The sequence below is a fragment of the Semicossyphus pulcher genome, unplaced genomic scaffold (genome assembly GCF_022749685.1).
Source record: "Semicossyphus pulcher isolate SPU_LCO1_2020_fin unplaced genomic scaffold, fSemPul1.0.p SCAF_7, whole genome shotgun sequence".
NCBI classification, from domain to species: Eukaryota; Metazoa; Chordata; class Actinopteri; order Labriformes; family Labridae; genus Semicossyphus; species Semicossyphus pulcher.
In genome coordinates, this window is record NW_027211748.1 from 16607942 (window position 1) to 16722578 (window position 114637).

General features: G+C 40.2%; 3 protein-coding genes across 3 annotated transcripts; 1 reads left to right on the forward strand and 2 right to left on the reverse strand.

Moving 5' to 3' along the window:
• The first annotated feature begins 28085 nt into the window (after positions 1-28085).
• Positions 28086-40974, forward strand: LOC138611361 (voltage-dependent L-type calcium channel subunit beta-2-like). The gene is made up of 10 exons (XM_069684426.1): positions 28086-28106; positions 29647-29708; positions 29841-29866; positions 31434-31514; positions 31670-31728; positions 31836-31945; positions 34291-34442; positions 34550-34645; positions 35175-35348; positions 37723-40974. The coding sequence occupies exons 2-10, from the start codon at positions 29675-29677 to the stop codon at positions 38485-38487; spliced, it is 1497 nt and encodes a 498-aa protein (XP_069540527.1). The 5' UTR covers positions 28086-28106; positions 29647-29674; the 3' UTR covers positions 38488-40974.
• A 2950-nt stretch (positions 40975-43924) lies between these two features.
• LOC138611839 (macrophage mannose receptor 1-like) lies at positions 43925-66001 on the reverse strand. The gene is made up of 31 exons (XM_069685090.1): positions 65932-66001; positions 64898-65254; positions 64381-64551; positions 63663-63818; positions 63458-63568; positions 61907-62044; positions 61619-61798; positions 60813-60967; positions 60563-60676; positions 60297-60412; positions 60006-60154; positions 59715-59917; positions 58133-58248; positions 57966-58038; positions 57682-57835; positions 57489-57527; positions 54963-55126; positions 54789-54850; positions 53656-53756; positions 53377-53519; positions 53103-53208; positions 52838-52965; positions 52687-52713; positions 51053-51158; positions 49700-49929; positions 49067-49232; positions 48805-48975; positions 48586-48702; positions 45496-45654; positions 44699-44725; positions 43925-44600 (listed from the first exon to the last, which is right to left on the reverse strand). The coding sequence occupies exons 1-31, from the start codon at positions 65993-65995 to the stop codon at positions 44353-44355; spliced, it is 4251 nt and encodes a 1416-aa protein (XP_069541191.1). The 5' UTR covers positions 65996-66001; the 3' UTR covers positions 43925-44352.
• Positions 66002-70974: 4973 nt separating this feature from the next.
• Positions 70975-89764, reverse strand: LOC138611335 (macrophage mannose receptor 1-like). The gene is made up of 31 exons (XM_069684383.1): positions 89662-89764; positions 88784-89140; positions 88218-88388; positions 87930-88085; positions 86457-86567; positions 85684-85821; positions 85379-85555; positions 84612-84766; positions 84278-84391; positions 83880-83995; positions 83644-83792; positions 83352-83551; positions 82259-82374; positions 81899-81971; positions 81632-81785; positions 81035-81073; positions 80668-80831; positions 80512-80573; positions 79983-80083; positions 79701-79843; positions 77634-77736; positions 77188-77315; positions 76901-76945; positions 76647-76749; positions 76128-76360; positions 75433-75598; positions 74020-74181; positions 73775-73891; positions 73403-73558; positions 72022-72051; positions 70975-71791 (listed from the first exon to the last, which is right to left on the reverse strand). Exons 1-31 carry the CDS (start codon positions 89762-89764, stop codon positions 71544-71546), a joined length of 4290 nt encoding a protein of 1429 aa, XP_069540484.1. The 3' UTR covers positions 70975-71543.
• Between the last annotated feature and the right edge of the window lie 24873 nt (positions 89765-114637).

The following is a 114637-nucleotide window of genomic DNA, read 5'->3' on the forward strand; positions in this document are numbered from 1 at the left end:
ATTGACTGTGTTTTAAAAGAAGAGATTTTTAGATCTGCTGTTATTTAGACTACAGCGTTGCAGTATTATGTTGCTGTTCTTGTGTTGGGTTTGGAGCAAGTCCAGAATCGAATAGGTTCCTCCTTTGTGCATGCGACATCTTACCATCAAATCTCCTGGAAGTTGGGTCTAGTTTTCTGTAATTCTTCTGACAAACAGACAAACAACTTACATCTTAAAACCTCCTTGGCAAAAGCAATGAAACACTCTAATCGACAATCTACCATTTGTAGTTTTAAATGTTTTTTTTAATCTCCCTCCAGGTGTGGCCTTTGCTGGCAGAGAACACAGCTGGATTACTTTAAGTGCTTGCCTGGCTCTTAGAAGGAGCTTACGACGTCTCTCTGTGCTCTGCTCGCTGCTGTTTTCATAACGCTGAGTGTCGGGACGGCTCGGCTGATGGGTGAAGGACGAGGCTCAGCTGTCGTTGTCCCCTCCCCATTATATAAATCTGCTTAAACCTAAAGCAAAGACGTTTAAGAGCAAAAGACTCTATGGGCTCAGAATCCTCTACACTTGTCTCTATGCATGTGTGCACTCTTTATATCTTATAGAATCTTTATTTAAGTATGACATTTGGATATCATTGTTTCTGTCTAGTGTAACAGCTATACCAGCAAGCAAACACAGAAACGCACACATTCTAGAAGCACAATGTCTCGCTGCATTGTGGGAAATTCACCTTTTATTTGTTGGCCTTTAGCCACACGTTTTATAACATTACACCAGTCTTAGTGTGCCTCATGTATTTTTATTTACGTCCGTATATTACACCCGAGGATTTCACCTGAGTCTTGTGGCTCAAGGCCCTTATAACATAAATAAGATAAGATGAGATAAGATAGTACTTTACTGATCTCCAGAGGGGAAATTCAGTTGTTGCAACGGCACAAAGACAAGCAAGAAGCAAGTAGCAAGAAGGCAAGTACAAATAGAAATAAGAATAGATAAAAAACAAAATACTGGTATTCAAAAGTGACATAATTGACAATCTTAAGTGACACGGTATGGGATAAATAATACAGTTTAAAACAACTGATCGTTAGAAAAGATTTGCTTTACATGGCTCAGACAGAGTCGCAGCTGCTTCGCTGTACACCTGAACATCAGTATGAGCAGGGTTGTTGAATTTGTAGATAAGCGTACATCACTTAACTTGATCGAAAACAAACAGATAACTTTGTGGTTGGAAGTATTGTAGGTGTCTGATTTTTTTTGTTGTGACAGTGAGTTTTTCCTTGACAGAGACGAGTTTTAAAAACGGATTATTGCACTGCATACTCAGCTGTTATCAGATGTATGGAGTCTTAAATCTGCACAGGAGAGGATACATCTGCAGACGTTGCGGGACTGCTTCGAGTAGCATGACCAGAATAGACACATTTTAGTTTTTTATTTCATGTGCAGGATGCAGCATTTCAAATGTTCTTTCTCTTGAATTTGTAGACCGTAGTGGTACATCAGATTTCACCTCCTGTTCCCGTCTTCAGACGAGGTGAATCCATAAGGCCCACAGATCCATACAGTGCTAAGGTGGACATTGATTCTAACGCTGAATCAAATCCTGTGCATTTTGGTAAACAGGCTGCGAGCTGTAGTCTGTATTGACTTGTTTCCACACTCAACACTCGCACCGCTATTTCCTGCTGCACCAGAGGCGACGGGATTGTAGATCACAGACGGGTATCTGTGTTGGACCAAAAAAGCTCTTCAAGGCTGCTCAGCCTCAGCTAGTTATTTATTTATTATTTATTTATTCTTGAGAATGCAGTTTAAAGGAGAAAAAGGGGGTTACATTAATTGCTTATAACTGGAAGCTGTTGAAACTCCTGAATTAAACATACAGTGTCTGATCAGAGGAGGCCTTTAAGTTGTGATATATTACTAGACTATGGAAGCCCTGAGTGGACATGCATCTATGCATTTTATTTGCTCCTTTTTGCTCGTGATAACGAGTAATTTCTGGTTGTTTTCTCGAGATCTCGACTTATTTATCTCATCATTATTATTATGTAACATCAGGCTTTGTCATCTCATAATGAGAAAAATAAGTCGAGATCTGAAGAAAACAATCATCACGGGAAAACTGACTTAAAATGTATGGATGCATGTCCGCTTAGGGCTTCCATACTTCCTATAGTAATATATCACAGCTTAAAGACCTCCTCTGGTCAGACACTGTATGTTTAATTAAAGTGTAAAGTTCTCTTTCTTTTTTAAATTGAGACCACTCTCACTTCTTTGTGCATCTAGAGCCTGGCAGCAGTTAGCCTAGCATAGCACAAAGACTGGAAGTAGGGGGCGACAGCTAGCATGGCTGTCTCTTAAGTTTAGAAATATGTCTACAGCCCCCTCAAAATTGACTGACTGATAATTAACACTTTGCTTTTTTAATCGTTAGACTGACACAGCAACTGCCCATTGACAAAACCATAGCTTAGCAACCAGAGCTCGGCACAGCAAACCTATAACACTGTTTCTTAGCATTTTAAAGCAGTATGGAGTGTAGTTGGAGGGATGCTGTACATTTAAAGGGTTATGAAGGTCGTGTCTATTTTACCTTAAAAAACAAAACCAACAGTGCAACGAATGGACTAAATTGTGTGTATATCTGATCTGAAGCGAGCAGCTAATGCTAGCATGTACAGCTAACTAGTTACCGACAGTAGTAGCCTTGGTTTGTCATCCAAAGCCAAACGTTAGCATGTCGTTTGCTAACTACATTTTGTGGAGTTAGAAAACCCTGTCCAAGTCAGGTGTAACACTGTCACTAATGTCAGAGAGATAAGGAGACAGATATTTATTATGTAGCAGGGTAATGTTCTGTCCTGCTCTTTGGGAATGTTTACAAAGTAGGACTTTGCTAATGTTAACTATTCAAATCTTTCTCTCATGTCAAGTGAAACATACATGAGCCAGTGTGGTTTGTGTTTGCGGGTTTGTACTTTTTGAACTTTAAAGAGATTAGCTAGCTTGCTTATAATCATGCTAACTAAGCTAATTCTCTCTTGGCTGCTCTTGACACACATGGCAGCTGTACAGTTTAGACCTTCTTATCTCTCTCTTGTAAAAGAAGCTACAGTGATTAGAGAGTTCACAAATGGTACAACAACCCCTTTAAAACACAAAGTTTTCTGTCTTTTACAGTTCATTACATTTTATAACCAACCTTTCTAAAACCCTAGTCGGCCGATATGCAGGATGTTATTGTGAATCATGTTAAAATCGAGTTTGGGATTGGCACAGAGTGACATCCAATCACAGCATAATACCACCAATCTCTTATTCTGTGAATTCATCTCTCTGTCTCTGACCATCCAATAACTGTGTTTGAGCTCAGCAGCGTGATTACAGTTAAACACACAAAAATAAAAAACAATCCCAAAGAGTAAACACACAGATGTGTGTCTCACTCCTTGTCTTTTCTGGTGTGGGAAATTAAGGGGCCACGTACCAACCAGTGAAATGTAACATAATTTTGTATTTAATCTCACGTTAGGGATCAGTAACCTCCAATCTGTGTCGGCCCGCTGTGCCCTCTAATGACCGGCCCTCCCCAGTTGCCTGTCCTCCTTCGCCAGCCTCTTCTATCTCCCGCATTGTCCATCCGCTTCTCCCCCTCCATCCATTACCTCTCAATCTCCCCCTTTCCCAGATGTTAGGAGGGCTGGATTGGTCGTTTGCCGGCCCCAGCCTCCGGCGTCCCGGAGGAGGGGCATCGGCCAGATGTTTGGTTGCATATTCATACGGGGTTTGTGATTGTGAAGAGCGCAGACAGCCACCGACAAGGAGAAGGAAGAGGAGGACTGAGGTGAACAGACTGAAGGAACTTCTATTTCTGCCTCAGAAGGAAGGCTTTTTTGGAGTTTCTCTCTCCTCCTCCTCCTCCTCCTCCTTGAGTCAGTTTCGGATCATGTTTAGCCGGGTGTGATTGGAAAGGCGACGCTCCAGGCGGTTGTAAATCTGGTGAGGGTTGTTGTTGGCACAGGGGTGTAAAACAGTGGAGGACAGCAAATGAAAAGCCTGTCTCTGTCTCCATGCGGGCTGCTGCTGCTGCTGCTGCTGCTGAAGGTGGACTGGGATCTGTGCACGCGTGTGTGTGAGGACGCTGAGTGTTTTGGGAGTTGGGGCCTTGGCCTCTCTGTCCTGAAGCCATGTCAAAGGTGCCCAAAAACAAAAATGTCTCCTGGGTGAGTACTGCTTCGCTAAAGGGTCAGTTTGAGTACTTTTGTTGGCCTTGTCTGCTTTGGAATTTTATATCTATGGCTGTAATTTCTTGAAATGATTGATGTTTATGGATATTAAAACACAGTGGTTTGGCTTCATGCTTATCCAAAGTCTAGTTGCCATGTTTTGGACCAAAGACGGAGCGTGTTTTACGGGCTTTATTCTGAAGTCCACAGGGCAAACAGGCCAGATAAAAGCCTCGTCTTTGATGGCCCTTTTGCACATCTGCCTTCATGTGTCCAACAGCTGTGAGGTCAAAACTGTCCTAAAGCCCTCTGCGCTCGTCTCCAGGCTGCTCTGCGCCATCCTGCCCAGCCAGCCGAAAAAACAAAAGAGCATTAAAAAGACAAAAGGTGACTCTTTTTTTTTAAGGCTCAAATCAGTGCAGGTGAACAAAGAGGGGCAACATGCTGCTTCCATTGCATGAGTTTAAAGTTGGGCTAAAATACTTTCCGATTTCCTCCATTTGTAAGCAAATAACGAGCTCGGGAGTCTCTTTGTAGGTCAGGGCAGATGTGAGGTTTCTGGCTGTGTGGACACAGGGGAGGGCAGAGGGGAAGGCCGAGGTCTGGAGCTTTGCCTGAAATCGTGCGTGCCATCCATCTCTGCCCCGGCAGCCCTGCCCCGCGCTGCTGGCCCCAGCTTGACAACACACACAAATACACACTCATAAAAACACACATTCTGGTTGTAAGAAGCTTAGGGACAGATGTTTGTTTATGTATGTGGGAGAGCACATGTGCACATGAACACGTGTGCTGTGTTTGCATGGGGGGGAGTGCGATGACTGACGGGGTTATTCTCCGGGAAAGAGGCAGTGTTACCAAAACTGAACTGTCTCTGTGTCACGTGTTTTTTTCTGCGTTTCTTTCTAAGCAAAGGTGTGTGTGTGTCCTATAATATAAAGGAAGATTCCATGAGGAGCACCTGATGTGGACACTTTGTAGGTCTGCTTTTACAGCTGTGAGTGTTTGACCAGTGTGGTAACATGTATCCAGATGTCCTCGTCTATTTTGGCTCATTGATTCTTTTTATTTCTTTTTAATTATTATTCAAAATCCAGTCTGCATATATTATCTTTTAACAATTGAGGGCAGTACGTTTAAAATACATGACACCATGTTCAGTCTGTGGCTGTATTACAGTAGAAAGATAAAGCCCTCCAGTGCTTGTGCTGCTTTGTTCCTGGTAGGGATATTGGTTTCTAACTATAAGTGAGATTTATAATCTCTCATAAGCTGTTACGTAACGACCGGGCAAAAATACTTGGAGTTTGGAAAAACTGTGTGAACATTGTTAAAATCATTTGAATCACTTTACAGACATGAACTTGACCCTGTCGTTGAGTTGTCAGGCTGACGTTAGAAATACATCTTATTCATTTGCCTCCATCTTTAATCTTTTATCAGGTGGCTGTGGCTCAGTGGTAGAGCCGGTCGTCTCATAATTGGAAGGTTCGATCCCTGACTGCTACAGTCCACATGTCGAAGTGTCCTTGGGCAAGACACTGAACCCCAATTTGCTCCTGAAGGCATCAGTGTGTGAATGTGCGTAGATCCTGGTTGGAGATTGGCATAGCAGCCTTTCCCATCAGTGTGTGATCGGGTGAAGGTGACATGTAGTGTAAAAGCACTTTGCCTGGTTGGAAGACTAGAAAAGCACGATATACAGTTTATTTTTAATTTAATTGAAGCACACTTTGTAGCCGTCAGGCACAGGTCAAAGTTTAATACATTTAAACTTTATAATCTTGAAGATCTCAGTTTCGTTCTCTTCGCATCTATGGCGATAAACGGTAATTGCAGGCGCACACTTCCCAGATATCCAAACAGTGTTGTGACGTCCACGGTTGGCTCCGGTTGTTACTCTTGATTTTCCTCGCTGACGGTCGCTTTCCTTTTTAGACTGTTTCCTTCATCTGAGCGTTGAATTTGTTTCTTTTTCTTTGGATTTTCACTTATTTTTGAAGTTGTATCTGTAGTCATCGATCTTTTCTTTGTTTGTTCAGCCATAGTAGATTACTGCTTACTCGCAACACTTGCAGAGACCGGAAAAGCAGCCACCTAGCTCCGCCTACCCTCTCTGACAGACCAACCACTGCTGGCTGATGGAAAACGCGTCACTAACTGGGCGCCGCTTGTGATCTGCTTGTGTTTTCTGCGAATGTCGTCACAGACACACAGTCTGTAATACTGCAAATGCAAAGGCTTTCATCAGTAGGCTCAATCAGCATTGTGTTAGCTCATTCGGCGATAGTTTGTGACTTAACAGACATTTATTTAGATGAAAATCTTCAGGATTATCACTACAAGTGAAGCCATCCTCCTTAAACTTAACATTAAACTTATTTTCAGTTCAGTGTTTTCAATGGAAGAACAATATTAAGGATGTTTTGTCAGTGTACAAAGTGTTTAAAGAGTTCACACTTGCAGTTTTAGAAATAAATACTCACATACTTGAAGGGTGCATTGATATATAAATGTTTCAGTGGGTGTTTGAGAATATTTTTGCCTCTTCATATATTCCATGTAAAGCTTGCTGTAGCATCACAGCAATGATACGACCGCCTTATGTAACACCTCCACAGATGTCCTCAGACAGCGTCAGCGTAAGCAGGGACTCTGATGGAGCGATCTGTTGGCTCTTGAGGAGAGTTGGCTCCTGCTGCAGGAGATTTGAGGTGTCATGGAGCAGATTTAGTAAAGCCACAACCCTGGTTCAATCCCAGGTCAGAGGCTGAGTGTCAGGACCTTCAGTTTACAGCTGGAGTGACCTCTGACGGTGATGTCCACTCTAGCAGTAGGGATATTGATAAGGACGTGTGTGTGTGTGAGTGTAGCTGTGATTACTGTAGGTCCAGATGTTTGTTGATCAAGGGGTCAGTGTCACAGTCGGGCACAGCTGACGCCAGCCCTGCAAGTTTCATTCCTATTATGTAACTCGCTCATCTGCGTCCCTCGCCTCCTAAAGCTCTCTCTGGAGATTTCGGTACCTCACAGGAACACGCGTCTGTTCTCCGAGGGTTACAGGCCACAGTGGTGGAAAGACTCTTTATTAAAAATGAGCTTTAGCACAGTTCAGAAATACATGGAAGTTAAAGCCGGTCATTCAGAGACTCAATAAAGTAAAAGTGTGCATGTAGGCAAGTTTTGAGACTTTCCTTGCAGTGACCCACTAAAGAACCTGCTTCTGCTGGAAGCTGCTTCTAAAAAGAGTAATTGCTGCTGGATTTTTAATTTCCCCACTAACATAAAACTTAATTCATAGCAGGTGGAGGCAGCTGTCCTTAGTGTCCTCCAGGCCTGGAACCTTCTGCAAGTCCAGACCCCACTGAAGGATTTGTTGTAATTTGAACTGATCCTTTAAATTTGTAGCAGGTCCGGGTGGTGTTCAGTCAAACTGTGAATAAAAACTGCTTCAACGGGCCTGATTAAATCACTTTTAAACTGTTTCTTTCTTCTTTTAAAGTATTGGTCCCAGTTTTGGCAAGTACTCATTTTTTTTTCAGTTAAAGTAGGGTCTTAATAATGTAGCCTAGCGTCCTGGGTTCACTTAACTGTCGATGTTAAGGTCAGCAAAGAGCGCTGCCCTTTTTAATAAACTCCCCCACTTCGAAAACAACAGTAGAAGAAGAACAATTGTATCATGTCTTACGGCAGTGCAGAGGGGCACAGTGCCTTAAAGCTGCTTTAAGCTTTCGGTTTGTGTTGATTTTGGCGCCCCCTGTGGACAAAACCGTACCACTTATCTCTTTGCAGATTTTGCCCTGTACATACCACTCACTTTAAATATTTGCCCTGGAAAATGTAAACAAAGGCAGCGTGTTGCAGTTTATCGCTTTGTCTGTCACCTACCCCCCCAAGCAGTTTCAGGCATTACAAATAATTATATAGAAATAATCACTCTTGTCGCTGATGGTCTGGTTTTGTAATCAGAATTAACTTCAGTCTGTTTCACAACCAGCGAAAAACTCCTCACAGGAGCTTTAAGTACAGGAGCACATCTTCTATCTTATAAAATAGCCTGATACTGAAATGTGTTAAAGAACATGAAGATTGAGTTCTCTGGAGGTTGAGTCGTACGTCTGTCTGTAGTTGTGAGCTGTAGATTGAGTACACAAAGTCATTACATCGTACAGATTTTTAATTTCATCATTCTATTTTGAAGGCAGGCCATTCTAATGCTCCCATTTTTGGAAGTTGTTTGGATGCACACTCACATACGCACTCACGCGCGCACACACTAATCAGGCATCACGCGCACAGTGGACGCAGCCAAACTCTGGCCAACAACATAAATGAGACACTCCTCACTTCGCGTGGACAGTGGGCAGTTGAAGTGCGGTCGGGTTGGACGCCTTCTTCTTTGGTTTGCTCGGAGCTTGAGGTCAGACTGAGCGGTGTGCGGCTCAACAGATGCAGCACCGAGAAATAAGCCGTTAATACCCCGAGGACTCGGGAGAGGGCAACTCCACTGAACTCCCAATGCAGACTTAAGTGAAACCCACTCACGACACTCATCCGGCGGTGTCCTGCGCGTCGAGGAGTCTTGGGAATAAGTTTTTTGTTTTACTTTCACGCACAAAACGGGGCGTCAAGAGGGGTGTTTCTGCCGCATTCAACAGCATCATCGGACGTAGCCACCTGATTCAGAGGTAAACTGAGGCTCATGGCACACTTGTCCATGCCTCATTCACTGGAGCCAGGTGATCGATAATCTGATCTGGTCGTTACAACCGTGATTTAAGACCAGTGGAGCGCTGTTACCACCATGCCACCCAAGAAGAAGGTAAAATATGCATAATTATTGTGTTTATCGTGTGTGTGTGTGTGCGTGTGTGTGTGTGTGTTGGACAGGAAGGGTAGGAGAATGCACCATCTGTTGCACCGGGCGTTAATCCTTGTGTGAGGCCTTCCACATCACTGCACTCAGTGAAACAGCCACAATGCGGCGCAGGGCAGATAGAGATACATATCCACATGCATGTATCATGCCGTGTGTTCAGTAAGAAACTACAGGCTTCAGTGAGAGTTGCATAACTGATGGCCTGTGACATCAGAGGGATTAAATATTATTACTTCCCTTTTTGTCCCTTCACTTCTGACTCCTTTACTTTCTGTGACCTTTGTGTGATATTGTGTTCACGCCACAGGGTCTGAAACTGTGTATTTGAATTTGGCACTATTTTCATCCCACACGCGATGTAAGTTTTATTTTGTACTACAGCAGGAGATGCAGTCAAGTTCCCCACCCTCATGCTGGTGGAGCCATCATAAACTGTATGACGTCCTCAAATATGTCTGTCTGGCCTACAGCACAGCATTTCAACCTCCATCATTTTCTTTAAACATGTTTGACTTACTATCTGAACAATAATAAACCCACATGTAGAGATTAAGTGAAACCAAGAGTACTGACTTCTACATCAGTTACAGGTCACAAAGCTGAGTATCTACCTGTCAGTCTTTGAAAAATGATTGTTGTTTAACAACACTTACGACTGTTCAAAAGGTCAAGACTCTTTTAGCCATCGCACTGATAAAATTGTCTGGTGCGATGATTACCACAAAAAGATTTTAAACTTCTCCAACTTGCGTTTCTTATTTATTTATACAAAAAGATGATAGCCGGACAATGTGAACCAAAATTAAAAAGCTTTGTCATCACTTTTATCTATATATATGGACAGGAAATAGAATCACAACCCGAGAAACATTTGTAATGTACAGCACTGTACTTTTCATCCAGATGAGCTTTAATTTTAAATTTTATTTAGCCTTTATTTAGACAGGTAATCTCAGTGAGACATGTGGTCTCATTCTCAAGAGAGACCTGCTTAGACAGCAGCAACAACAGAGTTACAGACAGACAGGACGTTCAATGCAGAGATACAAAACAATCATAAAATCAGTGATAAAAGCAGAAGTCTCAGTAAAACTTCCATGGTACATGAGCAAGTTCCCCCAGACACTCTCTCCATTTATCTTAAAGGGAATTAAGCTGGACAGCTTTAAATTCTGCAGTAGAGTGTTCCAGGTTGATGGGGCAGAGTAGGAAAAGGCCTGTTTCAGTACGGACTGATGGGGTGGACAAAGTGATGAAACCCTGCGAGCGTTCGTTGTAGCAGCACTGTTTATGTGAGCTGTAGCTGGATAAGTGGAGCAAGCATCTTTCTTTACATGTCGGTGTCTTTCAGCTCATCGTTTTGGTTATTTTTTTCAGCCCTGCAACTTTACTATTTTGGCTCAATGTCAAAAATCTTATTTTTAACTGAAGCAAACAGCACTCTCAGCAACATGGCTCTACTAAGCCACCTGCCAGACACCAAACGGAAAGGAGACAGAGTTAGCAGCTAGCTAGTTAACATAGTGTAGCATTTAGCCATTAAAGAACCACCTGTTGTTTTCTTCAGCAGTTGGTGGTGACCAAAGCAGAGCTAAATGAATACTTATGTTACTGTAACTCCTGGATTCGCATGTGATAATATGTCTAATTTGGGGGTCTAGCGTGCTGAATCTTAAAATTAAAGCAAAAATAAAATCGAATGTTACACAATGTTCTGGATTCTTTCAAAGATCTCTGTGTATTTATGTGACAGAAAAACAGATCCGGCTTGGGTTCTAATATAAGCACACAACAGTGAGACACTTGGGCCTGAGGAAATCCCACAGTCTCCGGATGGCCTACTGTCTTGCATTAAAGTGTGCTGTTTAGAGCTGGCCCACTGCTTGTTACCTAGAATAGGAAAAGCCTCTTAGTAGCTGTTACTGGGGCAGATACCTGCTCTCCTTCCAGGCAGGAAGTGGAGCAATAAGGCAGATGATCTGTCTGGAGAATCAGAGTGCTGCGTAGGTTTGTTTCCTTTGGGATTAGAACGTTGTAGAAGTTTACAGTTGTATTTTTTTAAACATTTTCCCCCTATGTTTATGTTTCTTTTTGTGTGTTTAACTTGACAAATATGTTCTCAATAGTTTATTTATTCTGCAGAAGAGCGACAGAGATGACAGTTCGGGCGATAGGGGTGGTTGAGTAATGGCCTCAGAGCAATATGTAAGAAATTGTAACATAACAGGAACGGTTGGCAAATGTTTTCTTTTATAATCCCCACACACGCACTGACAGTAATCATGTTGCATCATAATGCTGTGCAATGCAGCAGAGCAGAGAGAGACTTGCTATCTATGAACCATAGGTTCAATGTATCTATTACAGAGGCCACGCAAGCCAGGAATTAAGTTGTATAGATAATTTTAATGCTGCTATTGTGTCTCTATCTGATGTCAGGGAGCCTGAGCACATGCAGCCCAGCAGCAGTGTTGGCTGTCTGTGAGGAGTTTGCATTTGTCTCCCTCTCTCTAAATCCTGGATTGACGCATGCTATCTTAATCTCCTTACTCAGAGACAATCATGACCCAGAGAGGGAAATAGGAGCTCAAACACACTCAGTTTCTTTTGCCTGGAATTATTTTTTTCTAATTTAGTCTTTGGTGCTGAGATTTTCTCTGAGGCAAATCTTTTTTTCATATGTTCCTTAAAAATGGAAATTCTCTCTATAGTAGTTCAATCCTTTAAACAGACGTTCAGGGTAAAGCCTAATCCCACAGTAAAATAAATAAAATTAAAAATAAATATATATAAATGCCCTAAAGTGTGCTTAAAGTGTCCCCTAAACAACCAACTCTGTCTGTATTAAAATTAAATGAAAAACACAAATTAACAAATGACTATGTTTAGCAAACGTGGCTAGCTAACCACCAGTAAACTTGCTGCTACATTGTTATGTAGGTCTACAGGTTACATGTTAAAAAAACGACAAGAACTGTGTTCACAACCAGCTCGTCCACCCTGCAGTATTTCCTCTGTGTGTGTTTCTGGATGCTATTTCAGAGTTTAAGCTAACTTTGCTGCCTCAGTCTTCTGTTTGATTTGGGTAGATTAACACGGCGACTGCCCCAGGCAGCGTTAGCCGAGATTATGCTAGCTTCATCCATCAGTCCTCAAAATCAAAGCCATTTTTCTTGTAACATTAAAAAATGAAACACACAGTTTGAAAGTATGAACAATCGAGTGCAGTCATAACCTCTGTGTTTTTGTTAAAGTAAAAGCGAGGGCTAACTAGCACTACACAAAAACTCTTTACATAAGTCATCTGAAGAATTTTCCAATTTAGCCTCTTTCTTTGAGCAAGATATCATAAAGACAACTAATTATTTATGAGCTTCTCATTTTAAAACACGTCAGCTTGACAGCATGAGAATGTCAGCCGGATTGGCCTTTTCCACCAACTCATGAAACGTGTGTTAGCTTAATTAGCTAATTAGCCAAAGCTGAATAAATCAGGCAGCAGCAGATCTTTCAACAAACAAAGTCTATGTTTTTGGCTTGTCGACCTCTGTCTACAATCAAGGAACCATTGTTTCAGCAATTTTTCTGAGTAATAAATCGGTCACATTGTAAACTCGATATGTTTGTTTAGTCTGTGCAGCAACGGAAAGCTAACCGGCTTAGCAACGGTAACTTAGGGAGCTGGGTTTAATCTATAAATTGTAGTTGTTTTTGTTTTAAAACTCTAACCACGATGTGTAACCACAAACTGGCGACATCATTAATAATGATCAATGCCATATTAACATACTTTTGTAGATATTTATTACATTTAGGGCAGATAGATTCACTGCCATTCTTGATCTATAATTGGAGATCTAAAGGGCCGCGGTGCAGCCTTTAACTCCAGAGACGGAGACTCGTGCCAAAGTAAAGGTGGCGGTGCCAGCTCAGCCGTATCTGCTCTCTGGTAGCATCAGGCAGAGGGCATGGAGCCAGTCTCCTTCAGACAGATGATGCTGAGCAGCTGATTAGACAGGGCTTGGAGAAAGCTGGATTGGAACTCACACTGCATGCAAATGACCGGCCTGTAATGAGGAAGAGGCAGAGTGGCAAAATCATCGAAGTATCCACAAAACCACATCAAGTAAATTAAGGGCGGCAAAATTGCAACAGGAACAGTGTTATTAGATGAGTTTTCACTGTTCCCCCGCTGCAGAAAGAGCCAATACAGGGAAATATTCATAGGCGAGGAATTTGTGAACACCTGGGCTCAGAGCCAGCCGCTCATTGGAGGGCTGACAGGAAATTAGTCACAATTAGGATGGTGACCTGCTCCACGGACAACAATAAACTGTGGTAAATGTTTAGGAAGCAGGCAGTGTTTTTGTCCTTTTTGATGCATGACTCTGTCCACTAAAGTTCACCTGCAAGGTTTTAGTATGGTTCATGTCTTAAAGTTGTTTCTGCAGATCAACTGGAATATCCAGATACTGTCTATAAGTTAACATATACATCTGGAAGTTTGGATCAATTCTTATAAAAAACATTTTACTTGCTTAAACTAGATAAACATTCTGCAACTAAAAACAGGGTCTACTTAAATACTTTGTCATTCAAAATCTGCTTTGAACTTTTATGGTAACACAAAAGTACCAGGAACTTCTCTTCAAGGAACTAAATGGTTTCTGTGGCCCAATGTTGTCTGTGTTTCCACAGCGGCCTAAAATCCCGGGAAGATTATGCCAATCAGGCCATTGACGTATGGAGAAGCAATAAAGTACCCGTCACTACACCGCCTGTCCACTAGGTGGCGGTAAGAAGAAGATGAAGGCCATACAACAAAGATGACGCCATAAAACGCTAACGCTCATTAGTATGGAGGAGGTTCAACTTGTGCTGTTTTTGATCGTGCTTTCTTGCATTGCATTCTTCTCTGACTCTCAAAGCACGGTGATAAACTATCTCGAAGCATGATGATAACAATGAGCTTGCAGCTGCAGTCTTTTAAACATGGCGGGTGATACAAAACGCTGCGAGTACTTGACCAATCAGAAACGATCAACACTGCAGGCCCCGCCCCGGAAAGTTCCTGGAACTTTGAAAACTACTACTCCCCGTGCAGGGACTTTTCAGGGGGTAAATCAGTTACCCCGGAACTAAATTTAGACACTGGTTCCTGCTATCGAAACGCACAGAGTTCCTTAAAAGGTTCCTAGTTCCTGGGGAAAGTTCCTGCGGTGGAAAAGCACCTAATGTCACTCTGATTCAGTACTGAGTTGACAGGTCAAGCACCACTGCTCGTGACTGTTCTCTGATTTGGGAGAAAATATTACATAACACAGGGCTGCTTCTTCTTCTTCTTCTCTTCTTGTATATGTTCATGTAAGCTGGGCAGCCCACATATCTTAAGTTAACCATATACTCCTGCAGGATTGACATAGTTGGCAGGGCAGTTGAAGGTGCTGGAGTCATCAGTTTTCCACTCTGGATCTGACTTGTTGTCACTTTACTTTTGGCTACAAGATACTTAAGACATTGCTGAATGCATCAAAGATCGGCTCATACTGGAGCTGCTGTGTGTAGTGGTGCAGAAACTCTTGGTTGTCTTTTTGTAGCTACAACTAAAACAGAGATAACAGCTGCACATGGAGCAGCCAGCAAGAAGCTGCAGAGCGAATGGAAAGAGTACACGCACTTCTTCTCCCAATGCAAACACTTAATAACACAGCCCACCCAAGAAAGCAGAGTCACATGCATGCACCGCCCTGTAGTCTCCCACCCACCCCATGTAGAGTGCTGTGAACCCCACTCGCTCCTCACATACTTCACGACACCTTTGCTGCTTCCATGTGGACTCTTAATGCTTAAATGTTGTACTGATTCTGGATCAGTCTGCGCTGTGTGAGAAAGATGCACATATCATGCAGGGTAAGCAAGAATTGGCTGCTACTCTTACTATATCATCATTCTTAAACTCCGTATATGCTATTCATGCATGTGTGTCTGCTTGTGAATCTGTAAGCACATGACTTTGTGTGTGTTCTTTACTTTCTGTGATTGCATGTAATCGACTTGAGTGACACTTTACCGTTAGATGTTTGACATCTTGGACAAAGAGATGTACAGTAACGGTGATGTTGAACGCTGCCAAGCTGACTCAATTATACAGACGTTCTCTCTTACTGCCGATTCAACGACTCCTCGATGGATCTTCAATTGATTTTAATGTACTGCTCACTTACTGTTAGCGCCTTTAAATAGTGTGTGAGGGTGTAGTAACATCGAACACTCTGAGTTGAAGACACAGAGTTGGAGGTATGGAGGATGGTTTCTGTTCTATCTTTGTGAAGATTACAGCGTGCAAGCTACAACCGGAGAAGTATTTCCATCAGTGGGAGTCATTTATGCTTACATGGCATTTTTTTCCCCCCTCATTGGTTGCCATGGAAACGTCTTTCCATTTGTGGAGCGAGTGTGCAGAAGGATCTGGTATCTTCAGGGACCCAAGTGTGTACTATCTGCTGTAATGGATGATTGCTACTTGTGCTGAGGTCAGGATATTGTCATGTCAAGACGAGGGGAGGGGGTGGAGTCTTACATGAGGAAACAGCTCAGTTCTTCAGTCGGTTGGTTGGTTGATTGGATGGATGGATGGATGTTTTTTTAACATTATATTAAAGATCTGTGTTTAACTCTACACTGTGTACCACTTCTACCCTGGTGAGAAAGCATTTCCATGATTGCCACAGCTTTCCAGTTTGTATTAAATGACACAAAGGGCCTGTGTCCACTAACAGCATTTTTTGCACTGCTTGCACCTATTTTCTGTACAAAACCAGTGCATTTCACTGTTTTCAGAGTTTTCAGAACTCAGCGTCCTCAGCGCAAAAAATGATCTCTGAGCTGTTTTTTGTTGGTGTGCTCACAGAGCTCTCAGTTGAAAATAGTTCAACTTTTAGAACACCGCCACGCTTGCTTCTCCCTCACTGACTAATCTATCAAGAAGGGGCAGGACTTCCGATACCAACTTTGTCAACAACAATGGTGGAGGAGAAGCTAATTATTCCTTGAAAAATAGCAAATATTAAGCATACAGAGCAAGTTAAAACAGAATTAATGGTCACAACCAAGGGAAGCAGAAGTGCCGCCAGACAACTTTTGTAACCTAGCAACAGTAAGCACCAATGAGATGCGGCCTGAAATTCAGGTCGTGGGTGCTGCCAGAGCAAAAAAAAATGCTGTTAGTGGACACAGGCCCTAAAAGAGGCACAATGAAGCCCAATTTCAGATCTAGACACATATAGCCTTACAATAGAGACCGTGTTGTAAGTTTACCAGTTAGCTACAGTTTAACCCCACTTTTACCATATCAGTGAAAACAACTGTGAAAACTTTTTGGTCCATTTTAAGCCTCATTTTCCTCCTGGTTTTGCAGTGTTATACATCAGCAGCTTTTTGATGGATATTTTAAGTGTATTTTTCCTATTGTACCAGTTTAATTACATGTCTCGAATAAATTAGCTGAAATATGCATTTGTTTGCGAATCGTGTTGCTTGCCTTTTACTCAAAAGCAGTGTCTCAATTAGCCCCGTCATGCATTTTACCAAACATAGTAGTCCTCATCCTTACACCCTGTGTCTGTAAAGCAGAACCATAAGGTTAAAACATATTCCCAATTCACTGTATTCACATGGCGGCCATTTTCCTCTGATGTCATGCTCAGGGTGGGAAGCTCTAATGCTGTTATAATGTCCTGCTGCTGTCTTCCACTTTGTCACTCCTATAAATGTAGCATATCTGGCAAATTGTTGTTGTTTCAATGACCAGTGACCGTAAGGCAACAGCTAACGCTAGCATTCAAACACTTCCTAGCATACATGACGTGATGAAGGAAGTAATTTCCTAGCTAACATTATGTGGGCTCAGGATTTACACCTTTCTTACTGTAACATTACAAACATATATTATTAGCCACACCCTAGCTAAAGGTAATATAAGCTAGCTAGTGGCTGAATTCAAACGTAAGCTGTGTACTGACCATAGCGACCGGGTCATTAAGTAGTATGTTAAGTATGTTATAGCCAGATTTTCCGCTGATGAATGAGGAAGCAGTGAAATTAATGGCTTACAACCTGGAACACAGCAGTAGGACAACAGCTTTTATACTTCCCACCTTGAGCATGAGGTCAGAGGAAAATGGCCGCTGTGTTAATATGGTTGGTAGAGTATAAACTATTCTAGAAGGAAACCAAACTTCTACAACACACTGAGATATATGCTTCGTGTTTTCAAACTGTGTGTTATAATTTTAGAAGAGAAAAGACTTCCAGTGCACAGCTGTTACTTTTAACTTTTCACCGGGAAACGTCCTTGGGGGCTTTGTCAAAGCAAGACTGTGTGTGAGTTTGAAAGAAAACTGTAGCATGTTCAGCTAACGCGAATGATCCTAAGTATTTAATATGAAAGCTTTTGAACAGGGGCCTCTGCTTTGTCCTCTGTGTCAGTATTTTCTGCCACAGATTGTATTTATAGTCTGGTATTTTCTACTTTCTTCGGTCTGAAGCTCATGTGGGAAAATTTGCTCTGTTGCACTTTTACACACTTCAGTGTTTTCTTTGTTGAGGCACATTTTGTGTGATACGAGTGAAGCAAAGTTCAGTGTTGGCATTTGGAGACAAGCTGCGTGTCGCTTCTTTTATTAGACCACGTAACCTGTCATCTTGCTGAGTGAGAGATTTTGATAAGGACTTAAAGCAGCAACCTCAGCAAGACCAGTTTTCTCAGCTGCTCAAATACTTAGATATGAAAATGTGGCTAAATGTCCGATGTAAATATCTCCTATGTGAACATAATTCCAATCTCAGCGTTTCTTTAAGACCCAGTCCAGAGTTGAGGTTGTCCTCTGGGGAGTCGCAGAGCTCGGGGCAGCCAGCTGGCTCCTGGTGCCTCGATGGCTCTGATTATTTCTGTTCAGGGATGGACTCCGTCTCCCTAATCAGACTCTCCTCTCCTAATGCACTCCCCTGGCGCGTGCCGGAAAAGCTGCGTAAACTCTTTTGAGCGGGTGAGGAGTCACCTTCAGGGAGCACGCGACAGAACGTGGCTTTACTTGTTCACCCACCCTCCCGTCATCCTTGTCCTCCACCTTCCTTCGCCCACCCTCTGAGCCGCGTAATCACAGTAATGGGCCAGGATGGCTCTGCAACAGGGAGGGACGGGGGGAGAGGGAAGGGGGGTGAAAGAAGAAGTGGGATAGAGAGTTTGAATTAAACATGTGTTTGATATAAGAAGAACAGATAGAGGATTTACTGCAGCTATAGCTCAGGAGTTCTGGGTATTGTTGATGAATAAAAATGGGGGGTTTCTTGTAACTAATATCACAGAAGGAGCTCTGGGAAATGTAACAATAGAGTTGCAACACGACAATAAAACAACTAATGTTCAATGTTAAGGCTTTGATAACTCCTCTTTTTAATGTCAGAAACTTAGATAGATAAGATTAGATAGACTTTATTGATCGTTGGGGAAATTGACTTTTTACAAGAGCTTTAAGTAAAGGACAAGGTGAAACAAGTGATGGACTAAAAAAGGCGAGACAAAAAGACAATAAAATGCAATGATAATATTATAATAATAAATATATACACTATGTACATCTTTCACTTATTGTGGATAGTTAAGCTTTTGTACAATAAAAATGCACCAAGTCAAAAACACATGGTGTGTATCATGGTGATATGGTTGTGGATGAGTAAAGTGGCATATTGTGGAATAAATAACAATTGCACAGACATAATTGCATGGTATGGATGAGGTAATATAAATGCAGAAGTATATGTACCAGTATGATATTATACTATAATGATATATTACAGTAGACATGCATAGATAGAAAAACACATTAATGACAGAGAAGTGCTTTGATCAGACTGTGATGCTGATGCTTCTCAGAACACAGTGTGATGTGTTCAAGTGCTTGTTTTTTCAGACTCTGTTTGGTCTATTTTTATCAACCAAAAATATAGTTGCAATGCAAAGTCGATTTTTCAGTTATTCCATTAAAAACTGATACCAAACTATTTCAAAAGGTAATTGTTTTCATCAAATTATTTCATTTCATTTGTCAAGCAAAAATGTAAAAAATACATTTGTTGGTTTCAGCTGTTAAATTTGACATTTTTAAAAAGAATGTTTTGGACTGTTTATTGTAAAAAGCAATAAGCAATTTAAAGACATAATTATATGCGCCCAATATGCACAATGTACAGCGCAGCGGGCGCAGGTACAACTCCCATCCTTGGCCCTTTGCTGCATTTCAGCCCCCACTCTCTTCCCCCCAAATGTCCTATCTCTCTTCAGCTGTCAATAAAGGCAAAACATGCCCAAAAAAATAACCAAAAAAAAAATATATATATATACGTGTATATATACACACAGACATCATTTTAGTACTAAAAATCATCAGTTGCAGGCCTAAAGTCCAAACCTCAGAAATTGCATTTAAAGCTCCTGTGAGGAACTGTCGGTTTCTGTCGACTGTGGCGCCCCCTGTGGACAAAGCCGTACATAGGATTTTTTTTCTGTAGTAGTGATGGAAAACAAATCTCACAGATGTATTATTTGTTGATTGAATAGTCAATAAGTGGATTAACAAAACATTGAAAAGTTAATATAAAATTGATATAAAGATTTAATCACATTTATCCTGTACCTGGAGTGTCTCAGACAGATATTAAAGTGGTCGTCATGTAAAGGATGTTGATGCACTATAGTCGACGAGGTTTCATCATTCAAAAAGAAAAAATTCAGTAGTTAATTTACTTCAGACGGTAGACGTCTCTAATTCACCTGCAGTAGTGAGCTGAACATTGTTTAATAATTCAGCGTGGGCGTTTTGTTCTGTTGGCTGGGTGACATTGGCTCGCAGGAGAGGCGGGTGCTGAGCGAACAGATGTCTACACCAGCCATGGGTAAACAAAAACTCATGCATGGGCATAATTCTGCCCGGGGGACATTTATTTCCTCCTCCTCCTCTCTTATTCCCTCTCCTCATGTTAAAGTCTCTGTGCTGACATTTTCTCTCCTGCTTCCTCCCGCCTCTGTGTAGTTTATTCTCCGTGTTAATGACCAACAGCGACCCGCCTACGTACATCATGTCCGCATACTTCTTTACTCACATAATGCAACACCATTATTTCATCGCCTTCAAGGTTATTGTAGCTTTTAACACCATTTATATTTTTGCATTTCTTCCTGACACATTTTATCTCATTTTTTTTAAAATTATTTTATCTAAAACTTTTGAATTTTATATCATTCCCCTGCACTGCATCTCTCTTTGTTCTGGAGGGGTTCCTCCTTGAAGTTCAAGCAGCACACGCATGGCTGCCAGATGACAAATAGTGTTAGCCCTTAAACTTTTTGAGACACCATCTTTAAGAGTGCCTCAGTAGTGTAACAATGCAGTGTGCTCTCATATGGACTAATGCCGAGAGTGGGAGATAAGGTAGATCATCAGTAGAAGATCCGCTTTAGGCCACTAAAAGGAAAAGTTCAACAGTATGGAAAAACACTGCATTGCTGTCTTTCCAACAGTTGAAATGGTTAGCCTAGCTTAGCATAAGTACCAACCCAAAACAGCACACGTCACTCTGCTGCTCATATCCCTCCACTGGCTCTCAGTTGCCGCTCACATCAAATTCAAAACCCCCTTTTTTATAACGGCAGCAAAAACAGCTCCTGCCTAACTGAACGCCCTCGTCCAGGTCTACACTCCCTCCCGCCCACTACGCTCTGCCAATGAATGAGTTACCAAACGCCATTCGATCCGCAGAGTCCCTTTCCACCTTTAAAGACCAGCTCCAGTTTTCAGACAAATAAAATGCTCTGGTTTTTTTTTCTGCTTTGTAAAAATCCTCCCAAGGCATCTCCTCCTTTTTCTCATAAAAAATTCCTGAATCTGCATAGGCCCCGCCCACTATGCACATTTCCAACCCCCCCCTCCGTCGCGAAAACAAGCACGTCTCTGCCATCGTTTAGTGGCGACTTGTTGAAACTTAGCGAGCTTGAAATGTAGTAATTAGTAGTAGTAACGTTAACATTAGTCAGTAGTGAGTTTACAAAAATTACGATGACGGTTACAGCTGGCTCGCACATCGCCAAAGTGGTTGCCATAGGTTACACATAATGATATGCATAGCGTCACCCAAACCTGCCAATCTGAAAACGTGTTGTTCAGCCTGTCCTTGGTACACTGCAGTTTAAAAGCATGACTGCTTATGTTGTCCCTGATGTGTCTTGTAGCTCATGAAAAACACCACATGGAGATGTTTACAAGTTTAAACACTAGATTTTCACTGGAGGGGGTCTTTAAGAAGAAGCTAAAGACCCAGCTCATTAATGAACACCTCCGCACTTAATGATATTGATGCTATTAATGATGATGTTATCGAGGATGTTGTGGATGTTGATTAGGATATTCATGATTATGATGATAAAATCGTTCCCCCTATGTATTGCCTCTGTGCACTGCCCGTCGGCTCCTCTGTCTGATCGCACTTGAAGCTGTTTGTTGGCACTTACTCACATTGTTCCCTCCTGTCTTGATCCTTGCTTGTGTTGTATTAACTCTCAGATGTATGAAATTGTTACAGTGTAAGTAGAGTAGAAGCAGGCCTGGCAGCTCTCAGTTGTTTTCTCCAATTTTTACAGTCAGTTCATCAGTGAATCAAAGACTTCTGCATCTCCAGCCACAAAACTTGTCAGCACCAATTCAGTTTTAGTGGAGGCCTGGTGACCCTAAACCAGGCAACCTCACGGAGACAAGACTCCACGAAATTGCAGACGGACTCTGCAACTTAATTTATACCAACTGTTTGACTTTTCTGTTTGTGTATGTGCTGCTAGTAAACCCTGTAATGCTACACTACCATTACCGGTTAGACTGTTGGTCACTCTGTTGTCATTTATGATGGTAAATGAAGAGTCTTTGGGTTTTGGACTGTGACTTGGACTCTTGGAAGTCGTGATGTGCCTTTTAGTGTATTATTATTAACATACACAGACTTCTGCACGCTCTAACTCACCAAGGACTCAGGATCACCGCATTGTTAAAATGCATCAGACTGAGCCGCCTGTCGACAATGAGAGAGATGATTTGTGACTTCAGGATGCAAATGTGTATCTTTGAGAGCCAGACTGACGCAGAGGGCTGTGCCTCCTCCCGGCTGTGACACAGAGGGCATTAATTAGCATGTCTTTGAGGGGACGGTCTAATCTCTGGGACACATGGCACATAAACCTGAGCAGACCCGGGGGTGGGGGCGCTGCGTTGCTTCCTGACAATTAAAGGCAGGAGGATTCTTGGAAAAAAACATTACATTACAAAGGCATGTTATGGTTGTTGTTAGGTCAAAAGCTCGACAGTGGAGTCAACTGTCTTAGATGAGGGCTTTGGTTATAAAGAATTTTGTAGAACAGTTTAATTTAAACAAAGATAGAAGTAATTATTGATGTTTCTTGTAATATGAATTAAACACTGTTCAGAAATGTTTTCAGTATTTGAGTTTGGCTGTGTTTTCATCCTGCAGTTAATTTCATATGAGCAATAGAGGCTGTCACATGACCAGAATGTGGAAAACCTACACGAACCCTACATGCATAAATTAAGTTTAGAAAAACCCAATCTGTGATGATATAATAACTAAACTTCATACAGAATGTGGTCAAACAACAAACAAAAGGTAATAATGTACACCCAAACCAGCAGCATGATCCATCGTTATCAAGTCGCTGTGTTTAAAGATCTCAGTTTTGTTCCCTTTGGCAGCACCTATGGCGATAAACGGTCATTTATCTCCACCTTGACCGCTCGCTTTCCCTTTTAGACTGTTTGCTTCATCTGAGCGTCAAATTTGTTTCTTTTTTCTTTGGATTTTCACTTATTTTTGAAGTTGTATTTGTAGTCATCGATCTTTTCTGTGTTTGTTCAGCCATAGTAGATTACTGTTTACTCGCAACACTTGCAGAGACCGGAAAGGCAGCCGCTTAGCTTCGCCTACCCTCTCTGGCAGACCAACCACTGCTGGGTGATGGAAAACGCGTCACTAACTGGGCGCCGCTTGTGATTATTACACCCAGTCTGTAATAATACTATATACTGCTAATGCAAAGGCTTTCATCAGTAGGCCATACGCTCAATCAGCATTGTGTTACCTCATTCGGCGATAGATTTAACAGACATTTATTTAAATGGAAATTTTCAAGATTATTACTTTAATAAGAGCAGCAATGCAATTATATGAATGTCTTAAGAAAGTCATTAAATCTGATTCCAAAAATCATTTGTTTACACGCTTCATAGGCTCATTTATAGATTTTTTTTTCTCGTAGAAAAATGGCCGACATACTAACATCATGTGTGAGTCATTTTATAGCACAAATCACTGAAGACACTCAATAAAAGGGAGAGTAACAAAGCTCTAGAAGAAAGCCTCCACTTGCTATCATAGGAAACGAGAGTACTCATGTGGCTCAATCAGAATCACTCCCCCAATTCTATGTTTCTTTTCTTATAGTCACAGGTTTGTAATGTATAACGTGTAAAGTTGAATAATATAGTCTGCGGTGTGGGCTTGCCATACGGCATTTAATCCTAAATTACAATCTGAATTTGAAACTAGTGTTTTTGAAGCCTGACCCAATTTAATGACTTAAAGTTCAGATATAAGTCTCTGCTGCATCAATGAATATAATTTCTGTCTATTGCAAGTGTTACACCCCCACCTTTAAAGAGATGCTGGAGGTCATTCTGCAGTGTGTCTCTGCTGCCTTGTCTGGCCTCTGATGAATCTCAGTGTGTTTATGTCGGTGTAGAGTTTATGTAGTCTTCGTGTTGTTTTTTGTGGAATTGAGAAATTATTTTACATTAATTTTATTTTACTTTTGAATCACAATGACAACAAATCAAAACATTCTTAATATACTGAGAAGTGATTTCAACGCCGGCCTCCATCAGTTCATCACGTTTGTCACCATACTACAGTCTATACTACACTGCATCAAATCACTGCAGAGAATACATGAAACCAACTGTCATCACTCTCTCTGTTTCTCCCCCTGCAGGGAGAGCGTCAGGACTCGGACGCCGTTGAGGAAAGAAACGCCCAGGTGCAGCTGGAGAAGGCCAAGGTACAGTCTCACTGACGCATCACGGTAACATCAGGAACCGAACCCTGCAGCACGGCCGTAACAGAGTCATCTGCTCTCAAGGGCATTATCACGTCACAGGCAGGAAGCACAGACATCAGGACGGCGGATAAGCGGAGCAATGTTGTGCTGTTAAAATGAGTCACTTCATGTGCTCAGTGTCTGGAGACGCGTCATAATGAAGGATATTGATTATTGTTTTTTTAGGAGCCCGCACACACGTACAACAAAACAATAAAGTGATTCATTCCAAATCTTTATTGGCAAAAAATAACACCAATCAGCCGATAGTTCTACTAGCCTACAAAGTAGCTACTATACTTGAATAGTAGGAGGACCAAAAAAATTTAACATAGGTTTGATGATCAAGTAAGTGCTTATTTAAATGATTTTACTTAACGAGCAAATCAAATCTTGACAATCTCAGTGCAGACAAAGCCTCACGCACCCCCAGCGTTCGCTCCTAAGGGGGGCCCGGACCCCAGGTTGGGAACCACTGCTCTAGATTACACTATTAATCTATGTGGTCAGTACAGCAGGAGCCATTTGGGACTGGTGAAGTCCCGCCTACCTGTGATCCCTCCTCACAGGTTTAAAATGTGCATCAATAATGTTATGTTGTGTTCTGTGAAGGTTTTTCATGATAGCAGAAGATACTCAGATACTTTGCAACCCCTTTGGGAGGAACCAGTACAGTATAAAATGACAGAAACAAAAGAAGAGAGTTAAACTGTATGTCGACATTAATTCAGCCTCTTATCTACTATACCTCTGCTTCATACAGTCGTAGTACACGCCTTGTTAAGCTGTTTTAGTCGGTGCAAAGTCACCCCCATGAACATAACGAGGATGAAAATCAAAGAATGATGCTGGTTCCTAAAATGTGCTGCAGCTGCTCTAGCACAACAGTGAGTTCACATAAATGGACAAACTGTAGTGGAATTAAAAACGCTTGGACTGTGACCTTTATTAAAATCATCAACCTGAGGCCCCGTGTCCACATAGCACCATTTACTAGCAGAAAAGCACTGGCAGGGCGCTGGGGAGCGCTGGGATGAAACGCTTGTGCGGTGAGAGAACAAACACTGCTGTTTTGTTTCTATGACAACAGGAAGTTTAAGTTAGTACACAGCTAACAACAAGCTTAAATGCGTAGGGCGATAAAAGCACAACACTTATCGGCAACATTTAGTGTCCGGCCGATCTTTTCAGTCTCTATTGTGATACTGTTTGTTTGTCATATCGTACAGCTCCGTAGACAGATGCGGCCAAAACAAGTTGCTCCTCCATGTTTGGTGGTAACCAGGGTGACGAGTGGCGCCCCATCTGATTGGTTGCCTGAAAAAAGCGACTGACGAAACGAGCGCCTTTCTGAAAAGCTTGGAGCCGCCGCACAAAAAAGGCGGAGCGCACTGAAAACAGACGCTGGGTGCAGCACTTTTTCTTTAGGCGGCTGCATTCGCTCTGTCCTCATTGGGAACAGTTGAGAAAGTGAGTTTTTTTATTGAGTTGAAAAGGCAGAAAAAAGACAAACAGAGCTGGGAAAAGAAGCTGAACGAGAAAGAAAGTTACACTGATGACTGCCTGTGTCTTTAAGTCTCAGCTTATCTGTTGTGTTTTCTACAGCCATGTGAAATAAGAAACACAAACTGTATCAGAGAAACTTTCTGTAGAGTGAAAAACATTTAGACCAAGTTAAACTATTACAACCTCTTAAATAAATGAGTTGCCAGAATGACCCCTGCGTACACACAGAAGTTGGGATATCAACCATTATAGAGGTCATTACATAAATATATGAAAACATCAACGCCCCCCTCTCTCCTCCCTTTAAGCTCCGTCTGCTGATACACGTCCAGTTGAACATTGAATTAAATCCTCCCCCGCAGATATAATGTGCCCCCGCTGCTGCTTTGTAATTAAGGCGGCGAACACACTCGTCCCGTCCCCTGCTGACCCCCACCGTCTCTCCCACAGCCTCGTCTTTTCCAAACTGGAGTAATTAGCAGCTTGATCTGCATGTCGCTGACATTTGACTCTGATAGGATTACAACTCCAGCAGGAAGGAAACAGGAGCGGCTGTGCAGCGAGGAGGAGGCTGCCAGAAGTCTTTTTCACAGCAGATAGTTTGACTTGTCAAAAGTAGGAAAAGCACAAGTTTACTAAGAATATTACAGTAGATCTGCTCTGTTCAAGTGTCCCTATCAGTCTGTGTGACAATGACAGACAGGGAGACCGAAGCAGCTAAATGGAATCATTAAGTACATTATCTTCTGCATGTCTGCATGTTTCTACCTGTGTCCTGAAAGATACACGAGTCGCAGCATTAAGTATAAGGGATTTAAAGTTATAATTATAATACAATTAAATGGAATGACGCCTGCGAGCTAGCTGAGGCAGGCAACTCGAGCTTTCACACTCGACATGCGTCACTCTCCACATGCGTCACCTGACAAACACTTCCTGCCAATTTGGCGCACTATTTAAGCTGCAGGATTTCCTGTCTGTCCCTCTGCTCTGTCACTGCCATTGCTGCCCTGCACCAGTGCTGCGCTCATACTTTCAGCCCTGACACCACCCCAGCATCCACCTGCAGGCTCCGGCTAGGGAGGTTTAAGATATTACCTTATCTCTCCTCAAATTTCTGCAGGAGTGGAGTGATGAGGTCAGAGCCTAGACGCTAAACACAGAACATTTTAAACTATTACAAACATGAGTTGTCTGACTGAACTGACTAACTTCAGAAAATTATACGTAACACACAGTATGTTTATGTGGTGTCAAAAAGAACTATATTGTCTAATGTAAAAAGTACTTTCACGCATCTCTGGCTCATTAACATTAGATTTTTTAGGGCCTGAAACCCTTTGCATTTTGCACTACATAGTTGTATGTGTGCGCATGATAGCAGCCAAAGCTGTCTGGTGTTGCTGACGTGATTTAGCTCCAAAAGTGTGTGCGATATATTTGTATTAATTCGACACAAAATAAACTTTCCTAATAAAATTAATAATCTTTTAGTTCACTTAACTTTTAATTACAATTTAGTTGCCAATTTTATTGTCTTTTCAAAAAACTCTTACAAGTCATTTGTGGCCAAACCGGGATGAGAACCAGGGACCACCACAGCACTTAACCGCTACACTCTTCATGTAACGTCAACTTCATTATATATTTGTATTTGGGTCAGCTTTATTATAATGTATATCATATTGACATTCTTCAGTTCAACTGAATCATTTATGTAAGTAGGAAAACTTCACGTTACTTGAGATGAGACAAACACAAAATATTGAGTTATCACAACATTTACATTTAAACTGACGTGATTTTTTTTACAGTGTAGAAAACAATGTAGTCAGTTAAATATCCCTCATGTGCTTCAACAGTTTTGACCATGACTTCTGTAAGTGATAACATTTTGTCATGAACACCTCTCCTGTCTCCACAGTACAAGCCCGTGGCATTCGCAGTACGTTGCAACTTCTCTTACACGCCAGCAGACGACGACAACGTTCCCGTGCCGGGCCAGGCTGTCACATTTGAGGCCAGAGACTTCCTGCATGTCAAAGAGGTTCGAAGCAAAGACCAAAAAAAATATACAGTTATTACAAGCACTCAATATGTACATTTACACTGCTGTTTGTTTGTTTGTTGATAAATAGAAGTTTAACAATGAGTGGTGGATCGGACGGCCGGTGAAGGAGGATGGAGTGGTGGGCTTTGTTCCCAGTCCAGTCAACCTGGAAACCATTCTCATCAGAAGAGAAGTCCAGGCCAGGAAAGCTGCCAAGGCCTTAGCCAAGTAAGTGCAGCATGTTTCTGTTTTCCTCTAGCGTTGATAAAACAGGGTTAGAACACATGACGCCCGTGGTGTAGTGTGCCCACATTTCTTTTAGTCCCTATAATAATATTTAAATTACACCTATAGGTTCTAGTTCAGAATCATATACCCAGGCCCGGCCACAGACATGGCTAGACTCCTCCTTCCCAATTTATGCTCAGATACTGTCATGGCATGGATTCAAAAGACATTTTTAGGAGAGGGAATCAAGGCAAGTTTATTTATAGAGCACTATTCATACATAAAGCAATGCAACGTGCTTTACACAGTTAAAAACAGAGCGTTAAGAAGTGCTAATATTTGTTTTTGGCCTCATGATGAGAATAATAATAATAATTTCTGTTCAAATTCAAAATTGGCCATTAATGCGTATAGTAAGGATGAGCAAGGTTATTGGTTGCCTCCAGGGGGCCTCCCTGGCATCTGGGCCCCAGACAGCTTTCCCCTTCTTCCCCCCTTGTGTGCTTCTACCTCCAGTATTTGGAGCTGTTGATGAGAAGTCAAAAGGTGTCACAACCGAGACTCCTGGGGCGTTTGAGGTGCTACTGGAGCCCAGCTGGTAATCACGTCTTAAAAGATAAAATCGTGGAAAGGAAAATATAAGAGCTGAATTTACAGATGGAGGTTAGGCGCAGTCAACAAAAAAATCAGAAGATTTGAAACATATTTACTTCCAGATCTTCTTTTCAGAGCTTTTATTTCTCATATTTTTTAACACATTACAAACACAAAACTTAAAGGCAGCATTTGGATTCTATTCAAGTAAAGTGTGGAATCAAACCAATTTTATTTTTTACCAATTTTTATTGATTTTCAATTATACTCAAAGTACACTTGTAAGCAGCACACATTGAGAAAGAGAACGTGTCCAAACACGATACAGCTGCAGTATTCAGACGGGTACAATGTGAAAAAAACCTCCCTATCCCAACCACCAGACCCACCCTCTCCCTTCCTCACAACCACCCCCCATTTGACCCCTTTAGGTCCAGATCTATACAGAGATATTGTAGTACAATGTAGCACCATGTACAATGTTCAAGGATGATTGTAAAGGAATCAGTTCAAAGAAAAAGACAGGAGAGAAAAAGCAATCGAATTGTTAATTAAAGTTAAAAGTAAATACAAACGAAAATAATGAAATGAGGTTGAAACTATTTTAGAGATTCAGAAACAGGAACTTCCCCCTTTGTTCAGTCAGTAGGTTTTGCATACTTTAGTGAGGATTCCCTTCACACTGAAGATTCTCACTTGACCCAGTTAATCTGAAGGAAACGAATCCAGAGGATCTTGGAAATTTGGCTTCGATGGGAACTGTTTGCTGAATCACTTCAAGGGATTTACCCTCTAAGCGCTCTAAAGCTGTGTCTTATATAAGTAGATATGCAGTCTGTACGCACAGATTGTTTTTATATCATAGACACGTAGTGCTCTATTTTTAACTGAAACTATGACATGTCTTTAGTGGGAAAGATCTGAGCTCGTGTTTTTTTCACTGCAGCAAAGCAGCATCTCAAGCAGCTCAAGATATGAACTCAAAGAAATACACACCTCCATCACAAGGTCAGTGTGTGTGTGTGTGTGTGTGTGTGTGTGTGTGTGTGTCCTACATGATGTAAAACACATTGTCGTTGTCTATTTTAATGATATGTGAGATAACATTAGATTCCTCTCTCGTCGTGTGTGTGTGAGCAGCCAATCAGCAGGTGAAAAAGAAACCGGTAAGTGACGGATCGTGTGTTGTCCCATTTTTTTTGTCATTATAGACACGTCCATATGTAATGTTTGTCTGTGAACAACTTTTAAAGTACCTTTTTTGTTTTTTTATTTAAAGAGCTTAATAAACTAGAAGAGCAAGAAATACAAATCATAATTCATCCATGATCACTTGTTATCTGCACTGCACACAACGTCAACTTAAAGCTCCTGTGAGGAACTTTCAGTTTGTGTTGATTTTGGCGCCCCTGTGGACAAATCCGTACCTCTTATCTCTTTGCTGATTTTGTCCTGTACATGCTTAAGTGGTGGTGTTTAACAATAAATCTCATCCTGCTTTCTTTTACAGTCATATGTATCAGTCACTTTAAATTTCTGCCCTGGAAAATGTAAACAAAGGCAGCGTGCAGTTAATCGCTGCGTCTGACAACTTCTCATATAACTGTATAGAAATAATCAATCTTGTCGCTAATGGTCTGGTTTGATTTTGTAGGTCATATAGAGACATCAGAATTAATTTCAGTCTGTTTCATAACCAGTGAAAAACTCCTCACAGGAGCTTTAAAAACCTTTTGTCAAATTAACTAAGTTTCTTTTGTATAAAAAAAATAAAACTATCAGTTCCAGACAGATTGAGAGGATAAATAAACCCTCTTCCACTGGTCTGCTTTGTGATCAGATGTTAGCTACTCTGGTCAGCCGACGTCTGCAAGGGCAAACATTTGTCTCTGTAATTATGAGGGTTTCTCTAAATGGTAAATGGACTGCACTTGTATCGTGCTTTCCTAGTCTTCCGATCACTTAAAGTGCTTTTGCACTACATGTCACATTCACCCTTTCACACTCACTCTGGCTACAATGCCACTCTCCAATCAGGATTAATGCACATTCATACACTGATGCCTTCGGGAGAAATATGGGGTTCAGTCTGTTGCCCAAGGACACTTCAACATGTGGACTTTAGTGATTGAGAGACCACTAAGACAAACATCCTCGTCGGCAGATTTTCTTTATCACTTTGATATTGAACAATAAAACTTTCCAATATTTGGTGCAAATTTGCCATTTTATTTTTTAAGTCAATGTGAAGATGTTCTTTCTCAGCTTCTGTCAGTATAATGCGACATGAAGAAAGTTACTACTCTTTATCTGCACCCTCATGTTTTGTTTTCTGGATGAGTCATTTTATCAACAACATTACAATGTAATTGTAGAAGGTGTGTTCATTGTCCTGCATCGAACACAAAGCTTGTTTGAGGGAGATAAGATGTAATCCACTCATCTGATGATGGATGCAGCTGCTCTGCTACAGACTCTATGTGCTAGTATTAACTCCTGATTATTCAACAAAACCACAGAATATAGGAAACAAATTAATATTTAAAGACGGAAATAAGCCTTTCTTGTATTTGCAAGGAATAAACTGAGACTTTTAGATACAAAATTAGATCCGCTTTAGTGAAATTGATTCACAGTTTAGAGTGTAATCATGCATCCACAGACATTTAAAACTTCCCCAGACAGAAACGTAGCTCCTGCACTGAATTAAACTTGTGTTTCTTTGTGCGACAGGGCGAGCAGGTGGCTATGTATGATGTAGTGCCTACAATGCGCCCTGTGGTTCTGATGGGACCATCGCTGAAGGGCTTAGAGGTGATTCTGCCTCACACACTCTTTTACCGGACTCCTCTGACTTGTAAAATTAAGAGACCTCATCTTTTATTTCAAATGTATATTAATAATGTTCTGTTCTGGTCTTGAATAGAGGGGAATGTTATTTAAAACCCTAATTTCCTTTGCAATTCTAGGTTACAGATATGATGCAAAAAGCACTGTTTGACTATTTAAAACATCGATTTGAAGGCAGGTAAGTTCTGATTCAGCTCTTCAGCGTCTCAACTTTTATGTTGAATAAGGACAAAAATGAGAATCTGAACTGAGTAACAATCCCTGTTTTCTCTGTCTCCTCTCCAGAATCACTATAACACGGGTCACAGCAGACATCTCTCTGGCCAAACGCTCTATCCTCAACAACCCGGGCAAGAAGGGCTTAATAGACCGGTCCAACACCCGCTCCAATTTAGGTACACAGCTTTATCATCCCAACCAGAAGGCCGTAGTCTTTGCCAATGATCAGGAACCAAAACGTTACCTGTTGCAAGATGGTTGGGTTTCACCTCTTTAGGACAATTTAGAATCGGACACAGAGTTGAGTTCTAAAATAACTTCTCGTAATTGTCTTAGTTTTCTGGCTCTTTTTGTGTTTTCCCTCGTCGCAAACCTCACCCACTTAAAACCCTAATTAGGTTAAAACAAGTAACAGATACCATCTGACCCATGTCGGAAATTAATGTGTCAGACTTTAGCTTTTTCTTGTACTCACTGAAACAGTACAGTTTCATATAAGCTGCATCGGTGATCCCTTGTTAGACAGGATTATAATGTTAGAAATCATAGTACGCCTGACAATGGAGACAAATAAAGATAATAAATAAATAGTTTTTGGAGATAAGCTCATTAGATTTGTTCCTGAGAGTTATACGAGCTGATTGATACCAATCTTCAAAAATGCACAAGCAAAATAGGAAGCTACAGGCAGCAAGCAGCCGGTTAGCTTAGCATAAAGTTTACAACTATTCTTCTTTTGTCAAGGGGTTAACAAAAATGACAAAGCCTACCAGCTCCTCTGAAGCTGACTAATTAAAGGAGAAATTCTCCCCTGGAAAAAGCCACTGTCAGTCAAAGCTGGTGTTCTCTGTAATCGATAGAAGCTATTATATTTGAAATTGGCACCATAGCTGTGGAGAAAGTTGTACAAACAGCTTGTGGTTTCGTCCATTCTACATTTCTACAACACCCAGTGTGCATTGCGTGCCTCCCTCTGAAAGGAACGGCCCAGCGAGAGACGCTGGACATGATGATTTTGAACGAGACATGACATCAAAGGCGGACGTCCTAGATTGAGGAAGTGTAGTTTGGCAAGCTCCCTGGCCTCCACCAGATGACGCGATTTACGTAGTCTGGCTGAGGTTTCCCAGGGCCCATTGGAGAAGCGGATAGCGTCCTCCAAAGGCACAGAGCAAAATTGCATGTTTTTTCTACTATAATGGAATTAGCTTCCCATGATAGCATGATAGGACTGAGGTTGAAAATCAGCAAACTGGCCCTTTAACTAATGTATATCTTGTTTGTTTTGTATCTAGGCTAGCTTTTTCCCTCTGTTTCTTTATGCTAAGCTAAGCTAATTAGCTCTAGCCCCATATTTAGTTTACAGTTATGAGGCTAGGATTGATCTAAGTCTCACAAGAAAGCAGCTGGATATCTGACACAGAAGTAGGTCTTTAAATTGTGTCTGTAAAAATTGAATGGTAAGAAGTTTTCTGTCTTCGCCCCCGTGACATTGTGCAGTAGGCTAGGCTAACTCCCGCTGTTGTAACAAAAAGGAGGGATTGCTTTCAAAGAGCAGGGGGATGAGATTTACTTGGTTTTCTCTACTCTTGTCTCTCTCATTGCTCTCTCATCCCAGATGCTGCCGGTATGTATGACTGAAAGCACTGGTAGTCCATGTCTGTCTGAACACTCCACCATCCTTCCTTCCTTCCTTTCATTACCTCAAATACATGCCAACAGCTGCTGTTCAATGTGCGGACATACACAGGCGCTGACACTATCTGATATTTGCTTTAGCGTGCCATCTGATGTGTGATTTACTATTACAGTAGAATCTCTCCCTCTAGTGGCCAATCTTTAGATGTCTCCTCCCCTGAGTGCGATACATCCTGGTTGTCTTAATGGATAAGCTACCAAGCAATAAAAATACAGCATTTATATCAATTTATGTCGTCTCATTAAGTGGAAAGTGTTAGAGGTCACATGTAGTAGTTTTTATGTGTTGTGTGAGCTATTCTCCATTTGTCTTGTGAGTTGCTCTCAAGTCTGCACTGTTTACTTGTCCTGTTCTCTACTTTAGAAATAAGAACAAGACAAACTATCGTATTTCGTGTTGTTGTTTTGCTTTTTGTGGTTGTTGTTGTGTTGAACTGAGATGTGAGGAAATGTTTGTTTTCGCTACAAGGTCCTTTTAATTTAGCTTCAGGATCATTTTTGGGATTATTTCTGGCTTTACGTCTGTTTTTTCGAAATAAAAGTGTTCAGATTGATTCATCATTTCGGCATCTTTAATACATCAATTAAAGAAAAACACAAAATCCTCGCATACAACATTTGGCAATGCAAATATGTAATAATTTAAATTTACATGCAAATGCATAATGTAGGTCACAGGAAAGAAAAAACATCTACTGTAAGCTGTGTAACCTGTAAGATGTGGTACCTTGTCTTAAACGTTAACTAGGAAAATAATTATGCACAACAGAACAATTTCCTGCATCTCAGGTGTGAAACTCATGCTTTAACTCTGCTCTCACAGCTCAGATCCAGGGGGAGGTGGAGCGAATCTTTGAGCTGGCCCGCAGCCTGCAGCTGGTGATTCTAGATGCAGACACAATAAACCACCCACTCCAGGTTACCAAGACCTCCCTGGCACCAATCCTGGTCTACGTCAAGATCTCCTCCCCAAAGGTAAGCTCCCGCAGAGATTTCACCACAACAAGATGAACTACAATTTCCTGACTGACTTATCCTATAACTTTTTTTTATCGTCCTTTCTCTTTGCTTGTGTCGTGCAGGTGTTGACGAGACTGATAAAGACCAGAGGGAAGTCACAGACCAAACATCTCAATGTTCAGCTGGTGGCTGCAGACAAGCTCGCCCAATGCCCGCCGGTGAGTGCCATCTAGTGGCCACTGCGTGAAATGAACGCAGTGGTAGTTAAAGTTTCATTACACTTCATCTAACTTGAATAAATAGAGGTAAGCATTTGGTGCAAACTTGAAATAGACTGATTTTCTATGCAGATTTTTTAGGCTGACTCAGAAATAAAGATAAAGTGAGGGTGTGCACCTTTTAAAAAAGTGTTTAGATTTCAGCTAACCGAATGAAAGCAATATAGAAACCCCAAATGAGATTTGGTTTGTGGTAACTGCACATGACCACAGCATTTTGAACAGCCCAGCCCTGCTTGTATGCTTACTCTAGATGTAGACTATGTTGTCCTTAAAGTCTTTGTGTACTTCTCATGCCACTGCTCACATGTCCTTTTAGATCTCCATATTTGCTGACATCTCTTCTTTCAAATCCCCTCGCACGACTCAGTCACAGACTTCCTTAAATCAGACCCGTGCTATTTTAAAAACTCACTAACATAAAACTGGTCTTTCACTCATTCTTGCCCCTGATCTTATTTTCCTTTAGGAAATGTTTGATGTCATCTTAGATGAGAACCAGCTAACCGACGCCTGTGAGCACATTGCTGATTACCTGGAGTCTTACTGGAGAGCCACTCATCCACCAGAGATGGAGCCTGCCAACGCTCTGGTGGCCCAGCTGGCTGAGAACACGCTGCCCACTAACCCTACAGCAATGCCGGTACATTAAATACAGACAAATATACATTACATAAAAGATAATCAATTATGTAATATCATTTTCAAAGAGGCTGTAGTGTCATCTCATCTCATCCCACTCATCTCAGCCGCACAGAGAGCTGAGCGTGGTTTGCATCGTGAATTGTGAGCTCAGCAGGAATGTTTTACAGAGCGTGCTGTTTATTTGTTTCCACCTAACATTTGCATTTCATTTCTCCTCATCCTACTCCACTGGAAAGTTGAAGAAATGAGATAGGTCTACCTCTGGTGAGTGAGATACCTTTAAAGTCTGATGTAGCAGAGTCTTCCCTCATTTCACCGCAGGGATAGAGACGAGTTTTAGTAGTGCCTTCCTTAGAAGTTAGCTAGAAATCATGATTATGTGTATATCGTTTGAAACACAGATAAAGACAAGTTTCCTGTTGGGCTACTTTATAGGTGAATCAAAATGCTGCCTTTGTGCTTATTATGCTAATTTCAAACTTCATATTTCACTCTGTGATACCTGCGGAGTAGCTTAGCATAATTTACAGTAAAAAAATCATCATCCTATCACTCACTTTAAGTTTTAGTCCTGGAAAATGTAAACAAAGGCAGCGTGCAGTCTGACACCTACTTATTTTATATGTATGTTCCCTCACCTTCGTATTTTTCTCTAGGTTTATTATATGCACCATCAGACCAAAGCCAAAAGGTGGTGGTGGGCATAAATCTCACCACTGATTCTATCAAAATGATGACGAACAAAAGAATTGGACCCAAAACAAAGGAGAAGTGGGAGTCACTGGACAGGGGGAAATAAAATGAATGGGAACAGAAACTGGCCAAAAGAGGAATACCTCCACTCCAATCCAAATGTATTTATAAAGCACATTTAAAAACTACAAACATTGACCAAAGTGCTGCACAATCAAACATAAAAGCCATGAAAACAACACAATAAACACTAAGACCAATTTAAAGACAACAGGACAATTAAGTGGTAAAAAGCGTTAAGACCAGAGGTTTGATTTTTAAACAGGCATAGTGGGGGACAGCCGCACATGTGGAGGCAGAGCGTTCCAGAGCTTTGGAGCTGCAACTGAAAAGGCTTGGTCACCCCTGAGCTTCAACCTTGACCTTGGGACAGCGAGAAGCAACTGGTCTGTAGATCTGAGTGTCCTTGATGAAAGATGAGGTTTTAAAAGGCCCATTTAATGATTTATAAGTTAGTAATAAGTTAAAATCTTAAAATCAGTCCTAAAACGCACAGGGAGCCAGTGAAGGAAGCCTCTTCCAACACACACTCAAACAGTCTTCAAACAGATTTTCACTCAAACAGAAAACACAGAAAGCCAACTGATGGTATTCCCTGAAAACAAGACAAGGTCAAAACCTAGCATGTGGCTGATCGCATCAGGTCAATGTGCCTTTTTGTGCGCAATGTGTTACAAGGACTGTCCTTATAAGGCCGATGACGACGTGTTTGAAAGCAGGTGCACGCTGCAGACGTAGGTGAGGACAGCCGACGAGCAGCGGAGGAGCAGCCCCGCCTACTCCCTGAACAAAGTATCCAGAACCATATAGACAGAGAGTCGCGTCAGTGGAGGTCCAATATGCTCCATGATCCGCCATTGCAATGTCGCAACTCTCTCTCTCTATGGCTCTGAAAGTACCGTCACTCACTCAGTCAGTCAGTCAGTCAGTCACTTACAGACCCGTGTGTAGGGCTGACCACGGTGGTCAGCCAAAAAGAACTGTACAGGGAGACACACACCTCCTAATAGGCCGACAGCCTCCCAGCCAGGCTGAATGCCATCAGCTGAGGGAGAACCTTTCCTTTGCCCTCATGCACACACATCTTACAGTGACATTGCTTTGAAACCGTGGAAAAAGAATACATCATAGTTGATCACTACTTTTAGTCACAGTATAAACGCTTTGAAATTAGCTTGTCTTGTTTCTTTATGTTTCTCAGAAGTAACTCTCATTCATCATTATTTTTTACATATAAACGCAGTCATCATCCGGATAATGACAAAAAGGGTCGGTCGCAGTTAAAACTGCAGCAGTTAATTTCTAGAGAAAACAAACAGCAGAACAGAAGCAGCTGCAGAACAGATGCAGAGATCCTGAGGCAGCAAGTGTGTCTGTTTCCATGTGAGTAATTGCACAAAGCTTCAGTGTGTCTAAAGGTCCCGTGATAATACAAACATATTCAACTTGCCTCTGGTGTGGTGTGGTGGTGATTGCCAGTTTGGGCACTTGAGGGCCAGCTGCCTCCCCAACAGCAGCTGTGTTTGTTTGTGATTTGAATGTGAGTAGACTTATAGGCTTTGGCATTGGAGTAAACTATCTCCCTTTATGTGACATTACGCTGTGTTTTCTTGCTCCAGGATGGGCAGAAAAACAAGAAGTCGGCTGCAGCCAAGAGGAAGGGTTCCCGTGAGAACCATCTAGAGGAGCCCCCATCAGCCCCGGCACAGGAGCAAAGGGCTGACGAGGGCCAGGGAGAAGAGGAGGAGCGGCTTCTGAGGACTGAACCAAAGAGACCCCAGCACACTCACCACCATCACCACCACCACCACCATCACAACCGCCGCATGGAGCACCACAGCCACGCCCAGAACAACCAAACTACCGGTGGAGCGGAGGTACAGACGAGCAGGGAGTACAGCCAGAGGATTCACCGCAGGCACCTGCCCGAGGAGAGGGAGGAGGAGGAGGAGGATGTGGTGGCAGAGGAGGACGAGGAGGAGACTCGCTACAACCAACGGGGCCATAACCACCAGCATCATAACAGCAACCACCACCATCACCACCACCATCACCAACATCACCGAGGCGGGAACAGCCAGCCACACGTCGGGGAGGACTATGAGCAGGAGCACAACGAACGCAACCGGCAGCACAGACACCACCAGCATGTTCCAACACGGACACAACACACGGATCACTATCCTGCACACAATCATCACAACTACCACCACTATCACGGGAGAGACAGAGACAGAGATAGAGACAGGGACAGGGACAGGGACAGGGACAGAGACAGAGACAGGGACAGAGAAAGACACAAGGACAGAGATAGGGACAGAGACAGGGATCGAGGTAGAGACAGAGATGCACGACAATGGCACAGGGTTTCCTACATACACTAGTGACTGTTGTTATTTCTGTGTGTTGGTGCATGATTTTATGCTGCTCAAGTTATAATGCACTAAAGGACGGGGCAGAGTGTGTCTTCTTCATGGCAATATTTCTCCTTGATATTTTTTTTTTGACCCTATTTTGCCACCCACCATTTTTTCATCTCTTTTTTTCACCTCTATCTGCGTTGGGTTTTTGCACAAACCTTAGTTACGATAAATAAATGCGAAGATCTGTTTTGGCGATTTTATTGTTGCACTCTCACATACATGTATGGAAGCCGAGAACTGTCATTGTTGCAATAGTTTTATCTATTGTTCTGTGTTTTTTGTAATATCAGGATAACTACACCCCGTCATCAATCTTTTCTTTGTTTGTTCAGCCATAGTAGATTACCGTTTCCTCGCAATGCTTACAGAAACCGGAAGTGCAACCGCTTAGCTCTGCCCACCCTCTCTGGCAGACCGACCACTGCTGGGTGATGGAAAACGCGTCACTAACTGGGCGACGCTTGTGATTTTTTTCCACGAAAGTCGCCACAGACACCTAGTCCATAAAAATACGATACAGTGCAAATGCAAAGGCTTTCATCGGTGGGCCATAGGCTCAACCACCATTGTGTTAAGTCATTCGGTGATAGATAGTGACTAAACAGACATTTATTCACATGAAAAAGTTTGAGATTATTACTTTAAATTGCGTTATGCTGGCAGCCTTTCTTTTCACATACCCTCATTCATATAAATGAAGCAGACAAAATTAGACTACAGACTACAGCCTCCAAAATGATCATACAGATTAATCAACACCTCTCTGAATCTTTCTAAAAGAAACTTAGCATTAAAACCCTCATGAAGGTAGGATTCATAGCAGGACTGCTGGATAAGACTGCATTAATTGAACCAGGCGTACCTTATACTGGCAACTGAGAGTAAGATAGGAAGACTAGAAACAATTAACTGACTGAAAACCTATAATTGATTAATCCTTATCATAAATTGGTACTTCCAAAATGCCAAACATGATCTGGTTTCAGCTTCTCAAACCTAAGCCATTTTTGTTTTTAATTTATATCATTGTAAACTGGAAATATTTGGGGGGTTGGACTCTAAAGCCCTATTTGTGGGGGACTAGTATTACCTGGGGACCTCCTGTTATTTAGAAATGGCCCCCACATGTCTGTGTTTCTTGCGGCGCATTCGCACGGGATTAGGAAAGTATGTATTTTACTACAATTTACAGTAATTATCTCCCTGGATATGATTGAAAGGTCAAGGCTTCACGTAACATCTGCTTAAAGTCTTAAGCCTGTTGAAAGAGAAAAACGTTCCTTGCCACATGTTGCCCTATCATCCATCTCACGCTGTGTAGCGAGATGAGCCTCCTGAATTTGCACCCAAAACACTGGCAAAACTTTCGTTTATAATTTCCACCACAGCCTCCATAATCCTCGACGGGGAAAGAGGCAGGAATAAAGCCCGAGATAACAAAAACATTGCAAGAAAAAAATATTCAACCCCAAATTACTGAGATGCAGATTCGCACACAGGACTTTATTATCAGATGACTTCTGTGTTTGCCAAAATATGGTAGTGGAATTTTTTTTACAAATTACGGACATGGCCGATTCACATGGGATTAAGATCACAGTCGGCCTCCGCAATTTTTACAAATTACTAGAGGTCCCCAGGTAATACTAGTCCTATGCGAACAGAGCGAACAGGCCTCTGAGATTTTAAAATTCATACTATAAATGCTTAATTGATACGTAAAATGAAAAGTAATTTGCAATTTACTTGACCATGAAAATAGCCTATTTAACGTTATCTCTGTTATCCTGACATAATAATGTACAATAACAACATACAATGATGTTATTGCAAACAATGCTCTTCTCAGCTTCCATACGATTAATGCATTTTATGATTTTTGTTTCTGCAGTTACACAAAGAGATAAGTCTAATTAAATTGTCAGATAACTGTGACTTTTGTGTGTCAGTGTCACATCTGACTCTGCCCCGATGTGTGTATCTTGAAAAGGCAACAATTTATTTTAAACATTGGTATGGAAAGTCAAACTATTTTTCTACATGATTCTAAAAGGAGGCAATACTATGCCTCCTACTTTTTTAAATGGTGTTCAAGCATATTTATTGACCTGCATTTGCCCCGTGTGGAAGCATGAAAAATCTTGGTGACACTGACCTGTGCTATATGCTGGATACTCTATGCATCTTCTTGTGATAAAATATATTGCTTGAATACAAACTCTATGCATTTGTACATACTTCATAACTGCCTTGTTAGGGAAAGGATGGGAGAAGCAGAGAGCCCGTTGCACTGTTTGGTAGAACTTGCCCTTCTGTGTATGATTGTTTTGAGTTGACTAAATTGACTCTGTTCCTCTCAAAATAATGTTTTGTTTTGTACAGCATTCAGGAGTTAATTTGGACAAATATGCATTCTTTTGTTGAAAATCATTAAAATATTAAAGAATGTGTGTTTAGTGACATTTATATTTGAAGGTGCCGGCACCTCCCTCACTACTTCCTGTCCAGACCACTGAATTTGTCCTGGATATTAAAGTTTAATCAAATGGAAATCATTTTACAGCTGCACAGTTCTACAAGAGAGGGACGTAAGTTGAGGGTGTTCTAAGTTGAGGGGTGGTTTGCAACCAATAGGAGACAAATTCTGCAAATTAAAAATCAAAAAATATAGGCTGATACAGAGTTTTAAGTGTGGAGAGAATTGAAACAGACCTTCTAGATCATGATTTTTTTTTTTCATCTCTTTTAACTCTCCACTAAATCAATAGAAAAATACCTGCAACTTAAACTGCTAAATACTCCACTCCAATCTCAACAGCTAGCTGCTAACTGTTTCTGCTGTTTAGGGGTGAGTACCTAAAGTAAATAGGAAAATGCTTTTCTGCTGAAAAAAAAGCTACCTTTTACTACTGAAAACAATGCAATAAGAGCAGAGAGTGTGAACCAAAGCAGGCGGTGTATGGACTGGACAGCAGTTTAAAGATGCCCAAAGCCATTGGAGTTGCAGATGTGCAGGTTAATCACAGAGCATTACCTTTCACATTGTCACATTCTAATTATATATTGTAAAATATGGGCCTTTGATGCTTTAAATACATAATGCTTAAATATGCATTCCTTCACACAACGTATATATATATGTAATTAAAGTTTCTGAAAGCATTTCCAACCTATTAAAAGTTACATTCCACACACAAGTGCCCATTTGGCAACTTTCTCAGGAAACAAGGCAAGCTAGGGCTGTCACTATCAAAAACATCCTTGTTAATAAAAACATTGAACAATTTTCTTTTTCCCAACAAACGCTTTTTATGTCTTTTTCAAAGACTTGATTTCTTCACTTTGTTACTTGGTTTCATTGAAGGCGTGAAACAGCGCCCCCTGGATTTAACGGCTGGTTAGTGTCGTCCAGCCCGTGTGGAGATAGACGGTGATGCAGGGAGCGTCAGCCTACTAAAGCGATTACTGGTGAGGTTTGGGATCCTTTGATGAAAATGATTGGTAACAAACAGAATTGGTTTTATCATTGTCAAAATGTATCTTGAAAAGAAACTGATTTTGTGAAGAAAACCATATTCTTGCCTCAAAATAACTGTAATTAAGTGAAACACTCATTTAACGCCTAACAGAATAACCGGGAAAGTGAACGTTAAAGTTGGCTAGCTTGTTTACTAATGTAGCTAACGTTGTGTCAGCTAACAGCTACGTGTTTTGGCTAGCTAGCAGCGACGCAGACTGGAGCTTCTGGGATTTCTGTCAATTAAAATGACCAACACGGAGACTGGGACAATTCATGGCGTGGATACTTCACTTCACTTCACTACTTCTGAGAGAAAGGAGAATGAACTTCAACTTCCAATGTGAGTCATATACAACTTTGTTTGTCAGTTTATCTGTTGGACTCTGAATGTCTCCCCTTGGCTGCCTCAGTGTCACAGTACGAGTTTGTCAGCTCCTAGCTTTTTCTCTTGTTGAGCTCTGGTTGTTAGATTTTGTTCACTGAAGCTTGTTGCTGTTATAAATTCTGATTATAGAGACAGTTGCGGGTCTGTGAGCCTGTATTTGGGAAATTCTCAAGTTGCTTGTGAGAATAGCTTTGCTCATATTTTATGTCTTAACGCTTTGCATCTTTAAAGAGTGACTAGAATATTGTAGGGCTGCAGGGCTTTTATGCATTATATGACAAGCATGTGTAAACCATGATGCAAGTATTGATACTTTTTGATGTGACCATACACTTCTGAGACTGTTTTTGGTCCTTATAGCATTTAATAGTATCCTATCATCTGTATCAAAGTACCTGTTTGTAGTTGTTAGCTATAAATACTTTTACTTTATTACTAGAACTTAGGGAGCATATCTTTTGAATGGATATTCTCCTATTTTGAGTTTCACATTTTTGGGTGTTTATTGTTCACAATGAAAAAGTGAAAATTGCATATTTCCGTGTTTTTCCAGAATGACATTTTTAAAAAGGTAGCCTCTGAAATGGGCCATTCAGAACAGCTGCAGGTTTCTACTTAGAACTTTGCTTTAGCTGAAATCGACCAATCGTCATTCACCAACATTAATTTCAGGCTGCCTTCTTGCACTAGCTTGTAGCTTCTGATACCTCCTAACGATTCTGGCTAGTACAGGCCGAATAACCAATCCCAGAGCAGCCGTGTTTTCTACAACTTTGGAGTGACAGTGCGGCAGCTCCCTCACATGGTATCGCACATGCAGGGGGAAGCTACGCGGTCATTCCAAATACAGTCAGCCAATTGTGGCTACGGTCTAACCATTGAATGGCAAAACGTCAGGAAGAAGGAGAGGCTCCGAAAAATAATGAAACTAAAATACGTACAGTATACAATTTTTAAAACGAAACCAACTTTACCAACGTGATTCAAAAACACACTAGAAAATAGAAAATTGATTGCAAACAAATAGGCTTATGTGAAGTTGGGTCTCGTGTTTATTCCCTCCCTTGCTGTTTGAAAAGCATGTTGTTAGATATTCATTAACTTTTCCACGGATTTGGCATGAAATAAACTAAACTATTGTGAGATGTCTGTCAGATTTTTAATGTGGCTGCACAGGAATTCAGGTGACTTTCTGCCACGACATGTATTTTGCAATACTGTCAATACCGGAATAAACACAAATGAATGGTTTTTGTACCCACAGGTAGACGAAAAAACTCCCCAGTTTCTCGTTTTCCGTAACTTATCTACAGGAAAAGTACATCTGATATCACATTAGTGCATCTCATCATCAGAGCAAACAGAGACCTGTTGCTTTTAGCGACTTCACCTGCAGTGCACACAAGGGTCATAAGGTTAGGTCATATCGCCCATCCTAAACACTAAACAAATTGTTAAAACAGTATAACATTCTTTTCAACAAAGTAAAGAACAGCACTTCACCTTTTGAGCCTTCTCTTTATAGTTTAGGGAAAAGTCAAACACAACGTTCAATGGGGATTTCAGTTTTTTTATGTCTTTTAATAGGATTGATTTAATTTCCAACAGCAAGAAATAATATAGGATTCTTTTGGTTAATAGAAAGAGAAAATAAAGAGAGGGAACGTGTTATGTTATCCAGTAGATAGTTCACAATCCAAGCAGGTAAAGCAGTTTAAAGGAAAATAAGGTACTGATCACGATTCTGCCTGGAGATTCAATTATTGAGTAAAGTCTTTATAAAGCATACAATTAAACTTAATTTATGCCAAATTAGACTCTACAGCTCAGAAAATTTAATTGATATAGAAAATTAAATTCTGGGGCATGCAAATGAGAATACCAGCAACCCCCTGTGCAAGTTACATAAGCTTGTATTCAGTCACAAACTTATAACGGGCTCACGGTCCTCTTCCACTTTATTGGAATAGGCCATATCCGGCTGTGACAGCACACTGTTGGAGAACAGTGGGTTGTGAAAGGTCGATGACTTTTTAGGGATAGGAAAGCGGCGACCAGACTTCTTATAGATAACTAAGATGATGATTATCACTACGACAGCCAGGCAGATGACTATGACAACTGGCATGATGTTGTTGTTATTGGTTTGAGGAGTCGCCGTAGGACCTGCTGTAGAAAATAAACACGTACATGATGAGTCAGAAGAAGTTGCCTACATACCAAATACGAAATAAATAAAATAAAATAAATGAAGAGATGTAACTTACCAGTTGTGGTTGGTGCCTGTTGTAATACTAACAAGAAACCAGAGATGTTTTTTAAAGGAATATCATTTCATCAATATTATACTGTTAATGTCAAAATCAATTTATTGAATAATTTGTGATGTCATTTGTGAGTTTCATCACTATGTTATAAACATTCGGTAAAGTATTAGGATCATTAAAGGTTAAAAGAATGATTTGGGGAGGGGGTAACACAGAGATAAATCTCAGAATTTATCAGATTTAAGTTGTAAATTTACAGATAAAAACGTTAATATATTCTATAAATTCTAAAAAAAAAAGTTAAGCACATTGCTTCGCTCTGACCTCAACTGCATCTGCATGTACGTATAATTTATCCATCCTTATTTATGTCTCCTATTGTCTCCTAAAAATATGTTGAGCAATGCACCTTTCCATGTGGCTTCTTTGTTGTGTTTTGTATTCATGTTATGATTATTTTTACCTGTAATATAAAAGAGTTTTCTAAAACTTGTAGCTATAAACTTGACAGGATCATAAAGATTAAAGATTTTTGAAGGCTCTGATGGAGCTCATGATTTATCAGTACAATTCTGCTTTACTCCTCAAACTGTGTGTGAGACCTTTTGATTTGTAGTTTTTTCTTCTCTTTCATAAATTTACCACTGACATTTCAGAGAATATCCATGTTTTGCTGACTAAAATTGTGTCCTTATTTATTTAACCTGCAATGGCCCGTACACATCATTGTTCATTCATGTTACTACACAAACATAACTTTGACTCAAACTAAGTCCTAATAAATATGATGGTCTCACCTTTAGGGGCTTTGCAAATATATGGTCTGCTATAGCTGCTGCTCTCTGATTTCCATTTCCCATCTGAAGAACGAATCAATCCATATCTGCTGTCATAAGGTTCACCTACATTCCAGTTAGTGTAGTCCATGGCACTTTTATCCAACCACAGCCACTGACCTGGGGACAAGCAAAGGTTCAGCTTATATTTATTTTTCTCTGGAGAGTTTCTTTTTCTTCAGGAGAGTTTTCTTTTAATATACTTTCATACTCAATATCTTTTCTTTTAAAGTAAAAGGGAACAGTTTTAGTTTTGTACACACGGCCGGGAGGTTTACTTCCCCCAACGCTCACGTAACACCCATAGTAGTATTTCCCACACATAGAACAGGAAAAGTCCATCTGATATCACATAGTGCAGCTTTTAATGAGAGCACAGAGTGAACTGACCGCTATGCATGCAGAGTCTGTGTGTCAGTCACCTGCCTGTGAACCGTAAACAAGCATGCGACGCTCCTGCCATCACAGATGTGCCTGCAGGATCATCGAGTCAGATGGGCAGTTACGTGAGGTTGTAATAAGTGTGTGTATTCCTGTTATCAGTGGCACCTCGTCCTGGTGCACGTCAGCGCTGTGGCTACATAAACGGACTGTTAACGGAGCGGACGTGCCGCGGACTGTTAACTTTTAATGGCTACAGGAAGTAGGAGACGGTAAGATTTCGTTTCAAAAAGTTACTCTCATGGGCTGATCACGCTGATTAAACATACATTCGAACAGCGTCAGAAATGGTAGGTAACATATCTTATAAGTAACGCAACCGCAGCTATTACTACTTACTCATGCGGGTGTCAGAGTTGCTGAACCAAGAGTGGTAAAAGAAGCCTCTTTATACCCATATGCTTGTTTTGGTCTATTTTTATGAGTTTATAATATTTCCACAATTGACTGAACACATAGGCTATTCAGTAATAACAGCCCTCACATAAGGAGAAACTAAATTTTACGTTAAAGTAATACCAGAATGACAAATTATTTCAGGGCCAGTGGTTTTAATGGCAGGGCCAGTGAATTTGGAAAGTTACTGGCCCGGAGTGCCAGTGGAAAATTGTGCTCATTGTCAACCCCTGCAGATAAATTTTGAACATATGTGAATATATCAGCTGATATATCGGAAGTTTTTTACTCCCTAATATCGGAATCGGCATCAACCCCAAAACTCCTATATCGGTCGGCTCTACTTAATAATACTCATTTAAACAATTTGTGCTGATTCAGGAACTTAGTCGAGTCGGGATTTGCTGCCTAGAAGGCACTTTATTAATTAGACATGAATTAACTAAATCATCCTTTTCAATACAATGTACCAGGGCACTTGCCCATCTAAAGCATTGGAGAAAAAGATATAGCTTTCCTCTCTGAGATGCTTGTGAGTAGTTCAGACCACTTTAGTCTGAGGCGAGACTGGATTAGGCAGGTAATAGTTGCCATTTTTTATGTCCCAAACTGATATTAGTTTCACTTCATGAATAATCACGGTTTCACCATTATCATGATTATTATGCATTTATTAATTTCACAGCATTACTTATGTACAAAATCACATGAACATTCTTTAGAAATGTTAATGTGTTATTAATAAAATAAGATTAACTTAGTTGATCCCCTAGGGGGAAATGTTACTAATGTGGGTAATAAACTAAAGTGTTATTGTGATCAACTGTCATCCATGCCTCTTTTAATAATCTACTTTTAATACTTAATCTAATCTTACATGTGGCCTGAGAAAATCCTGACTATAATAGCTGTTTGAAGTTTAAGTTAAAAGAAATTGAGAACATCTGTCCTGCACTGTTATTATTATTTATAATGCTTTGCGATGTATTAAATCCCAAGCTAATGTAGGGTAGCCTCCATGTCTCTTGATAAACTGGTGCGCCACAGGTGTCACTTTAATTTCGTTTCGTGCAGGTTGCGCCAAAATTGTACCGTAAAAATGTAATGTGTGTAAAAATGTACCAGCCCATTTTCTGAGAGTGAGAACAGAAACAACCGGTGTAGCGGAGCCTTTACAAATAATGAAGCGTGACGTTTTAATGCGCAGTTAAAAGTGAAACCGGTTAATCGCTGCATCCCTATTTGCCAGCCATTTTAGCATTTTTCTTTTTCTATCCATATAAGAACACCATTAGCTATGGATAAACTAGTTTTGGACTGTTTTGATACGCTACGTCATTAACAGATGAGCCTCCACATGCCGCTAACCTGTTCTGAGAATGGACTCAGGTACACCGTCATTCTTTGGGAAATGAATCACTTTAAATGTAGATGTGCTGCTGATTTTACTTTCAAAAAATAAAATAAAATTCCAAGCCAGGAACAGAGGCTTGCAGCTTTGTTTATTTAAAAATATTTCCCTTATTTGTACTGTAAATTGATTTGATTTAAAATTACTTTTTAAAAACCTTTTTTTAAAAGATATTTTTAGTTCCACTTGCAGTGATTCTTTTTCAGTTAAAGTAACCTCAAAACAAGAAAAGGATCTCTTGATTTAATAAAAAAAAACATAAGAGAAAATATATTTACATTTTTTCCTGTCTGATAATTGAATTATAGACTCATTCATTCATAATTTGGCTTCAATCCCACTCCCTTAAAAAAATGTGTGAACAAATTGTATTGTAAACCCAGCATCATGTATCGTATCGTGAGTTGAGCGTATCATTACATCCCTAGTATGTACAGTAAATAAAGTTAAGGACCACAAAAGATGGGGTCTTGTGAAACAGCCACTTAAACTGATATGTTGTGATGTCAGGCTAAATGTAGGACTTTGTTTAAGTTGTTGTTTTCATTCTTACAATGGTTCTGTCTGTATTCAAAAAATACTGCTGCCACCGCCATGTACTGTATATTATCTGTTAGTTGCTAACCAAATCTAGCTTCTATGCCTAATTGAGTTCTGTGTTCAGTTGGAGTAAATAATTCAACTACAGTAGTTTTTGCCATTTGTCTGAGCTTCTGTTTGACAAATATATATTTCCTTCCTTATGTTCAACACAGTGTCGCGTCATGTATCTATTCATGAAAGAGCAGACAACGTGAGTGTACCTTTGTTTGTTTTATACAAGCCGATCCAGTAAGAGCTACGGCTGCTTTCATATATTTTCAAATTGCTGTGAACGAAGGTTTGCTCTGAGGGATCTTCAATGCTGAGAAGAGCTCCACCTTCACAGACAGACAAAAAAAAATCAGTAGGTCTGTAGTTAAAGCTAGAAACAGCTGAGTGATTAAAAAATGAATAAATCAGACAATCATTGAAATCCTTACCATGCGCTGCACAGCTAACAGATGCTTCTGGCCAAGTACGCGTATCTTGCAGGAAGAGGTAACAATTACCCTTAAATGGGAGCCAGATTGACATCTCTCTTGACATTCTGTTTTTTTCTGGATTATCGGGGCAAAATCCAGGGAACTCAGTCGACTCTGTTGGGGGCACATCTGTGGATGAAGCCAAAGAGGAAAAGGCGTGATGGATTTCGACATTAACAAGACAAAAATGTATAAAAAATGTACAGTACGTGAGCCCTACCTGTAGTTTTCATACAAACGCTGGCCATGTCCTTATCGCAGGTAGAAGTCTTCCATTTTCCACTCATATCCACATACACACAAGGTTGGTCACTTCTTGGTTCCCCTCTAGCCCAATTGGTTAAAAGGACATGCCAGCCTTCTATATATCTGAAATATCCATCAGTCTGAAAGCAAAGATTGATTAAACTCGATTTAATTCATTTGAAATACACAGTAGACTGATTATTTTTTCCAGGAAACCTGTGCTTTTTGTGATTTTTACAGTAAATGAGGAACTTTTAGAATATATGTAATTACTCTCATCAACTCTCCCTTACTTTATTTGATTACATTTAGGCTACCTAGCCTCCATTACTGCTAGATGTTCTCTTTTTTTAATATTGAGCTTTTGTGGATGTAATTATTTCACGTAAGTTCACCAATGCTGCTCTTCTAGGATTGTTTGCTTTATATTTTAGACGGAAGAAAAAACGAACAAAGATTTGGCTTTATAAAAGCTGTCAACAATATAAAATGAATTAGTATTTAAAATAGTGTAAAAAAATTGACAATATTCAGCAAAAGTCTCAAGTAACATGCAGAGGTAAGTCATATTTGCTACGTGCAGTCTGAGAAGCTTCCTGTCCTTTACCTCCTTTGAGTTCAGTCCAATCCACACAGGAGCGTTGAGATTCAAAGACACTAGCTCAACGTAGACCTGTGACCAGGCATTTCGCAGGCTAGCCAGTTTGGCACCATCTCTTTCGCAGTGCTGCTTGGCTTCATACCAGGTCATCTTTTGAGGGATAACTTTGACAGAATCGTTGAGTATTTTGACATAGTTTGTAGGTGTTGGTTCAGGTGAGTCTGGGAAAGTAGGGTCTGTTCAGGGTGGGAAATAACAAAAATTATTTCAGTTCAGTTTGCACCTCCGAGGTTGATTACCTGCTCATTTGGATATCATTCTGTGATTTTTGTGCTCCTACCGTGGCTGAGTACACTACTTAATTAAAAGTGTTCTTTTTTCATGATTTCAGTGTGTTGTTGTTATGAAAACGGAAAAATGGGAGTCTGTACCAGTCTGTACATAGTGTTTTATTTTGAAATGACCGGATGCTCTATGCTGTATTTGTGTCTGACGGCCTGTTTGGAATGATCTGCTCTGTTCAGCTTGACGTGTGACTTGAATGGGCGCGATCAACTCCCGAGGTCGCAGCGCACACAGAATGCGCTGTAGACGGATCCTGTGGAATTTGAGGGTTAGGCAGTATTGGAGGCCGATACCAATACTGGCACCGCCAATACTGATACTGGTATTACTATTGGAACAACTCTAATAGATAAGCAATATAGACTTCCTGGGGAGCAGAACTACTTTATGAATTAACAAGGTTAGAGTACCATGATACTGTATGTGGCAAAAACAAATAGTCAACAATGTTTCCAATCCATTAATTGATCGCAATAACTCGCATATATCGATGATTTCTGTGAGAAGCACATCACATAGACTTCTACACTCAATTGTTCTCTTTTCTTCACTGTATTAAGTTTTAATTCATGATCTACTTTAATCTGATCACTTTGCTTTGCTTCACCCCCCCATCCACCTGCACCTCTACTCTCTGCACAGCTGCTTGCCCTGCCCCCCTCTTTCTGTCTGTCTCTCTATCTGCTTTGTTGACTGCCTTCATCAACAGTCTGTTTAATTAAGTTACAAAAGTTAAACTTTTTCTCTCGCAATTCAAAGCAGCATGTGAGCCGCGTGTGCACGAGGGACGTTATTAATGACATAGCGTTCAATCGATCGTGACCAAATTACACGTTTATTTGGAGCGGACATCTCCGTCCTTTAATTGCAACTTCAGGACACGTTTTAGAAATCTGAAGCAGCGGCAGCAATAATTTTGCACTGCAAAATGTATGTAGCGGAAACACTGCATTCTTGTCTGGTAAAATCATTGCTGGACATTGGAAATGCATTCAAGGCAGAGGATAGGCTCACCAATACTTCGTAGGCAGACAAATCCATTGGTGTCATTGCAGGATGTTTTTAGCCATTCTCCTAGGCCTTCCTTGGGATCACTAGTCATCATAACACACTCTCTTTGCTGAAACACACAATGATGGAAAAAACAAACTGGTGAGCTCCAGGGTCAATTTTGAGAGGTCTTGATACATTTTCTTCAAGTATATGCAAGACGTCTTTAAATCCACTGCTGTTATGCCTGTGGAATATTTGGCAGCAGTGACAAGTGACTCAAAGCATCTTTATATTTTGGTGAGTAATGGTCTATCATTTGTCCTTTTTTTTCATCTGTCAAAGATTGACGTCCGCGATCGATTAACTTACTGGACACTCTTACCTCGCTCTCTGTCTCTCACATACCTGGAGCAGCGTCTCACACATGCTCATCAGAAACACACGCACACACACACACACACACACACACACACACAGACGTCTGCTATTATGTCCCTCATTTAAATGCATTGATTTAGGTGTGATGTTTTCTGTTGAATGTGGACCTTGTTATTCTGTTTTAAAAGATTTTAAGTGCAGCTGTGTTGTCGGTGTCATTAGTCGGGTTTGACCGTTTCAACAGCTTCTTTCATGTGCAGCTCACCTGCTGCTGTTAAAACAAAATCTCGGGTGAAAAATACAGAATGCAAGTTCAAATTTTTTGGGCGACTTTGTAAAACGTGCAGCTCATGATGAATGTAAACAGCAGATGCGTGTAGGAAGCGAGATACAGAGAGAGCTGCTGTGTGCAGGTACAGCAGGTGAAGGTGTGTGGGGAGAAATAACTGAAGAGAAGCAAGATGAGCAGATGAAAGTAGTTTTGTGACAAATACTAACATATGGTGAAGAAGAATGAAGCACAGTTACAATGGAATTACGATGTAGCTTTCTTTAAATAGGGTGACGTATTGTTCGCTGCAACCCAATGAGGGATTTATTTTTAACAACGATGGAAAAATATTAAGTCGTCCTTCAGTTTGATTAGAAAACTGAGTGCGATCTAGTAATTTTAAGTCATTCACACCCCTGAGAGTGAGAATATTAACTATTTATTTTTTGATAGTTTCACTGGAGCAGCGCATGCTGCGGGATTTCCTCCTGGTAAAGCGAGTGCCTACATCCGTTGAGTGAATCTTGCTAACTTCTAATCACTTCCCTGGGATAAATGTTGCCTGACTTCTAAACTTTGGCTTAAGTGGCGCTGGTAACTCCAGCAGAGCGCAGGTTCAGCCTCAGAACATGAGACGTTTCTGTCCGATGCAAAGACTCAAAACCAAATGACAATCGCCCCTGCAGCCATCTCCCCTGATTACGCACAAGCGAGTGTTTTATTTGCCTTCACTGTCACTGCGGAAAAAAATCATGAATCTGCTTGGTGTGGTGCATGAAAGTGGCTCATAATTTTATGTCACGCGATTGGCTGGAGTGATCGGCACTTTGAAAGATGATCGGCTGATCACCGATCCCCTAATTAGAGCCCAAAACAATCAGCGTCCAATCGATCGGTGCATCACTAGTTATTTTCTACAAGCCCAATGAGATTGGGTTTCAGGTAAAGACAAATATAGCAGTATTGCATGTTACAATCCCATTATCAAAAGTTGTTATCTTATTACCTTTTTTTTGTAAGAAGTGGGACGCCTCTGCAATGGAAAATCAGGATATCAGAAATGTTAGCAATACATCAAAAATGTTCTTCTGCAACAACAGAAAAAGTAAAACAGACATGCAGTTTACATTATAATACAAAACTTAGTGTCCACTTACGCTAATACCCCAGTTTTGGTATGGCCTTGGTCGACCATCAGTCCAATAAAATTTAAAACCATTTATATTATGAAAACCGATCCACAGGTCTGTGGTGGTTGCCTCAGCCATTGTGGTGATCAAAAACACTGCAAATGAAACACATTGAAGATCATTTTTCTGCATGTCCTTCTTTTTGTTTCCCAATCTTGTGTTTCTTTAGAACATCCTGTATCCTCTACACTGGGAATTTAGATTTTCTCAATCAAATCAATCAAAAATTAACCATGTTCATGTCTTGACTGAATTGAGGCCAGATTTCCTTTCATCGCTTTGCATTGCGCCCTTGCTCCGTCCCATGTCTTTTTCTCCTTGTTAATACTGATGAAACACTGTAGGTGAAAAAAAACAGACTTTGATTATATCTCAAGAGAGCTAGCTTATATTATTATGCACAAATAGATCAATTCTTTGTCAGAATGAAGGCCCATTTAATTGCAATTAACATTATGTCTTCCCATCCTGTCAAATAACAAATAAAATGTAATGTGTCCTCTGACCTTTGTGTTAAATTTTTTCCAGTTTTGTGGACAGCCACCTGTTGGAATAACAGTTGGAGGGAAAGTGGCATCGGGGGATGGTGGGCCACTGCGTTTACAGATGTATTGATTCTCATGTCCACAACTACTAGCATGCCAGAACCCTGTGAGACAATCCAAATATTGAAGGAATATTTCAGCATGGTCATTTTGACTTTTAAACTGTAGTCTCAAATAAATTCTTTATTAAATTAATTTGATGAAAGTGTGCCAGTGAAGAAGAGGTTTTAGGTTACTCACCCAAAAAATTATTCATAACAGCACAATTTTCATCATTGTTCAAGAAACGAGGTTGACCGTCATCCCACCTTTGAAACACAACTGGAGAACCGTCCATCCACCTTTTTTTGCACACAATAAGTCATGTCAGTTCTAGAAAAAACACACTCTCTAACTCTCATTTCCATCTAAAAATAGAGGTTGCTTGTAATTGCCAATTCATAGACCCAGCACCCAACTCTGCAATCCCCATCAGCGCTTGAGTGCCCTGTAGTCTCTCTTGGATCATTGTCTTGTTTGCGCAAACTTAACTCCTATCACCCTCCTACTAACCACATCAGGCATTTAAAAAGTTCTGATAAACTGCCCGTACTGGACCTGCCAAGCACGAAACAGCAGACACACAAAGTTAGAAACTAGCAAGTGAAAACAGTGCAGAATCTAGCGGGCTAAGGAGAGAGATATTTCCCTCGTGAGTTTATGAAGGCCAAAACGAATGGGAGAGTGAATATTTGAGTCACAATTTGGTTTGGTGGGCAGACAATAGAACCTATGCACGGGACATCCGGGTAGGCAGAAGTCACTGTGGTTACTCCAACTGAGTGGTAGAAAGCATGTACTGAATGGTACGGAATTCAGACTGAATGCTGCATAACGTAAACAGATGTTGTGCAATTGACTGTATAAGCAGATTCGAGAAGAAGTTGGAGCTATCTTTTTCCATACTTCCGAACAACAAATCCCACCTCGAAGTACAACCAAGCGTTAAAGCTTTTGTGTGCCTTCAGGCTTTGCTTTGTGTACTTCCCCCGCATTTAGGTACGTAAATGTCAGGAAACCCGATTTCTGGTCACATGTCTCACTGAGCACTGTGTCTTTGGTAATATGTAGGGATCTCTGTCGAGTCCAACTGCCCTTAATTTAAGCAGATTTAAGAGTCTGTTTTACTCTTGTCTTGGTTGTTTCTCTTACTGAAGGCAGCCATGTTGCGGGATGTTTTGTCACTCGATCTGACTGAGGGTGCGTGTTCCGGTGGGAAGGGAACATCCGCGCCAAAGGGATGGCCATTCCATATTAATTTACATGAAAATATTAAGACAACTTGTGGCCTTATTTTAACGCAAATTGTGTTTTTTTTTTTTTTTCATACTCACCCAGAAGTTTTATCAAGATCTACATTCAGGCCAATCCAGTAATTCCCTAGATTTTTGTGCACCTGCAATAGACAAACAGACACATGAGATGAGGTAAAATGTCTGTAAATTTTGAAATGCTATGGCTATTGAGTGATGTCAGTCACATAGTTTGAATATGTAATCACCGCTCACCTGTTTCCATAAAAAGACACTTTCAGCTTCACTGTTGATGGTTGCCAGGTCACTATGTTTCCTTTTGCAGTACCGACGAGCTTCTTCCATGGAACTTAACCCCATGGCGATTAAATACTGATTCCCATTCCATTCGAGCCACCCCTCTGAGGTTGTATTGTAGGCTGAAAACATGTTAGAAATATTTAGTATAGTACAGTGCATGTGTATGTTAAGATTTTCAGTTGTATTGAGAAAAAAAAACAGTCCTTATGGAGAGCAAAAGAGGCCGACCACATGGGCTGAAATGCAATCCCAGAACTAGGGCTGGGTTTAAAAAATTGATTTTTCCGATTGGAATAGATTCTCATTTGAATGACCCAATATCAATTCATAAATCCTGAGATCGATCTTTAAAAATATGTAAAAATGTGTCAGATCACTCATATTTCTGAGCGCTCCTGAACGCAGCACAACTCAGCGCGTCTCCCTGAAACACGGCAGTGAGGGAGACATGCCTGGACTTGTTTACTGCAGCTACTACAGAGATATCAGTGATCGCCGACTGACTCTTTTTATCGTGTGTGCGTCCATGAATATGTACGTTAGTTTGCACTGATGTTTATGTTACATTCCGTTAGCGTCAGCTTTGGCCGCGAGTGTATTTCCGGCATGTTGTTATACAGTATGCCTTTCCCTATAACTCTGGTGTGGTTTTGGTCTTCGCACTATGAGATCTCGTGGCCAAATCTCGCGCAAGTTGAAGCCCAGCTCGTTTAATCGAAACCATGAGCCGGATGTTCAGACTAAAAATCTGAACTGGAAAAAAAGTTCATAAGCTGTCTAATACATACAATTATAAATATTGTGTTGACTGCTGTGTGTTGGTCATGTTAAATAAAAAGTACATGATGTAACTTCCTTGGGGTCAATTCTTATTGTAAACATTAAACATGTTGATAATGCACCAGGTTAGAGGTGCACTGATATTGTAACTGAAATACCCCTAACACAAATCGATATCAAGTCAAATTGGATCGGACATTGAATCGAATCGGGACCCTGTGAATCGGAATCGAATCGAATTGAGAAATCCATATCGATACCCAGCCCTACCCGGAACCCATCGGAACCCATCGGCTATCATCACACGTGAATTTGTCACAGAGCACAGAAAATGACCACATGGCCTGCATATCTGATATCAGTAATCCAAATATCCACTGGCAGAAACAATAATAGCCGATGGACTCGGAGATGATTTATCTCTAATTAGCAAATATTAGCATACTATATGCTTGACTAAGATGGTGTTTATAAATTACATTATACCAACTAAATGTCAGTAAATTAGCATTTTAATTCTGAGCTGTAAACTGATTATTGTGTTTGGCTACATTGCAATCAGCGTCTCCCCATCTCTTCTAATCATTGTGGGCATTTACCTGTTAGTATTTTAAGGCTTGCTTTTAGATCAAATGCAGCTCACAGGGCTGTTAGCATGGTTGGAGACTCTTAGCCTTGGTGGATGAAGTCTGAAGTCATTAATTATTATCGATAATCAAGATACGATTTACTCATGATACGATTTTCTCATATTTATAAAGACGTATACATTTAAAAATCCTTTTACAATTTATATATTGTGACTTAAAAAAAAACAGGAAATAATATATTATTTATAAGATAAATGCAGTGTGCCATAATGCTCATATATACAATTAACAAGAAAAAAAACATTCTAATAGGCTATTTGGGACTTTTAAGTCTGTAATCTTTAAACAAAATAAATCCCTCTCCCTACTTTTACCAACTCAGACACCTGCATAAAAGTAGAGAGAGTTCAGGTGGTTCAGGCATTTCCTCTACCGTTTCTAACGGTGTTCAAATGTATGTTTAATCAGCTGAACAGCCTGGTGATGGTAACTTTTGGAAACGAAGGTTCCTACTTCCTGTCGACACGCGCAACCTCATGCCGTGTGCAGCAGTTGCCGCTGCTACAAGTAAACAGTCTGCGGCACGTCCGCTAGCTGACATTGCGTGACAGCAGCAACGTCGCGTGCTAAAAGTTTACATACAGGTGACAAAACAGGGGATGCAGCCCCAGGATTGGGACACAGCTGCAGACTCTGATGCACTGATGAAGGCCTGCACAAAACTGATATCAGATGGACTTTTCCTGCTGATAAAACCAATTGCACAGGCGCACTTCACAATTGCTACGGTTAAACTATTTATTTACTCCTCTATTCGGCTACAAACACAAAAAACGTGATGACGTCGAACAAGAGAAGCCAAAAGCAGATAGCGCCCTCTGCTGTTAAACAAATAGTATTGTGAGTCATCACTTCATCTTATCATTTTGACTCGTCACTTATATGTAAAGATTTTTAACTGCACTGCATCCTTAATGATAATCCCCCTAATCCCCCTAAAAAGAAGTAACTGCAGCAGCAAATTTAAGCCATACAATTGATTATAAGTCCCGGATTAAAAAACAACCAGCTATGTTTGTTATGTGGTTGCATAGAAAAATGTCCAACTTACCCGGAGCGATGGGGTCTGGAGATGGACCTGGAGTCACTCCTGTAAGGACAAAACGGGAGACAATTATATTCACAACACTCAATAGAGCCAATATGCACCTTATTAATTTGTGGAAACAAATTGTAGGAAGCCAAGCTTGCTCATTGGCTGAAGAAATAAGAAAGGGATGTTTCGTTTCAGTCCCCCATTATACCTATTTGTAATTGGCACACAAACTCGAAGTCTTTCTCACAGTGCTCATCGCCCCAAGAGCCACGCCGATAATACCTATGTGTTTGCTGTACAACACAAGATTCTATGTTGTTTTTATTATTTGGCTCGCCACTCTCCCAGTGTTGGAACTGCAGCTAAAAAAGAAGCAAACAATACAAAATTATAGAATTCAAAATTGGATTGTCTGTTTAATTGAGGCTTAACTAAACTAAATTAAATTAAAAATGATTATTCAGATATTTAAGTAGAAAACTGTTTACTCACTGGGGATCCATCACTCCATACATAACCGATGCCTGGATCAGGGGCACTCAGTCCAATCCAGACTCTTCCAAAGCTTTGAAAGACAAATTTATACTACTTATTCAAAAAACCTGTTTGTCACAAACCAACCTTAATCCTCTTTTCTTAATTGCAAGGTTATACAGTACCCTTTTATCAGTCGTAGTTCAGCATCACTATGGATGCTGACCAGGTCTCCTCCTATGGCCTTGCAGTAATCTCTGGCCTCATACCAAGTCCTAGGAGTTGAGAACCCCCTAAAAAGCTGAGACACAACAATGGTTAGTCATGACCAGCTCTGGTCCATCATCTAAAGAGATAAACAGTGTTTTGTGGCTTTTTCACTCTCTGTATGTGGGACTAATTGAGTAGTTTCAACATTTTGCTTAGTAATAATAGCGCCAGCACATTTCTGTGTTCAGTGTAAAGCGCATGGAGTGTTGTCCTATGTCCCATATTTCCTACTGTATAGTTGCACTGTGACGGAGCAATTATTTCAGCAACCATTAGCTCTCTGAATTTATGTAGGGTGTTTGAGTATTTTCTATAGACAAACTAGGGATTTAACGATATCTCGCAATCCAGTTAAATATTGATACATATAAGGGATGATTCAAATCAGTAAGATGAAGAGATTCATCGCAATACTATTTTTGAACAGCAGAGGACGCTATCTGCTTTTGGCCTCTCATGTTCAACAACATCACGTATCTTGCATCTGTAGCTGAATAGAGGCGTAAATAAAAAGTTTAACTGTCGCAATTGGGATGTGCACCTGAGCAACAGTCACATCACAGGACGTGCGATAGTGGGGCAAAGGAAGTGAAACATGTCATACGGCTACTTTATTCTTTCATGGTGCTAAAGGAAAGGAAAACTCGCCATTTCTTGGTTTTCCATGACTTATCAGCAGGAAAAGTCTGTCTGATATCACTTTTGTGCAGCCCTTCATCAGGGTATGAGAGTCTGTAGCTGTGTCCCAATCCAGGGGCTGCATCCTGTTTTGTCACCATGTAAACTGTTAGCACGCGATGCTACTGATGCTGCTGCTGCTGCTGTCACACGCAATGTCGGCTAGGTTACGCTTTCAGGGCTTTTCAGTTAAGTGATGACGTTTTCGGTGACTATATTCCCGTTATTAGCGACACCTCGCCCTGGTGTTGGTTAATGCTGTGGCCACTAAATGGACCATTAATGAAGCGGACGTGCCGCAGAGTGTTTACACCTGCAGCGCACACACGGTGTGAGTTTGTATGTGTCGACAGGAAGTAGGAGATTTGAGCCTTCATTTCCAACAGTTACTGTCACAAGGCTTCTTCTTCTCACATTGATTAAACATACATTTGAACACTGTTAGAAACGGTAGATGAATTGCCATATAAATAACACAAAGTTCTGCAACCCACAGGTCTGTTTGTACTTATAATATAAAGAAACGTGTCTCTCCACCTGAACGCTCTCTTCTTTAATGCGGGTGTCGCTGGACCAAGTGTGGTAAAAGTAGGGAGGGGGATTTGTTTCGTTTGAGGAAAACAGACTTGAAAGTGCCAAATAATCAAATGTATAATTTTTGTTAATTTTATATATTATCTCTTTTTAAAACACAATACATATTGCAGAACAATAGTACATCAAAATTAACAAGGAATATTTGAATTTCAAATCGTGAGTTGAGTGTATCGTTTCATCCCTGAGATGAACATTAAAAGATTTTTTCACATGTGGCTGTACCTTAAAACACATGTTTCTTGTGTCCAGTTGAGTCCAGTCTGGGTGACATTTGGCAGGGGTGGTAAGACTGGGTGGTATCGGGGTTACAACTACCCCCTCTGCTAGGTGTTTGCAGATATATTTCTCCTTATTGGTGCAGGGCAGCAGATCCCAGAGGCCAGCAAAAATCCCAGTTCTCATTGCAACACAGCCGCTTCCGTGACCTTGCATTTTGAGGGAGCAATTAGCGAAATGCCAATTGTGAAGCAGTTTAGTCACATCTCAGAGATGGAGTTTAAGATTACTTCATACCTGGCATTTCAGCATTCCAGTGAGTAAACCTCACTGACTCCGTGTTTGTCCACACAAATTCATCGATGTTCTTCGTGTTTGAAAGCCCGAGCCAGAAGTGTTTCTCTGGTCTCATCCCCACCAAACTAACCAGGAATGCGTTATCCACCCTGGAAGCATTTACACAAGTATGTTCTGATGTCACTCAACACAACAAAAGCTTTTTAAACTCATTTACTAAATACTAATGCACGCTATCTTCTGAAATGTAGTGTTGCTCAGAATATTTGGATTGAAGAGAAGTGTTCTTACGCATTGGAAACATCAGCCAAGTAAGAATCTGAACTCTTGCAGTCATCCACAGCTTTATCAAAAGTTTTGGTCTGTGTCCCTATAAAGTAGCAGTATGAGCCATGTCTTCTCCACCCCTGGATCAATGAAAAAGAAGCTGTTATCAATACAAATGTTTGTAAGGTGCCTGGAAGTTCTATACCACTGTACCTAGGTTTAACTTTGGGCTTTGGGTACTATACTATGAACAAGTAATTAACCTTGCTTTATTGGTAAACTTAACACACAGTTTTGCAGCCTTCATCCTGCTCCACTTCATCTCCAGTTGCTTTTGTTGAACTCGGTTTCATACAAATATAGCCATGTTTCTCCTCACACACATGGTCGGCCCAGTTCCCCTTCTGCGACAAAGTACAATAACATATTAGTTACATGGCAACTGGATGTTCTGGTAGATACTGCATTTAATGTACTGCCATAAACCATACAGCTATTTTTGCATATATATAAAGGTCATATCCACATGGGGCTCCTTACCTCTCCCCCGATAAGAACACAGTCTTTTAGATCAGTGGAGAGATCAGGATTCCCAAACTCCCAGCTGGTGAAACTGACAGTGGAGTGGTCAATCCAGTCAAACAGCCTCTCGTACTGCCTGTCATTCAGTCCAATCCAAAGCTCATCAGTGGACACTGCCGACACAGACAAAAGAACATTGACTTTCATTCAAACATTTCCAGTACTAAAATGTTAGGAGCTCTCAGCTCACTATGTTGACTATATCTTGTAATCTTTTATGTTATGCAGGATACAATTAGTTTATACAGAGGACTGAAGTAATAAACTGTTTCATTCATGCTTCTTCAGTCACTGACTTGGTCTTCAGGAGTTTGGCTGCAACCTGACTTGTAACATCCTGTCATATTTAGGAAGGTGTTCAATTCAGCCATTATAAACCTTTGTATTTCTTTGCTAATAAGCCCTGCCAATGTAAACTGGTGCAACACCCTCTTTACCATCTCGTCTTCATGCGGTAAACTTTTGTTACCGTTTAGAGTATTTGATATTTTGGGCAATTTCTGCTGTAATTAGACAGTGATAATTGAAAGGTTACATGGAAGGAGGAAAGGGAAGATTCAACAAGGCTAGATTCCAACCAGAGACGTTTTGTTCTATGGACCACATCTGAATCCCTTAGCCACCTTTAGGATCTCTCAGCAGTCCATGTTGCTTCTTTTAAAGCTCTCTCAAAGAGTAGATTATTTTCAGCCAAATTTATGCAGCCAAATTTGTGTAACGAATCAGATGTAAACAAATATTTTGTTGGTGTTTTTTCAACGTACCGTATCCCAGTTGAGAGATGACAAAGCTTTGGTCCTCCACATTGTTGATGCTCGCTAGGTCTCCTCCTCCACTTCGACACTCTCTCTGAGCATCAGTCCATGTCTTCTGAGTACGGTTAAGATAGAAGCAGTGGCCATTGTAGGGAATCCAAGGGCTTGAACAAAACGTTGTCTCAACAGCTGATCATAAAAAGAACAGAAATATAAAGACTGATTCACAGATTTATAATGGAGCCAAACACTTCCCAGGGGATGAGAAGAGTTAAAAAAAAAACAAGTTTTCTCTACCTGGGGTAGGCAGTTGCTCTGCTGATGGGATGTAGCAGATGTACCCAAGTTTCTTGCTGCAAGGAAAACTTTGCCAGGAGTACTGTACAGCAGGTTCAACCATTGCACAGTTGTGTCCCGGATCAGGAAGTGGATGTCCTAAAACATGATAGTTTTTATAATTTACATGTTCAGCCTCTAAAATATCCCCTCATACCTCTGTAGTCACTTTACCTATCCAGGGTTTCCCACACATAGGTAAATGTGGGCAATCTCCCCTCGCTCTAGCCCCTACCCTACCTGTTTTTCACACCCGGGAAGACCCGCTTATAGATGCCGATTGTCTCTGTTACTCCTGTCAGTCACTTTTCTGCTACGTCACCGTCTGATGTCACAAACGCGCTGGAGACAGGGTTAGCAAGTGAAGATGTCACGGTGGTTCGTTCTTTATTGTATCCATTACTCATTCAGTCTGTTTATCAAACTCGGCGCCGACAAATTTGGGACGATGTTCAAGTGCTGGCGGAGACGGGCGGAATTTGTCGCTGAGATGACAAGGAGTCGCAGAAGTTACAGATGGAGCATAGCATCGCGCCAGCGGGCGAAGATTAGCATGTCGACACAGGTTAGCTGAGGCGATAATTACCCAGGTCTACTGCAGAGTCATTTGACCGCGGTCTGAATGCCGATTGTAACCTTTCCCATTAAGTAAAAAAGACGTGTGTTAGCGGGTGTTTGCAGGTTTTTTGAAGGCTGTACTGATGGTGTGTGTTTCCCCTTTTTATTGCGTATTGCATGTGGTCAATTCCCTGCTCAGAGCCCGCTGGAATACCTAGCAACGTGCACCAGGCAAGCTGGGCCCTTTTTTCACAGCTTTCTCCCTCATTATTTCATAATCATGCATTTAAAGAAAAGCGCGATTTTCTATTTAGTAAATAAACCATGTAGGGTGTTGGTTTGATTAAAAAGACTCCTAAATTCACCCCAATTAGTGACCGGCAAGGCTGGGCGGACGCAAGTGTAGACAAATTGGTCGCGTGCAGTGGGTCGGCACCATGAAAGTCGCACATACTCTGCAAAGAAGCCCCGCAAACGTTGGATATTTTTCAAAGCAACTCATTTTCTCCTTATTGTGTAATTGTTTTCTGACTTTGGTTGTATGGGAAACACTGCCATTACACATATGAGAAAAGTATCAATGTTATTATTAATAGTATCAAACTATTATCTCTCCATTCTCTCTATTATTATATATCAAAATACTTCATTACTCATGTCCACTTGTTATAAAAAAAAAAATTAATGATAAAGGCTTATAATGAGACCAGCTTCAATTGGCAGATTGTTCCTTGATTTTTACTTTGTAATCATTTTATGATGTAACACATTTAAATATTTGGATTGGAGCATTAGGGAGAAAAAGTTTTTACTTATTTATTTATAAAATATCTTAGTGTAATGTTGACTTTTTTTCTGACCACACTGGATTCTATTTAGTTAAAATTGTATTTTAATAGTCAGCTTGCCTCTGTTTGAGCTTTTGTGTATTGATTGAACAAGAAAACAACCTACCTGAGTCCCATTTCGTATAGCGGTAAGGCCTCATGTTAGACCATTTCCAGCCATGATCTGGAACCAGGATCAGCCCAGTCCAAAGCTTAGTTCCCCCTGTGCCTAGTAGTGCTGTTTGGAGTATGGGAAACCAAAATCTGTCACTAGTTTGATAGTTTTATGTTCCCAAATATATGCTCCCTTTATCAATACTATACAATCTTACCTGCGACATAGGCCTGCTGGTGAGGATCGGTGATACTGAGCAGGGACGCCCCCTGCTGTTTGCAGCTGGCTTCAGCCTGGGGCCACGTCAGAGCCGACTGTGTGTTGAACTGATAATTTATTCCTGTTGTTGGGTGTACAGTCCAGTCTGCCCTGGCTATAAATGTATACACAAAATATCTGTAAGTGAAGTTGTCTACAATGTATCCTATTTTTACCCTGTAACATAAGGTTGTTTCTCGTTGTCTTCATTTAATGATCACGGTTAAATTAACTGGTGATAGGTCCTAAATAAAATGATATATGCAAGTGTGATGGAAATAATTATGGCTCCTGACAAAATCCCAATAGTTTCTCAGGGTACCTACCTTTCTTTGATTTTGTTTTTAATGATTTAGTTTTTAATTTTCTGAAAATGCACAGGTTTTACCAAATTGACTTCATTTAAATTTCTGGATCCTCTCGATTAGTGAAACTTCATTTCCATAGTTTGAACAAAATTCACAAGATTTTTGAACTTGAAGGTTCATTTAAATGCATAATGTGTTTTTTATCTTGTAAATACTATATGATCTCACAAATATACATATTAACACATAACGTAATCAAGAACATTTTTCCTTATAGCTTTTATAATACATTTTTTAAAATTGGTATACACTGACATTTTATATACGGCTTGTTCCCAGTGAAGTAACACAAGTACAGACAATACTCACAGGTTCCTGGGCAGAAGCCCCAGCGATGAGCATTTTCATATTTTGTTTCCACCGCACACCAAGGCCTATTTCCTGAGTCGAGTGTAGAGCAGTCCGAGTTCCACTGGTTCTTGTACAGGAAGGGAAACATGCACACCACCCCGGCTGCATTTCCACCAATGGCATAAAGTTCTAACAGGAGATAGTGATGATTTTTTTTTTTTTTTTTTAATATATGAAAAAAACACTTTCAAACGTGGAGCTTATTTCTGTTTTATGTGCAGACTGGAATCCTGAGATCATCAGTTTTACCCTTTAAAGGAAAATGTATGAAACAATTGTGACTTTATGGCATAACTAAAGCCAATAGCAATGCATGAGTAAAACATAACTGTAGCTAACATGTAATAACACAATGCCACACACAGAAAATCATCTAAAAAACTGTCATGTTCATCATTTTAGTGGATATTACAAAATGATTGTTAACTAATGCAGACAAGTTCTTCAAGCTCCACTGTGTTATAGAGTGCTGTACCTCTGTATGTTCTTGTGCAAGCGCCACTGGACGTCCCTGGAATGGTGAGCTGGCTGTTGGGTCCCACTGTTCTGGAGAGAACTCCTCTGTTCTCCGCAGTGAGTTCAATGTAAAGCTCTTGGCCTTTGAGAGCGAGTACGGTTTCATTCCTGCATTCCCACCTTTGGAGGTCACTATTTTCATCACAATCGTACAGGCTTACTTCACTCCCCACACTGTTCCCCTGGACGCCCAGGCACTTCTTCCTTTGGGGAACCAGAAGTCGGTCACCAGTAGTCCAGCGTATTTCTTTGCAGATGTTATTTGTTCTAACCAAACAAAAACCAGTGGCCTTGTTAGTTAGTTGAAATGGAGAATCTGTGTAGAGACGTAACACAAGTTCAGAATTCAGACACCTGTTTGACAGTCAATCACAGAGGTTGTTTATGTAATGACTTGTTTAAATGTTATAATGCGGTCAGCAATACTGAAACATTAACAAAATGAATAAAAATGTTATTTGCAAACAAAGTCTTAAACAATTAGTTATTGTAAACGTGGCACAAAAAAGGTGGCACGCACTGAAAACATGTGCATTGTTTACATAGTACAGGACTAGGGTTGTCAACATTTTGAGTATAAATAAACCTCAAGACTAGCTTTTCATTTCAGAAACAAAAGCAGGAACATACAGGCTTTAAAAAGGGAAAAGACCGTGCAGTTAAACTACACTAAAAAACCCTGAGTGAGACACAGTCTGATTTCTCTGAATGTCTAAAATAAAGACCTTTCTCAAATTTTAAATACTGTCATATTTATAATAATAGTGGAAAATGGTGTTCAATCAAATGCATTAATGGAAGAGCTGTCACCGCTTTAAAAACAAGTTTAAATTGAAAATCAAGATCAAACCTTTAAAATCCAAAGTAAAAATGGATCTTGGATTTGGAGAATCATGACACTCCTATACCAGACAAAACCCTTTCACTTACAGATAAGAGTGCTCATGCACACAATATCAGAGGAAAAAGTCATTTGAGGTTGGAATACTGTACCATCTGAAGCCAAACACTGTAATGTTTGGATAAGGAGCAAAAAGAGTGCACCAGTTGTCTTCATCGTTGAATTTCGACCTCCATTGTACTGACACATCCTCTCCTGTGTATTTATATGTTGTCCGAGATTTTTTTCCTCTAGCATTTTACATTGGACTAACAAGGAGGGGCAAATTAATGTTGCCCCCCACCCCCCCAAAAAAAGTGAAGGTGGGGGGACCTTCTGTTTTTTCTGTACCCAAATGCTGACATTTGCAGACTTGGCTGGTTTATTGTGCGTGCTATTGCAGAATAAACAATGAGGGGAAAAAGGAAGTGCTAGAATCGTGTTGCAATAAGTGACACTTGTATGAATCACAATCTCCGTGGCTACACGACAAATAAACTAGAGAGAAACCCACCCAAAAAAGTCGCACTCTAATATATCACAAAGCAATGTACCGCTGTGGACTGGGATCAGCAGGAAATTATATATTAGATTAGATATTTTCTGATTTTGCCATCAGGCAGCAACTTTATGTTTTAGCAATCCGGAAAACCACAAGCATGCATACAGTGTGCAGCACGCGTAGGAATAATGAAGTCGCACCATTGATAAAACGAATCGCTTAAGGAAGAGCTCTCTGACAGCAAGAGGAAGTGGTGAAAGTGTTCAAAAACTAGAGTTGTTTAAAAGAAGTTGTTTGTTAAACAATCACTAAGGGACAAACGTGAATGCCCATACAGAACCATAGAGAGAGAGAGTTGCGATATTGCAATGGCAGATCAATGAGCATATTGGACCTCCACTGACATGACTCTCTGTCTATATGGCTCTGGATACTTTGTTCGGGGAGTAGGGGGGGCTGCTCCTCAGCTGCTCGTCCGCTGTCCTCACCTATGTCTGCAGCGTGCACCTGCTTTCAAACACGTTGTCCTCGGCCTCATAAGGACAGTCCTTGTAACGCATTGCCCATAAAAGCGCACATTGACCTGACTGCGATAGTGAAGCATGTCAAACTGCTACTTTTATGTTTCTTGGTCTCTCTTCACCAGAGCACCAGTGAACTGACTGCTGTGCAGCAGAGACTGTCTCCTGCTTGTAAACTGTAAACAAGCACGCGACGCAGCTACCACCAATCGGTTGCGCTCAGTTACGTGAGGATCTTTTCAGTAAATGTATTCCAGTTATGATAACCAGCACTCGTCCCGGTGCTGGTAAACGCTGTGGCCACATAAATGGAATGTTTGCGGAGGGGATTTGCCGCAGGCTACACCTGCAGCACAAACGGCATGAGGTTTTGTGTGCGACGCCACTGAGACTACGTCCTTTATTTATACAGTCTATGGTTACGTGTTACCGATGAAGCCTTCCCCTTTAAGAACGGTGGCCTTAGGGGTGACGTATGCATGTGGGTGTTGCTCGGCAGGTTTGTTCTGAGAAGTGAAAGTACCTGCTGTAGACTCCGTGAAGCGCATGCTTCATGGGTTAAGTTACAGTAGTCAGCAGAAAGTGTCCGGATAAGCTCAGGTTCAAGTAAAACATTTGTAAAAGGAGCCGTGTGTCTTTTATGCAATGTTAACATAACGTCTCCTGACTCTTAAAAGCAGAGTTTGCCCAGACTACAGAGGCTACTTAGCAGCTAACTGACGAGCCAATCTAAAGCTAATTGAATCAGACCAAAGAAAACAGTGGTCTCTGAACTACGGTTCGGAGAAACGGGGCTGGAAAAGTTACACTTGCAACAAAACATTCAACCTTAAGAATTTCCGGTAGCAGCAGGTAGCATTTGAGTGAATTTAACTATTCTTTCTCCAGTCTGCAGCTCGCTATTGTTAACTAGTGAAGATGAAAAGGCAGCAAAGCATCCTTTCATCTTTTGGATCAGCTAAACGGGTGAAAGTTGATGTAGTTAAATAATGAGAACACTGATTATGTCAAATGAGTAACGTTATTGAAACAACAAACTCGCGATGCTTGCTACCGTCACAATTCCCCACCAACATTATATGTATTTTCTCACTAAAACACCCTAAACAATGTAATTATACAGACAGTAAATATTAACAGTGTATATGTTATTAAGAGTGGCCAATTAAATACTGTATATTGAGCTTTGAAAACTAGGAATTTAAGTCTTCCTGTTTTCTCTCGGGTAACGTTGAACATGCAGCACTGTTTCACAGCACTCGCTGATGGCGGCCTGTGTATGCAGACATATTGTTTAATCGGCCTCGTGAGCGCAAGACATCGACCGATGCCGATTATGTAGAAATAGCATTAATCGCCCCCGATTAATCGCCCGACCAATTAATCGGTTGACCCCTGTTTTGAACCCTTTGTTGATGAGAAATACAAGATATTATGGAATGTCAAAAAAAGCGTCAATTTATACAATTCTGCAAAACTAAACCAATTATAGCAAAACAAAACAAAATTACTGTTCAAATGTAGTATTCTACTAAAATAAATTGAGAGGATATAACACCATACAAAACACAACAAAGCCCTGAAGTGCAAACTAAAAACAAGTATATAAATCATCACACAAATAACCAACCAAAATTATGTGGCTATGCGTTTGAGGATCTGCTCTAGGATTTACTGTACATATCAAAGATAAGATTTGTATAGTTTCTTTATGTTTGGGATGACTTTTCTTTTTATGCATTATAAAAAATAAAGTTCACACAAAGTGGGCTTTCATTAAATTCTAATCCTTCATTATCTTTGAAGTTCTCTATTGCAACCGTGCTGTCAGTTCCTCAGATTCAGCCACAAGTTTATCAGTTTCTGGTTTTTATTGTCGAGGGCTTGCTTCCTTTGGGCTTTGGTTCCACTTCAACATGGCTGAGGGTGGGGCTCTTTTGACCTAGCTTTGCACACAGGACAGTTTTTATGTTGAAACAGGAAACCGCCTTCTCCATGCTGTTGCAACATTGTTGGAAGCCCCGTGTTGTATAAAATAACGGAATAATGGAAAAAAGTCACTAGACGCATACGAGCAGACAGACAGATACAGTCCGCAGGATGAAGCGTGACTTTGGGCTTTTTTTTAAAGCTTCGGTACCTTTCTGTACCATCGAACAAAAAAATAACGGAGATTGTATCGTTTAAAACACGTGGTATCGAAAAGTGTCGAAGTATCGGCCATTTTGGGAACCCTACTTTGCAGGACGTACAATGTTTTCCCATCATCGCTATGGAGACTCTATGAAGTGAATCCATATTTATAAATGCAATACTCAACGTCTTCTTGTGATCATTTATCCATGTTGCTGTGCTGAAAACTGGTAGCTGTCCACTTACCACGTCCCGATGCCTTGTGTTGAGTGTATTGACCAATCAGAGGCTGTGTTTCTAACTTTCCACCAACCAGGGACTCTGTTACGGATGTTAATGTCAATGCTGATTTCAAATAGTCATTGTATAGTAAGATGGTAATCTACCTGTCTCTTATCAATGCTTATCACTGCTGCCAGGTGTGTGCATCTGTCTACTTACCTGCAGCTCCTTACAGCAGTGAGACACGCGCGCGGACTATTCTCATTCACAGAACAGCAAATGAAGACGTTTTTTGTGAAGTCCCTTTCACGTCTCATAAAGACGTTAAAGTTAAGATGTAACGGTGCTATAGACAGACAGAGAGCAGAGCAGAGAGACAGCCATGCTACGTTTTGATTGAGTCCGACCTGCGGACTGTTGGCTGAGCTCCAGACCGCTGCCCCGCAATAGACAGTTCATAGATCGTCCAAAATGCCCCAAACAGAGCAGAATAATAAGAATAGAAACACAGACGGAGGGCAGATCCTCTGCAGATACAGACACCATCTCACACTTCTCCTGGATTATAATGTTGATTAAGAGGGAATATTTAATATGGAAAATCCTGCTCATTAAGCCTTTTATTACTATTAATAACAGTATCAGTCTGTCAAATGAGCTGGTCTGTGTTTAGTGCCTTTTATCTTCAGCAGCACTTTGTGAAGGTGGGAAAGACAAGAAAATTATTTTTGTACCTACTTTTGTGTGTTTTTGTGTTATACTCACTTCTATTTAATTTGACGTTTTATTTTGGTGCTATTTAAGTTGCTACAGAAACACTATTTTATTTGAATTTTGTATGTCATGCAAATGTGACAATAACTTTTCAGATTTGGAATTTTAATATTTTAATTTCAGATATATTTTGAACATATGTGAATATATCAGCCGATACATCGATATCGGAATTTTTTTACTTCCTAATATCGGAATCGGCATCGGCCCCAAAAATCCAATATCAGTCGGGCTCTAGGTAGAACAGCGTAAATGTAATAAATCATGTATAGATTCTCCTTTGCACATACGGATAGCACTGAATTTCATGGCTAATGACTTTAGTGTTACTCAATTTTTACACATTTTGTTAGGCATCTTGTCACAGAAATGGACGTGATGTCAGAAGCAATGACTGTATATATAGATAGACGACTCCCCTCTTTCTGCTCCCATTGTATGAAAGTGATGCCAAAATAGCCCCTGTGATGGGCGCTGCCATCTTGCAATAGTCTGCGCAGTAGATAACATAACAAAGAGTACGGTCTAGACCTACTCTCTTTGTAAAGTGTCTCAAGATAACTCTGGTTATGATTTGGTACCATACCAATAAACTTTAATTGATTGATTTATTGATTGATCGATAGAGATCGGTGGGTGGCGCCGCCGTAGCCACTTCCGCTAACCAAAACGCACACTTAACTTACTGAAAAAACAGCAGGGATCCTGCTCACTGGCGTGTTTAACAGCAGAACATCTTCTTTGTGTTGGTCTGAAGCAGACGTTCACAGGTATGGAAATTCAATGACTGTAGTGATTGTTTTTGTTCGTCCTCCACTCTGCGAACTGAGCAGCTGCAGGAGCCGTATTTGTCAACAGAGCTGTCAATCATCATTTCGACAGCATTAAATAACTAATTAAAAATAAACTTGTCAGAAAAATGAACACTTGGACGTAAATCAGCATGATAAGAACTAACTATAATGACAGAAACCATGTTTGAGAAAAATTTATTAGACGTGTATTTTGATTTTGTAGTTTGACTCATGTCCCACATGTTAACATGGAGGAGGCGGGCTTTATGACCTATGCGGCAGCCAGTCAGCAGGGGGCGCTTTACTTTAAGGGAGCTGTCATGTCGTCCATCTATATAGTCTTTGGTCAGAAGACACACAGCTCACTCAGCCAATAGATGGCTTTATTGAAGCGTTTTTCCCAGCCAAGTTTAATGTTCATGTAACAGTGACAAGCAGTGAGATTTTTTTACATATTTCAAGAGTACAAGCAATAAACAGCATCTAAGCATAAGCGTAACGTGACAAATATATACATTCATTCATACATATACAGAAAAAATCAAATACCAGTCATTCCCATTGAGACATCCTAGAGCCTAAATTGTTCTGTTCCATGAGGTCAGACTCAGCCAACTCCATTGAAACTCACACTTAGTGACATATTAAATAACTGAATATACACAGTACATAGCAACAAAAAAATTAAGCAAAAACACTAATGAAGCAACTAAGTTTAATACATCAGTCTGGGATACAGAACAGTATGGTGCATGTCCCCACTTGACCTACATTTCAAATCACAGAGCTATAATAGGCTCAGGGTTTTCTACCTCTGCGTTTTCTATCAGTTTGTTGGTATCAACGACGTCGGGCTGCGATCGTTCAGTGCCGAAGTAGAGTGGATTGTCGAAGGTGGGTAAGGGTCGAGGTGCCTTCTTGTAGAGGAAGACTGCTAAGGCTATCAGCGTAGAAGTGACAGCAATGACCATCACCACTACCAAACTCGTGTGGACGCGACTGCGGGGATCCTGACCTCCATGACGCTCTGAAGGAATACAATTGAAACACCTGTCTGTGAAGGTTCTCAGTCATACAAGTCATGGTAATTCTTGTAGATTAAGCTTAGAGATACAAGTGAATGCATTCTTTTTTTTTTCACTTTCAAATTTATTTTACTAAATAGTTTTTGATAACTGTCAATGTTAGATTCTTTTCTAATAATATCAAATTATTCAAAAATGGCACAATTTTAGGAGACACAAAGGTGCAACTTACCAGATTTCGACCCTTGATCAAAGAGCATCACTGTTGGGAAAAGAAGGGGAAAAGGCTTAAAAAAATGTTTAGGAATATTAAGATGTTATTTTATTGATAACTTATTAGGAAAGGCTCTGCACCTGCCCAATCTGCTTTGCTTAAGGTTGTGGGAGCCCAGAACTTTATAAATGTTAATCCGGGATGACTGTAATGATTTGGGAGATCTCTTTTATACACTCTCAAATTGTCAGCCCTGTTGTGGTCTCATTTTTACTGACTTTTGGACTTTATCTATATTAAAGTTCTTGTGAGGAGTTTTTTCGCTGATTATGAAACAGACTGAAATTAATTCTGATTACTATTTATGACCTACAAAACCAAACCAGACCATCAGCGACAAGATGGATTATTTTTATATAGTTGTTTTTAATGCCTGAAATCGGTGGCGGGGGGGAGGTGTCAGACAAAGCGATTAACTGCACGCTGCCTTCGTTTACATTTTCCAGGGGGAAATTTTAAAGTGCGTGATACATATGACTGTTAAAAAAGCAGGATGATTTTTTGTGAAAAACAACACTTAAAGTAATATTCTCAAAGATTTTCTTGTAAGTCTTCTCTGTTAAGTCAGTATCGCCGAATGAGGTAACACAATGGTGATCGAGCCTCTGGCCCACTGATGAAAGCCTTTGCAGTATATAGTGCAAGACACTTAAGCGGATGCATTTCCAGTTTCTGCAAGCGTTGCAAGTAAACGACTATGGCTGAACAAACAAAGAAAAGATGGATGACCACAGATTCAACTACAAAAATCCAAAGAAAAAGAAACAAATTTGACGCTCAGATGAAGACAAACAGTCTAAAAAGGAAAGCAAGGAAGATCAAGAGTTACAACGGGGACAAAGGGAGCCAATCGTAGATGTCTGATTAAATTGGGAAGTATCCTCCTACTGTATATATCGGCATTAAGTGGTGCCCAAGAGAACTAAACTGAAATCTTTGAGATTGTCAGTTGAAGCATGTACAGGATAAAATCAACAAAGAGATAAGAGTTCTCAGGAGCTTTAAGCACAAACTGTAAAATCTTTAGTAAGTAATTTGTAATTTATTTCATCACAAAACAAATTGCTGTTTTTGTAATGATTGATTTCCAAAAAGGAAAAATCTTGTTTACCTTTCTGCTGCATGTACTATTTTATACATCCCCTTCCTCCAGATAACTCCCCTGTTCAATACCCACTAATTTTTTTTTTAGTTTTTTAGGAAAATTTACTAATAGTCTTCAGTATGGCTCCCTTTTACCCAAGAGGATTATTAAACAAGATCAGTGTTGCCTGTGTACATACATCATAAATGCTCATGAAGAGAGCATTTATTCAAACTACATCGGTAATGATCTTACCTTTGGGCGTTTTACAGATGTATCCTCTGTCGTGCCATCTTCGACCTGTCCTCCAAATCCCATCTACGGTTCCCATCTCAGCAAAGTCATTAAGAGGCTCATCTAAGGCCCAGTTGTTGTAGTCCATGACTGTTTTATCCAGCCACCTCCATGTCCCTAGTGCCATACAGAAACTTAATATGTTACCATTTTTACTGTGATTGTTTGCCAAATAACTTTTTGAGAAAAAAATTAGCGATGCTTGGTAGCCACAATTTTAATATAAAAAGGTATTTTCTTAAATGTAGTATTTTGTTAGATTGCAAGGATGTTTTTGCAATTTTTCCTTGATATTATTTTTTTTATATGTATGAGCCAAGATTGTTATCATACCTTTATGAGTTTTATACAGGCCAATCCAGAAAGCGCTGAAGCCATCTTGAAATATTTCCACATTGCTTTTAAGGAATTCTTGCTCATCAGGGTCTTTAATACTCACCAGGGATCCACCTACACAAAATACAAACAAACAAATACCACTTTGTTGTAACAATTTCAAAACACATAATACGTACTTTTAGGTTCAAAACCAGTAAACTACACACCAAACATCCAATTTTCTCGAAACGTGTCCTTACCATGCCTTACACAGTTACTAGCTGCGCTTGCCCATTCAACTTCCTCCGTCATGAACAAATAACAACTATCTCTAAATGGCAGCCAGGAAATGGTCTGGTACTCAATTGTCGTCTCTTCAGGGCAAACGCCTGGGAAGATTGTTGACTGTGTTGGTGGCACATCTGTAAAAAAAACAGACAGTAATAAGCGAATCATCTGATTACAAAATGTCCCCTTGTAACATTCAATACAGTGAAACTCTTCAACAGTATAATAAGTTGTGATCCTTTTTATTTTTACACTGTCAGTGTTCATCACTTTCTTTAACCTAACTGAGGGATTGTGGGTGCTTTTATCTTTGTTCAGCAAAATAGTATATATATACAAGTGTAAACCAAGCATCTCCAAATTTGGTCCCTTTGAAATTTTAACATATAAGCAGAGAAAATTTTATAATTTTTTATAATTTTTTTCGTGTGAAATTGTCTCATGTTGCTTATAAAACCACTTGAAAGGCCATTGGGTTGTTTGAAGGCTGCATTTGTCACAAAGCTAAAAACAGGGCTGTTTTTATTTGGGATGGGTCATGATTTACCAATATTTGAATAGTCAATAAAAAAAATAGAAAATGTGACTATTATCTCATCTCATGTTTTTTTTAATGTTTTTACTGGCGCCTGGTTGTAATGCAGCACTACTGCCAGACGGGGGCTTTGAATAATGGTCAAATAGTTCCCAGTGAGTGTCGAATAGTATTTTTGCTTGAAATGCCCATCCCTAGTTTTTATGAGCTCATGGGAAGTTGATAGTTTTGGAAATGTTTGTTTTTATTTAACAACTGTAGACTGTTGCAATATAGTTGTCATTCATCCATCGATGTCAGCGTAGAACACAATGCTGCTTAGCAAAGTCCGCATAGAAGGAATTGTTTATGAGCCATCTTTGAATTTAGATTAATTCTAAGTTTCGTTTTTATCACTTCAAACCAGCCAGACATTGACAACCTCCTGATAGACAGCTTGAAACTGAATTTATTGGACGCTAGTTGTACAGAAATGCTAAACTAGGTTTTATCTGATTTGCATCTCTATTGCGTATTTTGTCCACCAAGGAGTACTGACGAAATGGTTGAGAGAACATAAAATGTCCAACTTTGTACCTTGGTCACAATTGTATAAAATTTTTTGTTAGGTTATGTACTATTTGCAAATATGTCAGAAGTTCCAAAATGTTTTGCCCTAGGGCTTTATTTCAATCAGTATAGAACAACATAAACATGTTACCATGAGAGTCACTGATCAAGAACCGATCAATTGTAACATCTAAAACCCGCAATGCCAGATTCATTAAGATAAATAAAGAAAATAAAGTACATTACAGCATTTACATGATATAAACATGACTCAAAATGATAGACATGCCAACAATCATACCTGAAGACTGCATGCAAATACTGTTCATGGTCCGATTGCAAAAAGCTGTTCTCCAGTTTCCATCTACATCCAGGTACACACAGGGGAGGTCCTTTTTTGGCTCATCTTCAGCCCAGCCGGCGAAGTTCAGGTGCCAGCCATCAACATACCTAAAATAGCCATCAGTCTGAAAGCAGCAAAGGATCACATGCATCTGTGTTAATTATTTTTTTATTACGTAATTCACCGACTTTTACTTGTATGGCAGTAACTAGTCCAACCATATCCAAAAAATGTGTTTAGGTATTCTTATTGACATTTTAGAATTAATCAAATCCTGTAAAACAATCAAAATATTGATGACTCATCGTTTACTTCATACACAGTATAAAAACATGTACGACTGCCTGAAAGTGAAGCCAAGACATCTTAATCGCCCCCTGCTGACTGGCTGCAGTATAGGTCATAAAGCCCGCCTCCTCCATGTTAACAGATGGGACATGGGTCAAAATATAAAATCAAAATACACGCCAAATAAATTTTTGTCAGACATGGTTTTTGTCATTATAGTTAGTTATTATCATGCTGATTCATGTCTAAGTGTTAATTTTTCAGACGAGTTTAGTTATTTCATGCAATATTTTTATAATTGTCCAGGGTTTGAAATGATATTTTCAGGATGTAGTGCAGTAACTTCAGAAGCTTGCAGCCCGTACCTGCTGTTTGTTCAGTCCAATCCAAAGAGGAGCTTTGAGATTCATCGACAGCAGATCCACATAGGCCTGTGTCTGCTCTCTTCGCAGGTTAGCCAGGTTGGCTTTTTCACTTTCACAATGTTTCCTCGCCTCATCCCAGGTTAGATTTTTGGTCACAACCTTAATGCTGTCATTTCCCACAGATACGTAAGTGTTTGGAATTTCTGGCTCTGGTTTTAGTGGGATATTTTTATCTGTTGAGAAGAGAGAGATATCACATAAGAGATTTTTTTTTCATTATTACAGCCAAGATTTAAATCACAGGTTAATTTTGTATGCTTGTATGCTTGTATTATTCACAAATTCTTTTTTATATTACTGACAACATTGTTTTGAAGAACTTCTTCCTTAGTGTTTGGATGGAATGGAGCTGTACACTACTGCAATTTGGGGCTTTAGTACGACATGTAATTAAAGGAGGTATTGCATGATCTATTTGCCAGCCTCAGACAGTTCTTAAAAAGAAAAGAATAAACTCACCAACATCACAACTACAGACGAATCCATTGGTGTCATTGCAGGACCTGACATACCATTGGCCAATGCCAAGAGAAGGATTGTTGGTCATCATAACACAGTCTTCCTGGAGAAGGACGTTTGGAGTTTTTTTTCAGTACAACATCACAGTTTAAAACTAGTGCTGACTTGTGTAAACTTGCGGTGAGGTGTGTCTGCTTTGTCATGACTAAAACATTAAAGTCTTGGTTTTCTCCTGTAGATATTGAAATTGTTACCTCATTCCATCTTTGGTAAAAGGTCCCCGGACGACGTCCACTTTTCTAAAATGTAGAACAATTTTTTTTAAATCATATGTATACAAAAAAACAGCGATGCAGTGATGTCACAGTGCACCGACACACCCTGAAGTACACTTCAACATCACTGCAGCAAGATGGGAAGTTAAACTCAAACAAAGGTCAGCAAAAACAGGATTTTTAGCTGGTGCTCAGTTGCTCTTTAATTTTGCAATTCATTTCCTTCACATTTATTTATACAAAATATACACATTATGTTTACTTACAGATAGGCCCCAGTTGGTGTATTTCCTTTTTTTCCCATCATTCCAATAAAATCCGTCTTGTTTTAAACTATTCAAACCAATCCATAGGTCTGTAGTTGCTACCTCGCCCATTTTCAAGATCAAAAATGCTGAAAATTTCAAAGAAAGGAACGATTATTTTTTCTCTAATTCTGGCAAAATTGTTACATTATATCAACAAAAGTTTAATTAACAGTACAATGATTATTTTACAAGATTATGTTTAAGTAATATTTAAATTATCTTCACAAAAATGTTAACTCTTTGTAGCTTTGTCCGAGAATTTTTATCTTTTTTTCCCCAGAAGATATACACTATTTTTGCTGTTGTTTACATTGACAAAAGTGAACTTTTCCATTACTACTCCTATTGTATACACAATCGTGTTATGATCATTATAAAAGAAATGGAAAAACAGGAGGACAAACCTTGTACACGTCTTGTGGGAATTGAGGCTAAATTGCCTCCTATGTTGATGCACTGTCCCCTTGCTTCTTCCCAGGTGGTCTGCCGGGTACTGATACTGTAGCACTACAGATAAGAAATTCAGTGGTGATATTCATCCTGCAGACAAACACTAGCTTTCTTTATCAAAAGTTGATGTCATTGAATCTGATTTTAGGAAACTTTGTGTGCTTATGTCTCTACCAAACTTTGTATGTTGTATTAGTCACATTTTTCTTGTAGCCCTAAAGTCGGTGTCACACTTGTTGTATTTAAAAGAGAGCTAGACTTTAAATCATGTGAGGAGGAGTGAATGTTGCATAAAAGCTACTAATATATGTTATACTTCTGTTATTTAACATAATCCGAGCCCGACCGATACTGGATTTTTTGGACCGATACCGATTCCGATATTAGGGAGTAAAAAAATTCCGATATCGATATACATCGGCCGATATAAATGTATCTGAAATTAAAAGAATAAAATTCCAAAATTGAAAAGTTGTCAGATTTGCTTGACATACAATATTGTGTTTTTGTAGCAACTTAAATAGCACCAAAATAAATTATCAAATTAAATAGAAGTGAGTATAACACAAAAACACACAAAAGTGGGAACAAAAATGATTTTGTTTTTCCCACCTTCACAAAGTGCTGCTGAAGATAAAAGTCACTACAAACAGACCAGCTCATTTGAAAGACTGATACTGTTAATAATAGTAATAAAAGGCTTAATGAGCAGGATTTTCCATATTAAATATTCCCTCTTAATCAACTTCATAATCCAGGAGAAGTGTGAGATGGTGTCTGTATCTGCAGAGGATCTGCCCTCCGTCTGTGTTTCTATTCTTCTTATTCTGCTCTGTTTGGAGCATGTTGGACGATCTATGGACTGTCTATCGCAGGGCAGAGGTCTGGAGCTCAGCCAACAGTCCGCAGGTCGGGACTCAATCTAAATGTAGCATCACAGTGACATGGCTATCTCTCTGCTCTGCTCTCTGGCCGTCTGTCTGAGCTGCAGGTGTGACAAGGGGCGGAGTAGACAGACGCACACACCTGGCAGCAGCGCGACGATGGCTTGTTAAAATAAAATCCTGTATCTTCCTGCGGGGTTGTACGGAGGTGTATTCGTGTAAGTTTGTTGTTTTGAGCGTAACCGCTGTGAAACTAGCAGACATTAAAACGTAAAGGTCCTGTACCTTCATTACTATCGAACTTTAAACTAACTGAGAGCCAGACTGCACACCCGGGATCTCGTCTGCGCAGTTTAGATTCGCAGAGGGTAGAAACAGCGGTGCTCTGAAAGCCAGCTTTCTTTGACTGATTACTGTGATTTTAACATGAGCTTGTTGTTCACAATGTTTCGTTCTGTATGGGAAAGATAATGCTTCCTCATGATTCCCTTCCTGTCTCTGCTGCTCTGCTCAGCTGTGACGCGCACTCTGGCAGCGACAGGAATGTCCTCATTTCCCATCATGCCTGCTGCCTAGTGGTGACTGAGTAGTTTAAGTTGTTAGTTTGCTATTTATGTACCAAAATGCAAAGAAAAAAATTGTTAGTGTTTTAATGTGTCTGTTCAGCACATATGTTCTGCATATGTTAGTAATTGTCATTTTTGTGTTGGTTTATAGTTGTAACCATGAGTGAGGTGGCTGTTTAATTTCTTGACTCCAGCTGTATTTTGGTGGAAAAGGCTGATGGCTCTCATGCTGTCAAAATTATCACTGCACCCTCTGCTTGCAGGAGGAGCGATGACTTTCTTTCACAGCACTGCAAAAATGAATATCATTAATATCGGAGCGTATCGGCGGACATATATGCCGATACCGATAAATCTGCGAAATGCTAATATTGGCATATAAAATAGTCTGACTGATAAATCGGTCGGGCTCTAATCCGTTTTGCTTTCTCTGTTGAACCATTTTAATATCTTGCAGTTTATTACATAGTCAAAGGATTTTACTTTTTTTAGATTTCCTAAAAAGTTCACTCAAAAGTGTTGTGAAATTTCTGTTTTGTGTTCTCTCAGGTTTCTCAGGTCAGGTTCTGACCTTTTTGTCAAATTTGGTCCACTTGTCTTTGCAGCCACCATCAGGAATCTCTGGGGGAGCTGCTGTCGTGTTGACAGGCGCTGATAATCGTCGTTTACAGATGGATTGCATCTCCTGGCCACAGTTAGAAGTTGTCCAGAAGCCTGTAAGTACAGCAGAGGTGAAACACATTTCGACCAGGTCAAATTTACATTTGATTTAATTTAGAGCAGCATATTAACCTTATCCAGAACATTGTGTTTACAGTTGGTATTTATACGTATTATTCTCTTGATTACTCACCCATATAATAGGTCATAAGAGCACAGCCCTGATCGAAGGCGTCAGAATTCGGTTGATTTTCATCCCATCTTCGTAACCCCACTGAAGACCCATCCATCCACCTAGGAGGGCACAATTATGTAATCATGACAACAACATCATAATCATTTGACATCAGGCCATTTTCTTCATCTTGTTTGCTGTTTTATGATCAATAAAAAGAGGACAAATGAAGCCTGACAAATAAGAATAAACACTTACAATCAAGTAATGTGGAGAATTGATTAATCAGGTTAAAGAGAGGAGTGAGTGTGGTGGGTGAACAGTGGGTAAGACAGTGATGAAGGACTATGGCTGTACTAAACTAGCAGCAGCATTGAACATCCATGTTTAAATGAACTGTTGAATTCATAGACTTCTGCACGAGAAATATCAAAGATGAAACATATTTTATGCTGGTCTACCAGCCTACCTATCGTATGCACAATTACTGCTTAAACATATTTATCAATATAACAGATTGACATAAAATGCGATTATTTATACTTACCATAATGACCCATCAAGATCCACTGACAGACCTATGTAGTAGTAGCCATATTGTCTGGAGATCTGCGAACACATACACGTACACACACAGGCTTAAAGACGTACTTTAAAGCAACATTTGAATGTGTTGTTTAGCACACACATTAAACAAACCTACCTGTTTCCATAGGAAGGTATTTTCCTCCTTACTGGTGATAGATACCAGGTCACCATGCCTCTGCTGACAGTAGTGACGAGCATCCTCCATGGCCATGGTCATTCTGTTAATATAATACTGGCTTCCTCTCCAAATGAGCCAACCATCTGCAGTGGTGTTAAAGCCTGCAAAAGTTTTCATATCATTGGTCTTTAGATGCATTGATACGAGACAACATAAAAAAATGATGTTTTAATATCACTAGCAAGACTTATTATTTTTGATTAGGACTAACTATTGGTTATAGATGTGGGATCTCTACCCAGCCTTTACTGTGTTTTTTTCCAGTGTGTTGTTTTTTGTGAGTAGTTATACAACATTAACTTACCCACTGCAGTGTCATTTGGAGGTGGTTTCGGAGTCACACCTGTAAGGCCACAAACAACTGTCAATTTCATGTAAAAAGTGATCAAACAAATCTCTCTAATATCCTCCGCACTTTGTTCTGTACTGCTTTTCTTGTACTGTTTGATAATGTAAATCGGGGAATAGTTGTAGCATAAGCCTGTTTCGGCGTTAGATTTTCTTTTTGGGGCGTTTGTGTGGTTAGCGCGAGAAGGTTCCTAGTTCGAGTCCCGGTTTGGACGAAGTGTCTGCAGTTTGCATGTTCTCCCCGTGCATGTGTGCGTTCTCCGGCTTCCTCCCACAAAGACATGCTAGTTACCTTAATTGGTGACTCTGAATTACCCGTAGGTGTGAGTGTAAAAGGTTGTCTGTCTCTATGTGTCAGCCCTGTGATTGACCGGCGATCAGTCAGTCAGTACCCCGCCTCTCACCCAATGACAGCTGGGATCCTTAATCCAATGGCTAGTAGTGCAGAGTGGTGAATTTTCTATCACTCAGCAGTAGGACAATAGATGTGCATCAGTGCATCACAGGAAAAAAACTAGGTATGAAAGTAATTTCTGTCTGGTTTTCACTGTACCTGCACGGATCTGACACAGCCAGTCGTTGTAGGTCTCACAGTTCACATCGTTCCAAGACCCGGATTCATCCCAGTGATACATTCTGAATTCAACACACGATTCGTCATTGTTGTGGTTGTTCGGCTCTCCTTCCTGCCAGTGCTGGTAGTTTAGCTGTGAACACAAAGAGAGAGAAAAAACAACAACAAATGCAGAAAAAAGTTAATATTAAAAAATATATTTGGACAATAAAACTAGTTTGAAAAAACAGAACAGAGTTAACTAACCGCAGATCCGTCACTCCATGCATAACCAGTGCTAGACTCAGGTATATGAAGTCCAATCCAGGCTCTTCCATGACTGTTTTCACAAATAGCATGAGTTAGTCATCTCTCCAACTTATTTAAAATGTTTAAACAAAGAGTGTCCATCTAATGTTTTATGTACAGATTGATACATACCCTTATAACTTATTGCATTGCCAATGCCATCGTGTAATCCTCTGTGTGCCAGTATTTGTGTTTTACAATCTTCTTAAATACAGCTATAACTTATATAATTAACATGTGCCAATTTGAATCCTGCAAGAATTATGTTGCAGTTGTCTGCTACTGCAACTTTAGGTTGAAATGTGTACGTATTCATACCTTCCCACTCGCTGCTCATTGTCACTGTGGATGCTGAGCAGGTCTCCCCCGATGGCCCTGCAGAAATCCCTGGCCTCATACCAGGTCTTTTCATTCGCTCGAGGCCCTGTGAAAAACTTGGACACAAGAAGAGAAGAGGTCTAAATTAAAAGACAAAATACATACAGCAGTGGAGTGCATTTCTAAAATAGAATTGTATTATTTTGAGACTGAATAACACAGCTAATTATCACCTTTAAAGTTGATAGAGTAAATTTGTTAGCCAACAGTTTTATTATTTGCATGTATGTAAATAATAAAATAATTGAATGCATTATTATTAATTTGGAGTTGCGCTTCTTATAATAGAAGTGTGATATGTCATATGTGTTAAAGAGGGGGTATTATGCTGTTTCACATTTTAATACATATATATATATAATGTTACAATGTTGGATGTCCAGACTAAACATGGGTGAAGTTTCAAATCTGTAGATAAAAGTATGTTGGAGTAATCCCCAGGCTTCTCAGATCACACTGCAGGCTGCTGTCACTGCCAGGTTTCACACAGTTTTTTCTACACACTGCACTTTGTGACGTCACAAAGGCTTTGCAGAGCTGGCCAATCAGAATAAAGAGGGCTTGTAGGGGCGGGGTTTCTTAAAGGGACAGAGCTGACTGAGTCGTTTCAGGTAGAGGCCGTAGTTAACTGTGAATTATGCGGAGCTACTCCACGTGTATCACAGAGTTAAAGCTTCAAATTAGCATAATACCCCCCCTTTAAAGTTTTAATACACAAAGCTAATCTTAATCTACTGTATAGGTAGATGTTCACTTCAAGGAACTTTTACAAATATATGCAGTAACAGTACTAACAATACATTTAGTGCACCATGTACACTGGTATAAGATTTAAAATATATATTTAAAAAACACTTAATTTGCGATGAAGAATATATTGTTACACTTGTGTGATAGGAAAACTGTTGTCTTAATCCTCAGTTGAGGTGTTGTCATTACTTGAATTGCCTGAAGCAGCCTAACTGATCATGTGTAATCCAGTGCCTCTTGTTTCTACGCATTAGCAGATAACATGTTTGACCTCTGCTCGTACCTTACTGCAGAAGTTTCTTGTTCCCACTCGCATCCAACCCTCCGCACACTTGGGAGGAGTCTGAGTGGGTGGTGCAGGAGTTAAAACTGCCCCCTCTGCCATGTGCTTGCAAATGTATTTCTCCCTATTGGTGCAGGGCAGCAGATCCCAGAGGCCAGCCAAAATCCCGGTTGTCATTGCGACGCAGCCCTGTTGGTAACCTTGAGTTTTTGAAGAGGAAAATCAAATATAAACTGTGAAGATGCTCTTTGTTCCAGCTAGTTTAAAGATGGAATTGTATCTTTCTGCATACCTGGCATTTCAGCGTTCCAGTGTGTAAATCTGACTGAGTTGGCGCTGGTCCACACAAATTCATCGATGTTCTTCATGTTTGAGAGCCCGAGCCAGAAATGCTTCTCTGGTCTCAACCCCACCAGGCTGACAAGGAATGCATTATCCACCCTGGAAATATTTACAAGATTTTTTTGACACCTTGAATCATGTACACTCTGATTCAGTGTGGCTTCTAAAAACATCACACATTCTCACCCGTTTGAAACATCAACTAAGTAAGAGTCTGAGCTCCTGCAGTCCTCTTTAGCCTCATCAAACGTCTTGGTCTCTGTTCCTACAAAGTAGCAGTAGGAGCCATGCTTTTTCCAGCCCTGTAGAAAACCAAGCAGTGATTGGAACTCAGGAGTTTTGATTTAAAATGCTACATATCGGTTTTGTTCCTTAAGACATTTATGTGCAGCTCACCAACAAATATTTTTGAAACAGTTGTATTCATGTTAGTTACTTATTTATCTACAACTCTGTGTGTCTTAGCTGAATCTTACATTAAACCTATTACTTTTCAATTGACTTTTTTTTTATCATGCACTCTGATACAACAGAAGCTTAGAGGCCTGATCCTTTTCCATAGATTCCATTTAAACTCCACTCACAGCTTTGCAGCCAATATCCAGGTCTTTTTCTACTCCAATTTGCTCTGTGTCGCTCTGCTTCATACAGATAAAGCCGTGTTTCTCATCACACCAGCGATCTGCCCAGTTTCCATTCTGCAAGGAAAAACACAAGGTAAGACACCAGTATACTTGAAGATAAACTAGATAGACTACATATTGTAAAATGCTGAAGCTTTCTCTTTTTCTTCTAAGTACGCAAATCCAATATGTGAATGACAAACGCTCCAATTTTGTTCGTATAACCAAGTTAAGATCAAATCAGTGCAAACAGTATTCTGCATGTGTAAAAACATAACCACACAGTGCTCCTTACCGCTCCTCTGATAAGGACGCAGTCATCAGCATCAGTGGCGACAGCAGGCTTCCCAAACTCCCAGCTGGTGAAGGTGACGGCAGAGTGGTCACTCCAGTCAAACAGCCCCTCTATAGTAATGTCATTCAGCCCAATCCAAAGCTCATCAGTGGACGCTGCAGACACGGACAATACAGAATAAACCTCAGCCATTGGTTGAAGTCTCACACTGTTAACATGCTCATTAAACTGAAATGAATTATTTTATTGGTACCATGTAATCATTGGTCAACACTGACAATTGTAGACCTCATTCAATCTGTCAGCAGTGTTATGTATAATAATTGTATATTCATTTTGTACCATATTTAATCTCCTAAATAATCAAAAAAACATATCCGCTTATCAATATCTTATTTATAGACTGCTCATGTTTACGATGCTTTGAACACGATTATAAAAAGTCTTATTTTTTCCACAGGGCCTTGAACTGGAGGTGAAAATATGACAGTTTCACCTGACTCGTGATTTACCACTGGATCAGTAAGGAAACTCTTACAACATAACAATGCAACATAAATCTTGTTTTCTTAACTTGCATGTGAAACACATTGCATTGCACACATTGCATGTGTAAAGATATTTTAAATGTGTTTGTAAGTCCTCTCCTCCTCAGACTTCTTGATTTCTGTGGCTTCTCATGTATAATACCAAAAACATTTTAACATTGAACATTTTCAAACCAGTCTACAGCAACAAGAGGCCAGCACAGTCTACATCACTCGTACCATATCCCAGTTGCGAGATGACAAAGCTTTGGTCCTCCACATTGCGGATGCTCACTAGGTCTCCTCCTTCTTTGCGGCACTCTTTCTGAGCACCGGACCATGTTTGAAGTTCACGATTAAGGTGGAAGCAGTGGCCATTGTAGGGAATCCAAGGGCTTGAACAAAATCCTTGTTCAACTAATGATAAAAAGAACAAAGATATTAGGGATTGAATGTCTGAAAACATACGCTAAATACTCCGTACAAATAAACAGTACAGCAGCCATAAGAGGTAGAAAAGAATAGAGTAGAATATCGTTCTGTACTTTGTGGAGGTCTCGGTGCAGTCCCGTCTTTGTAGCAGATGTACCCCAGTTTCTTGGCACAGGATGAACTTAGCCAAGTGTGCTGCCCGGCTGAGTCGAGAAATGCACAGTTGTGTCCTGGATTAGGAAGTGGATTTCCTAAAACAAAATGATCACACTTCAGATTCCTTCTCTTCTACTTTTACTATATTTCAAGATGTAAAATCACATAACCATTACTTTTCATTGACTTGGAAAGTTTTCTTTTCCTGTATATGAAATCATTAGTCATGAAAAGTTCTGACTTTTCTTGTAATCTTATAAAATAGATTAAAACTGGATCAGGGGCAGAATTGATACCACAGGATCTAATGTAGTGTCAAAAATGAATTATGATTGACAGGGTATAAGGAAATCTTAAAAATGTTTTTCATATAAAATGTTTAATAAAATGTTTACATTTACTGTTTCTGGCCACTTGGGGGCAGCAACACAACACAGACATATTATCACTTTATAGTTGTTACAAAGACTTTCTTATTACATATCCAGCACATATGAATCAACATTGACTTTGACATTTGCCAAATGTAAGTCTACTTTTCTTTAGTTTTTAGCTCTGTTTTTGGTCTCTACCAGCACCCAAGGGAAATATTTGGCTTTGTAGCTGATAAAGGTTAAAGGGATGAAAATATGAAAACACAAAGCTGGGTTTTGCTAAGTGTTAAAGCTGTAATGGTTCAAAGAAACTCCAGGGCATCTTCAACCTTTTTTTACTGTAGTGAAAAACTCACCTGCGCTCCATCTCAGATAACGGAAGGGCTTGGCATCAGACCACTGCCAGCCGTGCTCCGGGTCCAGGACCAGCCCGATCCAAAGCTTGTGTTTCCCAGATGCCAAGAGTGCTGTGTGTTTATGTGTTTCCATGGTAGAGAGGGACAAATAACAAAAACGACAGCGTAAAGAAATCGTTCCTCTTTTCCACATTGTTCCTCTTTGTCATTGCTTAAGAGCGACTCCAGACAAAGGCTTAAATATTTAACACAAGCACAAAGAAATGCATGGAAACACAAGGGTAGAAATAGCGATACAATATTTTTATCATCTCCAGAGAGTATCAAGCTTTTGTAGTAGAATTAATCTACATATACAGTGCTCGCATCTGTTCTGGTTTATCAATGCTGAAAAATCTGACGATTATCAGCAGAACACTTGAGCACCATGACACCTTCTGATTTGCAGCCCAAGTGCAAAGGAATCATACTTCTCCCTGACAAAAGGAATTGCACAATCTCTCCTCTTTGCTCAGAATGTCACAATGATCCTTGACAGACAATTTTAGAAACAGTGTGTTGGTCTTAAGGTTCTGGAGCTCCTGAAATAATTGGTGTTTTATAGGTTAAAGAATATTTAAAGGAAGCACCCAATTTAAAAAGCTCTTATTTTGTAGGTCACCTGAAAAGGAATGGAAGTAACTGGTAGTCATGCCATCTCTGAGCTTCAACTTTTTATTTTCTTGTTGAATAATATTATTTCACCTGATCCAAATGCTAATTTGTTCAAGTTAAGATTGTTGCAGAAACCACTTGTCATGCTTTTGTCCATGAGGAAACTTCCCTAACATGGAAACTACACTAAGGAGTTTAATGATCAAACTAAATTTAACTTTATTTTATATTATAAATAGTTATTAAATATATTTATAAGTATTAAATGATACAATATCGCCTTTTAAACTTTATCTTAGTCATATTTTTTCACTTTTAGAATGGAAGCTTTTCAGTTTGATCAAAACATTTTCCCATAAACACAAAATACTGTTAATTTATGTGGTTTTTTTTATAGTTACATGGCATTTCATTTCACATTAGGAAAGTTTAGCTTTTTACCTACTTCACCCATTATAAACCCATTGGTATGAAATGTGCCAGATAATAATAATAATAATTATTATTATTATTATTATATGTGTATTTTCTTTAAGCCACTGTTTTGTTGTTTGGAAGAAAAAAGGGAAAAACTTGAGATTGCTTTTATTACTCAATGTTGACTGTATCCAATTATAATGTGCAATAAAAATATTCTTTAAAAAAAGAAAAGAAAAAAAGTTTGCTCAAATTGCAGCCAAAGATTTAAACCTACTTTAATGATTGCATAAAACTATTTAAACATTTGTGATCAAAGTATTTTTGTATCATTCTGCACAAACTACATTGGGTTGGTATATATCTGTTACAGTACCATCAAGCATCCACCAGGCAGCTTACCTGCGATGAAAGCCTGCTCATTGGGGTTGTTGAGACTGAGCAGGGCGGCCCCCTGCTGTTTGCAGCTGGTTTCTGCATGGGACTGGTTTAGAACCGACTGTGTGTTGAGCTGATAAAACGCTCCTGTTATAATGTTTTTCACCCAGTGTTCTGTGGCTGTGTATCCAAACAGAGACGTGAGAAACAAAAGGATTAATTCACTCAAACATTTTAGTGTGTTACTGTAACTTCAGATAACATGCTTCCACTTTATTGTAGTGAGAATTAGTTCTTAAATGCAGTACTCACAAGAAGTCGGGCAGTATCCCCACTGTTCGTTTTCAAATCTCGTTCCAACTGCACACCAGGCACGCTTCGATGAGGAGTCGAACGTAGTGCAGTCTGAAAACCAGCGGTCTTTGTACAGGAAGGGGAACATGCAGACCTTACCAAATGCGTTTCCCTCAATGGTATAAAGTTCTGAAAGGGATAAAAAAAAAAGGTTGATCAGATTATTTTATGGGCTTTTTGCCTTTAATTGATAGGACAGACAGCTGAAGATAGACAGGAAATGTTGGGAGGAGAGAGTGGGGGACGACATGCACCAAATGATCGGCAGACTGGGAGTCGAACCTGCGATCAGTGTGACGAGGACTATAGCCTCTGAATATAGGGCGCGTGCTCTAGCAAGTGAGCCAAACCAGCGCCCCCAGATTATTTTTCTTTAAAGCTTAATTAATTCAGCCTATGATTTTGTGATTCTATGTTTATTAACAACAGGTAAAAATCAAGGTTAGTTGAATAATAAGCAGCTTCCAAACAATATCCAAAGTTAATTTGCTCATTTGTTGTGTTCTTAAACCGAATATTTGTACCTCTGTATGTTCTCGTGCAGGCACCGCTGGACGTCCCTGTGATTGTGAAATGGTTATTCGGTCCGGAAGATCTGCTGAGACCAATGGAGTCGTCAGCGTTGGCGACAATATAGAACTCTGTGTCTTTGAGGACAAGCAGTGTTTCGTTCTTGCATTCCCACTTCTGGAGGACACTCTTCTCGTCACAATCGTAGAGGTTTACTTCACTCCCCACACTTTTGCCCTGCACTCCTACACACTTTCTGCTTGAGACAGCATAAAGCCGATTCCCGGTCGTCCATCGCACGTCCAGGCAGCGAGTCGATCTTTTCAGCAAACAGAAACCAGAGGCTTTGTTGATGAGAGCGAAAGGGGAATCTGCAGAGGAAAGGGGTAAACATTTTTAAACTATGTTTATGCACACAGTTATAATTTTGTAGATGTGTATGCTTTTGAATTGCGGGAATTGTAATTTTAACTTTATGGTCTGACACAACTGTAAGTCTTGAGTGCAGCATTAACAGCTTTGTTTGATAGATCTTTTTAAACATATGTATGTTCTTCGACCGGAGCTTAAATCTCTCGTCAGAACATCCTTTCCTGTTACGGCCTACACATGCACTTAGAGCATCCTTGTTGCTGTAGTTATGCAACTTCTTTGAGGTCAAATTTAATTTTAAAGCAATTTGCGACAGTGACATATCATCTTATAATAATAGTTAATTATTTTTGACTACTATCCTAAACAAAAATTCTGTGAAAGGATTGCATGAAGATTGCTGGGTCTTCCATAAGCACCAAGGCATATTGCCAGCTCACTAACATCCACATCACAAACCTGGATCAAAGCCCATACTACCATAATAAGTCGTATAAAAAAAGCTTGGTTCATACTGTACCATTTACTGTTGTGCATTGAGATGCTGGGATGAGGAGCATAAAGGCCGCTAGCGTTATCCTTGGGGCCAGCATTCTTCTGATAAGTCTCAGAGCAACAGACATGGTCCATGCATTGCACGCAGAGGACTTATGAGCATGAACATGAAAGGAGGGAATCTTAAAACCACCGACACCGTCAGGTTTTTTTTTTTTTCCTTTTCATTGACAAAGTGTCATGTTTCAGATTGGCACATTTCAACATTTTGCTACTGGTAAAAAAAAAAAAAAAAAAAGGGGATGGAGGGGGTGTTGGAAGGGAAGTAGGAGAAACATACACAAAACCGCACACGCACCTAAACACACACACACATGCACGCTTTCTTGCTTGCACAGATGTAGAAAAAAATCCACGGCAGCATCTACCCGAGGGCTCGGGACACGCCCACTCTGACCTTTCATTGCAGTTTGTTCTAGAGAACGAATATTCTTAAGTTAAGACCTCGTATTCATGCTATCGCACTTACTTTGTTTTCCCATGCAGACTCGTGGGAAAGGTTCAAGCGTACAGAACCCCTTCAAAATGATTGGAATCTGTAAAAACAGGCTGCAAGAAAACGTCTAGCTGTGGGACATTACACTTACATGCAAATGTTATCTGACGTGTTAAAACGCCTCCCTGTCACAGTCACTTGACTTTGTTCTGATTCATCCTTATATATATCCTTATGTATAATATATAACATTGAGGAGCTACTAAGACTTGAATAGGAAATATTCTATATACTATTTCATTGCGAACCAATATAGTGACTATGTGAGGCGATAACTGCCCAAGCACATCAGAGTATGTAAGATATTTTCTCAACTCAAACATGCTACCTTTAGACTTATGAGATAGCCCATCATTATTTAATCACTGTTTGTGAATGGGGCGTTAGGAGGAACGCCCCAAAACCTTTTTTTTTTTTTTTTTTTTTTCAATTTCGCTACAAACATCCTAGTTTTCCTAAAAAGAGCTGCAACCTCCTACTAACACCCAAGCAAGCACTGCAAACCTCCAGTTCATGCTTGTATCAAACAAAGGCCTTAAAATCAATGCTTCATTGACAGTTTTAACACTTGAAATGCTTTATTAGCTAAAAGGGAGGCACACAATTACTTGTGAGGTTATTAGAGCAGAGTGATTTTGCACTGTTGCTGATGAGGAGAAATTGTGTGCATCCTGAGTGTAGCAACACAACATCCTGTTCGGGGGGGACCAGCATTCAGATGTTGAGGTTTGTTCTCCAGCTCTTCCCTAACATCCATCATAGCATTTTGTATTTTCACTTCCTCTTTAGTTATTCTCCTTTTTGAGGCTGAGGCCTGTGCTGAAATATGAACCTGTGTGACTGCCGTGATTCCTGTAAGTAGGACTAGTGTTGTTTTAAACCAGTGAATTTAAAAGGCGTTGATAAATGAGCAAAAATGTTTAAGGCTGGTTTAATCAGCAGCAGTTACAGTGTCCTAAGTCCACCCTAACTGTATTGGCAGGGTGTCCCAACCTGGTTTAAGCTTGGACAAACCGTGGACAACAGTAAGCAGGAGTAACTAGATGTAAAACCTCAAACCAAAACAGACCCGCATGTAACCAAAATGTAACCCAAACCAGAGATAACGAACACAAAGGGGAACCAAACGTAAAAAAACAAACCCTTGTGAGTCCCCAAGTTTGAAATTAAGGATATACAAACTCTTTCTATGTTATGTAGTTGCCAAACAACAAACATATCAGGTAGCAACTACATGGAACAAACAATTTACCAATTCCTTTATTGTAATGTCTTATCCTGAAATCAGAGTGCATCCTGGACGGTCCCGTTTTGTTTACCTTTCAGTTTAAAGTTATAATCTCAAAGCTCTCAGTTTCGTTCTCTTTGGCGGCACCTATGGCGATAAACGATAATTGCAGGAGCACACTTCCAAGATATCCAGACAGTGTTGCATGTGTGACGTCCACGGTTGGCTCCGGTTGTAACTCTTGATTTTCCTCGCTGACGGTCGCTTTCCTTTTTAGACTGTTTGCCTTCATCTGAGCGTCGAATTTGTTTCTTTTTCTTTGGATTTTCACTTATTTTTGAAGTTGTATCTGTAGTCATTGATCTTTCCTTTGTTTGTTCAGCCATAGTAGATTACTGTTTACTCGCAACACTTGCAGAGACCAGAAAAGCAGCCGCTTAGCTCCGCCTACCCTCTCTGGCATTCCAGCCACTGCTGGGTGATGGAAAACGCGTCACTAACTGGGCGCTGCTTGTGACTTTTTCCGTGAAAGTAGCACCAGACACCCTGTCTGTAATACTGCAAATGCAAAGGCTTTCATCAGTGGGCCATAGGCTCAATCACCATTGTGTTACCTCATTGACTTAACAGAATTTATTTACATGAAAAGCTTCCAGATTATCCCTTTAAAGTAGAGGAGAGGAATGGTTATTGGATGGACAGTTGGAACTTTCAGCCATATATTGTAAACATTATTCTATTTGTAAGCCATTTAGCTTCATCAGTAGGTTTGTTTTTAGTGTTTTGTAGTGTTTTTGGGTCAAGAATTGTTGTACCACTCTGCAAAGATGAAATGAGTCGCTTTCCTTCCCTTAGTTTTCAGAAACTTGTTGACCTCACATGCTCAGGCTAGAACATGGAGTGTCTCATTTATCTCTGAAATGTGAAGATAAGATCGAGTAAAGCTTTGCAATTACCGCAGACAGTTCTGCACAGGGTAAATGAACTTCTCTGACTTTTGTACAGAAATGAGAGGCTTAAATTAATCCTAAATTACAGATACAATAACTTAAAAATAAAACCTAGACAGTTGCTACTCCCACCCTTCTTAAAATAATATTCTCTTTATTGTAAGTTCAATGCTTTTTGACTGAAATTTACCCATAATTCCCAACACAAATGCTCCAAAAACCTGTATCTTTATTACCATCTGTATATTTATATGACATTACAGTCTCCTTATAATCCAGTGCTGCGATTTGCTGAAGTAACAGAAGTGCAGCATTCAATGAGGGTCATAAAGACAAGCAGCGGAAATGTAAAGCAGTTGACTGAGTACACGCTGGACTTTAAGCCAGACTTTATAGATAAGCAGTCACGTCCATAGCTCAATTGTAATAAAAGTCGCTCTCAATAATACAAGCACAAACTGTTAATCAGAGGGTTAGCTGGGGTGGCGATCATGCTCGAAGAGTTTCTCCTCTTCTGAAGATTTTTTTGCCATTCACCTTTTTTCTCCAGACATGAAGGGAGTATTTGTCGTGCTGTCAGGTAATGACATTCACAACTTGATATTATGCACATCTCTGTACCACTGTTTATATAAGTGTATTGCATGCTGTTTAAAGGGTCTAAAGATGTGGAAGATGTCACCAGGTTTGTGACTTGTATAAACTTCAAAGTGTAGTGTTAATGGTGTTCCTAAAATGTGCAATGTGGTCACATTTCTCCCTCACTTTCTTTTCTTCTTATCTCTTATCTCTCTAATAAAACTCTCTTTACAGTTTTGTTTGTCACCGTCTCCTGTTGCACTGATGCCGAGTTCAGCTGTAAATCTGGAGAATGTGTTCCTGCTGGAGTCGTCTGTGACTTAAAGAGGGACTGTAAAGATGGCTCAGACGAGGAGTTTCCTGGTAAGCTGACGGTTCTTTAAACTTTTAAATCAAGTTAAATTCAGCATTTTTTAATCTAAATGTCACTGAAGAACATTAGACTTGTATCTACTGTAGAATGCAGTTGTTAAAAGGAAATGTCTTGTAAATACACTAAAGCTGGACAAAAAAGAAAATAAAGTACAATAATTAAGCAATACCTCATGAGAGGGAGTGATGTACTGAATATCATCAAGGCGGCCGAGTGCCACAGATAATCAGTGATATTCAGGAAAACATAACAACCTCGAGTTGCTTTTATATAACAGTTATACAAGCGGCAAATAGTAGTAAAAAATAATGATCAACAACAGATCATTTTTTGCTCCACCAACTCAACTAGTTCCACGGAGTCAGTAGTGAGTTTGCAAAAATTACGATGACGATTAGTGGTTGTCATAGATTACACATAATGATATGCGTAGCATCACCCCGTCCATTGACGGGATTGGCTCCTTTGGTTTGTGATGTCTCAAACCTGCCAATCTGAAAACGTGTTGTTCAGCCTGTCCTTGGTACACTGCAGTTTAAAAGCAGACAGGCCCAGCCCTGGAGATGGCACATGAAAAACACTAAATGGAGATGTTTACAAGGTTAAACACTTGAATTTCACTGGAGGGGGCCTTTAACTAAAACTGGACTTTTGTTGCCAAGCAACCAAACATTCTCAGGCACTGTGTCTACAGGTTACCACAGACCAGCTGTCATGTACATTTATCTGTTCATCAACCAATGAAATAAGAGTCTGCTGTGTGATTCAGAGGTACCAGTTTGACACAGTCTGCTGGAATGGTAATTAACAGGATTCAGAACACCTGGCTGAGGCGGAGTGATACACAAAGTGAAAAGTCCCAGTGATGTTGTTCTCTATATCAACACATATGGAAGGCCTCTTGTCCAATCAGATTACTGAATTACAGAACTAACTGTTGTATAAAACAGAATAAACAACATGAAACAGGGAACAAGTTATTTTACAAAATCTGTGTTTGAATGCTCTCTGACTACTTTTTTTACTCTGTCCCCCTCCACGTGTAGGGTCATGTGACTTTGAGCATCACTCCTGCGGTTGGAAAGACACCGATGAAGCGTCATACAGCTGGAGACGGCAGATGGCAAACATCACGTCAGTACCTGGACAGGACCACACCACAGGAAGTCCATGGGGTAAACATTAGCCCTCTGTCATGTTCTGTTTGTGTCCTTCCTGTGTGATCATTAATTTGAAAAGGATACAGGGGCATCATAAATGTTTGATAAAGATGTTTGATTAGATTACAAGATCTACCATTGGTGATGTTGTTATCATTGGATATTTGTCTGCTGGTTACAGGACATGTCATGCATGTGGACGGCGAACAAGGTGGTTTACTTTCAAAGGCAAATTTGGAGTATTCTGTTGAACATTTGGCAGCTCTGGGATGCCAGATCAGGTACTAGAAATGCTATTTTAAGATGTTAGTTTTGACGTTGCACATCAATGATGACCCTAGAGTTTGTCTTGAAATTGCCAAAACTCAGTGCGAGTTGTTGTCTGTTTTTGTGATATGACTGTCAATGTGTTTCAGATTTTGGTACCACATTTTTGTTAACGGGTCATTGCCATCATCATCAGACCTTAAAGTAACGTTGGTCCGAGGCTCCACAGAGAGAACGTTGTTGGAGATTTCCAAAAGTCGCACAGACAGTTGGGAGAATGCTGCAGCCTTTATCGGTAATGAGCCGGCAGGATACAAGGTACGTGAAGTATCCTGTATGCTTTTAGGCTGTATACTTTTGCAATCTTAAACTGTTAACTTAGAGCAGAGGTTTTCAGACCGTGCATGACATAGGGTTATGAGGATATTATGTGAGGTGAAGGAGACAGGTGTATGCAGCTGTTCTAAAAAAGCAGGAAATTAGTTTTTATTGTTGGCCTGCTGATTTGGTCCACTCATAAACAGTTGGAGCAGCAGAAGCTGCGGTGACACACAGTCTTGAAGGCATCTAAGGTACTTTAAAAAGATACCTTTCCGACAGGTCAAAACACCCGCTAACACCTTTTTGCTTAGTGGGAAAGGCTACAATCGGCATTCATGCCCGGGTCAAATGACTCTGCTGTAGACCCGGGTAATTATCGCCTCGGCTCCGATCAGCAATGATGGGAACACAAAACCCATGTCGAAATGCTAATCTCCATCCCCTTTCTGGCATGATGCTATGGAGCGCATTGAAGTTCTGGCCGCTGTCGTGTAAACACAGAAAAACAATATACAGCGATGAATCTGTGTTTCATGCATGATGCAGCAACACCGGCAAGACAGTGAGGAGAGAGAGCGTCTTCTGATCTGAGGGGAAGAAGAAATAAGGCAATTGTTTTGGGCTCGTTTGTGACATCAGACGGTGACGCAGCAGAGAAGAGACTAAAAGGAGTATACTCCACTTGCAATGGGAAAAGAGACAATCAGCATTTATTGTTGGGTCTTCTCGGGTCTGAAAAACCAGCATCAACACGCTAATTTTGGTGGGAAAGGAGTTTTAGGTAATATTAAACAGGGCTCAATTTTTATCCCACAACGTAACAGAATGAATCCATGGCCACTTGATATAGCACCTTTAAATCCCCAAAGCATTATGGGAAATGTATTTTCAATACTTATTTACTGATTATCTGCAAATAGAAAACAGTAGGTGAGACAAAATTGCAGTTTGATAAGTTAATTTTGACTGATGGGGAGAAAGAATGTCTTAGAGAGACTTAGAGGAGGAAATAAGGTTTGATCTTTTTTAATTTTTAACCCCTCTAGTAATTTAGCATCTTTATAGCTTTAATTAAACACAAATCCAGGATGTAGCTCTACTTTTTTTATTGTACATTACCTCGACAGTTTATTGTATCTTTATCTGCTCTGTTTCCTGTAATTACATAACAACTCATTTCCTCCTGAGCGTCATTAAACCTTAGATTTAATTGTTTTACTTTATTTTATCGTTACCTGGCACATATTCCTCAATGGAACCACATTTCTATAAACTAACCCGGGCCAGGTAGCGCTCACAAATCACATGTACTGTTTGGTTTCTTGGGATGAAGCTGCCCTACTTCACAGGAACAATTTCTCTTTAATCTTGCTTGTAACAGTCATCTGCTTCTCTGTCTACAGCTGATGTTTTCATTCAGCCCTTCATCTTTTGAGTCCAAGGACGTGATGCTGGATGATATCATCTTTGAGAACTGCTTAGAGGGAGAAGTTCCCGCAGGATCAGACCAGCTCTCATGTGATTTTGAAAACAACACCTGTTCATGGTACCATGATTATACTGCCAGTCTGTTGTGGAAAAGGAGCGATGGGGGATTTAATGAAGGCCCAGCTGGTAATGGTGAGTACACTCTTTACAGTGTAAAAGAACTTTGTTTAAGCAATTATTATAGTGCCGTCTGATGAAGCACATTTTATATTTGATTTGATTTCAGGCCTCTTTCACTTTAGTTCATAATCAGTGTGGTTTGTATTACAGCAGCATTTTTAAGTTGTTATTCACCCATATGACCATGTTCTGTTTATTTATTGTTTCTTGTTGTTGTTTATTTTATTGGACTCACATTTGCTTTTGTTACAGCAGTTTATAAACCTTTTTTTAGGTGTAATAAAATATGTCTGAATGTTCTAGCAATGTCAGCAAGCACGGACCAGCAAGGTCCAAAAGGCAAAAAAAGTAGCTGATCTTGATGTACCAAAATAAATAATAATTCAAAACTTTTATGATTAAAAAAAAAAGGGCCAAACAACCCAATAATCGTTGAACCAAACAATGACAGTGTGCAAATACAACCACAAACAAATGACAGATCATAATCACAAAAATATGGCTACATTTAAAGTAATAATCTGGAAGATTTTCATGTAAATAAATGTGTTTTAAGTCACTATCTATCGCCGAATGAGGTAACACAATGGTGATTGAGCCGATGGCCCACTGATGGGGCTGCGGCCAAAGAGAACAGAACTAAGATATTTGAGATTAGCAACCGCACAACTATCAATAATATTAGTCAAAAGTGCAACGACGTCAGATAGAAGAGTTTATATTAAGTCACATTGTCTGCTTTAGGAAAATATGCATTATTTAGTTTAAACACATCTTGTTTCTATAATGCCAAATACTATTAACTAAATAATTTTGATTTTATATGTATGATTGCATTTATTTCATACAATGCATGTCATCTCATGCCTGTATTTTAATAGAAATAAGCTTTTTTGGAGAGGAATTTATGTCCTCTTACTATAGCATATCATATATCCATCCATTATCTATACTGCTTATCCTGTTCAGGGTCGCAGGGGACTGGAGCCTATCCCAGCTGTCATTGGGCGAAAGGCAGGGAACACCCTGGACTGATCGCCACTCAATCACAGGGCTGACACATAGAGATAGACCTTTCACACTCACATTCACACCTACGGGCACTATAGAGTCCCCAATTTACCTAACCTTATGAGCATGTTTTTGCACTGTGGGAGGAAGCCGGAGTACCCGGAGGGAACCCCTGGACAACATGCTAACACCACACAGAAAGGCCCACTTCGTCCGAACCAGGAGCCTTCTAGCTGTAAGGCAACAGTGCAAACCCCTGCACCACCCTGCAGCCCCGTTTTCCCCAAAATGTTAAACTAAATTTTTTTAACCCTGGACTGATTGCCAGTCAGTCACGGGGCTCGCACTCACATTCACACCTACGGGCAATTTAGAGTCACCAATAACCTTACATGTCTTTGGACTGTGGGAGGAAGCCGGAGACCCCAGAGAGAACCCACACAGGCACGGGGAGAACATACTCCACACAGAAAGGCCCACTTTGCCCAAACCGGGGTTTGAAACAGGGACCTTCTAGCTGTGAGGCAACACCACTGCACCACCATGCAGCCCCATGTCATATATATTATATTAACTCCCATATTTACTGAAGAATAAGTAAAGTGTGTGTATGGTAGTAAAAAAAGTAAGAACCAAATTAAAATAATAATAATGATTATAATAACCAAATAAAAAGAGAACCTGCTCCTTACCTCCAGGGTACTTGATAATGTATAAAAAAGAGACATCATTTTAATTCATGTCTTTTCTTCCTCCACAGGTGACTACATGCTCATAAGTACTAAACCCAACATGAATATCTCGTCATCAGCCAGGCTCATCAGCTTCCCACAGCCTGCAGGTCGAGTCATATGTGTGAGCTTCTGGTATCACATATTCGGAAACAGCATCGGTACGCTCCTCACTGTCTATAGCAGCACTTCCAAACACTGTTAAATCCAGACATACACACTAAGAATTAGCTACTTTCCTGCACAGAGAGAGCCATATGATTCGGATTTATTCAAACCAATGTTAGCTTCTTTCTCTATAATGCACATGCACCTTAAAATGCACGAATATTGTGGATATGTCTTTTTATCTTTAGGATCGTTAAAGTTCATAGCAAAGCATTCTGGTGAGGCCGAGACGGTTGTTTGGATAAGAAGCGGCACCCAAGGAAACAAATGGAGATTTGCAGATCTTACCTTCAACAGTGACAAACCAATACAGGTGCTCTTATCAATGTTTTTGTTGTAAATTCCTTTGCTGATCATCGCGTGAATAGCTGTGTCATTAAAAGCAGTTATCAAGTTGCATTAAGTCTAATAACAGGTTAGCTTTAATGCACTTTCAATATATTTCTTTCTCATTGACTTCCATTTTAAAACACTTTAAATAAATAAACTTTTTATATGTCAAAGTTTAACTCACTGTTTAATAAATACTTTTGATCTCCAGTTTATTATAGAAGCTGTCGTGGGTGGACACCAAGGCAGCATAGCCATTGACAACATAGTGGTGTCCAGCCTTGAGAATGGATCTTCTTGTCCGGCAGAGAGAGAGTGCACCTTCCAGGGCTCCTTATGTGGTCTGAAGCCTGAACCGACTGCAAACTTCACCTGGAGCCGGATCACTGGCGCGACAAAACCAGCCAACTCCTCAGGCCCCGCAGCAGATCACACTCTGGGGACGGAGCAAGGTTTGCTACTCTTCGAGATACAGTATCATCCGGCTAGTCTGCTGAGTTACATAAGAGATGTCATAATTTTTGTTATCTTTTATAACAGCTAATAATTGTTTTTTTAGCCTGTATATTTTTGTCATCACCAGTCTCAGTGTGGCTTAAATTAAACATAAAGCACTCAAATGAATCAGTATATCAAGGATCCTCTATTTTTTAGAGATCAATGTTTTTCAGTCAGTGTAAATATGTAAAAGGGGAAAAATGCAATCGCCTAATAAAAGTATGATCTTTTATCGTTTATTATTTAAACTGCACTAATTTATCTGAATGATGTCTGAATCATGAACAAAAAACGGTCTGCACCTGCCCTTGTTTAACTCTTTGTTCTACCATGATGAACAGAGCAACTTTATGCAATCTTACATGCTTATACAAACACAGCCTCTCGTAATAATCATCCTGTGCCTTTCTCATATCTGCGTTTTGTGCAGGTTACTACCTGAGCGCCCAGCTGTGGAGTCACCCTGCAGGATCCAGATCAGCAGTAATGACTGCAGTTACGGAGCCCACCCCTCCTGAAGGAGAATGCTTAATGTTCTGGTACTACATGGAGGGAAGTGGAGTTGGGGAACTCAATATTTACCTTCAAACCCTGGATAACCTCAGACGCCCCGCCAGGCTCTGGACCAGAAGAGGAGATCAGGGGAAGCACTGGAGGCACGGAAGAGTGACGCTGCCCAGCCCCAACACCCAGTACCAGGTATGTTTACACAGACCTCTTAGCTGGTTATCACATCATAATTATTTATTGTACATGATTGCATTGCATTTTAAAAAGCATCTAAAACTTGAAAAAAAAAAAAGATTTTTGGTTTCTTTATAGAGGGCACTAACTTAAAGGGCCAGTTCGCAGATTTTCATCGTCAGTCCTATCATGTTATTATGGGGAGCTAATGCATGCTGGGTGTTGTAGGAAGGTAGAAGGGGCAAACCACGAGCTGTTTGTACAACTTGCTCCAATTTCAAATATTGTTGCTTCTATCGATTACATAGAACACCAGCTTAAACTGACAGTGGCCAATTGCTCCTTTAAAGGACACTACAGTGCAACACATACAGCACACGCATGCATAAGGATTCTTTAGGCATAATATTTTTACTGGAAATTTCAGGCAGTAACACGATGTAGGCGCAGCAGTGCACAACAGTGCACTTACAGTGACATTAAAATATAGGTTTACTTGCTTTAAATTATTTACAGTCACAGTCACAGTCACATGAAAGTCCTGCTGGTAGCTTTAACTGTTCTTCCTGTCCATACTGACTGTGTATAATATGATGCTTAGTAAGGAACATCTAATCTTTCAAAGTAACGGTCTTTGTGGTGTGAAATTTCCTCTTTTTGCATGTATTCATCGGCTGCAGCTCGGCTGTTGAAACATAAAGAAAACACTTGGTACCAGAAGGACCTTTCTAAATTGCTTTACAAAGGGGTCTCTTTGCTCTTTGCTGTATGGACAGAAGCAATGTTTACAGTGCTTGATAAGTCTTTTGAAGTACATACGTGACATTGTTTTAAAATATGATTCTGTTCATGCCTTATGTAACCTAAAGTATTCTAATCCCCCCCCTAATTATTAATAGATGCATTACCTCTATTCATTTGTACAGTACCCTGCATAATACTTTTCACTTCTGTCATTATGACATTCAGTTCACCTTTTGTCAGCAGAGATTTTTTATAGTTTGAGATAAACCTTCATCTGATTAGGATGCCTCCTTGTCGCCTTCCTTGGGAGGTTTTTTGGGCATCTCCAACTGGGAGGAGACACCGGGGTAGAAACAGAGCTCACTTGAGAGATCATATGTCTCATCTGGCCTGGGAATGCCTCGGAATCCCCCAGGAGGAGCTGGAAAACGTTGCTGGGCAGAGGGATGTCTGGGTCACCTTGCTTAGCCTGCTGCCACTGCAACCCGGCTCTGGATAAGCGGAAGATAATGGATGGAATATATCTGCAAATCATTCTTTACTTGTAAAAGACAAGGTGATTCTCTGACTTCACATCTCTTTGTGGTTCTGATTGACAGGTGGTTTTTGAAGCGGTGGTCGGAGATGACCCTTGGAGAGACATCGCCCTTGATGACTTCACTGTCCTGAATGGCGCATGCCCCCCACCAGGTACGTGACAGCTTCTAATTGTAAAAATTGATATTATAATTAGTGCATGCGTGTTTGGTTGATACTGTATTTGTGTTATTCATTGCAGGTTTTTGTGACTTTGAAATGGACTTCTGTGGTTGGGTAAACAGTCCTCCAGCAGAGTCTGGAGCGGACTGGGACTGGCTCTCAGGTGACAGTAAGGGTAATTTGGTACCGAACAGAGACCACACCACAAATTCTGCTCTGGGTAAGTGACACACACAAACTTTAACTGTGGTATCATAATGAGTGTGAGTTTTGTCATCCACCAATAAGTGGGCACAACAGAGATATTGTGCTAAAGACAGAAGAAACAAGGAGAGCTGTATATCTTTTACTTATGGAACAGGATCATAATAATTGTCTTCAAACAAGCCTGTCCTCATCTTCCTTGAGGATTTTATCCCCCATCACTTACATTTAAGTAGCATAAAGAAATGATCACAAGAACGTATTCTGACAAAGCGTGCAGCCCTTGCAGCCATAATGGGAATATAGTTATGCAGCTGTGTGCACATGCAGGGCACTGTTAGAAAATTAGAATGTGATGTTTTATGTTGTTTTTTCTCTCTCTAGGCCACTTTGCATTCTTTACACCCTTTAAGTCTGATAGAGAAGAAATCGCTCGACTGGAGAGTGTGACGATGGAGGCAGTGGATCAAGCTTGCCTGGAGATCTGGCACTACGTCAGTGGATGGGGCTCTGGTCGTGAGTTGTTTTTTTTCTACTGTTCCAGTAAAATAAATGTAGGTCACCATTGTTAAAACCTGTTTAGATTTGGTTTGAATGTCAACATTCAGACATTTATATGACATACATTTTTGGTTGATTTTAGTGCGTAGTTCATATTGAAACGTGTTAAATTACTGTTACTGTTAGATTCTACATAGAAATGTAGAATTTGTAGGCAGGGACGTGGATGTTAGGGATGGCAAGTGTTCTTGTTTCCGTTTGCAACAAGACAGCAGGCCGCAGGCGTATGCAGGAAAAACGTAATGCTTCGTAATGACATCCCGGCTCCCATCAGTGTGACGATGCATGCTAACAGCTAACAATCTGTTATAGATCTAAATTTTAACTTGAGATGAATTTCCTGACGCTGTGTCACGAAAGCCGTTCGGCGTTCAGATTTCCCGACTTCCTCGAATGCATCAGAAATGATAGATCTGACCTCTGTTCAACAAACGAGCATTTTAAAAGTCATTTTCTTCTCCTCTCTTGAGGACAGACCTGATAAAGCTTAATTTTTACTTTTTACTAATCTGCATCATGATGTCGAAAATTTGGCAAAGGTAAGACCTGTTAATTAAAGTAAATCATTAAAGAAAATAAAAGGTTTCTTTTTCGGTAAATAATGCAGCACGCGGAAAAGGAAGTCTTGACTGGAGGTCGTTTAACGCTAACTGCTGGCTACACGCCCGGCATGTTCACCGTTGTCCCCACAGGCTATATCGTCGTCAGACTATAGCCGATGGGATCCCAGATTGACTTACTGTAACTGCTGTTAGAAATGCAGCCAAATGTAACTCACCAAAAAATAAATTCCTTTCAGGTAGATTTTCTTTAAAATGAGAAGTCTAGACAGAGTTCACAAAACCTACAGACATGCTTATTTTTTAAAGGAATAAAATAATAAGAGGTATGAAGTTGATCTAAAATAAATACAAAAATAGATAAACATAATACATTATATCCTTATATTTAAACCAAATAAATAGTTTAGCGTCACACATTTGAATGTCTAGCTTATCTTATAGCTGATATGAAGAACCGTATACAGTAAAAATACCAGCATAAGGTTTTATCACTGAGAGGGTTCTGGTCACGCAGTGGTGCCCTGATATCAATGAATGTGGTCAGAAATCTGTCAGTAATTACAGATTCTGGTCTTTGATGATGACTTTTTACGCTTCCAGGTCCCTCCAGCATTACACTGACAGTGTTTGTGAATGAGACATCTGGACTGCGACCTGTGTGGAATACAAGTGGATATATGAACAACTCATGGATCCAAGACAGGGTGGATTACAGTGCGTCAGGGCTGCACCAGGTAAGGCAAATATACTGTATCATTTCATACAGAAATAAATAAATAAATAAATAAATTCTGCTCCTTAATGAATCAGTGCACGTTTCTATATTCATACTTTATCGCAGATTATTTTACAAGCCAGTTGTCTCAAATCAGACAACAGCTTCGCCCTGGATGACGTCTACATCATCAGGGACAAGTCTTGTGTGGACATTATCCCAACCACCACCCCAAACCCTCCCACCACCACCACTGCTCCAGCCTCCGCCATGGACTGCACCTTTGAACAAGGTGACTCAGGGAAAGCAGTCATTCTCAATACATGAGTTTTGTACAGGATAGATTGCTCCTTTAAAGATTACAAACTGAAGCTGCAAAGATTGAAGATTCACTTAAATGGCTGCTGGTAAGAGGACTACGAGTGAGTGCTTGTTGCAGTATTGCTAAAGGCTCTGAAGATCTGCTTCAGCAGCAGTGAGGGAAAATCAATCCGCTGACTCTGACATGTTTGAAATGACAAACATTTTTCTGAAGAATTGAAAGCCTGTACTTCCTCATGGGTTTGTTCTTAATCATTAGTGATTTCATAATATAATAAACAAGCAGTTTTTTAGCAAATTATAAAGACTCAAGTCAACATTTTACAAACAAATATAAACTTTATCTCTTCATTGTTTCGTGGATATTTGAGTTTTACTTGAGACCAGTGTTGTCGTATTTCCATTTGGGAATTTGCACACTTTTAAATAAATATTCTATTCTTTACGTTCCCATTTTCTCTTGTACAGATACAGTATTTTCAATGATATCTCTTAAAACAGGTCTATGCAGTTGGGTTCAGGAGGTCAGTGATGATTTGAACTGGACTCTCAGTAATGGACTTCAAGTTGACCAGCCGTGGGATGGACCTCAGTATGATCATACTGTTGGAAATAATCAAGGTATTGACAATGATATAAGCACACACTCACAGTATTTGATCAACTCTGAAATAAAACGACAATAGAGGCTTAAGGATTAACCTGATCTGAAAACATATAATGTAGTAAAGGTAATTATTGTTCTGGACAATGCGGTCAAGTGTCTGTGTCTTGAGCAGTGGTTCTCAACTGGTCTAGCCTCGGGACCCACCACCACCTCCTTATGACTAATTGCAACCCAATATTTTTCAACTACTCAAATTTATTTCATAAAAAAATGGTGCAATTTGGACCTGAGACGGAACAAAACATCACAGTATGTCAACATCACAAAACACAACAGTATCATAGTTAAGCAAAATGACCAGCAGTGCATCAGAGGAAAATATTCCCTCTACAATCAATTAACAGCCTTTTTTTTTTTAAGATTTTACTCAAAAAGTGCAACATAAATGCAACTACTACTCAAGTTGCAGGAATGTAAATGTAACTGTAGCTGGGATAGCCCAATCCGTGGATACATGGAGTGTGAATAAACTCCACTACTACTGCGCGCACATCAAAGGAAACACATGTCCTTCAAAATAAAAGCGCAGCATAGACTTTTTGCCACTATTTTTTTTTTTTTCAAGCACACATCCGTGTACCACTGAAAACAGCTCCACGACCCACTTTTGGGCCTCGACCCACCAGTTGAAAACCACGGGTCAAGAGTAAATACATTGCTACCATAAATACAGAAACATTACATAAAAAATGATGAAGAATAATTCTGATTGGAAGTTTTCAAGCAGAAAATGCAATTGATGATTTCAGATACTCAATTTTTTTCTTTGCTTTTCTGTATTTAATAACATAAAAGTTGGATATCTTGTTGTTGTTTTTACAAGCAACTAGAAAATTTTTTTGTTGATTTTGTCCTTTTAGACTAAAATTACTGATATTAAAATTCAAACCATAATCGATAATGAAAAAAGAGTTAATTGCAATCCTAGACATGACAACATTTTAATTGTTTTTTTCGCACTGTTCAAACCCTTGAAAGTGGCACATACTGTAGATATCATCATTAATCAACCAACCAATGCTTAGTGTGACCGACTGGTCAACAATGAAAAAGAAAAAACCCTCAGATCAGGAGTTGTGTTGTGTTCAGCGATTTGCCTCACAGTCTGACAGCTTCTCTGTCTCTGTCCATCAAGGTGTCTTCTTAAGGTTGAATGGATCTGGATCTAAGGATGGGGAGAGAGCAGTCATCTCTGTTCCTGTCATCAATCCAACACCATATATCTGTGTTGGATTCTGGTACTATATGCTCGGGCCTTCAGTATCCAGCCTGGACCTGCTGGTTGAGACAGTATGTAGCATCATAAGTACAACTTTTTCCTTCTGTTAAAGGTTTTGCTTGCAGTGTTATCACTTCTGCGGTGTCATGTTTTTCTCTGCTCTAGAAACCCTCTGAAGTGTTAGTCTGGACTCGCAGAGGGACCCAGGATCCAGAGTGGATAAACGCACAAGTGACCCTCAGCTTGAGCGGTACAACTCGGGTAAGATTGAACTCAACACCCTATTCAATAAATGTGCACTAACGCCAACCAAATGTTCTGTTAAGATTATACAGATTAGACTTTACCCCGCTGAAAATATACTGGATTTATGTTGCCTTTAGTATTGTCTGTTATGTATTCAATTCTGCTCCTCTTTCAGGTAATGTTCTCTGGCCATAGAAACACTAACAGTAAAGGATTCATCGCCATTGATGACATCACAGTGAGGGAGGGGGCCTGCAATAACCAGGGTATGTAAACGCAGATATTCTGTTCTGCACAGGAAGTGAAAATATATCCAGGACAACTACAACAACTTTCCAACAACTTTTTTTGCACTATTTTAGATTTGTGTGGGTTCGATTCCAGCTTGTGTGGCTTTAAGAACGATTCCGGGCATAAGGGTCTGTGGGGGCGCCAAAAAGGCACGAAATATCAGGTGGATCATACGTATGGAAGTGAAAGTGGTGAGTTTGTAATCTATATCAGCAACCTCTGTGCTGAGAATATGTGATAAAAAGAGCAGTTAAACCATGGTCTCACTACAACTAGATAAAGATTACAGTGTAAAATGGATTTTCAGCCATATTACTCTTAAAGGGGCCATATCTTTTGAATGGATATTCTCATATTTTACATGTGTTTCACATTTTGAAAAGTGAAAACTGCATCATTCCGTGTTTTTCCAGAATCACTTTTTAAAAAGGTCGCCTCTGAAATGGGCCGTTCAGAACAGCTGCCGGTTTCTACGTAGAACCTTGCTTTCGCTGAAATCGACCAATCATCATTCAGCGTCATGAACCTCAGGCTGCCTTCTTGCACTTGCTTGTAGTCAAGTCGATGTTAAGATTTAAACTACTATTCTGATACCTCCTGCCAATTCTGGCTCGTACATATAAGGCCGAATAACCGATCCTAGAGCAGCCATGTTTTCTACAACTTTGGAGTGACAGTGCGGCTGCTCACCCACATGGGATCGCATATGTGGGGGAGGAGCTACGAGGTCACTCCAAATACTGTCAGCCAATCGTAACAAAGTTCTAACCTTTGAATGGCAAAATGGTTGTCCGATCCAGACTTAAATATCCTAACAAGTATTGGATGGATTTAATACAGGCATTAATGGTTCCAAAAGGATCCATCCTGCTGACTTGATGATCCACTGATTATTCATCTAGTGACATCAAAATTTCGTCTGATAATTTTGTTTATTTCAAATACCGACAAAACATGGCAGCATTTTGAATTGTGAGCATGTTAGCTTGCTGATGTAACATTAAACTCACAGTAAAGTGTGCATGAGTACAGCCAAAAAAGATAGCAGCAGTTCTGTAGATCCTTTTCCTGCGACCTTCAAACAGCTAACTCTTTCTTTGCTCTAGGTTTCTTCATGACTGTGATGCCATCAAACTCGCCACAGGATGAAGTAGCTCAGCTGCTCACACCTGCCTTCACCTCCGATTCTGAGATCTGTGTTCGCTTCTGGTGAGTCCAGCGCTGCCATCGCATGTACTCATAAGATGTTGTCTGATCTCATTTGAATGTTCATGTGTGGTCTGCATTTGCTCAGGTACTGGTTACCTGCAGGGCCTTCCAACAAACTCTCCGTGCATGTGATGCGGAGCGGAGAGACATTGGAAGCACTTTGGGAACGATCAGGAGCGCCCTCTTCAGGCTGGGAGGTCGCAGAGGTCACCGTATCCTCACCTGCAAATTTCTATGTAATCCGTTTTTTATTATGATCTCTTTCTCTCACTGTCTGTTGATCAAACAGTTTCTTATTAGTTACCTGCTTTAGTGCAATTATTCCTGTGCGCTGCCTCCTGATAGAGTCCATGTCTTCCTCAGGTTGTGTTCAGTTCAGTCCATGTGTCAGGTTCGAACTCTTCAGTGAAACTAGATGATGTTTCTGTGAGGGACGGGGCCTGCAGTCCTCCAGGCAGCTGTGACTTTGAGTCTGGGCAGTGTACCTGGATCAACATCCCGAAACAAGATGGTCATGACTGGGTGTTAGCCAGTGGAGGCTTCCAGGGGCCACCGACAGACCACAACACTCAGAGTCCAGAGGGTACGGCCTTAGATATACCTCAGTATCAATATACCTGTCATGTATCACTGAGTTGGAGTAAAAGACCAGACAATCAAGCTAATGGAAAGATCTTCACTACTTACCGACATGGTTAATTTGTTGGTTATGACTTGAACTTTGGTGTGAAATTGTCATTAAGAGCGACAGCAGCACTGACAATGTGATTTCCAGGTTATTACAGATCTGAACAAAGGGTCGAATGACTACTTATGTGTGATGTGAAAGTTCTCTCTAGGGGTACTGATGAATCCTCAGAGGATTCTCACCCAACTCTGTAGCTCTTTTCAAGTCTACGGATCATTTGAGCCTCATTGTCTTACAGCTGTTATCAGCCTCATTTCCAGCATGTTGTTATGGATCAGACACTCGATTACAAAAGCTCATGTTGCCCCTTGTCTGCTGGATGTACAGATAAGCAATCAAGACGGAGATTTGTTATCGCATTAACCAAAAATAACTTATTATGTCGATGCCATGTTAAGAGACTCTTTCAACTGTCTCCATGTGACCGAAAAAAAAATACTGCAACATTAAAATTCCATATTAAGCCATAACAGTGAGTTTAAGTGTGTGAATAACTGGGGGCACAGAATGATGATTTTTTTCGCATTGAAAATGTCAGGGACATCAAGACATCAACCCAATCAATTGACTTTAAAATAAGATACAAGATAAGGATAAGAGCTCAGTGAAGAAACTCCTCCCCTTGTGCCCACATCCCAATACTTATAATGAACCTACCACATGACCCTTAGTGGTCACTGCAACCCAAGCAGCATTGCCAACTTCAACAGAGCCAGCAATGCTGCTTAGGTCTTACTAATCTCTATTTACAGATTCTACATAAAAATGTAGAATCTGTAGGCAAGGAAGTGGATTTCAGGGATGGCAAGTGTTTGTAATACTCTTGTAGTCCGAGTAATATTGACCAATCAAGTATCAGCAGGCTGCGGCGTATGCAGGAAAAACAGTCTGTGTGGAGAGGAAAAGCAGGCAGAATGTAATCCACCATAATGACATCCCGGCTCCCGTCAGTGGCCGTTTAATGATGGTTAATAAGGCGTTAACGCACATTCGCTTTAATGCCACTAATTATTTTAACGTGCGATTAAAGCACGCGCGTTCTACTATTATGACCCTCCGCCCGCCTCGTAGTTTGAGAAATCAGGAAGCGATGCACGAACACAGTCATATGCAGTTCTGTAACGCAATGTAAACACTCCTTCTGTGTATCTCCATATGTCCCTATTGTAAGTGCATTGATTGTCGCTGTTTATAAAGCTTATAAAAGGTGCAGATGTCATTCGGTAACGATCGATCGTTTTGATCGCTTCGTTATTAATAACGCCCCTCGTGCACACGCGGCTTACATGCTGTGAGAACTAAATTGCGAGAGAAAATATTTAACTTTTGTAGCTTAATTAAACAGACTGCTGATGAAGAGAGTCAACACAGCAGACAGAGAGACAGACAGAAAGAGGGGGCGGGGCCAGCAGCTGTGCAGAGAGCAGAGGCGCAGGTGTGTTTGGGGGGAATGAAGCAACGCTAAGTGATCAGATTAAAGTAGTTTGTGATTTAAAACGTGAATTAAGGTGAAGAAGAGAGAACAATTAAACTGTGGAAGTAAGAAATAAGCATCTAGAAAGAGGGTAATCCAGACTAAGTCTACATGTGATGTGCTTCTCACAGAAAAAATTGATATATGCGATGATTGCCATGTTATACTTTCAGCATATTTTTTGAGCGTGCAGTACCTTTGAGGTTATTCTGTAGAATATTCTGGACAGTAATTGTCATTGTTTTGGAATGTTGCAATAATAACAAACATGCATTTGCATAAAGGAAGCATATTTGTCCATTCCCATGTTGTTAAGAGGATTTAAAACTTTAAAAAATATCTCTTTAAGATACATTTACGGCAGGTAAAAAATGTATATATATTTTAATCGATTGACAGTCCTACTTCTTATTAATCTCTATAAACAGACATCTGCAGCAAGTTCAGCTCACAATCCGTTCTAGATCTAAAATTCAACTTGAGAAAAATTCTCTGACACTGTGTCACAAAAGCTGTTCAGATTTCCCGACTTCCTCGTATGCATCCGAAATGATCAATCCGACCTCCGTTCAACAAACGAGCATTTTAAAAGTCGTTTTCTTCCTGTTAATTAAAGTAAATCATAAGAAAAACAGGTTCTGTAAACAATGCAGGACGCGGAAAAGGAAGTCTGGACTTGAAGTCGTTTATCGCTAACCGTTGGCTACCCGCCCGGCATGTTCACCGTTGTCCCCAGAGGATAAGGATAAGCACTCCTCCCCTTGTGTCCTCATCCCCAATACTTATAATTAACCCACCACATGACCCTTAGTGGTCATGGCAACCCAACCTAAGCAGCATTGCCACCTTCATATAAATTAAGTAACTAAAGATTGGACCCTTACCCATTAACACATGATGATTCTCACATTCTTAATATTTTTACATCTTTTTTGTTTAACATAAAGTTAGCTAGCTTCAAGTTAGCTCAATAACAACCAACAGTATAATCTATGGTGCTTAGGCACTATCCCCACTGCAAAACTGTCGTTGTTACTTATTAATGTCTCTCTTTGTATGTGACTTTTATCCTATTGCTGACTTTACCTCCTCTCACATAGAACTTCCTCATTTGCACTGAAAATAAATCCTTAATTTAATCTTATAATGTTTTTTGCATTGCAGGTCGGTTCTTGTTGAGCTCCTCGCTGCACCAAAACCACAGAAGTCGAGCACAGGTTTCGTCAGAGTGGATCCACATGAGAGACGCCCCCTCCTGCCTCACCTTATGGTACCACATGAACAGCAGGTCAGCAAAAGAAGATTACAAACTACTGACTTTTCACACCACACAGTCTGTGACAATGCAGAGGATGCCCTCTATCCTGTTCATCCTGTTTAGTTTCCTCATTGACTTCCTCAGGAAGTGTGCACAAAAGTCATTGAGGCATGAATCACCTGCCTCCCCTTTGTGCAAGAATGAGAATGATCTGTGGCAGAGTTCAGTCTTTACACAGATCTGTGACAGTTGAATGAAACGACAGACCTAATAGCAATTTTGAACCGAACACTTTTGGGTAACTGTTTTGAAGTTTGTCTTGGATTCTAATGCTGCACATATGTGGCAGCCCTGTGTAGTAGTATTAATAGTAAAAACAGTATTTCAAAAAAGCAGCACATACTCCAGCAAATCACAACCACACATTAAACACATGTTACACAAGCAGTGATAAGAAGTCTTTGTACAACTCCTGTTACCTCAAGCAGTGTTATTAGAATTTAATTGAGGTTGCCAATAATGCGTTTTGAAAAGGGTTGAGATTAATTGGGGTAACCTAGATCTCCCATAAGAGATTTACAGCTCATACTCCACCTGGAGAATGTGGCTTTTTAATACATCCATCCATCCATTCTCTATACGGCTTATCCTGTTCAGGGTCCCCGACGGGGGCTGGAGCCAATCCCAGCTGTCATTGGGTGAGAGGCGGGGTACACAGGGCTGACACACAGAGACAGACAACACTCACACTCACACCTACAGGCAATTTAGAGCTGACAGTTAACCTAACTAGAACAGATTGTGGGAGGAAGCCGAGGTACCTGGAGGGAACCCACGCCTGCACGGGGAGAACATGCAAACTCCCCACAGAAAGGCCCACTTTGTCCGAACCCGGGATTCGAACTAGGAACCTTCTAGCTGTGAGGCGACAGCGCTAACCAGCCACTTTAATACAGCCTGGTAGTATAAAGACATAATCCAGCCCATCAACAACCTGAAAATAAATCCATCAAGAATGTTATAAATAATGTTTGTGTCCATGTAGCCCAAATAACAAGGGAAGGGATCATGGACTGCTTAAAAAAGAAAAAACAACTTAAAGTTATTATATCGTAGATCTCAGTTTTGTTCTCTTTGGCGGCACCTTTGGAGATAAACGGTAATAGCGGGAGCACACATCCCAGATATCCAGACAGTGTCGCATGTGTGACGTCCACGGTTGGCTCTGATTGTAACTCTTGATTTTCCTCGCTGACGGTCGCTTTCCTTTTTAGACTGTTTGCCTTCATCTGAGCGTCAAATTTGTTTCTTTTTCTTTGGATTTTCACTTATTTTTGAAGTTGTATCTGTCGTCATCGATCTTTTCTTTGTTTGTTCAGCCATAGTAGATTACTGTTTACTCGCAACACTTGCAGAGACCAGAAAAGCAGCCGCTTAGCTCCGCCTACCCTCTCTGGCAGATGGAAAACACATCACTAACTGGGCGTCGCTTGTGATTTCTTCCATGAATGTCGCACCAGACACCCAGTCCATAGTAATACTATATACTGCAAATGCAAAGGCTTTCATCAGTGGGCCATAGGCTCAATCACCATTGTGTTACCTAATTAGGCGGGGGGAAAAAAAATATATATTATAAAATAATTATTATTTTGGAGAACATCAATTCTGCAAAGTGAACAATTGCATTCTGGTTGTTTTTATATATCGCACAATAACATGTCATTCCCCTGTTGTTTGTCAGTGACTCTGGGACTCTGAAGGTGTTCATGCATTCAGGACCGTCAGAGGTCGAGCTGATGTTCAGCAGTAACAGCAGTGGACACAACTGGACCAAGTTCTCTCAGTCTATGGAGAGGAGCAAACCTTTCCAGGTAACCTCAGACACGCTCGGCGTTAGAAATGAAACCAAAGGAAAGTATTTATATCTTTTCACTGATATTCACTGATTCCCTGAACACTCAGCTGCTGATCGAAGCCGAGGCTAATAACAGAGGATTTATTGCCATTGATGACATCAGTGTCTCACCTGGTCTCTGTCAAGGTTCTGATCTTTTTTATACACCTGTAGTTTATTAGTGAAACATGTTTGATGCTAATTAAATAAAAAATAACAAAACTTTCTTTTTCTTGAAGTAAATGAAACAAGTTCCGGATTTGTGGGTTGTTCATTTGAAAGCAGCACATGTGGCTGGGAGGACGTCAGTGTTGGCCAGCTTCAGTGGCTGAGAGGAAGGAATGCCACTGGGAACACTGGACCCTCTGTGGACCACACAGTGGGCACTGAACTGGGTAAGGTCACATACTAACTCCTTTAGTGATGTCTATATTTTATTTATTAGGTTATCTGTATCTGGACTGCTTTACTTTACCTATATACTGTATGTGTGTGTGCTCTGTGTGTGTTGAATGGGTTATTAGGTCATTTTCTTAATGTTTTGAATTTTATATTTGTGTGTCTGGATTAATTTGTTTGTGTATTTTATTTATGTGTGTTTGTTTGTTCTTATCTTCTGTTAAGCACATTGAGTTTACATCTGTATTAAAATATGCCATACAAATAAAATTGAATTGAATTGAATACAGAGCACACTGACAGATCAGGCTGTCTCAGGCTTTAGATATTCAAACCTTTGGCACAAGTCCGGACTCCTTCCTTTTGTAGAATAAACAAATGACCTTCACCTTTTAGTCTTTAAGCCATTAATGATCATAAATTCCTTTACATAACACAGTGTTTTTTTGAGATGTACGTGATATATGTTGGTAAAAGAAGCTGAATATGGAAGTGAGATTTCTTTTGTGTTTCCCCTTTTACTGAAGAATTTCAGCAGCAGTGATGCCTATGGGAAGTGTTCAACCGTTTCTACACCCCCCTCCTTTTTATGCTATTGTTTGGGCTTCCTTTGATTTGAAGGCTTATGCTAAACATGAAATATACACTTCAGTTATGCTGTTAGATGTACTTCCATCACGCCTTAGATATAATGCAGATTTCAATTTAGCACCACCCTGTGTCCCTATACTTCCTAACCTTTGAAACTGGTGTCAATAAAGGGGAGAACTCAACCAATCATAGGCCTCCCTGCCAAAAAGAATCAGCTGCCTCGAGCACAGCCAGAGGAACAAACATCTTAAACTGCCTGCATTGCATACTCAACTCATTTGTGGGGGGATTAAAGAGGTTTTTTATTGTTTAAGCTGCATCACGGTTCAATAATATCTACCTTTTCCTGCATCTTCATGCTATTAACTCCCGGCGACACTTTCTCACTCATTGTCAGTTCGTAAGATCGACCACAGCTTCATGTTTTCTTCTGATTACTGTGTACAGACAGAATAAATATCAATGCTATGGGTTCTTGTCTGATGTTTCCAGGTTGGTACATGGCTGTTGATTCTGACAGAGGATCTCAAATGAGCCCAGCCGCCATGCAGAGCCCCACCATGAAGCAAGCCAGCACCACCTGCACACTTCACTTCTACTACAACATGTTTGGAGAGGGTAGGTTCTGCACATGCAAGTGTGTGTGTGTGCAGCCATTAAGATCACATGTTATTATTCTCTTCATTTATGACGTATGAAGCATGTAGATAGGGTAGATGGTTAGCTCAGTCTGTATGGACTTGCTTGGGAACCAGAGGGTGGCCTGTTCTGGTACAGATTTAGGAGGAGGA

What these genes read in the sequence shown, in the direction of transcription:
- LOC138611361 (XM_069684426.1), top strand. Translation starts at nt 29,675, where the DNA reads ATGAACTCAAAGAAATACACACCTCCATCACAAG. An exon ending in AAACATCGATTTGAAGGCAG is followed by an intron (nt 31,729 to 31,835) that starts GTAAGTTCTGAT and finishes TCTCCTCTCCAG; the next exon opens with AATCACTATAACACGGGTCA. An exon ending in CTAACCCTACAGCAATGCCG is followed by an intron (nt 35,349 to 37,722) that starts GTACATTAAATA and finishes TTCTTGCTCCAG; the next exon opens with GATGGGCAGAAAAACAAGAA.
- LOC138611839 (XM_069685090.1), bottom strand. Translation starts at nt 65,995, where the DNA reads ATGAAGACAACTGGTGCACTCTTTTTGCTCCTTATCCAAACATTACAG. An exon ending in CTATACGAAATGGGACTCAG is followed by an intron (nt 62,045 to 63,457) that starts GTAGGTTGTTTT and finishes ATCATGTTTTAG; the next exon opens with GACATCCACTTCCTGATCCG. An exon ending in TGTCTGCCTACGAAGTATTG is followed by an intron (nt 49,930 to 51,052) that starts GTGAGCCTATCC and finishes CACCCTGAACAG; the next exon opens with ACCCTACTTTCCCAGACTCA.
- LOC138611335 (XM_069684383.1), bottom strand. Translation starts at nt 89,764, where the DNA reads ATGTCTGTTGCTCTGAGACTTATCAGAAGAATGCTGGCCCCAAGGATA. An exon ending in TTTACCAAAGATGGAATGAG is followed by an intron (nt 76,750 to 76,900) that starts GTAACAATTTCA and finishes GTCCTTCTCCAG; the next exon opens with GAAGACTGTGTTATGATGAC. An exon ending in CGTCTGTAGTTGTGATGTTG is followed by an intron (nt 76,361 to 76,646) that starts GTGAGTTTATTC and finishes TCTTCTCAACAG; the next exon opens with ATAAAAATATCCCACTAAAA.